The sequence below is a fragment of the Oncorhynchus mykiss genome, chromosome 11 (assembly GCF_057628025.1).
Source record: "Oncorhynchus mykiss isolate SJ-2025 chromosome 11, ASM5762802v1, whole genome shotgun sequence".
Lineage (NCBI taxonomy): Eukaryota > Metazoa > Chordata > Actinopteri > Salmoniformes > Salmonidae > Oncorhynchus > Oncorhynchus mykiss.
In genome coordinates this window covers 52,876,747-52,993,101 of record NC_143032.1, presented here as the reverse complement: position 1 = coordinate 52,993,101, position 116,355 = coordinate 52,876,747, and the positions used below count along the sequence as shown (strand labels likewise).

The 116,355-nt window shown below is 43.4% G+C and overlaps 1 protein-coding gene and 1 long non-coding RNA gene across 5 annotated transcripts; one reads left to right on the top strand and one right to left on the bottom strand.

Moving 5' to 3' along the window:
* Window positions 1-29,476: 29,476 nt before the first annotated feature.
* On the top strand, window positions 29,477-105,827 carry LOC110535871 (nuclear receptor subfamily 6 group A member 1-A). 2 transcript variants are annotated; one of them, XM_036935695.2, is made up of 10 exons: window positions 29,477-29,626; window positions 67,374-67,397; window positions 97,327-97,557; window positions 98,224-98,279; window positions 100,459-100,628; window positions 101,162-101,395; window positions 101,637-101,891; window positions 103,157-103,278; window positions 105,057-105,209; window positions 105,344-105,827. In XM_036935695.2, exons 1-10 carry the CDS (start codon window positions 29,587-29,589, stop codon window positions 105,481-105,483), a joined length of 1,425 nt encoding a protein of 474 aa, XP_036791590.1. In that variant the 5' UTR covers window positions 29,477-29,586; the 3' UTR covers window positions 105,484-105,827. The 2 variants fall into 2 exon arrangements, with proteins under 2 accessions (XP_036791590.1, XP_036791591.1); XM_036935696.2 differs by lacking the exons at window positions 29,477-29,626; window positions 67,374-67,397 and adding an exon at window positions 83,439-83,859.
* LOC110535872 (uncharacterized) lies at window positions 37,276-51,902 on the bottom strand. 3 transcript variants are annotated; one of them, XR_016484548.1, is made up of 4 exons: window positions 51,409-51,524; window positions 49,037-49,099; window positions 42,437-42,521; window positions 37,276-37,501 (listed from the first exon to the last, which is right to left on the bottom strand). It is a non-coding gene; the product is annotated as an uncharacterized LOC110535872 (long non-coding RNA). The 3 variants fall into 3 exon arrangements; XR_002475333.3 differs by lacking the exon at window positions 49,037-49,099 and having other exon boundaries at window positions 51,409-51,902; XR_005034671.2 differs by lacking the exon at window positions 49,037-49,099 and having other exon boundaries at window positions 42,442-42,521; window positions 51,409-51,900.
* Window positions 105,828-116,355: the final 10,528 nt, after the last annotated feature.

Below are 116,355 nucleotides of genomic sequence, written 5' to 3'. Positions count from 1 at the left end.
ATTTTAAAACAGTTACAGAATTGAATGGCTGTGATAGGAAATAACTGAGGATGGATCAACAACACTGTAGTTACTCCACAATACTAATCTAAATTACAGAGTGAAAAGAAGAAAGCCTGTACAGAATACAAATATTCCAAAACATGCATCCTGTTTGAAACAAGGCACTAAAGTAATACTGCAAAAAATGTGACAAAGAAATTAACTTTTTCTCCTGAATACAAAACATTATGTTTGGGGCAAATCCAACACATCACTGAGTAGCAATCTTCATATTTTCAAGCATGGTAATGGCTGCATCATGTTATGGTTATGCTTGTCATCAACAAGGACTAGGGAGTTTATTGGGGGGATAACAATAAATGGAATAGAGCTATGCACAGGCAAAATCCTAGAGAAAATCTGGTTCAGTCTGCATTTCAACAGACACTGGAAGACAAATTCACCTTTCAGCAGGACAATAACCTAAAACACTATATACACTGGATTTGCTTACCAAGACGACATTGAATGGGGCCTAGTAACAGTTTTGACATAAATTGGCTTGAAAATCTATGGCAAAACTTGAAAATGTCTGTCAAGCAATGATCAACAACCAACTTCACAGAGCTTGAATAATTTTGTAAAAGAATGACTGGCAAATATTGTACAATCCAGGTGTGCAAAGCTCTTAGAGACTTACCCAAAAAGACTCACAGCTGTAATTGCTGCCAAAGCTGTTTCTAACATGTATTGATTCAGGGGGTTGAATACTTAACTACTCAAGATATAAGCCCTATTATATCTTGTTCTGAAAGAGCTGCAAAATCTGGACCCCTACAAATCAGCCGGGCTAGACAATCTGGACCCTCTCTTTCTAAAATGATCTGCAGAAATTGTTGCAACCCCTATTACTAGCCTGTTCAACCTCTCTTTCGTATCGTCTGAGATTCCCAAAGATTGGAAAGCTGACGCGGTCATCCCGCTCTTCAAAGGGGGTAACACTCTAGACCCAAACTGCTACAGACCTACAGTGCCTTGCGAAAGTATTCGGCCCCCTTGAACTTTGCGACCTTTTGCCTAATTTCAGGCTTCAAACATAAAGATATAAAACTGTATTTTTTTTGTGAAGAATCAACAACAAGTGGGACACAATCATGAAGTGGAACGACATTTGTTGGATATTTCAAACTTTTTTAACAAATCAAAAACTGAAAAATTGGGCGTGCAAAATTATTCAGCCCCTTTACTTTCAGTGCAGCAAACTCTCTCCAGAAGTTCAGTGAGGATCTCTGAATGATCCAATGTTGACCTAAATGACTAATGATGATAAATACAATCCACCTGTGTGTAATCAAGTCTCCGTATAAATGCACCTGCACTGTGATAGTCTCAGAGGTCTGTTAAAAGCGCAGAGAGCATCATGAAGAACAAGGAACACACCAGGCAGGTCCGAGATACTGTTGTGAAGAAGTTTAAAGCCGGATTTGGATACAAAAAGATTTCCCAAGCTTTAAACATCCCAAGGAGCACTGTGCAAGCGATAATATTGAAATGGAAGGAGTATCAGACCACTGTAAATCTACCAAGACCTGGCCGTCCCTCTAAACTTTCAGCTCATACAAGGAGAAGACTGATCAGAGATGCAGCCAAGAGGCCCATGATCACTCTGGATGAACTGCAGAGATCTACAGCTGAGGTGGGAGACTCTGTCCATAGGACAACAATCAGTCGTATATTGCACAAATCTGGCCTTTATGGAAGAGTAGCAAGAAGAAAGCCATTTCTTAAAGATATCCGTAAAAAGTGTAGTTTAAAGTTTGCCACAAGCCACCTGGGAGACACACCAAACATGTGGAAGAAGGTGCTCTGGTCAGATGAAACCAAAATTGAACTTTTTGGCAACAATGCAAAACGTTATGTTTGGCGTAAAAGCAACACAGCTCATCACCCTGAACATACCATCCCCACTGTCAAACATGGTGGTGGCAGCATCATGGTTTGGGCCTGCTTTTCTTCAGCAGGGACATGGAAGATGGTTAAAATTGATGGGAAGATGGATGGAGCCAAATACAGGACCATTCTGGAAGAAAACCTGATGGAGTCTGCAAAAGACCTGAGACTGGGACGGAGATTTGTCTTCCAACAAGACAATGATCCAAAACATAAAGCAAAATCTACAATGGAATGGTTCAAAAATAAACATATCCAGGTGTTAGAATGGCCAAGTCAAAGTCCAGACCTGAATCCAATCGAGAATCTGTGGAAAGAACTGAAAACTGCTGTTCACAGATGCTCTCCATCCAACCTCACTGAGCTCGAGCTGTTTTGCAAGAAGGAATGGGAAAAAATTTCAGTCTCTCGATGTGCAAAACTGATTGAGACATACCCCAAGCGACTTACAGCTGTAATCGCAGCAAAAGTTGGCGCTACAAAGTATTAACTTAAGGGGGCTGAATAATTTTGCACGCCCAATTTTTCAGTTTTTGATTTGTTAAAAAAGTTTGAAATATCCAATAAATGTCGTTCCACTTCATGATTGTGTCCCACTTGTTGTTGATTCTTCACAAAAAAATACAGTTTTATATCTTTATGTTTGAAGCCTGAAATGTGGCAAAAGGTCGCAAAGTTCAAGGGGGCCGAAAACTTTCGCAAGGCACTGTATATCTATCCTACCCTGTCTTTCTAAGGTCTTCGAAAGCCAAGTTAACAAACAGATTACTGACCATTTAGAATCCCACCATACCTTCTCCGCTATGCAATCTGGTTTCAGAGCTGGTCATGGGTGCACCTCAGCCACGCTCATGGTTCTAAACGTCATCATAACCGCCATCGATAAGAGACGTTAATGTGCAGCCGTATTCATCGACCTGGCCAAGGCTTTCGACTCTGTCAATCACAACATTCTTATTGGCAGACTCGACAGCCTTGGTTTCTCAAATGATTGCCTCGCCTGGTTTACAAACTACTTCTCTGATAGAGTTCAGTGTGTCAAATCGGAGGGCCTGTTGTCTGGACCCCTGACAGTCTCTATCGGTGTGCCACAGGGTTCAATTCTCGGGCCGACTCTCTTTTCTGTATACATCAATGACGTTGCTCTTGCTGCTGGTGATTCTCTGATCCACCTCTACGCAGACGACACCATTCTGTATACTTCTGGCCCCTCCTTGGACACTGTGTTAACTAATCTCCAGACGAGCTTCAATGCCATACAACTCTCCTTCCGTGGCCTCCAACTGCTCTTAAATGCAAGTAAAACTAAATGCATGCTTTTCAATCGATCGCTGCCCGCACCTGCTCGCCCGTCCAGCATCACTACTCTGGACGGCTCTGACTTAGAATACGTGGACAACTACAAATACCTGGGTGTCTGGTTAGACTGTAAACTCTCATTCCAGACTCACATTAAGCATCTCCAATCCAAAATTAAATCTAGAATCGGCTTCCTATATCGCAACAAAGCATCCTTCACTCATGCTGCCAAACATACCCTCGTAAAACTAACCATCCTACCGATCTTCGACTTCGGTGATGTCATCTATAAAATAGCCTCCAGCACTCTACTCAACAAACTGGATGCAGCGTAGCACAGTGCCATCCGTTTTGTCACCAAAGCCCCATACATACATTGCGACCTGTACATTCTCGTTGGTTGGCCCTCGCTTCATACTCGTCGCCAAACCCACTGGCTACAGGTTATCTACAAGTCTCTGCTAGGTAAAGCCCCGCCTTATCTCAGCTCACTGGTCACCATAGCAGCACCCACTCGTAGCACACGCTCCAGCAGGTATATCTCACTGGTCACCCCCAAAGCCAATTCCTCCTTTGGTCGTCTTTCCTTCCAGTTCTCTGCTGCCCATGACTGGAACGAATTGCAAAAATCTCTGAAGCTGGAGACTCACATCTCCCTCACTAGCTTTAAGCACCAGCTGTCAGAGCAGTTTACAGATCACTGCACCTGTACATAGCCTATCTGTAAACAGCCCATCTACCTACCTCATCCCCATACTGGTATTTATTTTGCTCCTTTGCACCCCAGTATCTCTACCTGCACATTCATCTTCTGCCGATCTACCATTCCAGTGTTTAATTGCTATATTGTAATTACTTTGCCACCATGGCCTATTTATTTCCTTAACATACAGTGCCTTGCGAAAGTATTCGGCCCCCTTGAACTTTGCGAACTTTTGCCACATTTCAGGCTTCAAATATAAAGATATAAAACTGTATTTTTTTGTGAAGAATCAACAACAAGTGGGACACAATCATGAAGTGGGACGACATTTATTGGATATTTCAAACTTTTTTAACAAATCAAAAACTGAAAAATTGGGCGTGCAAAATTATTCAGCCCCTTTACTTTCAGTGCAGCAAACTCTCTCCAGAAGTTCAGTGAGGATCTCTGAATGATCCAATGTTGACCTAAATGACTAATGATGATAAATACAATCCACCTGTGTGTAATCAAGTCTCCGTATAAATGCACCTGCACTGTGATAGTCTCAGAGGTCCGTTAAAAGCGCAGAGAGCATCATGAAGAACAAGGAACACACCAGGCAGGTCCGAGATACTGTTGTGAAGAAGTTTAAAGCCGGATTTGGATACAAAAAGATTTCCCAAGCTTTAAACATCCCAAGGAGCACTGTGCAAGCGATAATATTGAAATGGAAGGAGTATCAGACCACTGCAAATCTACCAAGACCTGGCCGTCCCTCTAAACTTTCAGCTCATACAAGGAGAAGACTGATCAGAGATGCAGCCAAGAGGCCCATGATCACTCTGGATGAACTGCAGAGATCTACAGCTGAGGTGGGAGACTCTGTCCATAGGACAACAATCAGTCGTATATTGCACAAATCTGGCCTTTATGGAAGAGTGGCACGAAGAAAGCCATTTCTTAAAGATATCCATAAAAAGTGTTGTTTAAAGTTTGCCACAAGCCACCTGGGAGACACACCAAACATGTGGAAGAAGGTGCTCTGGTCAGATGAAACCAAAATTGAACTTTTTGGCAACAATGCAAAACGTTATGTTTGGCGTAAAAGCAACACAGCTCATCACCCTGAACATACCATCCCCACTGTCAAACATGGTGGTGGCAGCATCATGGTTTGGGCCTGCTTTTCTTCAGCAGGGACAGGAAAGATGGTTAAAATTGATGGGAAGATGGATAGTGCCAAATACAGGACCATTCTGGAAGAGTCTGCAAAACACCTGAGACTGGGACAGAGATTTGTCTTCCAACAAGACAATGATCCAAAACATAAAGCAAAATCTACAATGGAATGGTTCAAAAATAAACATATCCAGGTGTTAGAATGGCCAAGTCAAAGTCCAGACCTGAATCCAATCGAGAATCTGTGGAAAGAACTGAAAACTGCTGTTCACAAATGCTCTCCATCCAACCTCACTGAGCTCGAGCTGTTTTGCAAGGAGGAATGGGAAAAAATGTCAGTCTCTCGATGTGCAAAACTGATAGAGACATACCCCAAGCGACTTACAGCTGTAATCGCAGCAAAAGGTGGCGCTACAAGTATTAACTTAAGGGGGCTGAATAATTTTGCACGCCCAATTTTTCAGTTTTTGATTTGTTAAAAAAGTTTGAAATATCCAATAAATGTCGTTGCTACGCTTTATCTTGGCCAGGTCGCAGTTGCAAATGAGAACTTGTTCTCAACTAGCCTACCTGGTTAAATAAAGGTGAAATAAAATAAAATAAATACAAATTAGTGTTTTATTTTTGGTAAATGTGTGAACAATGTCAGCATTTTTGATCCATTTTGAAATTAGAGAGGATTTGGGGTAAATCTTTGTTGACAGAAATGAATTAAATCCATTTTTTATCCAACTTTGTAAACGCAACAAAATGTGGAAAAAGTCGAGGAGGTTGAATACTTTCCAAAGGCACTGACTGTATACAGTAGACAGTTTTAAGGTTCCGTTAGTAAGGATTTGAGTTAGATGACAATGCACAAACCACTCATTCTACGAAGCTTAATTAACAATGGTTCGTTTTGGCCAAATAATCTAAATAGATATCAGAAATATAATGGTGATAGACAAGTGACAACAACATTTTGCATACTTTCCCCCAGAATCACCTTTCAATGGTCAATCACGTTGGATTATTATGGCCATTATTTTTCACAGTCCTTGAATACCATTTTAGATTATCCAAGTCAACTTTGTATAACACTTAATAACAATACTTTACCGTTCTAAACTGTTGCAGAAATCTGACGGCCAACTAATTGCCAACTCAGCGGAATGATGCAACTATGTAGGTAGCCGCACCACCCCCAACTACAAACACCGTGGCCAAACCCTACATAACCCAGAATTCCTGCTACAGCGCGTGCGTCATTGCGTAATGTTCAGGGTGCAGGTTTGTGTAGGTATGGGGGTGTGGAAGAACTGTTATTCTTACTGACACTCGAAACCATGGGGCTACGGTCCGTCCAGTGAGACAGGAGCGCATCAACGCAACGAAGACAGCTAATTGCATTATCGAATTTAAAATAGTGGTAATAGGCGCCCTGTTGATAGAAAGGCGCGCATGCAGCTTTTATGAAGGAGGATGGAGATAGAGAAGAGGACGAATGGGTTCGATTACCCAGAGAGAAACAATGCGAAGTCCGTTAACGGTACGTGTTCGCATCCTTGCTCCAATTCCATTAGGAATGTATAGTGGATGTTAACACCAGGCTGCTTGCTTTCTATAGGCTACATTTGATCAAGTTTTTTATCAGGTTTTGTGCATGCGAATCTATACATGTGGAAAAAACATTTACAGTCATTGGGGAAAACACACAGGCATATACATATATCAATGTCCTTACATTCATGATACATTATTATACAATTACTGTAGCATAGTTAATCATCCTGTTTTCTAGCCTACATCATATTCTGCTTATTCTATGTGGGGTGTTATAAGGTGGAAAAATATAGTATCCTTCTCACGAGCTGTTAATTGCCTTTCAAAATGTGTCTTACCTATGGGACTTATCTGACCCAGTGTGCTCCCTGCGATCTATATGATAGGCCTACTTTTGTTAGTCAGTCTTGATTCTTGCATATTTCACACTGTGATGGGTTTGTGGGTCGTTTGTTGAGAATAGAGGTAGGAATGTTTTTATTTGGACGTGGGCAGTCAGCGGTCTTTTGAAGATCGTAAAAGGTGAACTTTTGAACTTGGAGAACGCCCTGAAGCTATTAGGTTCAGTCACAAAATCCTGTGTTGGCTATTACCACCACAAAACATGGAAATGGCTGATGACCAAGACAAGGCAGCGAGAGAAAGAGAGAGAAAACATTGCGTTTTAATAATTCAATTAATCCAATTGGAATGACAAATTGGGAACATTGGCTTAGATCTGTAAATTGACCAATTCTCAGTAGAGAGATAAACATATTTGACATCGTTTTAAATCGAATAAATCAACACAGTTAGAGGCTATTAAAGAGTAGCTATACGCCTATATTGTTTGATCATTTTTGGTGAGATGATGCCATCCATAATTGCACTATGTGTGATCTCCTGTCATAGCTATTTATTGAGGACCCAATTCACTATTCCTTATAAGGCTATACATCACATATTCGGTTATATTTCGTTTTTAAAATGATTTCTCTCATGCACGAAGGCAGGTTGACAAATATCGACACGTTGTTTCAAGGGAGGGACATTAGTGTCTCATCCAGGCGCCAGTGCCTCGTGCCCCAGTGTGGGTGTGAAGATTTATTGTCATTTCGAGGATTAAAATTCCTTAGGCCTTGACGAGGAATAGTAATCGAAAATGACTGATCGAATTTAAAGTATATATCACATTATGCTAGTGGACCATAAATTAATTGATTAATCTTATCTTGGCAAGAATAAGGCCGAAATGCACTAATTCATGGTTTAGTATCAATAATGTTAAACCGTGTAGCCCACTGTAGGCTATTTAAGATTTAATCTGTGGCATTTATATAGCCTAAGGTTTTGATTCCTTTCATGTATGACAATTCGTTTTTGTGTGTGCAAACATTATTTCAATGACAAATGTGGAGATTCACCAAATTGACTAAAATACGGGATTAATAGCTCATTTTGGGCGGGTTCGATGGAACTGAATGATTTACATTCGTGTACAAATGTTACATTTAAGGTATTTACCTTTACTGTAGTTACATTTATAATACGTTATTAGAAATTGTGCTTATACACTGATCATAAACGTTATCACATAGTTTAAAATAAAATAAAGTAGCTAATTTAAATTAAATTAAGAAAATACAAGTATGGCGTGTTGTTCATGTTTATTTGATTTGGCCTAAACCTCTTAATAAATACACAAGTAAATATGAGTATTTTTTACAGATTCTTTACAAATGATTTCCATATCGTTTGCCAATGGTTAATTAACTTGTTCATTATGCAAATGTAAAACATACTTTTAAATAAGTATATCCTGAAAAAAGGGAAACATAAAAAGGTATCTAAAAAGTAATTAGTGGGCCTAACATATTTACCTAAAAATAATAGTTTGGTCCCCCCTTAAATAGTTCTATTCTTCAAGTTTCTGATTTCTTCATCAGAGAATTTGAAAAGACCCTAAAAGAACCTGACATGTTCAGTTCTATTACTGTAAAGAAATGCATGTGTCTAGAGTAAGTATGTTATATTCCAAATAAATGTTCTTCTCAAATGAAAATAGAGAAAATGAAATACTTTTAAAAGACTATTCATTTGCATAAATTTAACATTACCATAATTACCATAAAATACTCCAATTGTATTTTATTTTCAATATTATTATGAAGACCTCATTGTGGAATTCCTTCTCAGTTGGTTTATTGACAATTTCACAATGAAACAATATTACAATTTAGTATAGCACTATATCAGGCCATTACTGTGCTGGCTATGCCAAACCTTTTTAAAAAACAGTATAGTCCTCTGGCGAAGAGCCCTGTTGCACTACACCCTATACTACAGTATCACCAGTCACCACTGACAGAATGTGAAAATATTCTAAACACATACTCATTTACTGCTTATCTAATAGCTTGGCTTATCTCTAAATTCATTCCAAGAGAAACTCAATTCCCATTGATCTGAGTGTCAGGACCTCTACATTTTCCTCTAATCAATGGAACAGGTCTGTTTTAATGTAATTGTCTTCACATTAAGTTAAATAGGAAAATAAGTTTGTGTGAATCTGTTGTGGTTTAGCCTCAGGGTGGTAAGAGGGCCTGGCAGATCTCTGCAGACACAGTGAAAGAGAGTGCTTTGTCAGTCCTCCACTCTGGTAGGGGCTGGGGGAGGTGGGCAAGGGACCATGGGGCTTTCCTTTCCCTGGGGGGACAAACTGTGTTGTGGGTGGAGAAGGAGGAAGGGCAGGATACGACCCCTGTGGTGCTGCTGAATGATGATTGAAGATTACAGTAGGGGAGGTGGGGTAGAAGAGACGGGGGGGGGGGGGGGGGGGGGGGACACAGCAGGCAGATGTGATCCATCATGTCCTTTTTACCAGATAGATTCTTAACCCGACTCCCGGCCATATCTTAGCTCCATCTCTTACCTCCCAATCTGCATCAACCCCGCTATCAGCAGACACAAGACACTGTCCCTCCCTCTACCCTTTAGTTCATTTTATTTAAACAAATGTTGTTGAGAGTCAATACTATGAAGGAAAGACTAGTGGTGACAAATGACTGATTACGTAATTAACCTGATTAAAACTACTTAGAGTTGGCCTTTACAGAGATCAGGAAAATATATTTTTAGGGCAGAATCATAGTAGAGGAATGACAGAGTGTCATTTTGTTGGGTATAATGGAACAAAACAGGAGGATAGAAGTCATTAGAGAAACAGGTCTTTATGGAAATAATGTGCAGGCATAGTGAGAGGTATTTGCTCTGAGAGAGATCAGCAGGGTTGGGTAGGTTACTTTCTAAATGTAATCCTTTACGGTTACTAGTTACCTGTCCACAATTTTAATCAGTAATGGTGCTTTTGGATTACCCAAACTCAGTAACTTAATCTAATTACAATACTTTCAGTTGCTTTTAGATTACTTTCACTGCAGGTTAGCGTTTTTCGTCATGAATCTTGTTTTGGAGTTAGCTCTCCAGAGTGGTCACTAGCTGGCACAGCCACAAAGTCATAAAATCTGATGTTAAACCCTATCCTTAACCACACTGCTAATCCTAATGCCTAACCCTAACATTCAATTAAACAAGTGCTATTTGCATGTGAAAAATGAATGCCATATGCCGCATTTGCAATAGGCCTATTGTTAAACAAAAATTGGTGACACTTTGATATCTCAATAAATTGTAGCTGTTTAAGTCTATCAAATGTGTACAAGTTTGAGCATGTGTCTGTTAGGAGATTGAGCAATAAAAGCCCCACTGGTGGTCTTCTTAAATGAAACTTGTTTTTGAGAGTACAATAGGTCTACACCGGGGGAGTTTTTATTCCATAGGCTGGGATTCATGCTATGCAGCTGTTGCAAGAGCGCATTTTTCATTGGCTGTTCACTGGGTCATATTCATTATGCCGATTCTGTTGAAAAACGTTTCTTAAACGGAAGCAAACGGGAGGGACCTAAATTAATGTGTCCAGTAGAAGCTCTTGTTTTGCTCTGTTTGCTTCCTTTTGGTTAAACAGTAAACAGTTTCGATAATGAATACACCACTGGTCGCAAAAACAATGACTGATAGGCAGCTTCAACTTCTTCAATTCAACTATTATTGGGTTAAAATACACATATAGGCCTACATTTGCCATCCACAACAACTATGATCCGTAACTCGCAAATAGCAAAATGATAGATCAGTGCGATTTACATCAATGCGCCACTGAGCTTAGATATCAATAATAAGTGATAGGCTATCTGTATTGACCGTAGGCTACACCACTGCTGTCGTCCTAACCTCCAAGTGTTTATTCAAGTTGGATAATCTTTGTATGCCAACAACAGTCACATCGTTGGAAGACAGATTGGACGGTAGCCTATACAAAAGCCTATTCCGGCTCTTTTCATGCCATCCATCAAACACATTTGGTGTGTCATCATAGTGGTCTCTAAGTTGCGGTCAGACTTGCTCAGGCAGAATCAAACTTACATTTTCACCTTTTTTCAATGCTGATTTGAATGTCATTGAGAAAACAGAAATGTGTCAAACAAATGTTTGTATCTGTAATCTGAATACAATATTTTTGCTGGTAACATAACAGATTACAGTTACCGTTTTTGTGTAATCTTTACATGTAGGCTAATCTGTTACTCCCCAACCCTGAAGATCAGCCACTTCTATTGCTTTGTTATACTGTTAACGGAGATTTATCTGATATGTATATATTTTTTTTAATTCAAAGACACAATGCAGATCTATTATGGATTTGTGTATAAATGTGTGAGCAAATTATTTACCTTCTGAAATGATCAAACAGGACCAACATAAAAATGTTCAGCAAATCTATTAGATTTGACAGATTTCTACAAATAAATAGAAATGTATATGTCATTTTGGTATTACAGAATACTGATCATGATACGAGCATCAAGCTCTGTTCCTCGTTGTCTTGATAGAGAATGCCATGGCAAAATTCACCAAACAATGACAGTGACTAAATGATGACCATTGCCCAAACATGTACTGCCTCAGCAGAGCTGTTAGTAAGGACACAATGTATTGCTGCTCCTGGGTGCTCCTCCTGTCCCGGTGCACTGACAGTAAGTGCCGTTACCAGGCAACACATTATTTCGGTCATCCCTGTAATGATACAGAGAGCAGAGGATAATTAGATCGACGACTGGTGACCCAGCAACCAGCAGGCCTCAGGAATCAACACTTCACACTGTAGAGTCAACTCAGAACGTACACGACTCACACATAACAATACCGAAATCACCAGACGCATCATAGTATTTAAAACATTCTCCTTTTTCTTTAGTATGAAGATGTAAATCGCAGGACATAATCAAGTCCTTTTGCGTGATTTGTGTCTGTCTTGCAGTCAACACACTGGAAAGCCAATGCATTTGCACCTATGGGCTGAGACTTATGGAGATGTGGCTCTTGAGGCAATAATGGCCAAGTCTCTGTCGACCCCCAAACAACCCAGGAAAGTATTTACAACCTCCACTTGATCCATGAGCTAGAGGAGAGCCACTGAGCCGGCCTCGAGGAATAACAAGGCTAGTTACTGACAGGCAGGCAGAGATGTTTTGTTCCTTTATCCAGCTAGCAGCCCAACAGAACACAGAGTGGAACCCTTAAGGTATGGACAAGGAATTAACAGCTGGTATTGAGATGCAGGGGGGCTGGCGTGGCGAGTCATAAAGTTTTTTGGGGGAGGAGGCAGTACAGTAAGGGCATCAAGGCAGTTGGTACAGTGACATCGCAGATGCGTGAGTCTAGGGCCAGGCTTTTGTCAGGGCTCTGTGATATTCAACACGTTGGCCAGCCAGGAGCCGTAAACGTCTACAATTTGAGTTTGAATTTGGGTGGAGGATGAGTTTACAGGGAGCTGTAAAACACTGAACTTGGTATGTAGAGTAGGGATGCCTTTCCTGTGGATCTCACAAATCAGAGCCAGGGTATTGCTACAGGAGACAGTTGTTACGGGCTATAAAAGAGCGGCTTCCCCTGACTCTGACACATTTATTCAAATTAGCCCCTCAAACTTAGTGCAATCAACACTAGAGTAGTGACGGATGTAGTGTACCTGTGTTTGATATACATCTCTGTCGATAAAGATATGGCAGGTCTCTCACTCATTCATTCTTTTGGAAAGGAAACAGATTTCATTAATGCGACGTTCATTTGTTACCTGAGCCATCTGCACTGATTTAAGGCAGCACAGTGAATTACTGACCCTGACATTTCACAGTCAACAGCAAAGACACACAGTCACATTCCCAATGACTGTTTTAGCAGGAATCTGCTAACAATCTGGGCTTTCTAAACTTTCATCCTCATCACTTCACAATCCTCACAAACTCTTTGTTTGTACATGATTGGCCAGTGGACATTCTCCAACTCTCTTTGAAAACTTGGAGGACTCAGAGAGGCTCAAAACAAAACTCAAGAAGATAACATGTTCCTTATAGTGTCACATGAATGGTGCCATAACTTTTCTCTTATTTATTGGCACTCATTTAATAAGATAATTATTATCATATGCCCTTGAGCCATATGTGTGTGTGTGTGTGTGTGTGTGTGTGTGTGTGTGTGTGTGTGTGTGTGTGTGTGTGTGTGTGTGTGTGTGTGTGTGTGTGTGTATATACTACGCTATCCAGCCCAGTGCGTGGTAATAAAACTCTGACCCCTGTTATGATGAAAGGGAAGTTGATCCTTTGAGCGTGTCGGTCGACCAGCTGTGAATGACCCCCGCCCAGCCCCTCTGTGGCTCTGACCAGGGCTTGACCTGAGAGCTGAGCTGAGGGGGCTGGTGGGATTAGTGCCGATAAAGACATACAGTCAGCATCTTTAACCAAATCACCTACTCTAACAAATTACACCAACATGGCTAGAGGACAGAAAAAAGCATATAGAAATGAGCGAAAGTGACATTTACATTTTTTCACCCCACTTATATACTGCAGGTCTTAGAATCTCAGATCTACTGAAGACTGCATTTAAGGTTAATAGGTTGTGTTACTCATACTTTAGGATACATTTTAGACTGAGTGCGGGACATAGGCCACGTTTACACAGGCAGCCCAATTCAAATATATTTTTTCAGTAATTGGTCTTTTGATCGATCAGATCAGCTCTGAAAAAGATCTAATGTGGTTGGTCAAAAGGCAAATTAGTGGAAAAAAGATCAGAGACCCTGTTAGAGGGAGTGAGCCGCCCATCCGAGATTAGGGAAGTATGCATTGTTAGGCTGGAGGGAGCAGAGGGGAGGACAGAGTAGACATTGTGCTGCGTGGTATTACATACTGGGGTCAGAGGTCAGGTGTAGAGGCCAGAGGGATGACCACAGCACAGCCTGTGGATCTAATACTGGAGTTCCTCCGCAATCTGTCACATTTCATATCCATGATGGTGTGATGAATAGTGCTGGGCACGGTTTCCCGATAGCGATGGAATGTATCTTTTAACAATGTATCTTTCCTACAATGGCCAAAAATGTTCACTGATTGAGACAGATTAAAGAAGGTATTTTAAGCCTTGAGAGAATTGAGACATGGATTGTGTAGGTGTGCCATTCAGAGTGTGAATGGGGAAGGCAAAATATTTAAGTGCCCCTGATAAAATGGCGCTGGAGAAGAAGGCAGACGTTTTAAGTGTTTTGTGTGTTTATTTGCATTGTTTGTAACTTATTTTTTAAACTTAATTTGTACATAATGTTGCCGCTACCATCTCTTATGACCGAAAATAACTTCTAGACATCAGGACTGCGATTACTCACCACGGACTGGCAGAATCCTTTTTTTCCTTTAACGAGTCTGACGAGCCCGACACAAACAATATACTGCTTTCTCTGGAAAAAGTCCAGATCCCTGTGATTTGCATGAAGAGGAGGTGGAGTAAAAGAGGCCGGGAGGGTAGGCGATCGAATTAACCCCCACTTTCCTCCATTCTGCTAGCAAACGTGCAATTTTTGGAGAATAAAATAGATGACCTACACAGAAGATTAAACCACCAACGGGACATTCAAAACTGTAACATCTTATGCTTCACGGAGTCGTGGCTGAACGACGACACTATAAACATACAGCTGGCTGGTTATATGCTGCACTGGCAGGATAGAACAGCGGCGTCTGGTAGGACAAGGGGCGGTGACTATGTATTTTTGTAAACAACAGCTGGTGCACGATATCTTGCTCGCCTGAGGTAGAGTATCTCATGATAAGCTGTAGACCTCACTATTTACCTTTTCATAGCTGTTTACATACCACCACAGTCAGAGGCTGGCACTAAGACAGCATTGAATGAGCTGTATTCCGCAATAAGCAAACAAGAAAACGCTCACCCAGAGGCGACGCGCCTAGTAGCCCGGGGACTTTAATGCAGGGAAACTTAAATCCATTTTATCACATTTCTATCAGCATGTTAAATTTCCAACCAGAGGAGAAAACTGGACCACCTCTGCTCCACACACAGAGACGCATAATAAGCTATCCCTCGCCCTCCATTTGGCAAATCTGACCATAATTCTATCCTCCTGATTCCTGCTTACAAGCCAAAATTAAACCAGGAAGCACCAGTGACTAGATCAATAAAAAAGTGGTCAGATGAAGCAGATGCTAAGCTACTGTTTTGCTAGTACAGACTGGAATATATTCTGGGATTCCTCCGATGGCATTGATGAATACAGTCATTGGCTTCATCAATAAGTGCATCGATGACGTTGTCTCCACAGTGACCGTACGTACATACCCCAACCAGAAGCCATGGATTACAGGCAATATCCTCACAGAGCTAAAGGCTAGAGCTGACACTTTCAAGGTGAGGGACTCTAACCAGGAAGCTTATAAGAAATCCCTCTATACCCTGCGACAAACCATCAAACAGGCGAAGCGTCAATACAGGACTAAAATCAAATCGCACTACATCAGCTCTGACGCTCATCGGATGTGGCAGGGCTTGCAAACCATTACAGACTACAAAGGGAAGCACAGCCGAGAGCTGCCCAGTGACACGATCCTACCAGACGAGCTAAACTACTTCTATGCTCGCTTCAAGGCAAGCAACACTGAAACATGCATGAGAGCATTAGCTGTTCCGGAAGACTGTGTGATCACGCTCTCCGCAGCCGATGTGAGTAAGACCTTTAAACAGGTCAACATTTACAAAGCCTCAGGGCCTGACAGATTACCAGGACATGTACTGCGAGCATGCGCTGACCAACTGGCAAGTGTCTTCACTGTCATTTTCAACCTCTCCCTGTCCGAGTCTGTAATACCAACATGTTTTAAGCAGACCACCATTGTGCCTGTGCCCAAGAACACTAAGGTAACCTGCCTAAATGACTACCGACCTGTAGCACTCACGTCTGTAGCCATGAAGTTCTTTGAAAGACTGGTCATGGCTCACATCAACACCATTATCCCAGAAACCCTAGACCCACCCCAATTTGCATACCACCCCAACAGATCCACAGATGATGCCATCTCTATTGCACTCCACACTGCCCTTTCCCACCTGGACAAAAGGAACACCTATGTGAGAATGCTATTAATTGACCACAGCTCAGCATTCAACATCATAGTGCCCTCAAAGCTCATCAATAAGCTAAGGACCCTGGGACTAAACACCTCCGTCTGCAACTGGATCCTGGACTTCCTGACGGGCCACCCCAGGTGGTAAGGGTAGGTAACAACACATCCACCACACTGATCCTCAACACAGGGGCCCCTCAGGGTCCTCTCCTGTACTCCCTGTTCACTCATGACTGCATGGCCAGACACGACTCCAACACCATCATAAAGTTTGCAGATGACACAACAGTGGTAGGCCTGATCACGGACGATGATGAGACAGCCTATAGGGAGGAGGTCAGAGACCTGGCCGTGTGGTGCCAGGACAACAACCTCTCCTTCAATGTGATCAAGACAAAGGAGATGATTGTGGAAAAAGAGAACCGAGCACGCCCCCATTCTCATCGACGGGGCTGCAGTGGAGCAGGTTGAGTGCTTCAATTGCCTTGGTGTTCACATCACCAACAAACTAACATGGTCCAAGCACACCAAGACAGTCGTGAAGAGGGCACGACAAAACCTATTCCCCCTCAGGAGACTGAAAAGAACACTAAGGCTGGTCATGGCTCACATCAACACCATTATCCCAGAAACCCTAGACCAACTCCAATTTGCATACCGTCCCAACAGATCCACAGATGATGCAATCTCTATTGCGATCTCTGCTGGGTTTTAAACGCTCAACGGTTTCCCGCGTGTATCAAAAATGGTCCACCACAGAAAGGACATCCAGCCAACTTGACTGTAGGAAGCATTGGAGTCGACATGGGCCAGCATCCCTGTGGAACGCTTTCGCCACCTTGTAGTCCGTGCCCTGACAAATTGAGGATGATCTGAGGGCAAAAGGGGGTGGAAATCAATATTAGGAAGGTATTCCTAATGTTTTGTACACTCAGTGTAATTATTTCACAATACTGATGATGGTTCAGCTCCTTGAGAGATATTACTTCCTGGCACAGCATTGCGCGCATGTTAGGCTACACATCATTAAATATATTGAGACAAATATATTAGCCTACAAGTAGAAAAATATAACTAAATTGATTGAACATGAAATGTATTTCAATATGATTGAAATAGTCATATAGTCTACTGTTTATATTTGAATGCCGTCATCTCAGTTTTAATGTGAAGCATCTTTTTATACATCACTTGTTTGTATCAATTTGCAAAGACATTGGCAACTTTGCATTTGTAGTCACTTTGTTCTGAGGTTATCAGCGGTCACATAGAGATTTGGGGCGGCAGGGTAGCCTAGTGGTTAGAGCGTTGCAAGTTAAAGGTTGCAAGTTCAAATCCCTGAGCTGACAAGGTCTGTCGTTCTGCCCCTGAACAAGGCAGTTAACTCACTGTTCCTAGGCTGTCATTGAAAACAAGAATTTATTCTTAACTGACTTGCCTAGTCAAATAAAGGTAAAAGAAATGTAAAAAATGTGATTCTATGTTTAGCGGAGATCTTCTGTGTATAGAATCCAACGATTTGGTCTGAGGCAGGCGTTAACTTATGAGGGTTTTCAGGTGCAAGGTTAATAATGATGGTTTTGGAAAACATCTCAGAGATTTAACGAAGCTCCTACAAAGGTTCTTACGATAAACTTAGTCTTAAGATGCATTTGGTAAAAACCGGGCCCTGCATGATTAACCAAAAATGGGGTTATTTTTTGTTTTTTTAAACAGCTAATTGACCTGAATCGGTTACATTTTTGAATTCCATTTAGTTTGTGCACATTTCTCTACAAGACACTGCAGCAGGTAGCCTAGTGGTTAGAGCGTTGGATCAAATCCCCGAGCTGACAAGGTCAAAATCTTGTTGTTCTGCCCCTGAACAAGGCAGTTAACCCACTGTTCTCCGGTATGCTGTCATTGTAAATAAGATTTTGTTCTTAACTGGCTTGCCTAGTTAAATAAAGGTTAAATAATTACTTTTTATCAGATCAAGCCTGAACTGTGTGATGGAGTAGGGAGTCACAGTTTCCAACAGGCCAATATTCTACATAGTTTTGCACAGAAAACATGGTAATTAACTACAATGACCATAGTCCATTGCCCTCCTACTTGTCCGGTCTGTGTATCTCGTTTACACCTGCTACGCTAGGTTAGTCTGGGGCAGACATGGAGAGGGAGACAGAACAATGTGCGGTCGAGAGGGATAGAGGGCAGTTGCTTCGCAAGGTATCTCTACCTGAAAATACATTATATAAGTGATTGATAGTTGGTATTCGGCAGTCATGAAAGTATGACTTATTTACTTTGAAGAACTACTAAAATAGTGATTTTGTCAGACAGCATAGGCAGCAGCTCTATAGAAATGAGACGATGACTTGGAATGAAATAATAAAGTCATCAAATAAAACAAATATAATATACACAGTGGGAGTTTTAGCATGTAAATCTTGGTGGGGCAAACTCCCCCCAAATGTTTTGGGATGCATGCCAGCAAAGCCACTACACAACACAACACTAAACAATACATGAATTGCACTAAAAAGGTCATAAACGGTGCACACAAACGGTTAGGGCCTACATAAAGCGGTCCCACCAGCAGAGTCCCAACAGCAGTCCCAACACCTTACCACTGCTACACCTCAGCGGAGCCTTGTCTGGCAGCGAAACAGTTAATTCAGCCTCATTTACTGGCTTTTATTAAAAAAAACATAGCTGATATGGCTGACTTGCTTAATCAAATATGGTTTCTACTGACAATTGAGATGTTCAAACTATGGCAGAAGGGGACGACGAGAGGATAAGTACAGTGCCTTGCGAAAGTATTCGGCCCCCTTGAACTTTGCGACCTTTTGCCACATTTCAGGCTTCAAACATAAAGATATAAAACTGTATTTTTTGTGAAGAATCAACAACAAGTGGGACACAATCATGAAGTGGAACGACATTTATTGGATATTTCAAACTTTTTTAACAAATCAAAAACTGAAAAATTGGGCGTGCAAAATTATTCAGCCCCCTTAAGTTAATACTTTGTAGCGCCACCTTTTGCTGCGATTACAGCTGTAAGTTGCTTGGGGTATGTCTCTATCAGTTTTGCACATCGAGAGACTGACATTTTTCACATTCCTCCTTGCAAAACAGCTCGAGCTCAGTGAGGTTGGATGGAGAGCATTTGTGAACAGCAGTTTTCAGTTCTTTCCACAGATTCTCGATTGGATTCAGGTCTGGACTTTGACTTGGCCATTCTAACACCTGGATATGTGTAACGGTTTTCTTCGTGAGAAGGAGAGTCGGACCAAAATGCAGCGTGTCGATTGCGATTCATGTTTAATGAAAAAAAACACACTAAACACAAACACTACAAAAACAATAAACGTAACGAAAACCTAAAACAGCCTATCTGGTGAAAAACACATAGACAGGAACAATCACCCACAAACACACAGTGAACCCCAGGCTACCTAAATATGGTTCCCAATCAGAGACAATGACGAACACCTGCCTCTGATTGAGAACCATATCAGGCCGAACATAGAACTAGACAAACTAGACATGTAACATAGAATGCCCACTCAGATCACACCCTGACCAATCAAAACATAGAAAATACAAAGTAAACTATGGTCAGGGCGTGACAGTACCCCCCCCCCAAGGTGCGGACTCCGGCCGCAAAACCTGAACCTATAGGGGAGGGTCTGGGTGGGCATCTGTCCGCGGTGGCGGCTCTGGCGCTGGACGTGGACCCCACTCCATGACAGTTTTAATCCCCCTCCTAAACGTCCCTAAATAGGTTACCCACCACAATGATAACATGGGACAGAGGGACAGCTCGGGACAGAGGTAACTCGGGACAGATGGGTAGCTCAGCCCTGAGAGGAAGCTCAGCACTGAGAAGAAGCTCAGCACTGAGAAGAAGCTCAGGCAGGTGGTTAGATCCGGCAGATCCTGGCTGGCTGGCGGTTCTGGAAGATCCTGGCTGACTGGCGGATCTGGGAGAATCTGGACGACTGGCAGATCTGGGAGAATCTGGACGACTGGCAGATCTGGGAGAATCTGGACGACTGGCAGATCTGGGAGAATCTGGACGACTGGCAGATCTGGGAGAATCTGGACGACTGGCAGATCTGAGAGAGTCTGGACGACTGGCAGATCTGGAAGAGTCTGGTCGACTGGCAGATCTGGAAGAGTCTGGTCGACTGGCAGATCTGGAAGAGTCTGGTCGACTGGCAGATCTGGAAGAGTCTGGTCGACTGGCAGATCTGGAAGAGTCTGGTCGACTGGCAGATCTGGAAGAGTCTGGTCGACTGGCAGATCTGGAAGAGTCTGGTCGACTGGCAGATCTGGAAGAGTCTGGTCGACTGGCAGATCTGGAAGAGTCTGGTCGACTGGCAGATCTGGAAGAGTCTGGTCGACTGGCAGATCTGGAAGAGTCTGGTCGACTGGCAGATCTGGAAGAGTCTGGACGACGGGCAGATCTGGAAGAGTCTGGTCGACTGGCAGATCTGGAAGAGTCTGGACGACTGGCAGATCTGGAAGAGTCTGGACGACTGGCAGATCTGGAAGAGACTGGTCGACACAGACTGGCTGCTCTGGCTGCTCCATGCTGACTGACAGCTCTGGCTGCTCCATGCTGGCAGACTGCTCTGGCTGCTCCATGATGACTGGTAGCTCTGGCTGCTCCATGCTGACTGGCTGCTCCATGCTGACTGGCAGCTCTGGCTGCTCCATGCTGACTGGCTGCTCTGGCTGCTCCATGCTGACTGGCTGCTCCATGCTGACTGGCTGCTCCATGCTGACTGGCGGCCCTGGCTGCTCCATGCTGACTGGCGGCCCTGGCTGCTCCATGCTGACTGGCGGCCCTGGCTGCTCCATGCTAACTGGCAGCTTTGGCGGCTCCTTGCAGACTGGCAGCTCTGGCGGCTCCTTGCAGACTGGCAGCTCTGGCGGCATCCTGCAGACTGGCAGCTCTGGCGGCTCCTTGCAGACTGGCAGCTCCATGCAGACTGGCAGCTCTATGCAGACTGGCAGCTCCTTGCAGACTGGCAGCTCCTTGCTAACTGGCAGCTCTAAGCTAACTGGCAGCTCTATGCTAACTGGCAGCTCTATGCTAACTGGCAGCTCTATGCTAACTGGCAGCTCTATGCTAACTGGCAGTTCTGAACAGGCGGGAGACTCCGGCAGCGCTGTAGAGAAGGCAGGCTCTAACAGCGCTAAACAGGCAGGAGACTCCGACAGCGCTGAAGAGAAGGGAGGCTCTGGCAGCGCTGGACAGGCGAGGCGCACTGTAGGCCTGATGCGTGGTGCTGGCACTGGTGGTACTGGGCCGAGGACACGCACAGGAAGCCTGGTGCGGGGAGCTGCTACCGGAGGGCTGGGGTGTGGAGGTGGTACTGGAAAAACCGGACCGTGCAGGCGCACTGGAGCTCTTGAGCACCGAGCCTGCCCAACCTTACCTGGTTGAATGCTCACAGTCGCCCTGCCAGTGCGGCGAGGTGGAATAGCCCGCACTGGACTATGCAGGCGAACCGGAGAAACCGAGCGCAAGGCTGGTGCCATGTAAACCGGCCCAAGGAGACGCACTGGGGACCAGCTGCGTAGAGCCGGCTTCATGGCATTAGGCTCGATGCTCAATCTAGCCCGGCAGACACGCGGAGCTGGAATATACCGCACCGGGCTATGCACCCGCACTGGAGACACCGTGCGCACCACTGCATAACACGGTGCCTGTCCGGTCTCTCTAGCCCCCCGGTAAGCACAGGGAGTCTGCCCAGGTCTCCTACCTGGCGTAGCCATACTCCCTGTTAGCCCCCCCCCAAGAAATTTTTGGGGTTGCCTCTCAGGCTTCCATCCGCGTCGCCGTGCTGCCTTCTCATACCAGCGCCTCTCTGCTTTCACCGCCTCCATTCTACGGTAACCTTCCTCGCACTGCTCCAGCGAATCCCAGGCGGGCTCCGGCACTCTCCCTGGGTCGGCCGCCCACCTGTCGATCTCCTCCCAAGTAGTATACTCCATACTGTACTCCTCCTTGGGCTGTTCCAGTTGTTTCTTCTCCCGCGGCACCTTAGTGCGGCTACACTCCCCTGGTTTAGCCCAGGGTCCTCTCCCGTCGAGGATTTCCTCCCATGTCCAGAAATCCTTATTGCGCTTCTCCTCGCGCTGCTCCTGCCTGTTGACACGCTGCTTGGTCCTTTTGTGGTGGGTGATTCTGTAACGGTTTTCTTCGTGAGAAGGAGAGTCGGACCAAAATGCAGCGTGTCGATTGCGATTCATGTTTAATGAAAAAAAACACACTAAACACAAACACTACAAAAACAATAAACGTAACGAAAACCTAAAACAGCCTATCTGGTGAAAAACACATAGACAGGAACAATCACCCACAAACACACAGTGAACCCCAGGCTACCTAAATATGGTTCCCAATCAGAGACAATGACGAACACCTGCCTCTGATTGAGAACCATATCAGGCCGAACATAGAACTAGACAAACTAGACATGTAACATAGAATGCCCACTCAGATCACACCCTGACCAATCAAAACATAGAAAATACAAAGTAAACTATGGTCAGGGCGTGACAATATGTTTATTTTTGAACCATTCCATTGTAGATTTTGCTTTATGTTTTGGATCATTGTCTTGTTGGAAGACAAATCTCCGTCCCAGTCTCAGGTCTTTTGCAGACTCCATCCGGTTTTCTTCCAGAATGGTCCTGTATTTGGCTCCATCCATCTTCCAATCAATTTTAACCATATTCCCTGTCCCTGCTGAAGAAAAGCAGGCCCAAACCATGATGCTGCCACCACCATGTTTGACAGTGGGGATGGTGTGTTCAGCTGTGTTGCTTTTACGCCAAACATAACGTTTTGCATTGTTGCCAAAAAGTTAAATTTTGGTTTCATCTGACCAGAGCACCTTCTTCCACATGTTTGGTGTCTCCCAGGTGGCTTGTGGCAAACTTTAAACGACACTTTTATGGATATCTTTAAGAAATGGCTTTCTTCTTGCCACTCTTCCATAAAGGCCAGATTTGTGCAATATACGACTGATTGTTGTAATATGGACAGAGTCTCCCACCTCAGCTGTAGATCTCTGCAGTTCATCCAGAGTGATCATGGGCCTCTTGGCTGCATCTCTGATCAGTCTTCTCCTTGTATGAGCTGAGAGTTTAGAGGGACGGCCAGGTCTTGGTAGATTTGCAGTGGTCTGATACTCCTTCCATTTCAATATTATCGCTTGCACAGTGCTCCTTGGGATGTTTAAAGCTTGGGAAATATTTTTGTATCCAAATCCGGCTTTAAACTTCTTCACAACAGTATCTCGGACCTGCCTGGTGAGTTCCTTGTTCTTCATGATGCTCTCTGCGCTTTTAACGGACCTCTGAGACTATCACAGTGCAGGTGCATTTATACGGAGACTTGATTACACACAGGTGGATTGTATTTATCATCATTAGTCATTTAGGTCAACATTGGATCATTCAGAGATCCTCACTGAACTTCTGGAGAGAGTTTGCTGCACTGAAAGTAAAGGGGCTGAATAATTTTGCACGCCCAATTTTTCAGTTTTTGATTTGTTAAAAAAGTTTGAAATATCCAATAAATGTCGTTCCACTTCATGATTGTGTCCCACTTGTTGTTGATTCTTCACAAAAAAATACAGTTTTATATCTTTATGTTTGAAGCCTGAAATGTGGCAAAAGGTCGCAAAGTTCAAGGGGGCCGAATACTTTCGCAAGGCACTGTAGCAATCCATAATTTAAATTAAGACATTACTGAGCGAGCTAGGATGTACATAGTCAATATAACTATTTGTTCAACATTTTTGATATGTACCTCGACAGAATTCAGAACATGGGCCGTTCTTACAGTGTTCTCCCTGTACACCAAGTCAGAACCATAGGATAAATAAAGGGGGCATATAAGCAGAAAATGAAAGCTACATGTGCACAATATGATAAATTATGAGGGAAAAATAAACCAAATTCAGTGCATATGATTAGTTATAAGTCAGGGAAGTAATTTGGGGACCTGTTGGGTAGCACTCCTCTTAGATTTTGGGAGCACTATAGTCACGTAACAGCCCCAGTCAGGTAACATTGACCCTATTGGTAACAATGACCCACGTCAGCCAAATTACCCTCTGTGACCCACCCCAACTTAGGAAGCATTGACCCTCTTAACTTAATGTCAGGTAATACAAAGAGAGCCCACTAATATCAGGTGACAGTGTATCACACCCCCCTATACATCTACCCCATCTGCTTCTTCAAGGCTTTCTAGAGCATGGAGCTGAGGGCAAACTGAAACCTTCCTTAAAGACGTGCTTCACTGTCTCTCGGAACAGGATGACTTGAACACTACCCACAGGCTATTGGTCTGTGACACCACACTGGCTTTTCATAGCAGGTGATTCATTTGCTCCTGTAATGTAGTGGAAACAATTGTATATCCGTGGCTGGTTTCTCCCAGGAATCTCCTGTCCCCGTGGGCCGATATATCACTGATGTCACTCACCATTCCGCTATGGAGAATAAATATTTCCCTGTGTACAGTAAATGTCTTGAGTTCCTAGTAAATTACATTTACTGTACATGGGGAAATATTTACGCTGTCTCCACGCTGTCCCCATAGGATAATTATTCTTGGTTCCAGCTAGAAATCTTTTTGGTTCAAAGTAGAACCCTTTTGGGTTCCATGTAGAACCCTCAGCTTTGCACCCGCACTCGCTCCCATTCCTCATGGACATGACCACTAAGTGGACATGACAGACAGAGTGGGCGGATTCCATTATGCCGCGGGAACCGTTCTACAGAGTGCCTTTCTCTATTTGAACAGTATTTTGCGTTGCGCGGTCATGTCGTCAACAACGCAGCATGGTGCATGGTCCAGAAACATACAACTTGTTTTCATTGGGAAGGCAGATAAGGCATTTTTATCAGAAGCAGAATCCTGCTCATTACTCCACGTGCTTAATTACATCACTTTTATTATGAGCCCATTTCCCCGTGGGGTTTGAACAGGCACCTTCCCAGCAGGCAACACGTTCCAAAGGGAATGAAATCAACTTTCACCCGGTGCAAAAACACACCTACCTGGGCGCCTGGGCCAGATTAATCGAAGCCCCTCAGTGGCATGGAGCTCAGAGACACACAAACAAAGGAAACATTACTATCAACAGCACCTCTTTCTCATAAGTGTAGCAAGTTTTCATGTGCACCTCAACATCGCATCCACTTGGAGGATTGCAAACAGGTAAATTACTACATTTAATGATGTTGAAATGCACAAATAACTTGACCAAATATTTCCTTGGTACATGCTAGCCTTGTGCACAGTAAAAAAAAGGCCCTGCTCATGATACTGGGAAAACAGGATAAGAAGAACAATATAAACATTTTGAAGAAATTAATTACTAAATATATGGGGAAAACATGAAGACTCAAAACAATTTGTAATGGGAATTAAATAAGGCTTTCTTGAGTCAACTTGGTCAAATATATGACTACCTCCCTCCCCTTTCTACTGACATGATCAGTCAATCACTCACTCGTTCACTTCATCCTTACCTCCTTTCCTCTCTCTTTGCATCCTCCCCTCTCTCCCCCAGTCCTTCCCTCTCTCTATCCCTCCCTCCCTCTGTGCCAGGCCTCCCAGTGTGACATGTGATAGATGTGATAGTGTGTGTGGGTGAGATAAGGCCAGGGCCAGGCTGACAGGTAGGTAGGGGCCACTCTACTCAGATGACAGGGTGGCGTGCCTCTTCACTGGCCAAGCAGAACACTGGCCATCTGGGGCAGACGATCTGGGACAGTGATGGACTGACTGATCTAGGGGCTAGGTGGATGTTAATGGGGAGAGGCAGTGTGCTGAAATGGAAAGGGGATGGACTGACATGGGGGCCATACTAATGGGAGGGGACTTACTATTACACTCTGTTGCATGTACATTACCATCTATAACCTATGCACCACCATTATCTCACACATACTCTCACCATATGGATCCTGTTGAAAAGGAATGCTGCCATTGCAAGGCATGTGGAAATGATTGTATTTCTTTGTCATACAGTAACATATTTGGAGCCATGGAGGTCTCTCAAATGAGTTTCAGATTTGATTTACAGTAGTTTTGAAGCTCACTGGTTGTGCTTCTCTTAATCCTTGTTCGGAATACCTGTGTAGGTGAAGATCCTAAATGTTTATATGACATACTCCCAACTGTCCTTTCTTTTAACGTTTTAGTATGGTGCCAAGAGGTTGTTCAATAGGTTATACTGTATTTACATTAGTGGGGGCTGTGGGGGGAGAGCTGAAGCAGTGGGTTAGCTGGTGTTCCCCAGCCTGTAGCATGGCTAATGTGATTAGCTTTAGCATTGGCCCTACTGGAGTCATGTCACGGAGCTGGTTACCAGAGCTGAGCAGCTAATTAGCATGTGTACTGGTGGTAGTAAACCTGCCCTGGAGGGATCCTAGAATCCCCAAACTCACAGGAATACTAGAGCTAGAGGTGAAAGAGTTGTGGAAGAAGTAGTTCTCCCTCTCTCTATCGGAGGACATGTTTATTATTATTTAGAAATGACAACAGTAGGAATCGTAAATTGACTGGTTGGTTACGGCAATATGCACAGGTACACCATCTCGCCACTGTGTTTATTTTTTGTAGTTAGAGCTGAGGCCCTAAGTATAGATTTCTCTATGAAAAACCTTTACAGTATTTTGATTACTGGTGTGAGTTCTGTCAAGCATGCCTGACCTTCTTATCCCCGTGGAGGGAAGAGAAAGGACAAGAGCCAGTATGCTATTTTGATTGCGTGCTGATTGTGTTCTGGAGGTTGCAGAGGTTTTAGAGGTGAAAGGTTAAAGATGCGGCCCTTCTTTGTTAACACACAATAGGCTGCAGTGGAGGAGGCTCTGGCACAGTGAGCTGACAGGACAGGCAGCTGAGATTAAGTTGAGACGTGAATAGGTAGGTCTTACTGAAATATACTGTCAGGGTGGCACCTAAGTCCTCAGGGAAACTTAGTCTTAAAACTAAGAACATTTGTCCCTTTGAGGTGCAGGGATGTTTTCTTGTCTTCGGGGGGGGGGGGGGGGGGGGGACAAGTACTCAGAGCCACTACTGATCCTACATATCACAGTTTAATATTCTGCTTTTACAGCTATCAATGAATACTTCAGTGTATATAGTCAATCGGGTGTCAGGACGATTAGAAAAGAAGGGGCCACACACCAGAGTGCTTTAGAATTTTTCATTCATGTTTTAGCCAATCTTCTTATTTTGTAAGGGTGTTAATTGTTGGCAATATGGAGTTGAGTGAATGCTTGTTTGTGCTAATTATTGGTTACACTGCATGTGCTTGGGAGCAGGCTGTAATTCATGGCTGTGTGTGTGTGTGTGTGAGAGAGAGAGAGAGAGAGAGAGAGAGAGAGAGAGAAAGAGAGAGAGAGAGAGAGAGAGAGAGAGAGAGAGAGAGTAATGGTGTGTGTGTGTCTGAGTTGGGCATATGTGACTGTGCCTGTGAGTCTGATATGGGCATGTGTGTGTGCGTGTTGGTGCATTGTGTTTGCTTGAGGAACACCATATGCCAGTGTTCAGTGGAGGGTGCAGGGGGCGTCTGGCGTGTGTCGGGTCAAGGGTCAGCTGTTGATAGCAGGGCGGTTTGCTGACATGGCGGGGTGGGGGGTGGCCTATAATGGAGGGATATACCGCCAGGGAACTTTACACACACTACTGTTTTGCGTTTGAATGATTGCTTGTCATTGAGTGTGTAAGTGAGAAGTGGACTGGCGTCTAGACCGAGTGCACAGCACAGATGGTATGGCACCGATGGACCAATCACAGAGAGGGTCTCACTTCATAGTCAACATGATGAATTCGTGTCTACAGCAAAAGCTACTGTAAGGGATCTCTGATTGTCCTTCTGTCTTCACATTTCTCCTTTGTTTTTCAGGCTTCTACGGTGACCATCCCTTGGAAGCTGAACCAAATAATGGGATAGGTAAGTTGACTTGTTATGTATTTATACTTCATGATAGGACAAATACATAATGACAAAGTAAGTCATTCATGTGATTTCCTGTTGGCAAATCGCCGATTGATGTTCTTCCGTTCATTTTCAGTTGAAGATTTTCGTTTGGAGTATTGTGACCAATTTGATCCAGATAGATCATGTCTAATTGTGACTGGGGATATTTCTTCCACACATAATTTAATGTTGGACCTGATACATTCAACCAACAGCAATACAGTGTGAATGGCAATATATGTCACAGCTACTGTATGCTTTGTGGATGGCAGTGAAAATTGGCTAAATAACCCCCTCTAGTGGCGAGATAGAATAGTACATGTACAGGTCCTAGGTGTAGTAGGGAGATAGATGCCCAGATAGGATACTATCACTCCCCCAGATGTTATCTGAATAAACATTCATTACTGACAATATTGTGTTAAATGTAACCCATAGTTTAGGATATGTGGATTTCAAAAACAAAAACAACACTCTAGTAAGCCTATAAAACGGAGTTGATTGGGAGCAATGCTATTCTGCTGCCTCACATCACTACATCCTTTGACATCATTGATTTTGGCTCCTTTAATAAATAATGAGGCTGTTTGCTGACTGTATACAACACTCTGTCAATACACAGTGCCCTCGTAAAAACATGCTGAAAAATTAGAGCCACTTTGTGCTTCATATGGCCTGTTTATTTTTTTTTTACTAGTGTAGACAGTTTTCCGGCAACCCAGCTCCCCCTGAAATGTAAAATGTCGGCCCAATTAGAGCCACTTTGTGCTTCATATGGCCTGTTTTTTTTATTTTTATTACTAGTGTAGACAGTTTTGCCGGCAACCCAGCTCCCCCTGAAATGTAAAATATCGGCCCATGCTCGGCTCTTCATCCTTCCAATTTCAGGGGAAAATAATTGATACAGTTTTTGCTGTTCCTCTTGCCTTTCCGATTACTGGATCTGCATAATAACCGTGTCTTCAATGTAGCATGTGACTCCTTCCATCTCCACCAGGGGGACATGTTCATCTGAAAATAGAGTAGGAACCGGCCTACAACATGATGCGCGAGTTGCCTCATAATCCCCTCGGGCGGGTTGAGGATCATGAGAATAAATAGAAAACAATACCCTAAAAAATCTATAAATATATAATTCTTGTGCAATTCATATCTATATGCTACATTGAGGTTTTTATTTTATTATTTTAGGCTATCTGGCATTAGTGGGTAAGCTTTAGGGCAGGGTTTAACCATTTAATTGTTGGACATAAAACACTAAAAATTTCAGCAAATCAGCTGTTCCCACCTATTCAGGCACATAATAGTGAGACACGTGATCGTATACAAATGTAAGCAAGGTTTGAAATTATTATGCTTTAGTCAAATACTATATCTGTTTGGGCTTATTGCAGTCAATTTAGTCTACACATGATTTATAGTTATGTTCTGGCAACCCGAACATCCGCTCAAGAAAAAAACAGGTATGCGACTGAATCTATTTCATGTTCCCTGCTTTACTGCACGTACGCAACTTGTTTTGCCGTTTCCAAAAACATTTGAACATCGATCCATGGAGGCAAAAAAATAACAATGCCGGAGTTTAATTCGATAAGAGAAATGCGGCAAAATGGAGAGTTGAAAATACAGAGAAGTTAGGGCAGAAAAGTAATTTTGGTGAAGTGGTAAAATAGGATGTGTGGTGGTTGTGAGGCGCAATGCAAATGTGAAAGTCACAAGATGGGGACTTTCAATAGAGCTCGTTAGCTTGTAGTCCTAAAACCCAGAAATGAGTTACCTCTGGTTCGTTCAGCTATTCCTATGGGGAAAGAATAGGGTTTTAGTAGAAAAAACAAACATCTCCTAACCCTGTGTTTACCACAGACCTTCTTTAGATGATCTCATAAAACAAAACACACCTCCTAAACATGTTCACCACAGACCTTATTAGGATGATAACACAACTACATGAATATTCCCATAGGATTTGTCCAACAAACCATGGCAGAGTTAGTGCCTACAAAAAAAAAAAAAAACGGCATTAATATTGCTCTCTATAGACCTAAAATATGTCAAGGGAACTGTAGCCTACTGTTCATCTGGGATAAATGTAAACTGAAATCTGGACACTGACTCTAGGTTTCACATAGCCTTCATATTTACTCCTGCAGAAGTAAGCATTTCTAGCATTAAAATGATACATCAAATGTAGGCAACAGTTTTACTCTGGAACAGATATATGGAGAAGTATGATTTATTTTCAGCATCTTGAGGGAATGCGAATGCACAGGTAGATACCATCTGTAGAGGTGCTATGTCAGCATCATATTTGATAGTATTTCAACCACGTGAAATATGCATCCAAGCCGAACATGTTAGGTTGTTTTCAAAGCTTTTTATGTCCTTACAACCGGTCAAACTGACGTCATTGCACAGTAAATCTTTCCGGTTATCTGTTGGTTATTGCAGTTTCTCCCCCTCCCTAAACGTCTTTGCTCCGTGACAGAAGCAGTGATGACTTAACCGATGACAACTACAGTGAGCTCCAAACAGTGACACATTTTTTGGTTTGTTTTGTCTCTGTACTCCAGCACTTTGGATTTTAAATGATTCAATGACTATGAGGTTAAAGTGCAGACTATCCGCTTTAATCTGAGGGTATTTTCATCCAAACCATGTGGGCGGTTTAGAAAATACAGCACTTTTTGTACATAGTGTAACCCCATTTTAGTAGTATTTGGACAAATTCACTTATGTGTATTAACGTAGTCAAAAGTGTTGTATTGGGTCCCATATGCCTAGCACACAACGACTACATCAAGCTTGTGACTCTCTTTGTTGTGGTTGTGTTTCATATTGTTTTGTGCCCAACAGAAATGATTGGTAAACAATGTATTGTGTCACTTTAGAGTCACTTTCACTGTAAATAAGAATATAATGTTTCTACATTTAATGTGGATGCTACCATGATTGTTGATAATCCTGAAAGAATCATTAATAATTATGAGTGAGAAAGTTACAGACGCACGAACATCACACCCCCTAAATCAGGCAACAACAAAAAATCCTGCACCCCCTATCCAAAAATCTTTCTGCCATCTCTGACTGTAGACTACAGCGTATGATCTAGGTGCGGGCCTCAGATTTTTGTTACTTTATCACACATAATTGGGCGGTTGTGGATGGGTGTTAGCAATTGCGGGCGGGTGCGGGTGAACAAACAGCTGCCCTATGCACCACTAGTCGCAGCCTCGGTTTCACAGATACTGCAAGATAATGGAGTGGAATGGAATATTTGCACATAAGTCCCAAAATATGTAAATTGAACAAATACATGGTAATGAGTTTTCTCTCTATGAACAATCCCCTCAGTTTTGTAAAGGATCTAGTCAGGCAGTTCTTCGTCACCCTATGACCGTGTCTGTGTTCTATGGGCTGCTGTGGGACCATGTGGTTGCCGCCCCTCTTTCTCCTCTCACCGTGGGGCAACAGGCTGGTGGAAGGGCAGTGCAGGGGTGGGGGTTTTGTCCAATGTTAAGGTCCAGGTTCAGGCGAAGTTCATTTGAGATGCTCCCTTCTCTTCGCCCTGGCTGCGGAGCCAGGTGGCAGAGGTCAGAGGTTAGACTCAGTTCAGAAACTCCTGACCCCACCGTGACTCCATGCTGGCCTGATTGTGTGCAGCTCTACACTGGACTTTCTTAGCAGCCTCTGTGTCCTGGCCCCTATAAACCTGTGGGAGTCAGTAATAAGTGGAAGGAAGCTTGGGGGAACTATTAAACCAGTGCACAGAAAAAGACTGGCATTGTTGCCCCCCTAAGGGAGGAGGCATGGATTTATGAGGCAAAGCCTGATTGGGTTGTAAACTTGAGGAGGCGGGATCAGAGAGTACTCATGGACAACACTAGTCTCCCTCAGCCTATTCACATCTCAGGATGCCTCAGTGCATGGAGTGGGCAGGGGTGATGTGGGGGTCAAGAGGCTGTAGAGTGTGGAGTGTGGAGGGGGGCTGAGGCAAGGCTCCATGAGCTTGTAAACGCTGTGACAGGGGTGGGAATCCAGAGACCCTCATTCAGGGACCAAAACACAGTTCAGAGGGCAAATAGCTGAGTTAGCAACAGCTGTTTTCACCACTACACAGTAGATGAAGTCCTAATCTTGCCACCACTCAAACTCTCCTAAAACAGCAGAGAAGGGGAATGTAAAATTGAGGAATTTAGCAGCTGTGATCTCTCTCGTTCCTTGTAAATGCTTTCCCCGTCATCTCTGTGAACCTGTAAAAGGCAGATCAATATTTACTAATGTTAAGCTGGTTTATTTTAATATGGATGTGCTTTCTTGTAGATAATTGCTTTATATGTGGAATTTAATAGTCATATTGTCTTAACTTGTTAGAGATGAGAAAGTATGGTTAATGACGTTTATTGAAAATGTGGAAAAGTGGTCGTCCCTCCCCGATGGGAAAGTGTTTACAACCATGAGCTCGTCTATGGGTGGGTGTCTCGTGTGTCACTCACAGCAGCAGGGATGGCTCCACCCCCTGGTCACCTCTAGTCTGACCTGCCTCTGTCCCAGGCTCCAACCCCCCACACCCTCACCATACCTACTCTGTCCAAGGGACACAGTTGACCAATCACTGCTGATTCTGCCATTTCGGAGGTTATCAGTCGCTTGGAGTGGCTCCCTTTGTCCTATTGTCAGTCATTAGCAGCTGTCCATTCACTACAGTGGAATTGGGCCCGGGAGGACTTTCATTGTTCATCTTTGCCCTGAGAGGGTGCCAGTGGCTTGTCGGTTTTTCGCATTGATCATTACATTATCTCTCATTGTAGCTACTTCAATACCACTTAGATGACTGAACATATTTAATTTGGCCAAATCAATGATTAGGATGAAATGCAATGTATTTTTCATTGGTAACAGCAAAAAGATACAGTTCCTAGTGAACGTTTACACATTCCCTTGCACAGTTGTCACATTTTGCTGCCTTCAAATGTAATCTGAAAAGGGATTCAATTCTACCAACTCTGCACACCTCTTAGGGTGACATACACTGAGTGAACAAAACATTAGGAACACCTTCTTCATTTCGAGTTGCACCCCCTTTTGCCCTCATAACAGCCTCAATTCATCGGGGCAGAGACTACAAGGGGTCGAAAGCGCTCCACAGGGATGCTGGCCCATGTTGACTCCAATGCTTCCCACAGTTGTGTCAAGCTGGCTGGATGTCCTTTCTGTGGTGGACCATTCTTGATACACACAGGAAACTGTTGAGTGTGAAAAACCCAGCAGTGTTGCAGTTCTTGACACACTCAAATCGGTGTGCTGGTATTTAATATTTTGTCTTGGAGTCCAAAGTGGCGCCAGCGGTCCAAACCACTGCATCACAGTGCTAGAGGCATCACTACAGCTCCAGGTTCGATCTGGGTGACCCACGAGGCGGCGCACAATTGGCCTATCGTTGTCCGGTTTAGGGAAGGATTTGGCCGGCTGGGATGTCCTTGTCCCATCTCGCTCTAGTGACTCCTTGTGGTCGGCCGAGCACATGCACACTGACTTCAGGTCACCAGCTGTACGGTGTTCCCTCCGACACATTGGTGCGGCTGGCTTCATCGGTGCGGCTGGGTTAATCGAGCAGTGTGTCGAGAAGCAGTGCGGCTTGGTGGGGTCGTGTTTCGGAGGATGCATGGCTCTCGGTATTTGTCTCTCCCGAGTCCCTACGGGAGTTGCAGCAATGGGACAAGACTGTAACTACCAATTGGATACCACAAAATTGGGAGAAAAAAGGGGTAAATAAAAAACTATATTGTATATATTTTGTACTTGCCCATTCACCCTCCATGTCTCAATTGTCTCAAGGCTTCAAAATCCTTCTTTAACCTGTCTCCTCCGCTTCATCTACACTGATTGGAGTGGATGTAACAGGTGACATCAATAAGGGATCATAGCTTTCACCTGGATTCACCTGGTCCGTCTATGTCAATGAAAGACATAATGTTTTGAACACTCAGTGTATAGCCATTGTTTTTGTCAAAAATTGCCCAAGCTCAGTAAATTTGGTTGGAAATCATTGATGGAGAGCAATATTCAAACCAGATTTAAGGCAGAGACTGGACCACTCGGGGAACACTCAACACCTATTGGAAAGCCATTCTGGTGTGGCTTTGGCATTAAAATGTATGTAATTGTCCCACTGAAAAATAAAACTATCCCACGGTATCTATTCAGAAGACTTGAGGCAGGGTTTCCTCTAAATTTTACCCTGGGCTTTTCTCCTTTCATATTTCTTTTGATCCTGACAATCTCCACAGTCCCTGACGGTGACAAGCATACACATAACATGATGCTGCCACCATCTGCTTGAAAATCAGAGACAAGATGTTAATATTACTGTCCATCAATGATCCCCAACCAAATTTACTGAGCTTGAGCAATTTTGACAAAAACAATGGCTATGTGTTGCCCTAAGAGTTGTGCAGAGTTGGTAGAATCTTATTCAAAACTATTTACAAGATGAATTCGTTGCCAAAGGTGCTTCCACCAAGCATTCACTCTGTGAAGACATACCTAACCAAGAGATCTTCATGTTTTATTTGTTCCTACTTTAGATATTTTCTATACTTTTTCTTTCACTTTAAACATGTGGAGCAGGTTGTGTAGATCTGTAGGGGGAAAAAATCTCATTTAATCCGCTTTTAGATTTTATTTTAAGGCAGCAAAACGTGACAACTGTGCAAGGGTGGTGTAGACTTTCACTAGGCACTGTATGTAGGATCAGTAGTGCCTCTGTATTACTTGTCCTCCCTGAAGACAAGAAGACATTATGAAAGATCCCTGAACCTCAAAAGGGACAGATGTTCTTAGTTTTTAAGTCTGCAAGACAGCGTCCCTGAGGATTTAGGTATCACCCTGACAGTGTATTTCAGTAAGACCTACCTATTCATGTCTCAACTTAATCTCAGCTGCCGGTCCCGTCAGCTCACTGTACCATCTCAACGGTTTCCACAGATACTTGTGTTTGTATGGTGATGTCAGCACCCGGTACACGCGTGAACACACGCGTGACTAGTTGGATTATGAGTGAGCGGTGTCGGCGTGTGGGATGTTGTGTTACAGCTTAGACCTGAGTGGTTCTTCTACTCTCAGAGCAGGGGGCTCTGAGACAATGCTGACCTCAGGATCTGCGACTGGCGTTTTGTGTCCATTTCATTGTTGTTTTGTTGCTTCGTTGGCTTTTGTCACTCATCAACCCCTCAATGGTCAAACGGGACATCACGGCTCAGGAACAGCTAGAAGATGCACTACTAATTTACAGCCTCAATTCAAACAACACATTATTTCATGACATAATACTACTATGTGTGATTCATTATTTCCGTTCTATTTCTAGGTGGGCATAGAAAAAACATTATTTTGTTATCCACCTTCTTGATTTATAGTGCATTGGGTTGAATGCATTACACGGCCTGTCCACCCTTGGTAATGTGCAGTTGTAGCCACAAGGGGGTAGTAGTCACACAGTATTGTTTTCACAGGATCTACTTTATGACTTCCAGTTGTAGGTTGGACTCAGTGAACTCAAAACTCATATGGAAATACTTGGCCTCGTCCCAATATATGCTTTTCCATTGTCCTCACATAACTGGGCGAAAAGTTTGACGCACTTTTCGAAAAGTCATTTAAGAACAGACGTTTTTTCATTCCCATACGTCTACGTCATATCAGAATGCCGGCCTTTACTGTTGTTTCAGATTCATTCCTTTATTCATTTGAATTACATCCCTGCGTGAAATGGAGTTGATTATACAGTGAGGAAGGACAGATGCTTGAGCAGTGCATTTTCAGATTTGACATCTGTGTGTGCTGAAAAGAGACTGAAAGAGTAAGTGAAAGTATAAAATGTACCTCTGGGAATTTGACTTTCTTTACTTTTGTCTTGTTTCGTTGTTGTTGCATTTGATTGTCAATGGTCTGTTTTTCCTCTGACACAGAGATCACATGTTATCTTTAAAACGTATTCATTTTCTATTAAAGTTGTCTACAAGGGCATCGTAATTGAAATAATGTTTATTTGTCAATGCTTGTGTTAGCCATTTTACATTTGAGTCATTTAGCAGATACTCTTATCCAGAGCGATTTACAGTAGCAATTAGGGTTAAGTGCCTTAGGGCACATCGGCAGATTTTTCACATAGTTGGCTCAGGAATTCAAACCAGCAACCTTTCGGTTACTGGCCCAATGCTCTTAACCGCTAGGCTATTCAGCAGTCTTGGTGTATTTGTGAAGTGTCCAAGTGCTGTCCCATCTCTACATTTTCACCTTTAATCATTTATGATCGTCCCAGATTTGATTCATTCCCCATTTTGCTTGATGCAACTTGCCTTGGCGTAAAACTCGGGTTCAAGCCTTCAGAGTGTTTCAAGGTCACCCAGAAGTGGGCCAAGCTGTTCCCGGTGTCAGTCCTTATAACTTCACCGTGTGTGATGACAAAGCCGAGCTCCAGCGGAATAAACATGCAGGTCTTTGTGTGGGTGACTAATGTATGTCACAAGCAGCCCCTTCTGAGTAGAGAGTCTCTTTGCAGTACACCAGCCTCCAAGGACTTACAGTCTCAGAGAAATCTGGGAATGATGTTGTTACAGACTGCTGTAATTGTTGTGTGTGAAATGTGTATCATGTTTTAAAACAGTGAGAGGCATTTTAGTTTCAATAAATCATTTTCTATACCGTTAGTAGGGTATATGACAGGCCATGATTCTAAATAAGAATTTGTTCTTAATTGACCTGCCTGTTAAAATAAAGTTACATGACAAAATTTTTAAAATGAAGGTGGACAGAGTGACAGAATCTACTGTAGTTGCGATACTGGTGTGCTGTGTGTTTTTAAGAAGCTAGTTCAGAGACAGGGGAAACCCAGGCCCGTTTTCGTTGTTCCCTCAGACTCTTTCCCACTGTAAAAAAAAAAAAGATAAAACATGCATTGGGTCTGGACTGGCTGAAAAACGTCAATGTGTTGGAGATTTCCCAGCATGTTAACATAACCTTACAGGGCCATTACTGACAGATTATTTCCATATGTCTGTATCTCCTCCAATTACAGAAAAGGCCAAATGAACTTTCCAAAAATCAAGCATGCTGATTGTTTCACTTTTTATTTAAGGTCAATTTGAACCGAAACTGAAAAATGTGTGAAAATGTGTTGTTCCACCCCTGTGATTGTTCTTGCCACATCTGCTGAGTTGAAACTCTATTTCAGGCTCTTTTGTTTTGGCATAAAGAAAGCGTGAACACTCCCAGCTGTTTGGTGAGTGCTTCAGCCGGCCTTCCAATACTGGAGCTCTCTTCTTGACCACAGGTCTCCTCTGAAAAAAGGAGATTCTTTATTTCTAAGCAACTAAATAAAGGGTACATAAAAAAAGGAAGTGAAAGGACAACTAAACAGTTAATCCTGTGACACAGGGTGTCGCTGTCCTCAGCTTCCCGTAACCGAAGGGGAAATCATTCTGAAATAAAAGTACTGTGAAAACGTGCACTGATCTTATGATGAGAAGATTATGAGTCACTTCGCCAAAACACATGATCTACCATAACAACCCAGGGAAATGGAATTACATTGCCTTGCAAAAGTATTCAGACCCCTTGGATTTCTTCACATTTTATTGTGTTAGAAAGTGGGATTAAAATGGATTTAATTGTAATTTTTTTTGTCAACGATCTACACAAAATATTTTTTTTTACGTCAAAGTGAAAGATATTTAAAAAAATCATAACTAAAATAGAGTCGATGAATAAGTATTCAGCCCCTAAATTAGTTGAGGTGTAAAATGTGGCTTAACACATCACATAAGTTACATTGACTCAGTATGTGTGGAAAAAAATAGTGGTTGACATACCCGTCCTCTGTCCCCCATACATACAACATAAACTCAGCAAAAAAAGAAACGTCCTCTCACTGTCAACTGAGTTTATTTTCAGCAAAATTGTGTTTTGATTGAAATTGAACATGACAAGATTCAACAACTGAGACATAAACTGAACAAGTTCCACAGACATGTGAGTAACAGAAATTGAAAAATGTGTCCCTGAACAAAGGGGGGGATCAAAATCAAAAATAACAGTCAGTATCTGGCAGAGGTCGACCGATTTTAATCGGAATGGCCAATTAATTAGGGCCGATTTCAAGTTTTCATAACAATCGGTAATCTGCATTTTTGGACACCGATCATGGCCGATTACATTGCACTCCACGAGGAGACTGCGTGGCAAGCTGACTACCTGTTATGTGAGTGCAGCAAGGAGCCAAGGTAAGGTGCTAGCTAGCATTAAACGTATCTTATAAAAAACAATCAATCTTAACATAATCACTAGTTAACTACACATGGTTGATGATATTACTAGTTTATCTAGCTTGTCCTGCTTTGCATATAATCGATGCGGTGCCCATTAATTTGTCATTGAATCATAACCTACTTCGCCAAACGGGTGATTTAACAAGCGCATTCGCGAAAAAAGCGCTGTCATTGCACCAATGTGTACCTAACCATAAACATCAACGCCTTTCTTAAAATCAATACACAAGTATATATATTTTTAAACCTGCATATTTAGTTAATATTGCCTGCTAACATGAATTTATTTTAACTAGGGAAATTGTGTCACTTCTCTTGCGTTCATTGCACGCAGAGTCAGGGTATATGCAACAGTTTGGGCCGCCTGGCTCGTTGCGAACTAATATGCCAGAATTTTACATAATTATGACATAACATTGAAGGGTGTGCAATGTAACAGGAATATTTAGACTTGTGGATGCCACCTGTTAGATAAAATACGGAACGGTTCCGTATTTCACTGAAAGAATAAACATTTTGTTTTCGGAATGATAGTTTCCGGATTTGACCATATTAATGACCTAAGGCTCGTATTTCTGTGTGTTATTATAATTAAGTCTGTGATTTGATAGAGCAGTCTGACTGAGCGGTGGTTGGCAGCAGCAGGCTCGTAAGCATTCATTCAAACAGCACACACTATTTAAACCAAATTGAACATGTTTCATTATTTATTTGAGACTAAATTGATTTTATTGATGTATTATATTAAGTAAAAATAAAAGTGTTCATTGTTCATTCAGTATTGTTGTAATTGTCATTATTACAAATATATATATGAAAATCGGATGATTTAATCGGTATCGATTGGGTATATTGGGTCCTCCAATAATCGGTATCGGTATCAGTGTTGAAAAATCATAATCAGTCGACCTCTAGTATCTGGTGTGGCCACCAGCTGCATTAAGTACTGCAGTGCATCTCCTCCTCATGGACTGCACCAGATTTGCTCGTTCTTGCTGTGAGTGTTACCCCACTCTTCCACCAAGGCACCTGTAGTTCCCAGACATTTCTGGGGGGAATGGCCCTAGCCCTCACCCTCTGTCCAACAGGTCCCAGACGTGCTCAATGGGATTGAGATCCGGGCTCTTCGCTGGCCATAGCAGAACACTGACATTCCTGTCTTGCAGGAAATCACGCACAGAATGAGCAGTATGGCTGGTGGCGTTGGCATGCTGGAGGGTCATGTCAGGATGAGCCTGCAGGAAGGGTACCACATGAGGGAGGAGGATGTCTTCCCTGTAACGCACAGCGTTGAGATTGCCTGCAATGACAACAAGCTCAGTCCGATGATGCTGTGACACACTGCCCCAGACCATAACGACCCTCCACCTCCAAATCGATCCCGTTCCTAAGTACAGGCCTCGGTGTAACGCTCAGTCCTTCGACGATAAACGCGAATCCAACCATCACCCCTGATGAGACAAAACCGCAACTCGTCAGTGAAGAGCACATTTTGCCAGTCCTGTCTGGTCAAGCGACGGTGGGTTTGTGCCCGTTGTTGCCGGTGATGTCTGGTGAGGACCTACCTTAAAACAGGCCTACAAGCCCTCAGTCCAGCCTCTCTCAGCCTATTGAGGACAGTCTGAGCACTGATGGAGGGATTGTGCGTTCCTGGTGTAACTTGGGCAGTTGTTGTTGCCATCCTGTACCTGTCCTGCAAGTGTGATGTTTGGATGTACCGATCCTGTGCAGGTGTTGTTACACATGGTTTGCCACTGCGAGAACGATCAGCTGTCTGTCCTGTCTACCTGTAGCGCTGTCTTAGGTGTCTCACAGTACGGACATTGCAATTTATTGCCCTGGCCACATCTGCAGTCCTCATGCCTCCTTGCAGCATGCCTAAGGCACATTCACGCAGATGAGCAGGGACCCTGGGCTTCTTTTTTTTTGTGTTTTTCAAAGTCAGTAGAAAGGCCTCTTTAGTGTCCTAAGTTTTCATAACTGTGACCTTAATTGCCTACTGTCTGTAAGCTGTTCGTGTCTTAATGACTGTTCCACAGGTGCATGTTCATTAATTGTTTATGGTTCATTGAACAAGCATGGGAAGCAGTGTTTAAACCCTTTACAATGAAGATCCTGTGAAGTTTTTTTTTATTTATACAAATTATCTTTGAAAGACAGGGTCCTGAAAAAGGGATGTTTCTTTTTTTGCTGAGTTTATGTAAGGTCCCTCAGTCAAGTATCACAGATTCAACTACAAAGTCCAGGGAGCTTTTCGAAAGCCTCATAAAGGGCAGTGATTGGTAGATGGGTAACAATAACAAATCAGACATTGACTATCTCTTTAAGCATGGTCAATTTAATAATTAGGCTGTTTTTGATGTATTAAACCACCCAAACACATTAAAGATACAGTCGTCCTTCTGAACTGAGCTGCAGGGAAGGAATTGAACCGCTCATGGATGTTGCCATTGGGAATTTTAAAACAGCTACAGAGTTCAATGGCTTTGATCGGAGAAAACTGAGGATGGATCAACAACGTTGTAGTGACTCCACAATAATGACTGAAATGACAGAGTGAAAAGATGAATACAAGTATACAGAAGAAAGATGTTCCGTCCTGCATGCAACAAGGCACTAAAGTAATACTGCAACGAAATATACTTTTTGGCCTAATTGAAAAGCCTTATGTTTGGGGCAAATCCAACACAACACATCACAGAGTAACTTCCTCCTTATTTTCAAGCATGGTGGTGGCTGCATCATGTTATGAGTATGCTTGACATCGGCAAAGTTGATTTTTCAGGATTAAAATAATTGGGATGGAGCTAAGCACAGGCAAAATCCTAGAGGAAAACCTGCTTTCCACCAGACTTAGAGATGAATTCACCTTTCAGCAGGACAATAACCTGCAACACAAGGCCAAATCTACACTGGAGTTGCTTACTAAGAATACAGTGAATGTTCCTGAGTGGCCAAGTTACAGTTTTGATTTGACTTAAATCTATGGCAAGACATTAAAATGTATTATTCTTAAAACATTTTTTTGAATTTTTATTTCACTTTGACATTACACAGTAGTTTGTGTAAATTGTTGACAAAAAATTACAATTAAATCAATTTGAATTCCACTTTGTAATATATATATATATTTTTAAGAAATCCAAGGGGTCTGAATACTTTTGCAAGGCACTGTACATGGTAAGTACAATTACATAGTGTTGAATCTTTGCAATGTTGTTTTTACTCCTGGATAGTACAGTAGAGTCTACAGTAGAACATAGAACATTAGTGCTGGCTGTATGTTATCTGTTCTCCTATCCCATCACTCGGGGTGTTTGTACCGCAGTCTGCATTCATTGATCAGTGAGTTGTTCTCATGTAAACCCACCGACAGCAATGAATGTTTATTGCAGCATTAGGAGGTGGACCTCTTAACTAAGTCCAGTATGGGAAGTAACAGAAGATGATGTAAAACCAGGATATTTATAGGAAGTGTCTGTCTTCATCCCTCTCTTCTTGCCGAGTGTCTCTTTAAAGGTGGCCCTCAGGGTACATTTAACGGTCGATGGTTTTGGACAGATGCTCAAACTCACCGACAGCGTTGAATGTTTACTGAGGGCACCAGGAGAAATGTCTTGTCCTTTAGTTGCCACACTCACGTCCCTAGATCAGCAACCACTCGCATTTGTTCAGCAACCACTACACCACATAATTTAGGCTGCTGTTTTCAGGCCAGCACTCATTTCTCTTGGCCAGCATGTTCAATGTGGACGCCCAGTTTGTTACCACCCATGTTGTTGTTGAGTTGCTAATAGATTTTGATGAGGTGCCAGCAGGGGAGGAGAGGAGAGTCATGATGTTGGCTTTCCCGAAATAGTGATTCCTGCAGCTGTGGTGAAAACCATAGTCATCTTCCTCTTCTGCTGCTGCTGCGATGAAACTTGTGACTGCTAACAAGACTCTTACCTTACCTAGCCCAGAGCAGCGCCTCTTTCTCCCCCAGCATATTCCATCTCCTCCTCACACACGCTACACATCCCAGTCCCCTGTGCTGTGGGGAGAACAGACGAAGAAAAAGGAAAGAGCCTGAATATAAAATCGAATACGGCACGTCAATCAATCCTCCAAAAATGTCTTGGAGAAATGGAAGCATGTTGTGATGGTTAGCTAAGCGCGTGTTGTAGAGATCCCCCCCCTACAGCATAAACCATTGCACTGTAGCATTGTTAGTAGTTTGACGGCTGTTCCCTTTACCCTGCTCTGAACCCCAGCTCTGTACTGCACGGGGAACACAGCATCTTCCTGTTTCAGCCTCTTTGAGGTTGGAAACTCATGCGGTCATGTTTTATTCATGCCATTTCCCATTCCTCCTCTTAACTGTGTAACATGCAGCAGGGATTTGAGACACTTCTCTTGCTTTTGTTCTTTTTTTGTAATCTTTGGCACACAAATCTGGCATTTAGGATGGGTGGGAAAAGCCTGGTTCAAATATTATGGAATATAATGCAACTAATTAGTTTTGTTGAGGGTTTTAGAATGTGTCTCGTATAGAGCACTGGATTACAGGCTTCCTGTCTCTGTTAGTTCCATCAAACATGAAATAATGCTATAATTGATTGGTTCTCCAGACCTCAGTTTCCTGCGTTAGCTTTGTCTCTACACCTTAAGGCTGCTTTACGAGACCCATGAAATAATAGACTGTTCGGGTCCTTTTGCATTCTGACACAGTTCACTGAGGCATCACTATGCCTTTACTGCAGTGTTCTGTTGTCATGTTTCTCACATTCAGTCTAATTTCATATATTCCATGAGCGTTAATATCTGTAGCAAGTTAGCTGATTTACAGAGGACTTAACAAAAAATGGTTGGAAAAGCATTCTTCTCTTATGTCTGTCCTCAGTGTTCCCCCAGTTTCAAGGTAAGCAGTGATTGTGTTTCAGCCTGGTCAGAGATTCCTAAAATGAATTTCTCATTGGGTTGGCTGTGGTCCCTACCTTCCTTGGCACTTGTACAATTTAGCTGTCTGCCCCAAGACACACAAGGGCTTTTCATTCTGGAATATCTCTTTCCTTTTCCCCTCTATTCATTTGACTGAACTTTTATCCTGTTTGCATGCAGAACACATTGGCAGGCTGACTCAAATCCACACATGCTGTACTTCCTTATGAAATAGTTCTGTCTCAGACCGCCCAGGCTGATATCACTGAAACAATCTGTCATTTTCCCTCGACTTTGCATTAGGGAGCAAGCTGTGAAATTTGAACTGAGAGTTTGGGACTGTTTGTGAGTGTTTGATTGAGTTACCGATAGTGAACCAGTCTGTAGTGTCTGTAGTGAGAGAGCGAGGTAGGGCCACAGAGTGAACTGGATTTACTTTACCACTGTCACTGAACCCACTTGAACCCTGCGGCATCAGCACATTCCAGAGGTCAGAAATGAGAAAGCACACAGTGTACTCTCTGACTGGCTGACGTCATTGTGCTCAAGTCCATCAACAGGATCCAGGATTGTAACGTTACCTATCTGACACTAAGAAACCAGGTCAGACTTATGAACATTTGATCTAATACAATGTACAATAGACATGAGGGGACTGCATTTAAACGTGTATATATTTCAATATTCCGAGGACATTTTCTTCTGACTGTGGGAATGTGTTGAAGACATTCTGTCACCTACTGTACGCACTCTTAACCTGACACATTCCGGTTCTAAAAATACTCCACCGAGTTTCTTCAGGCATGAGACATGCCCTGACATATACATCACACTACGTGTCTGACTGTCCGTCAGCATTACACAACGACCTGGGACACTGTCATTTAATCTCATAGCTTCTTAACCTTTTACTGCAGTGGGCCACACAGAGTGTTTCTTGGTGGTCTTGAACAAGTCTACTTTGAAACAGAAGTATACACTTCACACGTTTATGGGCTTAAAAGAAAAGACGATACAACTCCCGTACCATGTCAGATATAGAGTTGAAATGAATTCCATTTTGAGTTTGCATCCCAATATTACACTTTTTTTACCCCCTTTTCTCCCCAATTTCGTGGTATCCAATTGTTAGTAATTACTATCTTGTCTCATCGCTACAACTCCCGTACGGGCTCGGGAGAGACGAAGGTCGAAAGCCATGCGTCCTCCGAAACACAACCCAACCAAGCCGCACTGCTTCTTAACACAGCGCGCATCCAACCCGGAAGCCAGCCGCACCAATGTGTCGGAGGAAACGCCGTGCACCTGGCAACCTGGTTAGCGTGCACTGCGCCCGGCACGCCACAGGAGTCGCTGGTGCGCGATGAAACAAGGATATCCCTACCGGCCAAACCCTCCCTAACCTGGATGACGCTAGGCCAATTGTGTGTCCTGGGAGGCCCCGAATATTACACTTTATATGAATCACAGAAGACTGAAATATAGAAAAACTGACATAGAAACACCAGATTTGTCAGTATTTTATTTATTTATTTTTATTAATTATGAAATTCTGAAAAATATTAATAGCATTCTACCCATGAGGCCACTAGGATCAATTGACTGCAGGAAACTGCTACAGACACATTTAATCACTTCACAGAGTGGTCTGAATTTTGATAGAAAACGCAATCAAACCCAACAAATATGCCTTAATTGCCATGTCAGTCAGAACATGTCCGAACAAGTAAGATCTGACAAATTTTTAACTGGCAGAATTGCAAATCTCTTCTAAATTAACTCATTTTGTATTAGATTTAGTGTTGCAGCGGGGTAGTATCATATGAAGTGTCACGTTATAGTGGAATAGTAGTTGATGTCTCCTACAGTTTCGTCTAGCTGCTATGGTATGCATAGTTGTAGCAGCAGGGTGTAGTATTATGTGATATGGTATGATATTCAGAGGCTCAGGTGGAATATAGGACCACCCCTGGGTTCCCCAGCGCTGAGGGACTACTACTCTGAGATCTCTCCCAGGCAGAGCGCCAAGCCTCAGTCCGCCACGCCAAGCCTCCAGAACTCTCCACGTGCCACCTCTGACTCTGCCAAGGCTCCGGGTGTTTAATTTCCAACTCTCAGCCCGCCAGCTAGAGCCATTTTTTCTCTTTAATGCCAAAAGGCACTGAGTTAACCTTCAATGCTCACAGGCAGCGCATTCTAACCCTCCATGCGGTCACAGTTAACCTCTTCCTTCACATAAAGGGAAGAGGCTAACTGTGTAAGAAGACAAATAACTATTACAGAGGGAGTGTTGTAGTGCTATAGAATGGTACTAAACACTACATCACTCCCCTCGGTCCTTAGTCTGGGCTGTTTGTTATACGGTTCAATATCTATCTCCTCACACATCCACTGCATCTGGTAATCGTTCTCCCTTGTCACACACTCAGACTGCAATCCTCGTTTGTGTAAAACCAGTTGTAAAATGTGTTGGGATCGGACAACATCTCTCTCTCTCTCTCTCTCTACTGATGAAGTGAGATCACTCCCTCGGTCTGCCATCTCATGTCATCTGTTCACTTTTGACCCCACAGTGGATAGGTCCTGTCACCTCAGCCTGGTTCTGCTAGAGCGATCCTGAGAAGAATATGACGTCATCGTCGCTCAGATCTGAAGCAGCACTGGCTCGGTTTAATCAAGCTGATGAATATGTTATAAGCTCTTTCATGAGAAGTTTTGAAGATTGCTAACAGAAAAAGGGATGGAGCCCTTTGTGGGTGTCTACTGGATTTAGCCGTGACATTTCTCTGGTGTCTGCTGTCACGTCTGTCTCATTGGTTAGGTGCACTGGCGCCATAAACACGGGCTTTGTCACAGACCAAAATCCACAAATGTGGTCCTATTATGCATTTTTATCAGAGCTATAGTACGGCCGTAGAGTCCAGTTGAAGATGCTTTAGTTATGTGGTTAAAGAACGCATAACCAACATATTCTTCTTAACATACATTTTTTTCCCCCCTCAAGGTTGACCGCAACAAAAAGTTACACAACATTTGTTTATGGCACATAATCCCTGCTTTAATCTGTTGTGTAGACGCAGTGCAGTCATGGCATCATCTCCAAGCCCAGAGGGTTAGCGTTTCTCCTCTGACGACTGTTTGCACTCACTGCACTCTGGATCACAATAAATAAGGCATGCAGCTGCCCGCCATCTCTCCTTCCCCTCCCTCTATACTCTCCTCCTCCCTCCTCTTCTCCCGCCTGCCTCTCAACCCCCCCCCCCCCCCCCCTGCTGGGGGCGCGAAGGAGGGATGTCTCACACGGTGAGATTTAAAATAGCACGGAGGGGCAGGGAGGAGAGGCACCGCACGACGAAGCAGTGCTGATTTCATATTTCGGTTATCACTAGGAGCCAGTGGACTGAGCCAGCATGGGAATGACCTGAATATAGATGGAACTTTCATTTGTCCTGGAGCTGTGCTGCCTTATGGCAGGTATTGACACGCCAAGTCAACCTTTGTTCTCGGTAGAATTCCACATAAGGCACGAGCAGGATGGCCGTGGATGTTGCCAGGAACCCTTTTGTCTTCTCTGCATGTCAGTAGTTCATGTGTGGGCCGTGGCATCTTATCTTCTGATCTTCCTCTAGAAGACAGACACCTAAGTAAAACTCAGACGACAAACCCGTGCCCATCCATCAGTGTATGGGACCACTCAGAGAGCTGAGCATCTCTATTCCTCAGGAGTCTGCCTCTGCGTCACAGCGTGAGCCTCGGGCCCTGCAGCACACTGATGACAGTGAGGCCCCCGCCTCCACACAAAGTACACTCTGTCCTGACTACTTAGCCTTTCCCATTCTATGTATGCATAGCAGAGCTTGGGCATGGTCAGGTATTGGCATACCATTTGGCAAGTGTCACTCATAATATTGCTGATTTGATTTCACTAAAGTAGCACATTACAACTCTACAATGTCCTGTGCTGTTAATAAACCTCCATGCTTTCCTATTGGCTCAAAGTACATGTAGCTTTCTGCTGTGGTGTACCAGTCAGTGGAGCAGAGTTGAAAGCATTGATCCAGAGAGTTAGTTAGTTGTATAGAGTCTTAACCCCCCTTCCAGGCAGTTCCTTCCTCTAGCTGCATGAAGAAATCTCAGCTGAATTCATGTCTCCTTTCAGATTTCTAAGAGGCGTTAAACCTTTCTGGATTAAAGTAGGTAAGCTGACAGGCAGAAGATTGTATTAGCTGGTGTGTTGGCACAGCTTTGAATTTTATTTCCTTCTCGCTGACCTGGTAGACAGCATTGTTGTGTTTTTCCATTTTAAATTACAGCAAAAACATCCGTAATGTTTCTTTCTCTTCCCATGTTTTCTATCGTTCTCTCCCTTTCTCACTCTACTGTTCTCTCTCTCTCTCTCTCTCTCTCTCTCTCTCTCTCTCTCTCTCTCTCTCTCTCTCTCTCTCTCTCCATCTCCCTCAAAGCACTGACAGCATACTTCTGTGAACACATAATTTATCATCTGCTAAGCCATGCTGATTATAGAGCTTTCCCCACAGCCCTTATCTGTTGCTGAGCCTGCTTTTCACTCCACAGCTGCCAATTATATCCCGGCCCGGCCGGCTGGCCTGCAAACAGACCTGGTCTGTCAGCCAGCTGCAAACTGATGGAGGGCTTGGAAATACATGTTATAGGCTTACCCGTACACAGGGAATAGAACAGTTATGGTTTGATATCGGGACTTGACCTCAGTGAGTGTTGCATTAGGGTGATAGTTGAATAGCATTACCTTAAACCAGGCGATGGATGCCAGGATGATGGTGGTGATGTGACAGTGCTCGGTTATTAGGAGAAGAGCCTGTGGGGAGGGTATGTATTGCATGCAGATAGCGGCTCCCCGGCCTCTCAGCTGATGTAATGTGACGTTTGATTGTCAGTGTAATGGGAAGAGACGTGCACATCAGAGCAATGTGGGTCAGAGAGGCAGATGACCAGCCTGCAGCCTGTATCTGCTGCCGCTGCCTAATCTGCTCTAACACAGCCAGAAGGGACTCCTAATCGACCCTGATATTCACTGAGCCCACATTACGCTCTCTGCTCTCTGGTTCAGCATAGCTGTGGAGGGGGATGGAGCCTCAGTTTGTGACGGACAGCGTTTCCATTATACAAAGATGTATGTTTCCTGATTTATGTTTTCTGATGATATAAGATGTTTCGCTGAGAAATATTCAGTGGAACAACAAAATTATTCAGCTTCAAAGGAAATAATCAAGACCTGATCCATCCCTTGTTTAACGGCCCACGAACCATTAAAACATACTGAAACCGTGTAGGAATGGACTAGGAAGTTGAGAATCCTCTCCTTTCCTTCTGTGATCTCCGATCGAGTACAGAGCGATGACAAGAGACCGTTCAGGAAACTAGAATCTCTATTTATATGTTACGCTTAACAAGGCAAGTTCACTTTAAGCATGCCAAATTCATGCCAGATTTCACACTTGAGATGTATCTCATCTGGGCTCCTTTTTATTTGATGTAAGAACCACACTGATCGGATCCTTCTCCACGGTCTTACAGGTTTTAAAATATTTGTGAAGAATTCGGAAATGTATATTTGAGAATTCTGTGGTGTTGCAGTAAGATATCTACCGTATGCAGTGTGCTGATGGAGAGTGCTGGATTCCAACATGGTCATCAGGGACAGAGATTGTACTAGCGAGAGAGAGAAAGGGACGTTTTGCAAAGGTTTGTAGTGCACATCTGTGGGGTCTTAACAGCCCCGTCATAGCCAGACAGAGGTGACAATGAGGCCTTGAAGTCTGGTGACATTTTATGCTCAGACTGCTTTTTTACAGCTATGGAAAGGCTCTGGAGAATCTGCCACTGCTTCATCAAAGCCAGCAATTTCCTGTCCATTTCAACCCCCATCCCACTACCCTGATTCCACGTCTGCTAATCCCACCCCCGCAAACCCCCTTGCCCCCCCTTGCCACCCTGCCGGCGCCCCTGCTGGCGCCCCGCCTGCCCGTTCCACTCCACTCTGTGCTATGCTGCCCTGGGCTGGGCTAGGCTAGGCTAGGCTATGTGGCTATGCGCTTTGTGTCAGTAGGCTTGCGGCTGAGCATTAACAAAATCCTCATTGTCTAGCGCGGGAGTGGTAACTCGCTGTCTGGTTTTCTATTCAAATCCAGGTAAAGGGGCCTGAGAGATCCAGCCTCATAGCAAAGTCCAGTCCCAGCGCAGGGCAGGCTACAGGGCCGGAGGACAGGTTGCACAAGCTCTCAAACCCTGCACCCGAACACACTCCTATCTCAGCCTCAAAGATCAACAAGTGATAGCGAGTGATTCACAAATGCTTTGACCCTAAAAATCTGTTTCGGACTAAAGCGAATACTTTCAATTCATCAATAGTCTTTCATTGATTCCTCTAATTGTTGACTGAGATTGAATGTAACTTCTTGCTGCCAGACTTCCATCGTGGCAACGCAGATGTCTATCAGAGTAACAAGACTCTACATGTAAAGGCATCTCAAAGAACTACTTGTACTGGGGCTATATCCTGGGGATGTGGTACACATATGCACACCAAATACTTTTTCTCTGTTGATTCTCCCCAGAGCCATAGCTGTTTTTAACGATGCCTATGGAAGACTGTCTGTCTATAGTCCACAGCTGTGCAGTGATAACGTTTGTTTTTAAAGCTGCTTTTCTAGTGTCATCAATGACGTGTCCGTATATTATTGTAGTTTCAAAAAAATACTTGTTGTGGTATTTTCACGTTTTTGTCATAATCCGTCTTTAATGTCTGTCCTCCTCTCTGTCACTGTGTCGGTTTGTTCATGGGATTTGGGCAATGTTTTTGGTGTTACTAGTCCCTCTCTCAGACAGCTTTTGTAGTGGATTAAGGGCTTTGGACAAAGCAGACACGACAAACAAGATAGCTGGGGACAGGCTGTATTTCCTGTCACTCAATACATTCCAACTCCTCCGACCCCCCCCCCCCCCCCCACACACACACACACACACACAACATGCTGGAAAAAAACACCAGCCGTTCTTATAATTACACTCCTCTCTCTCTCTTCCTCTTTCACTGCTGTTTATAAACCTTCTTGGACATCCTACGTTGCATTTTTTACTTCTCAGCCTCCGAGCACGTTACTACTTCCCAGCAGCTATGTTTTTTCTGTGTACAACTAGAGTCAAAGAAAGGGGAGGGGGAAGAGAGAGACTCTTTGAAAAGCTAGTCAAAAGTGAAGCATGGTCACCTCTAACCCGGGCCAGGCATCCCCTCCTCCAGCACCCTGAGCAGCAGCTGGCTGCCTATCTCTCACTGCTCTAATGGCTGACACGGCGGTCTGGATGGGGCTGAACGCTTTTGTCCACAGTTCCTTTCAGTCAAACAACTACTACTGCTACTGGGCGCACCCAACATTCCCAGGGACCAGCGTTATGAAACACACGCAGACATACAGGGAAACGCACAGGGATGCATTCATTCACACACACGCACACGAGCACATACGTACACACACACACACACACACACACAGACATACTTTGTCTACCGCACACAATCTCTCTCGAACTCGCTCTTTCACACAGACCCTCTGTTTAAAGCACACATGCTCTCTTTAAGACAAACTGTACCTCGCACGCATACTCTCCAATGCGTACACACACGTTATAATAACCACATACAAGCATGCCCTTTTAAAGACAATCCAATACTTACACAATCCTCTTCTTTATAGACAGTCATATTATCAATAGGTAAGTGGAAATCATAATTGCAGTTCTAGTACACTCAACTAAGCCATCAGTGAGCACATACAATAAGGCACTCATTCAGAAATAATGCATAGAAGAAAAGCTTAGAAGATTGTGCTAATAAGGCGTATAATGGGGAGAATGTGTTCTATTCAGAGCCACTCAGACATCATGCAGAGGGGAGCGACTGGCACAGTGTGGCCAGAGGTGAATTGTTACAAAATACAGATTGTAAATGAATAGATACTCACTGAAATAATAGCGGATAGTTATTGTTGAAGTTCTCTGCTTGTCTCGTCGATGTTATTGCAGAACGTGGAAAAGTGTATAGGTGGGAGAAAAGGGAAGGAAAAAACCCTCCGTAGCCGGTCGAACAGCCAACTTCCCTCAAGTGCACACGTTGAAAAGTTAGTGTGGAACTGAGGGGAATGGGTTCTTCTCCCTCCCTCCCTCCCTCTCTCCCTGCCTCTGTCCCACACACACACACAAACACACATACTCAAACACATTCACACACGCTGTCCGATCTTCTGATGTCCTGCCCGATCTGTCTGTCTCTCTCCCTCTTTCTCTTTCTCTCTCTTTCACACACACTCTAACTCTCTGTTTTTCCTCCCTGTGTCTCACCCCACTCTCTCTCACTCTGTTCCCCCCCCCCCTCCACACACACACACACACACACACACAGACGCATACAAACATGCACATACACACAGAGGAGCTTGGCTACGCAAGTTATTAAACTGCTCCACATTTAATTGCATGAACTATATATGAACCAGTTGATGGACAGGAGCACATTTAGTCATGTGTTAAAGAGGAAGAGCAGTTATTGGCTGAGACTTTGAGAGCCAGGGGCTAGGGCTCAGTGATTGGGCAGTGTTCAGACCATTGAAAGTAGAGCCCTCTCTATTGAATGGCTACTGGTGTGGGTGGGGCCTGTGTTTGGGTGACAGACTGGCTCTGAAAAATGATCCTGAGAGTTCAGCTACTCTGCCAACCAGAGCAGCCTATGCAGAGAGTGGGGTGATGTTTAGTATTTGTGAAAGGAAGGAATCTGCTCACCAGTAGTTTTATCATCGAAATATAGTCAGTATTTTTTTTAATGACACACTTTGGAGTATACAATGAAGAATATAATCTAAAATGTCTTACCCAACTATTTTGAATAAAAACATGTGTAAAATATATTTAGCATCATTGGACGGTACATACAAGAACAATTCTGATCTCATAATAGTTTGAAACGGATTAATTTGAGTCTCCTCGGCTTTTGTCTTGTCTCGCTTGCCAAGGATGGCGATTTCTCTCTTCGCCACCCAGCAGAGGCCGGCTAAACCCCTAGTGTCCCACAGAGCCTTACATCTACATGTCTCCCTGAGATGCACTGGCTGGATACAGCCCCACACTCCTCCCTTTGTGTGTCTTTCCCCCTCTCTCCCTCTCCCCTCATCTCTACCCAGTGATGACGACAGGCCGGGCCCGGCAGTGCTGCCAAGCGCTTTCATTCACACCTGATTAGATCACAGTGACCTCGATAACATCACTCTGCTCCACGCCCTGCGCCACACTGGGACACAAGCCTTTTGTTTGGGATGAGAAAATACTGTGTCTGCACAAATTGACGCTAAATTAGATGGAGGGGATATTAATGTAGAAATGTCTCAAGATGTGAGAGGGGAGAATGTGCACGTTACAGAATAGGTGGATATAATATTAATTATAATATTACTGTAATTGTACAATATTTCTTGTCATTTCAAGTGGAATGTGTACATGTAGGTATGTTATAAAGGACCGAGGTGGAAATATTGATTCATGGAGCCGGTGACGGCTGAAAATGACTGTCTTTCAATGTTTTTACATTTAGTCAGAGTAGAGGAGAGTTTGGGAGCCATGGCTGTGTGTTCGCGCGTGTGTGTGTAGGTGTGTGTTTAGGACACAGGACTGACATCAGTGCCATCTGAGACAACCCTACATCCCGATGACGATGAAAGCTATTTCAGCACAGTGGTTTTATGAGCATGATTGCATCATTCTATTTTCAGTAACCTACATTAACATATTGGGCGATTCCAAGGTGGCATGGCCCCGCAAATATTTTTGGTATCACAGATTATTCTGCCAATTTTCACATAGAAACCTCATTTGGAGGAAGGATATTACATACATACATTTGTATCACAAGTTGTTTTTGAGAAAATCATGATTAAAGTGGCCATTTTAGGGCCTTTTTAGACTTACTGTATACATGCCTCGTGGTACATGGTACAGACAACATTGTGGTGTCATAATACTCTTTATAGTGTGTTCTAAAATATGGATTATGTCTATATTCTGATTTTTTTTTTCAATTATTCAACATTAGAGTGCCCATTTTGATTTTGATTATTGTTTGGACATATTGTTTGAAACAATATACTCTTCAAACACATCACATTTCCAGAGTGGGCTCTCTGCTATTTTTAAAGAAGTTATCCATTTTATACATAGAAATGTACATTATTGTTACGCTCGTCGTCGGATGATAAATGACCGGACCAAGGTGCAGCGTGGTAGGCGTACATTCTCTCTTCATTTGAAAACGTAACACTTGGAAAAAACAAATAAACACAAACCAAATGTAAAGCTAGTCATGCATAAAGCAACAAACAAAGACAAGATCCCACAAAACCCAAAAGGAAACTGACAACTCATATCTGATTCCCAATCAGAGGCAACGATAGACAGCTGCCTCCGATTGGGAATCAAACACACCAACATAGAAACAGAAAACCTAGAATGCCCACCCTAATACAACCTGACCTAACCAAAAATGGAGAAATAAAAAGACTAAGGTCAGGGCGTGACAGTACCCCCCCCCCAAAGGTGCGGACTCCGGCCGCAGAACCTGACTCTATAGGGGAGGTTCCGGGTGGGCATCTATCCTCGGTGGCGGCTCCGGTTCGGAACGTAGCTCCCGCTCCGCACACTGATTCCTCCACCTCTGTGGAACCGGACCGTGGATCGTCGCCGGAGACTCCGGACCGTGAATCGTTGCCGTAGGAACCGACCGTTGCTGGAGGCTCTGGACTGCCGACCGTTGCTGGAGGCTCTGGACTGCCGACCGTTGCTGGAGGCTCTGGACTGCCGACCGTTGCTGGAGGCTCTGGACTGCCGACCGTTGCTGGAGGCTCTGGACTGCCGACCGTTGCTGGAGGCTCTGGACTGCCGACCGTTGCTGGAGGCTCTGGACTGCCGACCGTTGCTGGAGGCTCTGGACTGCCGACCGTTGCTGGAGGCTCTGGACTGCCGACCGTTGCTGGAGGCTCTGGACTGCCGACCGTTGCTGGAGGCTCTGGACTGCCGACCGTTGCTGGAGGCTCTGGACTGCCGACCGTTGCTGGAGGCTCTGGACTGCCGACCGTTGCTGGAGGCTCTGGACTGCCGACCGTTGCTGGAGGCTCCTGAGTGGGGACCGTCGCTGGAGGCTCCTGAGTGGGGACCGTCGCTGGAGGCTCCTGAGTGGGGACCGTCGCTGGAGGCTCCGGGCCGTGGATCATCACTACAGGCTCCGGGCCGTGGATCATCACTACAGGCTCCGGGCCGTGGATCTTCACTACAGGCTCCGGGCCGTGGATCTTCACTACAGGCTCCGGGCCGTGGATCTTCACTACAGGCTCCGGGCCGTGGATCATCACTACAGGCTCCGGGCCGTGGATCTTCACTACAGGCTCCGGGCCGTGGATCATCACTGGAGGCTTCATACGTGGAGCCAGAACAGGTCTCACCGGAGTGAGGAGACGTACTGGAAGCCTGGTACATGGAGCTACCACAACACGTCCTGGCTGGATACCCACTTTAGCTCGGTGAGTGTGGAGAGCTGGCACAGGACGCACTGGGCTAAGAAGGCGCACTGGAGGCATAATGCGTAGAGCCAGCGCGGGATATACTGGGCCGTGGAGGCGCACTGGAGACCAGGAGCGCTGAGCCGGCACAATCCGTCCTGGCTGAATGCCCACTCTAGCACGGCAAATGCGGGGAGCTTGCACAGAGCGCACCAGGCTGTGGATGCGCACTGAAGGCACGGTGCGCAGAACCAGAAAACGTGGCACTTGAACCGTGACCAACTCCTCATTGTATTTCCGCCTGTTTCCACGGCAGGCTCTCATGCCCTTCCTTTACCTCCTCCAATGTCCATGATGTCCTCCACTCCGGGGCACGCTGCTTGGTCCGTGGGTGGTGGGATCTTCTGATACGCTCGTCGGAGGAGGATAAATGACCGGACCAAGGTGCAGCGTGGTAGGCTTGCTAAAGTCAGGGCGTGACAATTCTAGGTCATTAACCAATCACAGCCCTCCTGTAGGATTGCACATTCAGCAAATCACCAGCAAAGGGACTTCCCTTTGAATCCATTTTCACATTCACTGTGTGGCGGTGCTCGTGTGGTTTCCAGGTGTTTTATTCCATTCCATTTGCTCCGTTCCAGCCATTATTATGAGCCGTCCTCCCCTCAGCAGCCTCCACTGGTGTCATGTACGGTTCACGGACCATTGGGTCTTACAGGAGGCTCGTATATGTCTAAAAAGTACCTAAAATGGACACTTTCAACATGATTTTCCCACTAATGGTTTGTGTTACAAACGTAAAAAGCATATCAAACATCCTTCCTTCCAGTGAAGTTGCTTTGTGACGATTTGCCAGAACATTCGGAGATACCAAAAATATTTTTGGCCCATGCTGGTATGGAATCGGACGATATTTTCATCTACATGGATATAACTGCATCTCTGTTTGCTATCCATGCTATTTATCAATGTTTCTCTTATATCTTCCTCTGATGAGCTAGTGTGATTTCCACATGTTCAGAGAACCTCTGGTACAGAGCTGAGGCATGGGGGCCGATGGGGAGGGGAGGGGGAGCACGTCATGCAGCTGTGCCTCTGATGACAGGCCTGTCCTCGACCTGCCCTCCATCAGACTAAACACAGACCTGGACAGGCTCTCTGTGCTGCCTGGCCCTAGCTGTTTACTGCCACACGCCATCCTACAGCTCACACGGAACCTACGGTATAGTACAAAAACACGCTATCGTGAGCACGCGCACACACACGCTCGCACTCACACTCGCGCACACACACAAACACACACATAGGGACAATACCAGTATCACTAATTTTTTAAAATCCATTTAAAAAATGTAAACACAAATCAGACCAGGCTGACTATTAGGTTAAAAACCTGCTGTATGTAAAATATTGTGTGCTTTGGGTTCGAGCCCAGGCTCCTTTGCAGCCGTCTGCGACCGGAGGCCCATGGGGCGGCGCACAATTGGTCCAGAGTCGTCCGGGTTAGGGTTTGGGTTTGGGGGGTTTGGCCGGCAGGGATATCCTTGTCTCATCACGCACTAGCGACTACTGTGGCGGGCCGGGCACAGTGCACACTGACCAGGTCGCCAGGTGTACGGTGTTTCCTTCGACACATTGGTGCTCCTGGCTTCTGGGTTGGATGTGTGTTGTGTCAAGAAGCAGTGCGGCTTGGTTGGGTTGTGTTTCGGAGGACGCGTGGCTCTCGACCTTCACCTCTCCGAGTCCGTGCGGGAGTTGCAGCGATGAGACAAGACTGTAATTGGATACCACGAAATTGGGGAGATAAAAGGGGGTTAAAAATATATATATTGTGTGCTTTAGCTTGGAAAATAAATACATGTAACTCTGGAAGACGACATGATGATGTTTGCTTCCGACATTAGGGCTGTTTTCCTAAAGAAGTTTCCTTGCCACGATACTAACGAGTATCGCAACACTGGTAGTAGTCACTTTAATAACTCTACCTACATGTACATACATGTACTACCTCAATTACCTGGACTAACCGGTGACCCCACACATTGACTCTGTACAGGTACCCTCTGTATATAGTCTCGCTATTGTTATTTTACTGCTGCTCTTTAATTACTTGTTCCTTTTATTTCTTATTTGTATTTTTAAACTGCATTGTTGGTTAGGGGCTTGTAAGCAAGCATTTCACTGTTGTATTCGGCGCATGTGACTAATAACATTTGATTTGATTTAATTTAGTATCGTCCCGGCCCTATACACAGACACACACACAAACACTTCCAATGAACACACACACACAAACACACAGTCTCATGTTTTATGGGGATGCTCTGTTCATCATGTCTTCTTTGATACATCAAAGCATTTTTTTTGTGGGTGTGGATGTGGGGATATGGGTTAGAGAGTGCTGCTGGATCACACATTGCCCATGTTGCATCACACTGAGTTGTGTGTTTCAGGGAAAGGTGCAGTGCCTCCTGTTGAGGTTCAAATAGTGGACGTGTCCTCTGTGTATTCATTGGCCATCTGAATGGATGGTCCCAGCAGGGTTTTGTGACCGCAGCAGATCTGAGAGAGTCATGCCTGCCCTTTCTGGGCCACGGGGAAACTAGGTCACTGGGCTGTCAGTTGTGGTAGTGCATGCATGTGCGCGCGCGTGTGTGTGTTTAATGTTGTAAAATAGGGCTTTTACATAAGAGTGGGATGTGTTCAACAGATATGCAGTACCACTGTTGCAGAGATTCTCTCACACTGCAGTACAACGAGATAGACAGAGACTTGGTTGAGATCCCTAACAACGTCAGAAAGGCAGGCTCTTATTATCATAGTCAGTGTGCAGCGTGTAGAGAGAGTGGAGGAGATTAGATGCTTCTGGCCTTTTGAAGTACATTTCCCAGTCATTGTGTGATGGCAAACTCCATCATGTATTTGAGGCAGCACTGATAAGGGGCATCTGTTATAATTGCAGTGGCATTAAAAACCCTCGTGAGAAATAATATAAAACTATCTCCTCTCCTTGTTTAAATGAAAACGTTTCCCTCATTTCCAGTAAGTGTCATTACTGTGTGTTATTGTAAATCCAAAGAGGCCGGCATAACAATGAGCACATAGTTATAGGAATGCATTTCCAAATACCCTATATATACAAAAGTATGTGGACACCCCTTCAAATGAGTGGATTTGGCTATTTCAGCCACACCCGTTGCTGACAGGTGTGTAAAATTGAACACACAGCCATGCAATCTTCATAGACAAACATTGGCAGTAGAATGCTCTTACTGAAGAGCTCAGTGACTTTCAATGTGGCGCCATCATAGGATGCCACCTTTCCAACAAATTTCTGCCCTGCTAGAACTACCCCGGTCAACTGTGCTGTTATTGTGAAGTGGAACGTCTAGGAACAACTATGGCCCGGCCGCAAAGTGGTAGGCCCCACAAGCTCATAGAACGGGACCACCGAGTGATGAAGCGTGTAGCGTGTAAAAATCGTCTTTCCTCGGTTGCAACACTCACTACTGAGTTCCAAACTGCCTCTGGAAACAACTTCAGCACAGGAACCGTTCATCGGAGCTTCATGAAATGGGTTTGGAGCGTTCTCTGGGGTGAAGAATCACGCCTCACCATCTGGCAGTCAGATGAACAAATCTGGGCTTGGCGGTTGCCAGGAGAACACTACCTGCCCCAATGCATAGTGCCAACTGTAGAGTTTGGTGGAGGAGGAACAATGGTCAGGTGCTGTTTTTCATGGTTTAAGCTAGGCCCCTTAGTTCCAGTGAAGGAAATCGTAACACTACAGCATACAATGACATTCTAGACAATTCTGTGCTTCCAACTTTGTTGCAACAGTTTGGGAAAGGCCCTTGCAGAACAGTTTCTTTTTTTTTTTAGATCGGTGTGGAAGAACTTGACTGGCCTGCACAGAACCATGACCTCATCCCTATCGAACACCTTTAGGATGAATTGGAACACCGACTTCGTGCCAGGCCTAATCACCCAACATCAGTGCCCGACCTCACTAATGTTCCTGTGGTTGAATGGAAGCAAGTCCCCACAGCAATGTTCCAACATCTAGTGGAAAGCCTTTTCAGAAGAGTGGAGGCTGTTATAGCAGCAAAGGGGGAACCAACTCCATATTAATGCCCATGATTTTGGAATGAGATGTTCGACGAGGAAGTGTGTACATTTGGTCATGTAGTGTATAACATGTAAAAGTCACAGTCCATAATCTGTCCGTTTTCATAGATCCCTTTTACACTTCAGCAACTATTTCACCAGAGTGGTAAAATAATTGTTGGTGTTTTGAGGGTTTGATGGGATAGTTTTTAATCTAACCCCTTGTTTTGCCTCATTTCTCACTTGTTTGGTAACTATCTTTGAGTCAATTTAGTAATAGTCACTAGCCCTCTCTTGGAATGGGAGTTGAAGGAGAAGACTTGTCTCGGAGGACGTTGATATTAGTGCAGTGATCGACCTTCACAGTGTTAAAAGCGGAGCAGGGCTCAAATTGCAGGGCTGGATGTCGAGGTGGTGCAACCATTTGATCTCCTGTGTTGGTGTGTGCTGCTCGGCTCTTTGAACTTCACTTTGGACTGTTGGCTTCTTATGATTGGCTGGGGTTGGGTGTCAGGATAGGGCTTCTCTATGAGTCCTGGCCTGGTGTGTTCACTCACAGTGGGGTGAACGGGGGCACAGGGAGAGGACCTCCCCCCACCCTCCAGGACCCAACGAGTGAGGTCAGGGTAACTGAACGTCCCCAGGGGCCCGAGGGGAGCACCATGACAGGATGTCCCTGAAGAGCTGTGGTGACAGGCATTTAGCCCTCAGATCCTGTTGCAGGGTGTTGTTGATATGCAACAGAGCAGCGCCAGACCAACCACTGCAGACCTCGGAGGTGTCTGAACATGCCCGGCCTGCCCTAGGACATGTACTCACTCCCCACTCATCCAACCCCTACCATACCTGCCTTACTCTGGCCCCATACCTGCCTTACTCTGGCCCCACACCTGACTTACCCTCGCCCCACACCTGACTTACTCTGGCCCTACACCTGACTTACTCTGGCCCCACACCTGACTTACTCTGGCCCCACACCTGACTTACTCTGGACCCACGCCTGACTTACTCTGGCCCTATTCCTGACTTACTCTGGCCCCACACCTGACTTACTCTTGCCCCACACCCGACTTACTCTGGCCCCACACCCGACTTACTCTGGCCCCACACCCGACTTACTCTGGCCCCACACCCGACTTACTCTGGCCCCACACCAGACTTACTCTGGCACCACACCCGACTTACTCTGGCCCTATACCTGCCTTATTCTGAGCCCATACCTGATCCACAGCATACACACTTAACATCCCTTCTCCAAATGAATATATATACAGTGGGGCAAAAAAGTATTTAGTCAGCCACCAATTGTGCAAGTTCTCCCACTTAAAAAGATGAGAGGCCTGTAATTTTCATCATAGGTACACTTCAACTATGACAGACAAAATGAGAAAAAAAATCCAGAAAATCACATTGTAGGATTTTTTATGAATTTATTTGCAAATTATGGTGGAAATAAGTATTTGGTCAATAACAAAAGTTTATCTCAATACTTTGTTATATACCCTTTGTTGGCAATGACAGAGGTCAAACGTTTTCTGTAAGTCTTCACAAGGTTTTCACACACTGTTGCTGGTATTTTGACCCATTCCTCCATGCAGATCTCCTCTAGAGCATTGATGTTTTGGGGCTGTTGCTGGGCAACACGGACTTACAACTCCCTCCAAAGATTTTCTATGGGGTTGAGATCTAGAGACTGGCTAGGCCACTCCAGGACCTTGAAATGCTTCTTACGAAGCCACTCCTTCGTTGCCCGGGCGGTGTGTTTGGGATCGTTGTCATGCTGGAAGACCCAACCATGTTTCATCTTCAATGCCCTTGCTGATGGAAGGAGGTTTTTGCTCAAAATCTCAAGATACATGGCCCTATTCATTCTTTCCTTTACACGGATCAGTCGTCCTGGTCCCTTTGCAGAAAAACAGCCCCAAAGCATGATGTTTCCACCCCCATGCTTCACAGAAGGTATGGTGTTCTTTGGATGCAACTCAGCATTCTTTGTCCTCCAAACACGACCAAAAAGGTCTATTTTGGTGTCATATGGTCAGATGAAATTCTCCCAATCTTCTTCTGGATCATCCAAATGCTCTCTAGCAAACTTCAGACGGGCCTGGACATGTACTGGCTTAAGCAGGGAGACACGTCTGGCACTGCAGGATTTGAGTCCCTGGCGGCGTAGTCTGTTACTGATGGTAGGCTTTGTTACTTTGGTCGCAGCTCTCTGCAGGTCATTCACTAGGTCCCCCCGTGTGGTTCTGGGATTTTTGCTCACCGTTCTTGTGATCATTTTGACCCCACGGGGTGAGATCTTGCGTGGAGCCCCAGATCGAGGGAGATTATCAGTGGTCTTGTATGTCTTCCATTTCCTAATAATTGCTCCCACAGTTGATTTCTTCAAACCAAGCTGCTTACCTATTGCAGATTCAGTCTTCCCAGCCTGGTGCAGGTCTACAATTTTGTTTCTGGTGTCCTTTGACAGCTCTTTGGTCTTGGCCATAATGGAGTTCGGAGTGTGACTGTTTGAGGTTGTGGACAGGTGTCTTTTATACTGATAACAAGTTCAAACATGTGCCATTAATACAGGTAACTAGTGGAGGACAGAGGAGCCTCTTAAAGAAGAAGTTACAGGTCTCTGAGAGCCAGAAATCTTGCTTGTTTGTAGGTGACCAAATAATTATTTTCCACCATAATTTGCAAATAAATTCATTAAAAATCTTACAATGTGATTTTCTGGATTTTCTTCTCTCATTTTGTCTGTCATAGTTGAAGTGTACCTATGATGAAAATTACAGGCCTCTCTCATCTTTTTAAGTGGGAGAACTTGCACAATTGGTGGCTGACTAAATACTTTTTTGCCCCACTGTATATCTAACAAAGCTGAAAAGAACCAAACCAATATTTTTTACCTCTTCAGCAGCACACATTTAGTCACTGCATGGTTTACATCAGAATGGGAGGAGATATTCTGTCTGGGCTTGCTTCATGTGGTTGAGTCTTCCACTGTGCACATTTAGAGGCCCAAGAAAGGGAAGCCAACCCAACCAATGAAATACACATTCCCTTCACTTTTATGTTTGTAATGAGACGGTTGGTCATTGTGTGAAGTCTTTGTTGGTTCCTGGGGTTATTGTACTGCATTGTGTTACAGAGATCCTCCCCTCATGTAGCCTGTGAATTATTGAGATGGTTTGGGGAAGCCGGGTGGCTCAACATGAAGAGTATATTTTTAGCCTCTAGTCACTAACTGGAGGTCTGAGAAAGAGGTCTTTAGGGGGGACACTCCCTTTTCTCTCTGTTCTCTCTTCCATACTCACCCCCACTCTTTTATTTTCTTCCAACCCTCCCATTCTTTTCCTAGCCCTACTCTCAACTCCTCTGGCTTTCTTTCTTTCTCCCTCTTCTCTTTTCCACATCTTTTTACAACTGTTATTTGTTTCACATGAAATGAAATAAGTAGTGTTCTGATATCAGAAATAGAAATACATCTTGTGATGAATTAGTATACTTCATGGTTCAAGGTTTATATGAAATGTTTCAACACATGGCACGAGGGTGCAGTGAGATGGGTTGGACGATACTTATCTCGTCAATCATCTTGGGAAAAAAACGTATACTTAAAAACCGAAAATGAACCAGTCCCCCGTCGTTAACACAATAGAAAGGTCAAGTGAACCAGTCCCCCGTCGTTAACACAATAGGTCAAATGAACCAGTCCCCCGTCGTTAACACAATAGAAAGGTCAAATGAACCAGTCCCCCGTCGTTAACACAATAGAAAGGTCAAATGAACCAGTCCCCCGTCGTTAACACAATAGAAAGGTCAAATGAACCAGTCCCCCGTCGTTAACACAATAGAAAGGTCAAATGAACCAGTCCCCCGTCGTTAACACAATAGAAAGGTCAAATGAACCAGTCCCCCGTCGTTACCACAATATAAAGGTCAAATGCTTCATTATCTAAATGTTGAAAGTGCGTCGGCTACGGAGAGAAACAAGATGGTGCAGTTTGAGGCAGAGAGCGATGCGGGTGTTAGAGATGGGGGTATGAGCAGGTCCACCTGGGCAGGGGGGATGTTGTGGATGTGTGTGTGCGTCTGTATGTTGTCGTTTGTATAATAATCGTACAAAAAAAACGAATATTTAAAATTTGAGAACCTTGAATCGTCATGGTCGCCTCTCTACTCATGGATACAGAATGTTAGCATCATGAGGAGTCTGCCTATTCTGCCTGTGCCTCTTTGTATGGAAGAGGAGCTGTTGCACTTGCAATGCAAATGTTCACAAGAGGCCATTGGAAAAATTAATTGATGCTTTGATATGCGATAATGGAAGTAGTTAGGAATAATTTATATGACAAATATTTTTTGTGTGTCTTCACCATCCACATAGTCCCACTTCTCTCTCTCTCTCTCTCTCTCTCTCTCTCTCTCTCTCTCTCTCTCTCAGAGAGAGAGAGAGAGAGAGAGAGAGAGAGAGAGAGAGAGAGAGAGAGAGAGAGAGAGAGAGAGAGAGAGAGAGAGAGAGAGAGAGAGAGAGAGAGAGAGAGAGAGAGAGAGAGAGAGAGAGAGAGAGAGAGAGAGAGAGAGAGAGAGAGAGAGAGAGAGAGAGAGAGAGAGAGAGAGAGAGAGAGAGAGAGAGAGAGAGAGAGAGAGAGAGAGAGAGAGAGAGAGAGAGAGAGAGAGAGAGAGAGAGAGAGAGAGAGAGAGAGAGAGAGAGAGAGAGAGAGAGAGAGAGAGAAAACAGGGCCCATTTATAATACAGCTCCTTCCATAATTCATCCATTCCACTCGATACTCCCCCAATACCTTATTTTCCACTTTGATGCAAATTTGTATAAATTCTGTGTCCCACTGACAAAAACAGAATAAACCAAACAAGCACAAAAAAGAGGAGAGAGGAAGTCAGTGCAGTCAGCATTCATTTCCATAGCCCTGTCTCTGTGATTTGATGCTCTGTGACATATTGAGTCTAATTTGTAGCCTAAAGAACTAAACAGCTATGGCCTATTTTGTTGTTCTGTGTTCGGGTGGGTGATGTCACCATTCCTGCCTTTTTAAGGCTGACCTGTCTTCAGTGGTTAGTGTGAGGATGTCAGTACTATTTCTCTGGACCACTAATAGAGGGTTAAGGGGCAGCAAGCCTTAGTAAGGTGGTCAAGCAGAGATCATAGGCTCAGTCATTATAACAGTCATTATAACAGTCTACTATCTCTGCTCAGCATTCCTGCAACATTATTTTGTGGAAATATAATTTGATGTCTGAGAAATTAAGTTTATTGATTGGACACAAATTTGCCCTTATAATTTATAGGATTCATATAATATTCAATAAATAAAAATGTCAAAAGTCACCCACAGATTCCCCACTCCCCACGCCAATTTCAACCCGACAACCAATATACAGTATACGTTCTCTATGTCTGACAAGTAATATGGCGCTGCAGCTTGGAGTATTGTTTCTACATACTATGTAATGTATTCCCAGGGAATTTGGTGATGGTTAATTTCACCAATTCAAATAAATTAGTCAATTAAGTTGTTAGGTTTATGTGTCACGGCTGTTGAAGGAAGAGGACCAAGGTGCAGCGTGGTGAGTGTACATGGTATTTTTATTAGACAAGACGCCGAACAAAACAATAAACACTACAAAACAAACCGTGAAGCTAAAGGCTATGTGCCGTAAACAAAGTCAACTTCCCACAAAGACAGGTGGGAAAAGGGCTACCTAAGTATGGTTCTCAATCAGAGACAACGATAGACAGTTGTCCCTGATTGAGAACCCTACCCAGCCAACACATAGAAATACAAATAATAGAACATAGAATACCCACCCCAAATCACACCCTGACCAAACCAAATAGAGACATAAAAAGGATCTCTAAGGTCAGGCTGTGACATTATGTACCATTATACATCCTGCTATTACCAGGTTCTGACCACTAGATGGTCCTGTTACTGTTACTAGGTGACATTTTTCACCCCTCAATATTAAATGGATAGTTCACCCAAATTACACAATTATATATTGGTTTCCTTACCCTGGAAGCAGTCAATGGACAGCAATCCATGCTTTGGTTTTGTTTACCTTGCCACGGTTTATTTTTTATTACGATTTATTTTTGAATAAAAAGTATAACATACGGAAGCATACAAACGTCCACAACATCACCCCTTCTCACACCCCAATCTCCAGCGCCCGCTACACTCTCCACCACGTGGCCTCAAACCGCACCATTTTGTTTCTCTCCACCTTGCCACTGTTTCAAATGCTGACTTTTTAGCATTTATAGTACAAATCAAATGCAAGTCAATGGTAACAATTTAATCATGTTCAGTGCATTCAGAAAGTATTCAGACCCCTTCACTTTTTCCAAGAAATGTACAGCCGTATTCTAAAATTGATTAAATTAATTGTGTTCCTCATCAATCTACACACAATACCCCATAATGACAAAACAACTGAAAAATCACATTTACATTAGTATTCAGACCCTTTACTCAGTAGTTTGTTGAAGCACCTTTGGCAGCCATCACATCTTCAAGTCTTCTTGGGAATGACAATATGAGCTTGGCACACTTGCATTTAGGGAGTTTGTCCCATTCTTTCTGCAGATCCTCTCAATCTCTGTCAGGTTGGATGGGGAGCTTTGCTGCACAGCTATTTTCAGGTCTCTCCAGAGATGTTAGATCGGGTTCCAGTCTTGGCTCTGGCTGGGCCTCTCAAGGACATTCAAAGACCACTCCAAAGCCACTCCTGCATTGTCTTGGCTATGTGCTTAGGGTTGTTGTCCTGTTGGAAGGGGACTTTTCACCCCAGTTTGAGGTCTTGAGTGCTCTGTAACAGGATTTCATTAAGGATCTCTCTGTACTTTGCTCCGTTCATCTTTCTCTCGATCCTGAGTAGTCTCCCAGTCCCTGCTCTGAAAAACATCCCCACAGCATGATAATACCACCACCATGCTTCACAGTCGGAATGGTGCCAGGTTTCCTCCAGACTCATGGTCTGAGAGTCTTAAGGTGCCTTTTGGCAAACTTCAAGTGGGCTGTCATGTGCCTTTTACTGAGGAGTGACTTCCGTCTGGCCACTCTACCATAAAGGCCTGATTGGTTGAGTGCTGCAGAGATGGTTGTACTTTTGGAAGATTCTCCCATCTCCACAGAGAAACTCTGGAGCTCTGTCAGAGTGACCATCGGGTTCTTGGTCATCTCCCTGACCAAGGCCCTTCTCCCCCGATTGCTCAGTTTGGCCGGGTGGCCAACTCTAGGAAGAGTCTTGGTGGTTCCAAACTTCTTCCATTGAAGAATGATTGAGGTCACTGTGTTCTTAGGGACCTTCAAAGCTGCATACAATTTTTGGTACCCTTCCCCAGATCTGGGCCTCGACACAATTCTGTCTCGGAGTTCTACAGACGATTCCTTCGACCTCATGGCTTGGTTTTTGCTCTGACATGCATTGTCAACTGTGGGACCTTATATAGACAGGGAAAAGGTCAGTTGGGGAAAGGGAAAGGGCCTAGTCAGTTGTACAACGGAATGCATTCAACTGAAATGTGTCTTCCTACAGGTGTGTGCCTTTCCAAATCCTGTCCAATCAATTGAATTTACCACAGGTGGACCCCAATCAAGTTGTAGAAACATCTCAAGGATGATCAATGGAAATAGGATGCACCTGAGTCTCATAGCAAAGGGTCTGAATACTTATGTAAATAAGGTATTTTTTATTTTCATTTTGAATACATTTGCGAAAATGTCTAAAAACATTTTTGCTTTGTCATTATGGGTTATTGTGTGTATAAAAACAAACAAAAGCATGGCCTGTATCCTTTGTCATAGTAAATTACTCTATACACCGTCTTTCCTGTGTTATATATCCCTCTGATCCCCTGTAGTCTGTGTTCACGTGATCTAAGTTTTCGATACGTCTCCATTGGAACGTGTAAGAGCAAGAACACATATTACTAATTTGTGCTTTTGAGTTTCCTGAATGTTCCAAGACATAGCATACCTGCATACCTGTGCTCTCAGACTGTACAGGCCCAGCCTGTCTGCCCAAGAGGCCGGGTGGTACGCTGTGAGTGACAGCTAGACACAACATGGTCCATCAGCTGGGATTGGGGGCCAGAAGATGCTTGACTGAATATGAATGAAAATTAATATGGGTCTTGGCAAGAAAGACTGTAGATTTTTGTGAAGCTATGAAAAAGGCAGAGTGATTCTTTCTATTTGAGTTGAATGGTGTTGATACTAATTACTGTGTGTTAATGTGTTCTGTTTCTCTGTTTGCTTTACAGATGGAATGAATGACAGCAATCTTGGTAAGTGGCACAAACACTTTGTTTATAATTGAATCTATTTTCACAAGGAATCTTCCTGAACCTCCATTCTAACCATGTTCAGTCACTGAACACAGTGGAAGTAAATGATAATGATAATATCTGCATTAGCAAATGCCAGGATTCATGTCCTGCAACTCTTCAGATAAAGCTCCCATCTGGTAAAGTAAACCCCAGCATAGTTTCTCTCTCAGTGAGTCAGAGCAAACAGCAGGTCAGGTCAGCTCAGGACAGGTCAGCTCAGGACAGGTGTTGCTCTCTCTCAGGTCATTGTGTAACTCAGTCAGTCAGTTCACTTCAGGTTTTTAGATTTTTTTATGTGCCTGTAAAGTTGAGTCTGTCTGATTATCACAGTAATACAGACTTGGGGATAGCCTACCAACCAGGCATGGAGGTTTTTTTACATTCCTCCCTTCCACATGCTGCACACAGGAATGTGACTGGGTCTGGGACGTCCAGTCAGGGGTGTGTCACCACCAAGGAGAGGGGTGGGGGTTTGGGAGGGGACTGAAAACAGTTGGACCATCCTGGCTTGGATGAAGCCTGTGCCCATGCCCACCTGATTAGAGGTATTTTCCAGCCAGCCAGGGTGTAATGACAGAATTGTGTTATTGTCCCTTCCTGCAGCCCCGGCTGGACTAATAGTCATGTTAGCCTGGGGCAGTGTGTCATTAGCTCCCCACCCATATCCCAAATAAGAGGCAGGAGCTCTGTCATTTCACAGCTAAATCACAGGGCTCTCTGGAGATCACAGCAACTCTAAAGCCCTTGTGCAGGCGCCTACCCCTCACTCAATATGTAGGGCTTATACATACTGTATCAACACAGAGACATGACTGTGACATTGATGAAACAGAGGCGAACAGACCTCAATGAGGCAAAACTGTGATATTTGCCGATATAGGCCTACTGTGGTCATTTCATCTAACTGCTATTGGGAAAAATATATTGCTAATAATATTCTAATAATTCTAAGATGATTCATGGTTATCATCACATAGATGATTAACAGGCTAGCGTAGCGTAGCATCCATCAGAGCTCCCACTAATCTGCTGTGATTAGCCTAAGCCCTCTACGCCAGGCTCGGGAAGGAAGGACTGAGTGATGAGAAACTTTTCTCTGCTCAGAGTTTTGCTTATTTGTCTGGAATTGCTTGTCAAACTGGTAATTACACTGCCATTGGTTTGGATCCTCCCTATGGTGCAAAACTGTCCTCACAAGAGCCGCAGACATGCAGGGTTATTTTAATGTCGTGCACAGGCTATGTCATAGAAAAAGCTGTATGGTCTCCTGGTATTGGCACAGTAAAAACTAATATGCAGTTTACAAAAAAAAAAAAAATGTTTTAACAAACATTTTACTCCATATTGATCCACTTTTATATAATTTTATGTGTTCACTCTGTAGGCTTCATAGGACGATGTAAATAGATGGCTCGTTCGTTCTTCCAATATTTGCTTGACTTTATTACTTTAGTTAAAGGGCCATGCTACGGTTGGTGACACCGTCTAATAATAATCCAGGCTCAATTATACAATATACATGACATTCTTTTAGGTCAAGAACATGACCTCCTCCGTTAGGATTCGTGTCTGCTTCACTTTGCCCTTTAGTAGGCTGTGTTGTGTAAGGGCCACAACATGAATAATGTTGGTATTTGCGAGGCAGGCTGTGCTGAGTGGAGAGCTAACTGGAGCAGGAGAATGGCGCTGTTCGGCGAGGTTCACGGCTGTTATTCCTACAGGCGATGAGCGTGAAAGGAACTAATGCCATCTGACAGTTCTGGAGCGGAAAAGGAGGAGAGAGAGAGGGGAGGGGGGGTATGAGAAGAGGTAGATGGGGGGATGATGGAGAGGGGGAGGGAAGAGAATACATGGGGGGGGGGGGGTTGTTGGATGAGGCAGACAGGGAAAGAGGGGATGAGCTAGATATGGGGAAAGCAAGGATGAGCAAGATGGGGGAAGAGAGGGAATGAGCTAGAGAGGAGGGATGGAGCAGCAATGAACTAGATAGTGTAGGGACCTCCACTGTTCACCACCACAAATAATGTAATATGGGCTCTATAGATGTTATCAAGACACATGAAAAGTAGACAGGAAGACGACGGTTTGAAATGCCCGAGGCAAACTCTGACATTTTATCGCAGTCAGGCAAATCCAGTGTGGGTAGTATGTGTGATTTAGCTGGGGACAGATTGGCTACTAGCCTGTCATTCTGAAATTGAGCCTCTAACAGGATTCTTATGATAAGTCCTCAGGGGGGGTTCAGTCTAGAATATTTCTAACAGAGGTGAACCCGGTCATTTCATAGGATGCTGGGATAACTCTTAGGGCTGGAAGATGGAGAGAAAATGGACAGGAACATGAGGGATAGATCGACTGAGAAAAGAGGGTCAAGGCGGCTCGCTAATGAGGATTATAGAGATAGAGAAAAGGGACATGGCAAGTGAGGGAGGGAGAGACAGAGAAAGGGGAAATGGTGGAAGGTGAGAGAAGGATAGACAGCGAGAGGAGAGGAGAGGAGAGGAGAGGGACAGGGACAGGGACGCGCGGGAGGATCACACTGTAATTTGGCAGGCTCCAGGCCCACTCAGTCTACAGCCGGCTCCTTTTGAAGGAGGAGTAGCAGACAGGGATCTGCACCCTGCTGTCTGTGAAACCTGTCATTATCATGTTGGCTGAGAGAAGAAAAAAAATGGCTTGATGTCTCATCCTTAAAAACACACAAACCCCTCTGCTCCTAAATACCGGACAGCCCAGACGCTTGATGTCAAGACTACCTCTGTGTTTTAGTAGCTTTACTTATAAAACACAGTGTTTTAGGCCTAACCCTATTAACCCTCTGTGTTTTAGTAGCTTTACTTATAAAACACAGTGTTTTAGGCCTAACCCTATTAACCCTCTGTGTTTTAGTAGCTTTACTTATAAAACACAGTGTTTTAGGCCTAACCCTATTGAATGTGGTGTAGGTTAGGGGCAATACTAGTCCACTCTGGTTTAAAATGTAGAAATGGAGCCATCAGATGATTTGTTTGTCTATCACATGGGGTGGCAGGGTAGCCTAGTGGTTAGAGTGTTGGACTAGTAACCAGAAGGTTCAAACCCCTGAGCTGACAAGGTAGAACGGCAGAACGACTGTTCCTAGGCCATCATTGAAAATAATAATTTGTTCTTAACTAACTTGCCTAGTTAAATAAAGATTAATAAAAACATTTGTTATACATCATAGCTGAGGACAATGGCTTTCACCTAGTTTTACCAAAGATATTTTGTTTCAAAACCACACATTTAGTGTGGTGTTATTACTAGTCTTATAGTAGTAAATCTTTAGGTTAGGGATACGACTATAGTGATTCCCTAAAATAGAGACAGCAATGCTCGTCTCTGAAATAAGCAGGGTGTGTTGTTTGATCCCAGGCTTATGGTAAAAGCCAGACTAAAACCCTCAAACACTGCGTCTGTGAGCTGGCCTCATACCCGTTCATCATCTGTCTATCTAGCACGGTATACCTGTCTGTTGTAGGTGACCATAGGTGGAAGAGATTGTATATTGGTGGTGCCTATGCGTGTCTCTGTTTGTAAAATAGCTAATTGATTCACGTTGGCGTTAGCTATCTCTTGGTCCCCTGGGCGAGTGGTCTTGAGAGGGTTTACTATTATCTGTTGTCTCCCTCTGCTGGTGAATCCTCTGAAGTCTGGTCATGTTGAGGCTGTAGACCCCAAACCGGGTTCTCTGCAGCACTAAACGGCCCTCCCCTCTCCTCCTCTGCTTACGGAATATAACATCATGTTTTATCTGTAGACTGGGTTAAGGGTTACCACCTAAATACTGTCAAAAATAGCTTTTGTTTCCCACATTGTAGAAAGCTAGCTAGTGGTATGGATATTTGAAAAATATAGTTGTTCTTTTTGGGGTTATTTAATAGGCACTCTCAGTAACCAGTGATGTTTTTACACATCTATCCCCACATAGCTATAGGCATATGGATTTTCGTCTTTGAGAAACAGATTGCTAATTGTTGACGTACTGTGCGTTTTAGTTACCGTGACAGGATATGAATGTCTCTAACTCAGTACTGTTCAGTATTGCAGTGTACCCAAAGCCAGGGTGTTACCACTTTACTTGCGTTAGCTAGAATTACACTGATAAATAATGTGCGAGTTTCACCACCCTGGACTGACTGCCAGCTGGAGACTATGGAATGTGTGTGTGTGTGTGTCTGTGTGTGTCTCTCTCTCTACAAGACAAGCCTTCTACTGTATGTTCTATGAGGGCCCAGCTGGCTAGGAAGTTAGGGGTAGTGTATCTTCATCCAGTACTTGTGTGACACCAAATGGTTGTGTCCTGTGACTTTACAGGTAGAAACAGAGAAAGAGTTACAGTATGTTGGCAGTGGTGTATGAATTCACAAAGTCCTGTTTTGTCAAATGCCCTGTGTTCTGTCATTGGTTTGATATTTTTACTTGGGATGAAAAACAGAATATATTGGAGATATTAGCATAAGTCTTGTCAAATGGATCACAAATGGATTCTAAAGATTCTCTGTTTTTACTGTTCAGTCACGTTGACACTGGCCAGTTCAGTTTTAGTGTCTTCATGTAAGATACTGTAAATCTTCATGTAAGACACTGTACATCTTCATGTAAGATACTGTAAATCTTCATGTAAGACACTGTAAATCTTCATGTAAGACACTGTAAATCTTCATGTAAGACACTGTAAATCTTCATGTAAGACACTGTAAATCTTCATGTAAGACACTGTAAATCGTCATGTAAGACACTGTACATCTTCATGTAAGACTGCAAAAGTTCAGTGACTTTTTCCACATTTCGTTGTGTTACAGCCTGAATTTCAAATGGATTAAATTGAGATTTTGTGTCACTGGCCTACACACAATACCCCATAATGTCAGTGGAATTATGTTTTTAGACATTTTAACAAATGAATAACGCTGAAATGTATTGCGTCAATAAATATTCAACCCCTTTTTTTTATTGCAAGCCTAAATAGGTTCAGGAGTAAAATGTACGTAATAAGTTGCATGGACTCAATAGTTAGTGTTTGACATGATTTTTTAATGACTACTTAATCTCTGTACCCCACATATACAAGTATCTGTAAGATCTGTAAGGTCTGAATTTCAAGCACAGATTCAACCACAAAGACTGGGGAGGTTTTCCAATGCCTCGTAAAGAAGGGCACCTATTGGTAGATGGGTCAAAAAATAGAAGCAGACATTGAATATCCCTTTGAGCATGATGAAGTTATTAATTACAAAGATACAGGCGTCCTTAAAACCTCTTGAAGCTAGGGGGCACTAAGTCGCCAGCAATTTTAATTCTGTGTCGTTAACACACCTGATGCCCAACTTCCATCAACATGTCTCCTTCACCACTAGGGGCGATAGAGTCCTAGACCATTGTTACTCTACCCCACAAGCAAGCATACAAGGCCCTCCCTCGTCCGCCTTTCGGAAAATGAGATCATGACTCCGTACTCCTGCTTCCTGTTTACAAGCAGAAGCTCAAACAAGAAGTACCCGTGACTCTCTGTGTTGAGAAATGGTCATCAGAATCAGAGATCATGCTACAGGACTGCTTTGCAAGCACTGATTGGAATATGTTCCGAGACTCCGCCGATAACATCGACTAGTTAACCACCTCCGTCACTGGCTTCATAAGGAAATTCATCGCCGACATTGTTCCCACAGTGAAGGTTTGCTGCTTTCCCAATCAAAAGCCCTGGATTAACAGAGGTTGGCGCTAAACTTAAGCACTGGGCTACCGCACTCCGGGCTATCGCAGACAACCCTGAGGCTACGGCTGAGGACAGGAACAAGTACAAGAAGTCCCACTACGACCTCTGCGGAGTCATCTAATTAGAAAAAAGACAATATAGGAATACATTGAAATCATATTACACAGGCTCCAAAACGTGGCAGGGCAGTTCATTACGGATTACAAAGGAAGACCCAGACATGATCTGCCCAATGCTGCCTCTCTACCAGACCAACTTAACGTATTATATGCACGCTTCGACAATAACAACACCATACCGTGCGTGAGGGCCCTCACCGAACCAAAGGACTGGATGATCTCGCTCTCTGAGGCCAACGTGTGTAAGGTCTTTAATCAGGTCAACACTCGCAAGGCCGTGAGGCCGGACGGAATTACAGGGCGTGTTTTCAGAGTACGCGCAGATCACCTGGCAGTCAGCTGGCAGTCATTTTCAACCTCTCCTTGTCCCAGTCTGTAATCCCCACATGTCTTAAGGTGACCACCATCATTCCTGTTCCCAAGAACTCTAAGGCTTCATGCCACAATGACTACCGCCCTGGAGCACTCGCATCTGTAATCATGAAGTGCTTTGAGAGGCTGGTTATGGCACACATTAACTCCATCATCCCAGACACCCTAGACCCACTCCAATTTGCATTCCGCCCCACAGATCCATAGAAAAAACGCAATCTCAATTCCACTCCACACTGCCCTCCGACCTGTATAAGAGGAATACCTATATGAAAATGTTGTTCATTGACTATAGCTCAGGGTTCACCGCCATAGTGCCCTCCGAGCTCATCACTAAGCACAGGACCCTGGGACTGAACACCTCCTTCTGCAACTGTATCCTGGACTTCCTGACGAGCCGACCCCAGGTAGTGAGGGTAGGCAACATCCCCTCCCCCACACTGACCCTCCACACGGGGGCCCCACAGGGGTGTGTGTTTAGTCCCCTCCTGTACTCCCTGTTCACCCACGGCTGTGGGCAATTCACGAATCTAACACAATCATCAAGTTTGCTGACGAAACGACAGTAGTAGGCCTGATCACCTGCGATGATGAGACAGGTCAGTGACCTGGCAGTGTAGTGGCGGGACAACAACCTCTCCCTTAACATCAGTAAGACCAACGATCTGATTGTGGACTATATGAAATTGGGGGGCGAGCACAACCCCTTCCACATCGACGGGGCTGCAGTGGAGTGGGTCGAGAGCTTCAAGTTCCTCATTGTCCACATCACTTAAAATGGTCCTCACACACACAGTCGTGTAGAAGTCAGGAGGTTGAAAAAGTTTGGCATGGGCCATCAAATCCTTAAAAAGTTCTACAGCTGCACCATTGAGAGCTTCTTGACTGGCTGCATCACTGCTTGGTATGGCAACAGCACCGCCCTCGATTACATGGTGCTACAGAGGGTGGTGCAGACAGCCCAGTACATCACTGGGGAAGAGCTACCTGCCATCCAGGACCTTTATATCAGGCGGTGTGATAGGAATTCCCTGAAAATCATTAAAGACTCTATCCACCCAAGCCATAGACTGTTCTCTCTGCTTCCGCACGGCAAGAGCTACCGGTGCATTAGTTCTGACACCAACAGGCTCCTGACCAGTTTCTATGCTAAGACTGCTAAATGCACAATTCCAAGCGGCTGGAGTGGTATGAAGCTCGCCACCGTTGGACTCTGGAGCAGTGGAAATGCATTCTCTGGAGTGATGCTTCACGCTTCACCATCTGGCAGTCCAACAGACTAATATTTGTTTGGCAGATGCCAGGAGAATGCTACCTGCCCCAATGCATAGTGCCAACTGTAAAGTTTGGTGAAGGAGGAATAATGGTCTGGGTCTGTTTTTCACCGTTCAGGCTAGGCCCCTTAATTCCAGTGAAGAGAAATCTGAATGCTACAGCATACAATGATATTCTAGGCAATTCTTTGCTTCCAACTTTGTGGCAATAGTTTGGGGAAGGCCCTTTCCTGTTTCCCCCGTGCACAAAGCAAGGTCCGTACAGAAATGTTTTTTTGAGATCGGTGTGGAAGAACTTGACTGGCCTGCACAGAGCCCTGACTTCAACCTCCATCGAACACCTTTGGGATGAATTGGATCGCCGACTTCGTGCCAGGCCTAATCATGCACATTGTGAATAAGGTATTGGAACTGACTCTGTATATCGCTTTTTACTTTCTCCTGTTCTTCTTATTTCTTATTTTTATTTATCGTGTTTTTGTTCTACCTCATGTAATTTTTTTGTACTACAAAAAGGCATTTCACTGTACTTGTGCACGTGACAATTAAACTGGAAACTAATCTTTGGGGGTGGACGTGACCCCGGAGCCTGTTGGAGAGTGAGGACAGCCCTCATTAAGGCAAGCTCACTTCACACCCCTATCCTTCACCATCTATCTTACTGACTCACAATTTATATCACCATTATCCTGTATGCCATTGCTTAGAGAAGGAACATATTTGTTGTGTGTTTTAAAAGAGAGAGATTAACTGTAGATGTGTTTGCGGTGTAGAGTGGGTTATGTCTCATTGGTTGTGTCAACTTGCTCTATTAAAATGGGCTGTGGCTTTTTGTGATACAGAATCTATAGTCTTCTCCATATGAATGTGGTTTGAATATTGTGAATATTTTACATTGGGTGTTTGTGGTTTATGTGTAGATGTATGGGTTATTGAGAAAGAAAAGGGGGTATGTCTATTCCTGTTATACAGGATAGTCATTGCCTCCCAACTCAAAAGGAATTTGCCAGTATGCTTGGCCAAACAGGAAAGGGAGGGGGAGGGGAGGGAGGAGCAACAAACTAAATACTACCCTTTGTTACTCTGTTTAGGGAAATGCAAAAAAAACGAACAATAAGCTCTTTCCAATTGACATTTGATTCAATTAACATTTCAGAAACAGCTTTACATGATCACTATTGTTGTGTCCTGGCCTTTGTCTAGTGGGATCACCCCTAATGAATACACTTCTCATATATGTCTTGTGGTTATTTCTATTCATCTTCTTAGATCAAGTTGTGAACATTCCCTCAAACATTTTAATAGTTTTTAAGAAATAAGTTTAAAAAAATGACACAAGTAGTCAACTGGGAATCAACTGATGTTATGTGACAGAAAGCGCTGATGTCCCCCAGCCAGTGTTCTCTCTCTGTGTGCTCAGCCTGTTGTGCAAGAGCAGACAGTGGGCCACATATATAACCTCCCTCATTGTTTAACCAGATAAAGCAGGGCTGTTTGGGATTTAGATTAGCAGCGATACAGGGAACAGAAGCCATAAACCAGGCCTGGGACATCCATGAGACATGTGGAGATAGCCTCTACCTGACCTGACCTGTTGAAGAACAGTCATAATGCCTCTCCACATCGTCCTAATAACTAGCCAAGTAAATTGCAGGCAACATTATCCCCGCCGTCTCCTGTGACTTCAAAGTTAAAGGCAAAATAGCTGATTATGCTGTTCATCTTCGCCGTGTGCAGGGGGGGGGGGGTGAAGGTACTAAGGTCAAGGGTGACATATGGCCAGTTCCCATGGCAGAGCTCCCCACTCATCATCATCAGGCTTGGTTTCCTACTAGCATTGACAAACTGAGGTTATGCCCTTCAAAACATGTAAACAGAGGACATTTCCTTCAGAAGTACAGATTTGCCAAAAACATACAGTATGGCATCTGCCTGTGCCAAGTATATCCTATTAAAGTGTAGAATGGTGCATTGACGGCATGACTAACAATCTCCGTATTTCTAGCATATGAAATCAAAGTGCAATAACACAAACAACCAACATTTGACCTAATAGCAGTTGTGAGTAGTGCATATAAACAGATTTAATATATAGTAAAGTCCCTGTGGAGTAACCTTGACATAGTGACATATGGCGTGAGACTCTTTAGGGTATTACTGTAAAGTAATCTTGGAGACGGCGAGACTTGTCTATTACACTACTAGAGCAGGTCTGTCGATGGATCAGCAATCTGCTATATTACCAATGGTGTAAAGTGCTTAAGTAAGAATACATTAAAGTACTACTTAAGTCATTTTTTGGGGTATCTGTACTTTGCTATTTATATTTTTGACAACTTTTACTTCACTACGTTCCTAAAGAGAATATTGTACTTTTTACCCCATACATTTTCAAATGTTACATTTTGAGTGCTTAGCAGGACAGGACAATAGTCCAATTCAGACTTATCAAGATTATTCGTGGTCATCCCTACTGCCTCTGGCTTGCGAACTCACTAAGCACAAATGCATCTTTTGTAAATAATCTCTGAGTGTTTGAGTGTTCCCCTGGCTATCAGTAAATTTTAAAAACAAGAAAATGGTGCTGTCTGCTTTGCTTAATATAAGGAATTTTAAGTGATTTTTACTTTTGATACTTGAGTATATTTTAGCAATTACATTTACTTTTGATACTTAAGTATATTTAAAACCAAATACTTTTAGACTTTTACTCAAGTAGTATTTTACTAGCTGACTTTCACTTTTACTTGAGTAACTTTCCACTAAGGTATCTATTGTATACTTTTTCCACCACTGTATATTATTACTACGACTGATTTCAAGTTTGAAGTTTTAATGTCACATGCACAGGTACAGTGAAATGCCTTGCAAGCTCTAAACCCAACAATGCAGTAATCAATAACAATGTAATATAAAACTTATAAGGTAGAACTAAAACACACAAGAAATAAAAATAAGAAATAGGAAGAACACGAGAAAGTAAGTAAGCATACAGGGTCAGTCTGTTCCAGTACCATATTTACAATGTGCAGGGATCCTGGAGTGGTGGAGATGGATATGGTGACTGGGAATCGAGATATATGATGAACCGAGTAGCAGCAGCGTATATGATGATTGTATGTGAGTGGTTGTGCTTGTGTGTAGAGTCAGTGTCAATGTATGTGCATATTATGTGTGTGTGTGTGCGTGAGCAAGTGATGAACTGAGTGTTTGTGTGCGTGAGTGAGTGTGCATAAAGATAAAATAAAATACAAGGGTCAACTCAGATAGTCCGTGTAGCCATTTTGCTAGCTATTTAGCAGACTTCTGGCTTTGGGGATAGAAGCTGTTCAGGAGCCTGTTGGTGACAGAATTGATGCACCGGTGCCGACTGCTTTGCTTGATGTAAGGAATTGTATACAGGTGGGTGAAGGCAGTGTGGAGTGCAATGGAAATTGTGTCGTCTATGGATCTGTTGGGGCGGTATGCAAATTGGAGTGGGTCTAGGGGGGCTGGGATGATGGAGTTGATGTGTGCCACAACCAGCCTCTCAAAGCACTTAATAATTACGGCTTAATAATTACGGATGTGAGTGCTAGAGGGTGGTAGATGGTGGTGATCTTAAAAGATGTGGGGATTACAGACTGGGTCAAGGAGAGGTTGAAAGTTACAGTGAATATGCCTGCCAGCTGTTCTGCGCATGCTCTGAGAACGAGCCCTGGAAGACCGTCGGGCTTTGCGGCTGTTGACCTGATTAAAGACCTTACTCATGTCGGCCTCACAGGGCGGGATCACCCAGTCTTCTGGGTCGGTGGCGGCCCTCACACCCAGCACAGTGTTGTTATTGTCGAAGCGTGCATAAATGCATTGATTTCGTCTGGTAGAGAGGTATCATTGGGCAGATCACGGCTGGGTCTTCCTTTGTAATCTGTAATAGACGGTAGCCCCTGCCACATGTGTTGGAGCCTGTGTAATATGATTCCACCTTATTCCTATATTGTCCTTTTGCTCGTTTGATGACTCTGCGGAGGTCATAGTGGGACGTCTTGTGCTTGTTCCTGTCCTCAGCCGTAGCCTCAGGGTGGTCTGCGATAGCCCTGAGTCCCGTAGCCCTGTGCTTTAGTTTAGCGCCAACCTCAGTGTTAATCCAGGGCTTTTGATTGGGGAAGCAGTGGCCCTTCACTGTGGAGACAACGCCAATACATTTCTTAATGCCAGCTTGTTATTTTTCTTGTCCTGGGGTGGAATGTATAGAACAGTCACGATAACAGCTGAAAACTCCCTTGGTAGGTTAGAAGGGTTGGCATTTGACCATCAGGTATTCCAAAACGGGTGAACAATGACACTTCCACCGCGCTCGAGTCAGCACAGCAGTTGTTGTTGATGAAAAGGCAAACTCCTCCCCCTCTCGATTTCCCTGACTCCACTGTCCTGTCCACATGGTGAATGAAGACTTCGAGTTTGATAGCCATGTGTATCTTGTCCAAGAGTCATGTTTCAGAAAAGCAGAGAATATGGCAGTTTCTAGAGTCCCATTGGTAGCAAATCCACGACCAGAGGTTATCCATCTTATTATCAAGTGACTGTATGTTGGCCAGTAGAATGGAGGGAAGAGGTGGCCGGTTTTGCCTGAAAGACATTAATGGGGGTGTTCACAAATGCTTCCAACTTAAAGTCAATGGCTTTTTAAAATGTTATTAGCCTGTGTGTTTATGCAGTTTTCAAAATTATTCCACCAATCTTATAACCCCTTTGGGTGGATGTCAGTGAAAGAAACTCTACCACAAAAGTGTATTTTGAACACTCAAATATCTGGGCCCTAAAAAACACCCACCATGAACGCCCACTAAATTTGCCAAATAAGAGGCAAACAAAATAAAATCAACACCAAATTTAAAGACAGGCAACAAACTAAAAAGTGGAGCAAAATTAAAACTAGGAAGATCAGATAAATGATTGTTTTTTTACAAATCAAAATAGAAAACGCCAACTAAAGGTGTTTAACCCTCCAAATAGCTCAAGCCAACTGGAGCACTGGGCCAGCCGCTCTTAAATAGGTGAAACACCTTCTGACTAATGAGATGACAAGCCAGCTCAGGTGTAACACATACTGACTAACGAGTTGACAGCAATCGTTGCACCCAGCGTGCTAACGTCCAACCTCAAAATATAATTGGAAAAACCAAAGCCTGTAACAGCTCTCTCTCTCTCTTTCGCTCTCTCTGTGTGTGTCTCTCTGTCTCTTAATTAAATTCAAAGAGGCTTTATTGTAATGGAAAATGTGTTTACATTTTCAAAGCAAGTGAAATAAACAATCAAATTTAACAACAACAAAAAACAATTAGAGTAAAAATATTTCAAAAATATAAAAACATTTCTAGTGTTATATTATCAGCGATGTACAGTGTTTAAGAAATATGCAAATAATTGTAGTACGAATAGTGGGGGAAGATAAATAAACATAAGTATTGGTGGTATTTACAATGTTGTTTGTGCTCAACTGGTTGCTCTTTTCTCATGGGAATGGGCCACAAATCTTGCTGCTGTGATTGCACATTGTGGTATTTCGCCTAATAGATATGGGAGTTTATCAATGTTGGATTCGTTTTCAAATTGTTTGTGGGTCTGTTTGATCTGTGGGAAATGTGGTCTCTAATGTAGTCATACCTTTGGCAGGAGGTTAGGAAGTGCAGCTCAGTTTCCACCTCATTTTGTAAACAGTGAGCACAACAATAAGTTGGGTGAATTTTGGCCCATTCCTCCTGACAGAGCTGGTATAACTGAGTCAGGTTTGTAGGCCTCTTTGCTCACACCCGCTTTTTCAGTTCTGCCCACATAATTTTCTATAGGATTGAGGTCAGGGCTTTGTGATGGCCACTCCAATAGCTTGATTTTGTTGCCCTTAACCTCTAGTGACACCCCATCCCGTGAACGGGACCGTTGTCATCATCAGACACTAATTAGCATAACGCAACGGACATAAATATTCCTATTCATGAAAATCCCAAGTGAAATATATTGAGACACAGCTTAGCCTTTTGTTAATCACCCTGTCATCTCAGATTTACAGCCAAAGCTAGACAAGCATTTGTGTAAGTTTATCGATAGCCTAGCATAGCATTTTGTCCAGCTAGCAGCAGTAACTTGGTCACGGAAATCAGAAAAGCAATCAAATTAAATTGTTTACCTTTGATGAGCTTCGGATGTTTTCACTCACGAGACTCCCAGTTAGATAGCAAATGTTCCTTTTTTCCAAAAATATTATTTTTGTAGGCGAAATAGCTCCGTTTGTTCTTCACATTTGGCTGAGAAATCGCCCGGAAATTGCAGTCACGAAAACGGCGAAAAATATTCAAAATTAGCTCCATAATATCTACAGAAACATGGCAAACGTTGTTTATACTCAATCCGGGACAATTTGTTTTTCAGTAGGACCGATTGGAGTAATGGCTACCTCAGTATTTTACGCGAGAGTCACCCTGGGAGCCATCAGGTGACCACTTGTGCAATGTAGCCGCCTACGGGTATTCTTCAACATAAATGCGTAAAACTACGTCACAATGCTGTAGACATCTTCGGGAATACGGAGAAAGAGTAATCTGGTTGATAGCCCATTCACTGCTCAATAGGGATGCATTGGAACACAGCGCTTACAAAACATCAGGCACTTCCGGATTGGATTTTTCTCAGGCTTTCGCCTGCAACATCAGTTCTATTATACTCACAGACAATATTTTTACAGTTTTGGAAACTTTAGAGTGTTTTCTATCCTAAGCTGTCAATTATATGCATATTCTAGCATCTTGTCCTGACAAAATATCCCGTTTTACTACGGGAATGTTTTTTCTCCAAAAATGAAAATACTGCCCCCTAGTCACAAATTAAGCCATTTTGCCAAAACTTTGGAAGTTTGTCCTCCAACACCACTTTCCATCAATTTATATAGCAGACCCTCATGCCAAATTGAGTCAAAAGCTTTTTTGAAATCAACAAAGCATGACTTTGTTTTTGTTTTGGCTGGTTTGTTTGTCAATAAGGGTGTGCAGGGGGTATACCTGAACTGAGGATAATGTTGAAGAGTTTAAGAATAGCCTATTTGAATTTGTGGTCTGTATCATTTTGTTTAGTATACCGTCAACACCGCAGGCCTTTTGGGGTTGGAAGGTTTGTATTTTGTCCTGTAGCTCATCCAATGTAATTTGAGAATCCAATGGATTCTGGTCGTCTTTAATAACTGACTCTCTAAGTTTTGTAAATTATCATGTATATGTTTTTATTCTTGGTTCTTTGTTATATGGCCGAAAAAGGTTTGAGAAGTGGTTTATCCATACATCTCCATTTTGGATAGGTAGCTCTTCATGTTGTTGTTTGTTTAGTGTTTTCCAGTTTTCCCAGTGATTTGATTCTATGGATTCTTCAATCACATTGAGCACTTTTCTGTCATGCTATTACTTAGTTTTTTCTTAGTGTATTCTTGTACTGTTTTAGAGTTTCCACAATATTTTCTGTGTCTCTGTGTTTTTGGTTGGATATGTTTCTCAATTTATTTGTAAGGTTTTTGCATTCTTCCTCAAAGCATTTCTCATTGTTGTTAGTTTTCTTTTAGGTTTTCTACTTGAATTTTAATGTGATATGTTAGCTGATAGGTCAGTTATACTGTTCATGCTTCCTACTGCAAAGTTTACACCTTCACTATTGCAGCGCTCTCTCTTGGTCTCTCCCTCTCCTCCGTGGCATTTGAATGTGAAAAGCCTCTTATGTGTGACTTACTTAGGTAGGTTATTAGCATTGGCATGGGGGGTGGGCTGTGTGACTGTGGGGCTGTGGGAGAGTGAACAAGTGGCTGCAGCATTAGCAGGGTGGAGCCCAGGAGGGTGGGCTGAGACCTCACTGGACAGGACAAGGGTGATCCTAGGAGAAGAGGGTAATGGGTATAGAATCATTAGGGTAGCAGGGTACAGGGTAGCAGGATAGCAGTAGAGTACGTGGTCCACTGGTTCAGAACTGGACCATTCATAACATGGCTACTTAGAGAGGACACTGGAGGGAATGAAGGAGGAAACCCCAGTGGATTTGTAAGGCATGACCAAATAATTCACAAAACTAGTTCTAGGAGTACACTATACCGAGCAATTCATTGGGGAACTGTATGAGTGGCTGACTGTTGTGATGTAGCTCTGTGGGCTCATTTTCTGGGGTATATTTGTGACAGGAAATGTTGGATCATTATTGTGGACGGAAACATATGCCTGCAGGAACAGATAAATATCATGCATATCTTATCTTGTACTTTTTAAGCCATTTCTAGAGGCTTTGTTTTATTTCTTCCTTTGCACTGTTCCTGGTTTGATACCTAGCACTGACACATTGGTTAACTCTATTTGTTTCCAATTGACAAAATGACTCAATTAGTTAATGTCCGTGTATGTTGTCAGCTTGAACCTGTTTATGCTTGAACCTGTTTATGCTTGAACCTGTTTATGCTTGAACCTGTTTATGCTTGAACCTGTTTATGCTTGAACGTGCACTTTGGTCCTCTGTGAAAAGTGCCAGAGGCAGAGGGAGGGGAGGCTAATTTGGCCAGGGAAAGCACTGTTCATCAACAGAGAAAATAGTACTATCAGTTCCACTCAGATAACCCCTAGTCGTCATTGGACCTCAAGCCAAGCCGTGACCCCATGGCTTGAACTCTGTGGTCATGTGACCAGGCAGTAAAGTGGCCAGTGGTGCTGGCTTAGAAGACTATGCTCAGAGAGAGGGCAGGCTGTGGAGGGAGGAGGTTGTATGTCAGAGCGAGAGAGAGCAAGAGGGTGAACAAGAGAGAGCGAGAAGAGTCATGAGGCCAAGGCTCCCATGCCCTGTGGCTTTTTTTTAGCGGAATCTGTGCTTGAATGGCGTCCTGGCAAACTGGGAGAAGCATGAAATGGATACATGGGAAGGTAAGGGAGGATGCGAGAGTGAAAGGGGTTGGGTCTGTTGCCTTTATGGCTCATACTCTATGCACCCCTAAATATGCATGTATAAATAAGAGAACAGGCTAGCATTTGGTCGGTGTGAATCATTTTGGTTTCCTTTTTTTTTTGCCATCATCAGATTCGCTAGCATTCTGGCTAAGCACTTTGTTTTCATTCCATATGTTTAACAATAGATGAGGATCATTCTGGAGTTGAACAAATAATAAATCAATGAATTATGTTGTTGTTCCACTGAGGATTTTAAACAACATGATATTGAGAAAAATAGAATGAACATAATGTTTTTTTTGTTAAATGAAATTTAGACAATGGTTTTGTCAAATTATTTTCTTTGTTTCCTATTTTCTTCTTGGAAAAAAGGACTGGTTACAAACCCATTATGTAATTCAATTTTGACCAGTTTGTTACTTTTGTTGCAGCTATACTTGCCAAGGTAAACATGTGATATATTTGTTATTTCAAATATGTTTTTGTATTTTGTTGCATAATCAATGAATTTCTATGAATTAGTGAATACAATATTGTTCAAAGTCTTTTCAGAGTATTTCAATATATTTCATTATGTGTGTTAATTTGGGTGTAGTAGAGTATTTGTGTGTATTGGTATGTATATAGTTGATTGTGTTGTTGTGTCCTGCTGAGTGAAGTTACATATGTATTGATCTGTGGTATGTGTCTGTGGCCCATCTGGAAAAGGTTTTTGTCCCCAGTCAGCATTGTTTATGTGATAGAGGAGAGGTTAGGATTGCTTCACTGGGCAGTTTTAACCCCCAGGGTTAGCCCAGCTGTGGCTACCTTCCCAAACCTAACGCAGTTTCACTTTATTTCACTTCATGTCAGGGTATATATAATAAGTAGCTAATGTACTGCCTCTCACTGACTGTTGGAGTTTTTACAATATTTTATGTTGATACAAATACCTTTAGTGTAAGTTAATGGAAATTGCTCATTTACAGCCCAAACCAATCCACTCAGTCAGTCCTACTAACTATCATGTCCTTAGACTTTGCAGATGACTCAGACCTCTGCAATGTTCTCATGTCTCTTTCCCAGGTTAGTTACAAATCAATGTAGTGTTTGTTGGGACACAGTGAGGAGTTTTGTTGGTATGGAAGATCTTTTCAATGTGGAATCAGTCATATTATTTCATACATGAGTAGTATATGACTTGTAACTCAGTGTTACCACAGTTTCCACCAGGAATTGGTCTAGAGACACCATGTTGAATGGACAACCAGATCAAGAGCTCTTTGCTGGGCATTACTTGTTTGATAATGGTTCTACATTTTAGCAGACACTCTCATCCAGAGCAATTTACAGTAGTGAGCACATACATTTTCATACTTTCTTTCTGTACTGGTCCCCCGTGGGAGTTGAACCCACAACCCTGGCGTTGCAAGCGCCATGCTCGACCAACTGAGCCACATGGGTATGTGATAGTTATTGTAATCATTAATCTAGTGGTTTAACTATCAGCAAGCTTCATCTGAACTGTTCCCTTTACGAATTCTCTGGGAACATTTCTCTCATGTTTCCTATTGTTTCTTAAAGATGCACTATGCAGAAATCGCTCAGCCATTTCCTGGTTGCAACAATTTGAATAGTTCCCCTAATTTCATTTCATGTGACCAAACAAGCAAGTATAGTGTAGAGAATAATTGTACCTTCTAAACCGCTGTGAAGTATATTTTCCAAACATTTTGTATTTGAAGCTAGTGCACCAAACCGAAATTAGAAGACACAAGAACTAAATTTAAGAACGGGAAGCATAGAAAGAGCACACATAGAACAGATCTACCGCTCCTTAGACTTGCTTTCATTGAGAATGACAGGCTAATAACTCATATTTCCATGTGAATTTGGTCGGATTGCCCAAAAAGTTACATATTGCAGCTTAAAGAGTTGTATTTTCTGGGAAGGGAGGGGTTACTGTATCTGCTCCCTCCCCCATGCTAATCCTATCCAGTCAGCGTTAGAGGTTGTGTTTCTTCTGCAGCTGAAGGAGGGTTAAATCCAATCAGTCTTTTATAATGCTAAGTAGCCCGCTGATGCCTTTCCTGTCTCTCAACACACCACGTCACTCTGGACTTGCCAGGAAGTCCTTTTTCTTACAAATTCTGGTTGGGGGGAGTGTGTGTGTGGGGATGAGGGGGTAGGGGGATAGAGGCTGTGTGTGTGAAGATCAATAAGAGTGGGGGAGGTCAGGAATCGTGGCTTCTGTAATGCAGGCTAAATATAGCTAATGCCAAAGCCTCTTATTATGGCCGTCTAGGGCCTTTTCGATCATTCCATTCAAACCTTTATGTGAGTTCTGATCCAGACAAACCAAACCATCAAGTCCACCATATCGCAGACTTTTGTCTCCAAGGGAAGTGTTATTTAAACTACCAGTACCCATCCCCCGATGCATACGCACTTTAAATCTAACACAAACACCATCTGATACCCGTTATGAACAAAGGACCTAGTTTGACCTGATAACTTTATTGATTTTTGAAATCTTACTACAACCCCCTTACACACACACACACACACACACACACACACACACACAGACACACACACACAGACACACAAACACACACACACACACACACACACACAGAGATAATATAAAGTGCTTGATTGCATTATACGGTGTATTTCCCAATACAGGAAGAGTCTGGTCATAGGAAAGATGGGTGGGAGTTAGCCTGCTGAACCTGTTAGCCTGCTTATTCTGCCTCTAGGAAGCCTCACGTCATACTGAGGAGTTTTGGGGGAAACAGACTTTTATTAAAGAGGGAGTTTATATGGCCCAGTGTTACAAGCGCCTGTGTTGTTAAATACCACCATGTGGTTCATATTGGGTTGTGCTGACTGTTTAGGCTCCACATTAACAAGCACACTGTCAAACTGCTGCACTGGAGCTCTGCAAGCATACTCACGTTTGACAACAAAGAAATAGTATTTAAATATGCAAAATGTCCTACTTTTGTCACCGGTTGGTTGAAACATTGCATTTGGACTTTTATTGAACACTATAGTAATTATATAATCGCTCCGACATAGTGTGCTCCATTCTGTGAAGAGAATCAATTAGATATGTGTCAATGGTCATGTTGAATTTAAAGATTGTGATGAGTGGCCTTTTCTTGATGTATTTTAGGGAACGATTTGTAACTGTTGCCACTGCTGAGAACCCATGAATATTGATTACATTCCAATAATGAGATCAAAGACCTTCAAATGTACCTTTAGGAAATCAATGGCCCTCTCAAAAGTGTTTATGTTAGGGCAGAATGTAGAAGTTGACAGGAGAAAACATAGTGAGCTCTCTCTTCTATCTGTTGTCTCAAGACTTGTTGCTGTTTAGGACAAAAGAGAATTCAAGACAACATTACCCTTCATTCTGTTACTGATTCATTTGTGAACTTAATAAATGTTTTGGAATGAGCTGGATTATGGAAATCAGAAACAACATTTACTTTAATGGAATCTCTGAAATATCTAACAAACTAGTGACTAATACAGTATTAATTAGCATATAATTAACATGGTATCTGGCTGGAGTCTAATTACCCAAATGCTAATGATCCAGGCTATAATCCCTGGTAAGATCTCAGCCCTCCGCCCTGAGACAGTACTGTGTGAGAGGGGTACATTTTATCCAGTATGCGATGTCAACAGGCCAACATTGACATGACAATGAGCCAAATCTACAACAGCATAGAAGTAAAAAATATTAACATAACACTATGGAGACAGAGAGAGACCAAACAGCATGGTGGCTGACTGTTGGAAAGGTGTATCTCTGGCCCATATTGGTTCTATCTTCCTACTATCTCACCACCGGCGGAGAAGAGGTATTCGGAGTGGGCTTCTAGTCCGACTCAGGAGGCGTGCACACCATCCACGCGCTTCCTAGTATATTACTCGCTAATGTAGACAAACTCATGGCGAGGATCTCCTTCCAGAGAGACATCAGGGACTGTTTCACAGAATCATGGCTCTCTCGGGATATACTGTTACCGTCCATACAGCCAGCTGGGTTCTCAGTTCATTGAGCAGACAGGGATAAAGAGTTCTTTGGGAAGAAGAAAAGCGGTGGTGTATGTTTCATAATTAACTACTCATGGTGTGATTGTGATAACATACAGAAACTCAAGTCATTTTGTTCACCCGACCTAGAATACCTCACAATCAAATACAGACCATACTACCTCCCAAGAGAATTCTCTTCGATTATAGTCACAGCCGTGTATATTCCCCCTCAAGCCGATACCACGACGGCCCTCAAGGAACTACACTGGACTTTATGCAAACTGGAACCCACATATCCTGAGGCCACATTTATTGTAGCTGGGGATTTTAACAAAGCAAATTTGAGGAAAATGCTACAAAAGTTCTATCAACACATTGACTGTAGTACTCACTTAGGAAAAACACTAGACCACTAGTGAGATGCCTACAAGGCCCTTCCCTGCCCTCCCTTCGGGAAATCAGATCACGACTCCCATTTTGCTCATCCCTTCCTATTGGCTAGTCTGACAAATCGGAATCCATGCTCCAAGATTGTTTTGATCACGCGGACTGGGATATGTTCCGGGTAGCCTCTGAGAATAACTTTGACATAAACACAGACCCGGTGACTGAGTTAATCAGGAAGTGTATAGGGGATGCTGTTCCCACGGTGACTATTAAAACCTACCCAAACCAGAAACCGTGGATAGCATTCGTGCAAAACTGAAAGCGCAAACCACCGCATTTAACCATGGCAAGGTGACTGGGAATATGGTTGAATACAAACAGTGTAGTTATTCCCTCCGTAAGGCAATCAAATAGGCAAAACGTCAATACAGAGACAAAGTGGAGGCGCAATTCAACGGCTCAGACACGAGACATATGTGGCAAGGTCTACAGACAATCAGGAGGGTAACACAGTGCCACTGATGCGGCCCGCTCCCAAGGACTGTGAGCTCTCGTTCTCCGTGGCCCGACGTGAGTAAGACATTTAAGCATGTTAGCCCTCACAATGCTGACGGCCCAGACAGCATCCCTATCCGCGTCCTCAGAGCATGCACAGACCAGCTGGCTGGAGTGTTTAAGGACATATTCAATCTCTCCCTATCCCAGTCTGCTGTCCCCACTTGCTTCAAGATGTCCACCATTGTTCCTGTACCCAATAAAGCAAAGGTAACTGAACTAAATAACAATTTCTATGAAATGCTTTGAGTGGCTAGTTAAGGATGATATCACCTCTACCTTACCTGACACCCTAGACCCACTGCACACTTCCCTATCCCATCTGGGCAAGACATCAGAATGCTGTTCATTGACTATAGCTCAGCCTCCAACACCATAGTACCTTTCAAGCTCATTATTAAGCTCGGGGCTCTGCGTCTGAACCCCGCCCTGTGAAACTGGGTCCTGGACTTCCTGACCGTTCGCCCCCAGGTGGTGAAGGTAGGAAACAACACCTCGACTTCGCTGATCCTCAACACAGGGGCCCTACAAGGGTGTGTGTTCAGCCCCCTCCTGTACTCCCTGTTCACCCATGACTGCGTGGCCATGCATGTCTCCAACTCAATCATCAAGTTTGCAGACAGCACAACAGTAGTAGGCCTGATTACCAACAATGACAAGACAGCCTACAGTGAGGAGGTGAGGGCCCTGGCGGAGTGGTGCTATGAAAGTAAACCCTCCCTCAACGTCAACAAAACGAAGGAGCTGATCATGGACTTCAGGAAACAGAAGAGGGAGCACACCCCTATCCACATCAATGGGACCGCAAGTTCCCTGGTGTACACATCTCGGACAATCTGCAATGGTCCACCCACACAGACAGTGTGGTGAAGAACTCGCAACAGGGCCTCTTCAACCTCAGGAGGCTGAAGAAATTTGGCTTGGCCCCTAAGACCTTCACAAACTTTTACAGATGCGCAATTGAGAGCATCCTGTCGGGCTGTACCACCCGCAACCGCAGGGCTCTCCAGAGGGTGGTGTGCTGCCCAACGCATCACCGGGGGCACACTGCCTGCCCTTCAGGGCACCTACAGCACCCGGTGTAACAGGAAGGCCAAAAAGATCAAGGACATCAACAGCCTGAGCCACGGCCTGATCACTGTGTTCTTTCCTACTGTATTTTAGTCAATGCCACTCCGACATTGCTCGTCCTAATATTTATACAGTTCTTAATTCCATTATTTTACTTTTAGATTTGTGTATTGTTGTGCATTTTTAGATACCACTGAACTGTTGGAACTAAGAACACAAGCATTTTGCTACATCTGCAATAACATCTGCTAAATATGTGTATGTGTTTGATTTGATTTGAGACAGATAGAAAGAGCGGTCGAGAGAGTCATCATGTACTGTACTTAATTAGGAGAAAGTATGCACCCTTTCCTCCCATAAAGGATTGAGTATGGATAGAGAGAGATGTAAAGAAGGGAGGGAGGGAGGGAGGGAGGAATGAAATTAATAGTGGAAAAGTACAGCAGATCCCTTCAACCCCCGCTGCCTTTCAGCTGGGGATGATTGTGATGGAAACACAAGACAAAACCGCTGAGTGAAATACCCTTCAGCAGGCCTTGTGGTGAGGTGGAAGAGGGAGGAACCGAGGGAGAGGAGGCAGTCACAGGACCCAGACTATAGAGAGAGAGAGGGTAGAGTTCAAGATGAAGCAAAGGCTTGACTTTACAACTCTCCCACATGTCCCGTCACTTTGGATTTATCACCCCCATCACATGATCCACGAGAAGCTGGGGGAGGGGAGTAGACCAGAACCAGGACAGAACCAGTTTGATGGACTGGACCACTGACTGCCATACAGGGAGGGGTTGGTGAGGTGGAGTCAGAGTTTGATGTGACACATTGGGATCAAGTGTTGGTGATTATATGGTGGCCATGCACTTGAAAGAGAGGGTGACAGATTTGGCAAATAAGCCTCTGCTGGTGTGAATGAAGGAAACTAACGATCATTGTGTTTTTCTCATTGAAGGAAGTCAGGCATTTCACATGGGATGCTCAATTAAATATATGGTTTTGATGCCTTCTTTGAATTACCACATGTGCTGAAATAAAACAGACAAATGGCTCAAGGCGTCAGCGTTCTTCAGTTCGGCTGTCGGCTAGCCAAAGTCGGGTAGTCGAACCGAACGAGTGGGCTCGCATGCTTCCGAAAAAGACGTTCACTTCAAAAATGAAGAAAGGGGGGGGCAAGCAGCAATATTACCCCGGGACAGTAGAGGGCAATGAGCTGGTAATAGCCATCTACGCCAAACAAGGAAGTGATGACACATCCGAGAATAAAATGGTGTACAGAGAGACAGTTGATTGGATGTGTGATTTGCCAGGGATCTACTAGATCTGATCTACCTAGCAACTCATAATAGAGATCCGGAGACAGAGAAGATGTCCGCTAAAAGTTCACAATGGTTGATATAGGGGCATACGGCCGAGAGAGCTATGGTGGAGTGTTTCAAGAGAGTTATTTTGGGTCCAAACTGCTGAAGAAGACCTTTTACCACCGCCAGCTGTCCTGTCAGGTACCACAACATCAAGTCCTCATGTCTTCCTGGGAGATGCAGCTTTCCCCCTACATGAGAACCTCATGCGCCCTTATTCGGGTATGAAATAATTCAACTTTTTCTGTTTCTAATTCCCCTTGTTGCTGTATATATGTATGCATCTCTATATGAGAAGTGCAATTTTATCAAAGCTTTTGGAACACGGTTCCTGGAAAATGGTATGGTGTTTTTGTTGACCAAATGTATATATCTGACATTCTCTTGTTACCTCTTATTCACAGGTGTCCGTCTCAATAAACCTGGCTGTACCTGGAACTACCACCACTCGTCGGAGAGTCAGAGAATGCTGAGAACACAGAGTTTCGAGCTGAATTGCATCACCCCTACAGTTGACCAATCATGGACGAAGGGGCGTAGACTTCGCCTTCAGAACTTCGGCTGGCCCTTGAGAATGTATTTTGTGTGCGCGAACAGTCGACAAAACCCTAACCAAACTCCAAAACGAACAAAAACATCCCAAAATGTTGTCATAATATATGTACGAACGGTACCGAACCATTTGCGGCCACCTTTATTGAGGAGGAGAGGATCCATAGTGTAAAGCAGGGCTCTCCCATCCTGTTCCTGGACTGCTTTTAATTATATATTTTTTTATTGAACCTTTATTTTTTTTAGACAAGTCAGTTAAGATCAAATTCTTATTTACACTGACGGCCTACACCGGCCAAATCCACACGACGCTGGGCCAATTGTGCACCGCCCTATGGGACTCCCAATCACGTCCAGTTGTGATACAGCCTGGAATAGAACCAGGGTGTTTGTAGTGATGCCTCAAGCACTGAGATGCAGTGCCTTAGACCACTGCACCACTATTAATTAGCTGGTTAATCAGGTCAGTTAAAACGGGGGTTGAATTGAAACCCTACAGGAGGGTAGTTCTCCAGGCTTGGAAAGCCGTGGTGTTAACCTATGTGACCTCTCACAGCTTGTGTTTGAAGTAAAATATCAAAACAGAGCAGGGTTTTGGGCGGTCTATAACATATGCAAGACAATGCAGAAGGTGGAGCACCTTTTTAGGTGGCCATTTTGAGAACGAGGAGAGCTCTGAGTTCAAATGAAGGGGGAAAGTATGTGGGTCCTGTCCTCTTTTCTGGCAGACTTAGTAGAGGTGTTATTCTATTACACACAGAACAGGGGCTTTAATGACCGAAAGGCTTTTGATTTAGACCTTAAGGTGAATCTTCACTGATACCTCCGCCCTTCCTTCAGCGTCAAGCTTTGTCCTCATTGTGCTCCGAGAGCCCACTTTTTAATCGGACTCAAGTCACTTTATACAGAACCACTATAATAGAGTACTACAGGACATCAAGTTCTTACGTGCTGCGGTATGTAGTAGTGGGTAAAAGCATACTGATGACACTTCTATATTTGTTACTGCACTCTGGAGTTGCTTCTGGCAGGACGTTTCTCCATTACGTTGTTAACTGTATGGCAGTGCGAAAGACCCTCGTGACATGAGTGTTCCTTATGGAAGAACAAAAAATCGGTGTTGGGGTCAAAACATAATCTATTACAAACCTCAACAAGTTTGTTTTGAGTAAGAGCTCCTCATTGTTCTCAGGCTGGTGGGATGTTCACGTTAATGACCAAGGATTACATTTGAATCCGTTGGCGGGGCCCGAGTGAGCCTTTTGTGTGTGTACAGTATGACGACCCCAGAAGAGCGTCCCGAGGAGACAGAACTTAAGCCTCATAGGTAATCCCATTGGGCTTTAGAGCTCTTCCATTCCCCATTCAGTAGATCTGGGAGAGGCTTTATGCTCCTTAACATTTCTCCTGCTCTGGCTAATTGCCTCTAGTAAGAGGAACCATACCCTGGGCTCTGAAAGCCCACTCTGCTCCTTCTAGTAACAGGAACCTTACCCTGGGCTTTGAAAGCACACTGCTGCTTCTAGTATACTTAGAGCAGGGATGGACATATAGGACCTCTGTCATCTCTTTGACAGGATGATGTCTGATTCGGTTGCAGCTCTATTTAAGTTCTAAAGAAGATGAGGTTACCACTCAGTAGTAGTAGTTTAGTGTTTTATCAGTCCACAAGTGTGTCCTTGTGGATAGTACCTGAGGTCTAAAAGTTGTTATCTGCCATTTTATTAGCTTTTGGCCAATCTTATATGTTCACGATAATCAGTACTTGGTTTGGACTGAAATAGGTTCCGGGACTCATTTTGGGGGCCTGTACTGTTTATATTTAGGTGCAGGAGCTCCACAAGCTAAATACATTTGAACAGGAGCTCAAGCAGTAGCCCAAGTCGAGCACTGATGACAGTGAATGTGTAAGGTAAAGGAAGCCTTTGCACAGTATGGGTTGGCATGGGTTTGATGACCTTGTTGCTTTAGATCACTGCACCCATGTCTCCCTCTTATATCTGATGGGTTAGTCCATGCCTGGATGAGGGGAAAGTTCATGGCTATGTGAACTACTGGTTGACCAAAGGCCGTCAGTAAGAGACTTACCTCAGAGCAGCTAGGGTTAATTTTTGGGTTCAGGAGAAGGTAGCATTAACCATGACCACTATAGCTGAGTTCTCACCAGTCTCCTTCAGGACTGGGTTATGGGACCAACAACCCAGTCGTCATTATTTACTATTGGTAGAATCAAGTGAAAGCAGTTCAGTCTGCTCTCAGTTTGCTCACTAACTATGGGAGCGCATCACAGGAGGCTGTTGAGGGGGAGGACGGCTCATAATAATGGCTGGAAGGTAGTGAATGGAATGGAATGGCATCTCACACCCAGAAACCATGTGTTTGATGTGTTCGATAACATTCCATTTGTTCCACTCCAGCCATTACTATGAGCCCATCCTCCCCAATTAAGGTGCCACCGGCCACCTGTGGAGAGCACAAACCGCACCGGATCTCCATCTAACGTTCATCTGACATTCGCACCGCCGTTCGGTGGGGTGTGTTTTCGGGACCACCTGCCGCCAGTGACTGCCGACATTTTGGGAGTTCTGTTTGAAGCACACTCCCTACTTTAATGTTTGCATATTTTGCATTGCTCATTTTATATGTATATACTGTATATACTGTATTCTATTGTGTTTTAGTTTATGCCGCTCCGACATTGCTGTCAGGTATTTATATATTCTTAATTCTATTCCTTTACTTTAGATTTGTGTTTATTGTTTTTGAAATTGTTAGATATACATTGTTAAATATTACTGCGCTGTTGGAGCTATAAACACAAGCATTTCACTACACCCGCAATAACATCTGCTAAACATGTGTATGTGACCAATAATCGCAGTGCAAGAGGCGTCATTACAGTCCCTGGTTCGAAACCAAGCTGTATCACATCCAGACGTGATTGGGAGTCCCATAGGGCGGCGCACAATTGGCCCAGCGTCGTCCGGGTTTGGCCGGGGTTGGCCGTCATTGTAAAGAAGAATTTGTTCTTAACTGACTGATATATAATCATTTTTTAAAACGTTTGTATTATACTTAGTAATGGATGATGATGATAAAGCGGGGACAACAAACCCCATGTAATTGCTGATTGACCAACAGAAACTGGGATGGGATGCCTTGTCAACTGATATCATAATTTTGAAAGCTAAGCCAGTAAGGTTGGGGTTGTTCTGCGTTATCTCTTCTTCCGACAGCCGTTGCTTCACTGGGCTATTCACTGTAACCATGGCGTCAACCCATCTGTTCAGAGCTTTTATGAGGGGGGATTGGGGTTGAGGGGTGTGTGTGTGTGTGTGTGTGTGTGTGTGTGTGTGTTTGTGTGTTGGTGGACGGGGGTTGATCGATAGGGTAGCACTAACACGGTGGACAGCAGAGAGTAGGGAAATAGGTTTTTCTGTCTAATTCATTCTCTGTCTGCATAGTGTTTTATTATCTCACCTAGAGGTAGATGGGGATTATGCCAGCTAAGATTTTAAACAGCTTTTTTTGAAGTTTGGTGTCCTCAAAGTGTGCTGGTCTGCAGATTGTGTCGTTTCTGTGGGGATTAGTAAAGTAACTAAGAATGTCAGGAGTTCACAGAGGATTGTAAAGTCTTCCATTTAAATCCTTAGTTGCTTCGTCTCTTTTTGGATTTATAAGTGGATGACCCACTGATTCTTGAAGAATGTTAACTATAAATGCCGTAATCAAATCAAACTTTATTTGTCACATGCGCCAAATACAACAGGTATTTCACCTTACCGTGAAAGGCTTACTTACACGCCCTTAACCAACAGTGCAGTTCAAGAAGAGTTAAACAAATATGTAATATATTTTTAAAATAATTTAAGATAGTAACACCTTCTGCACTTCGTTCAAGTGTCGTTCCCCATCAGAACCCAAAAATATAAGATTGGAGTAAAACAATGTTTGTAATCAACATGCATCTAAACTGTATAGCCTCAAAACATGGTTAAAACGATACATTTGGGATCATGTATGGTCAGTCCTTGCATCCGTAGCTCTAGTAGTTACATTTCTCCAGCCCAATCCCTTAGCTTTTTTAGTAAAATAGGAGACAACACATTATTGTTTCCGTTGAGGATTCTAGCTTTAAGTACATCTCTCTATGATTCCAGACTCCAACACGCACACCCAATGGAACGTGTGCACACACAGACACATGAAAGCAAGAAATGTCACTCTATAGAGATGAATGTAAAGCCAAAAGCTATTTAGCATCAGCGATATTGTCATTTGGGGATAAGGGCTAACTGTAGTAAGCTAGGTGTTTTGAGCTTTATTCTGTTTTCACATCTGGGTCTCTCGTGGCCACCACATGTTGTTAATCTGCTGGCTAACCTTAAACTCAGAGCACTGTGTAATTTAACCAACTATTTTTGAATGTGCTTCATTTGGAACATCCTGTTCCACTACTTCCTCAACGGCAGCCCTTCCCTCGCCTTTACCCAAGGCCCCCAAATATCCCCCAACATGTGTTCCAAGTTACTGCCCTCACTTTTGCTCTGAACAACATTTTACATTTTGAAACTCTCAGAGGGAAAAGCTGCACCATATATACCCTTTGAGGAAACAAGGTTTAGGATAAAATGTAAAGGCTCTGGTCTGCACTGTGTTTGCCTTCTAAAGAAGATAGCTGTGATATGAACCTACCAGTTGGACACTGGGGGCTGCTGAGGGAAGATGTCTCATAATAAGGGCCTGATTTGGGTGGATGGAATGGTGTCAAGCATATGGAAACCATGTGTTTGATGTGTTGGATAACATTCCATTTGTTCCACTCCAGCCATTACTATGAGCCCATCCTCCCCAATTAAGGTGTCACTGCACGCCTATGGAGTTAGAGAATCGTTAACTGTTAGTTGGTATATTTTAACAAATATAAATTCCCTTGTCACACCAGCGTGTTATGCTCACAGTGAGAGATTTAGATCTTATGCGGGCTTGTGTTTCAATGTACTCTATCTATCTATGAAAAGGGGAGTGAATCTAGTCAGGTTTCACCGAGTGGTGTCAGACTATAGTCACACTGAAGTTGAAATGACGCTGCCACTGTGTCTAAGGGAAAGGAGAGCCTGTAAACAAATCACCAGGCAGCCCAGCGTGTGTCGTTTAGCCTGGCCCTTTCTCTGCTCAGACCTACTGAATAAAACATTCAAGATGTCTGCCCATTCTTCCTCCTAACATCCAACTGGTTACACTGGTTGGCTACACTAAGTTCCACGACGATGGTTAGAGCTGTAGGGTACATATGCTTGGTGAGGACTTATGGCGACGGGTTTCTTTTCAGATCTGAGAGCAATTTTGATCATGCTGCATTTTCTCCGTAGATATTTGTCTTTATTATGTCCAATTTGTCATTGATGTTACTTGAATGTTGTGATATGTGGCAGGCGTCTGTCGGTTTTCTGTCTCCTGTTCTAACAAGTCATTCTGTCTCTTCTGTCAGATGTTGCAGCTGACCCACGTGTTTGCCTCATCTGTGGAGACCGCGCCACAGGCCTGCACTATGGCATCATCTCCTGCGAGGGCTGCAAGGGCTTCTTCAAGCGCAGCATCTGCAACAAGCGCGTGTACCGCTGCAGCCGCGACAAGAACTGTGAGATGTCGCGCAAGCAGCGCAACCGCTGCCAATACTGCCGCCTGCTCAAGTGTCTACAGATGGGAATGAACCGCAAAGGTAAGAGGAGACCAAAGAGGCAAGAGTGACGAGCAGACAAGAGCCACGTATGCAGAGGCCTAGAATTCTGAGCTGAATGTACTGTACTAGAACCATAGTGGATTGTTCTAGAACCACAGATTTCACTGGATAAGCTCCATGGGGGGTTTCCACTAGATAGCACAGCCACAAAGTCAAATTGGCTATATATCGTAAAAAAATCTGGAAAACCAAAACAATGTCATTTAAGGTTAGGCATAAGATTATCTGTGTGGTTAGGGTTAATGCTAAGGTTTAACATGTGATTATAAGAAGATAAATGGTATAAATTGTTAGGGGGGGGGGGGGGGTGACTTTGTGGCAGTGTTAACTAGTGATGACCCCACCCTCTTGTCAGCTCGCAGCTAGGCCCAGCTCTGTTGTTATGCAGCTAGTGCTCTCTGCTGGATTGACTGTGTAGATGAAGTTTCACATTTTGCTGTACTCTTTCCTGATGATCTGCTGTGGCACAATCATAGCAGCCACCAGGTGGAGCCATAGTACCAATGTTGCTATCACTACTCCTCTAGGAATTGTTCTGTACTTTAGTGTTTTTTATGTCTTGAAAGCCAAACATAGTATTTTTTTTAAACCATACAGTTTGTTTCTCTTATTGTGGTGCTTATGGCTGTTCTGTGTGTTTTCCAGCAATCAGGGAAGATGGCATGCCAGGAGGGAGAAACAAAAGCATTGGGCCTGTACAGGTAAATATTCACTGTGCACTCTACCACAGCTAATTACAGCTAGTTTCCCACAGTGGCTTTGATATTGCAGAACTGTTCTGAATTGTTTTTTTATTTATTTAAATTGCTTACTAAGAATTGTTATGTAAAATACTGGTAATTTCTAACCCATTGCCCTGAACTGTGATTATTATAAATGAAATTGAACCCATTGACAGTGATTTCATGCTCACATTCATTTATAATTTCATTAGCTGGCTTTAAACAAGGTAATTGGGCAAATCAGCATCCCTAATTGCTTGCAGCACCAGTCATTATTTACAGTGTTCAAGTCAATCTATGTCATTAACTCCTCCCGAGTTGAAGTGATGAGAGAAGATCGAAAATTAGGGGGTAAAAAAAACACACACAAAAAAACAATAAACAAATCTGTCATTAACAATAGAAGGATTAGCCATGCTTTTCAAATATCATTTTGGCATAGCTAAGATGTGGGTCATTCCATGTCATTTCAGCAAGCCATGACACGCACCCTCTCAGATTGTTCTGAAATCGTGTCTGTAGTTAGAAACAGATAAGATAAGCCTTCCGGAAGCATTATTTTGTTGAAATACAATTTGATCTCTTAGAAATTAAGCTAATTAATTGCACACAAATTGGATATATATTTTAATAATTATTGTACCTAACATCCGATTTGGACCAAACTTTTTGGTAACCATGAGTAAGACATGAGGAATCCAAAAGAAGCAGTCAAAAGCCACCCACAGACCCCCCTCCCCCACACCCCACATCAATCCCACTCCAAAAATAAGTATATAGTATCGGTTCCCTATGTTTGAGAAATATTATGGAGCTGAGGTTCTGAGTATTGTTTCTTCATCCTATGTAATGTATTCTCAATGAATTTGGCAAAATAAAAAAATGTTCTCCTGTTCAGAGAAATTAGTCATTGAAGTTATTGGGTTTGTGTCCCATCCTACTGTACATCCCAATTAACAAGTTCTGACCACTAGATTGTGCTGTTCCTGCTAATAGGTGATATTTAAAAAAATAATATTCCCCCCAGCCACCATTTATTAAAGTGATAGTTCACCTAAATTACAAATTAAATATTGCTTCTTACCTTGTAAGCAGGATGGGACATAAACCCTTCAAAGAATTACACATTTTTCTGAACAGGGGAACGAAAACATCAACAAATTCACTGAGAATACATTACATAGGATGAAGAAACAATACTCCAAGCCACGGCTCCATACTACTTGTCAAACATAGGGAACTGATGCTATATACTCATTGTTGGGGTGGGTTTGGTGTGGGGTATGGGGGGCTTTTGACAATTTCTTTGGATTACTCATGTCTAACTCATTGTTAGAAAAAAGTTTGGCCCAAATCAGATGTTAGGTACTATAGTTATTAAATATATGAATCCTATATATTAAAATTGCCAATTTGGGTGCAATCAATAAGCTTAATATTTTAGAGATCAAGTTATATGTCAACATTATAATGTTGCAGGAATACTTATCTGTTTCTATCAACAAAAACTATTTCAGAACAATTTGAGATGGTGGGTGTTGAAATCCTCTTTCTTGTGTTTTTTTGAAGTGGAACGACCCCTGTATGTGTGGGTGCGTGCGCATGTGCATGGTGTGGCCTTGTGCCTCTGTGGAACAAGTTGTCCTAGGATAATTATACCCTGGATAACAGTGCTATGTTAATCCATTCAGATGCTTGAAAACAATGCTGTAGTATTAACAGCTAAAGACTTGAAGTACCCAGGGGAGTGAATTATAATAGTTAATGGGCTTGCCAATGCCATGACTCTTTACATATTCTCTCTCTCTCTCTCTATTCTCTTTCTGCTCTCTCTCTCTCTCTCTTCTCTTTCTGCTCTCTCTTTCTTCTCTCTCTCTTCTCTTTCTGCTCTCTCTATCTCTTCTCTTTCTGCTCTCTCTCTCTCTCTTCTCTTTCTGCTCTCTCTCTCTCCTCTTTCTGCTCTCTCTTTCTTCTCTCTCTCTTGCTCTTTCTGCTCTCTCTCTCTCTCTTCTCTTTCTGCTCTCTCTTTCTTCTTTCTATCTATCCTCTCTCTCTCTTCTCTTTCTGCTCTCTCTCTCTCTCTCTCTCTCTCTCTCTCTCTCTCTCTCTCTCTCTCTCTGTCTCTGTCTCTGTCTCTCTCTCTCTCTCTGTGTTACAGATCACAGATGAGGAGATTGAGCGGATCATGTCAGGACAGGAGTTTAAGGAGGAAGCCAGTCTCCCGGAGCACACCTGGAGCAACAATGGTGACAGTAGTGACCACAGTTCCCCTAGCAACGGCGCCTCCGAAGGCAACCAGCCATCACCCGCATCCACTCTGTCATCCAAGTGAGTTAGCAACTCCTCTACATTAGGGAGCATCGTAGCCATTGTCAGCAGTTTGTCCATTTACGAAATAATGAACTGCCTCTGACATCTCATTGCCAAGTTAGTAAGGTGTTTGCCACTAGAAGAATGCCTGAATGCAATCTATTCAGAGTTAGCAGTGATATCTGTAGAATGAATTCGTACCAGTGTCTGCTGTTCTGGCTATGGAGACATGCATAGTGTCTATCAACAAGCATCAAGGCCAAATATAGTCTATGTAGTGTGGTGGTATCTATTTGAATCTCTCTCTGTGTCAACATCCACATATCTATATCAGCCATGTACTCTGATTATGTTAGAAATGCACAGAAATAGTTATTTATCAAATCTCAACAACATGAGCACACTTAACAATTTCTGGCATTTAGTGTAAGTACAGCATGTAGTTGAACGACTATTGTGAGTAAATTATCTCGCGGCAGTGACAGTTCTACTGTGTTTTCCATAATGTCTGAGGTGTGAGTGTGTTTGATCATTGTGTTTTCTCTGTCCAGTCGCTCTGTAGAGATGAATGGCGGCTACACGGCGGCTCTCAGGGACCAGTACATGAACACCCCCATGAACACCCCCTACCAGCTTCTACCTCACCTCTTCAGCTACCATGCCCAGTCAGGCCTGCTGGCCCCACAGCCCCGCAGCCTCTACCCCCAGTCACACCCCCTGGTGCTGCAGCTAGTGGCTGCAGAGGACCTGGCCCCACTGACCACCCCCATGCTGATAGAGGATGGGTGAGTATGCCTGCTTAACCGGAAATATCTGCTGAGCACTCAAACCGTGGCATGTTTTTTTTGACACAACAATTCCAGCAGACATCTATCTGGAAATGTGTTTTACAATATGAATTGTTCAGCCATGTGACCAGGTCAGCTACAACTCCTGGCCCAATACAATAACATGAACACTTTGCTGTTATGAAGCCTGTTGATATTCACATCCGCGTCTCTCTGTCTCCCCTGTTATGTGTGTCAGGTACAAGGTGACTCAGGTGGAGTTGTTTGCGCTGCTGTGTCGTCTGGCCGACGAGCTGCTGTTTCGTCAGATCTCGTGGATCAAGAAACTGCCGTTCTTCTGCGAGCTGTCCATCGAGGACTACACCTGTCTGCTCAGCTCCACCTGGCAGGAGCTCATCCTGCTCTCCTGCCTCACCATCTACAGTGCGCAGATCTTTGGAGACCTGGCCGACGTCACCGCCAAGTACACGCCCTCTGAGGACGAGATGCAGGGGTGAGTATTGCCCGACAGTGGGATCACTGTCAGGTTTAAACAATGATACTAGGTTGTGTTCATAGGTTTATTTTGGAATCATTGTATGGAAAGAGACCATTTAGCTGGGACACCCTCCTCTTCTGCCGAGTGGCGCAGCGGTCTAAGGCACTGCATTTCATTGCTTGAGGCGTCACTACAGACACCCTGGTTCGATTCCAGGTTGTATCACAACCGGCCATGATTGGGATTCCCATAGGGTGGCGCACAATTGGCACCGGGTCCTCCGGGTTTGGCCGGTATAGGCCGTCATTTAAATTTTTTTAATAAAATTCTCCTTTTGTGTTGGCATTCAGGCATCAGATGTTAGAAGGCAATAGTGTTTGCGTTCCTGGACTAATGTTATTGTAGTATTTTTGGGAGGTGTGGTGGCTGAATACGGCTCTTAAGAGAAGGGATGATGTCAACATTTGAGTTGTGTTTCCTTCTGCAACAACAGTCTCCTACAGAGACCACCGTTCCACTCTGTGAGTTCACCATCTCTAAAGGCTGTGATATTTCGACCATTACATCGGGGTATATTGGTTTTGGAAGTGTGCCAGTGAACTGTCCTGTGAGGTGGATGACTCCTCAGGACTGTGGCTAGCACTGTCTGGGCCATTATGAAATACAGGTCTGTCCCTCTGTCCCAGATTGGCCATAATACTGTGGGGGCTTTTGGCTGTGTGTAAATCAGACCAGAATTATCAGCCCTTTTGGCACACTTCTTCCTCATTTTCTATTGGATTTACGGCTGGGTTGTGTTGCAAAGGCCCATTTGCCTGCAGTTTGCACATTCAAGGAGAAGGTGTTTGATTTACTAAGCCAGTGCTAAGCGGTGTGTAGGCACATGTACTAAAGTGATCAAGATTTAAGGGGAGCTGCAGAGACGGTTATAGAGATTGATGAGTACAGTTGTTCAGTTTGCCGTGTTTAAGTACATGCTCCTTCCTTAAAGCTAAAGGAAATGTTTAGTCAGCGAGATGAATGTCCTTAATCACTTGTAGTGGATCAGCCCCCCCCCCCACCCCCACCCCTACTGCTCATCCTCTTATTACGGTCATGATTGAATCAACTATCATAAATCTACTCTCCCATAACTTTGTTATTTCTTTGTGATTTTCCACTTCTGTAGCTGTGTGTACAAGAGCTGGTAGTCTTGTTGATTTTGTGGGTTGTTTGCGAGTGAGCGGGCGTGCGTATCACATTTCACAATCTCACCATGTTTTTGTATGCTTCCTCTCCAGGTTCAGTGAGAATGGCATGGAGGTGATGGAGAGGCTGATCTATCTGTTCCGCAAGTTCCACCAGTTGAAGGTCAGCAACGAGGAGTACGCCTGCATGAAAGCCATCAACTTCTTGAACCAAGGTAACGCATGCACACACACACACACACACACACACAGTCAGACACAGCACTGATCCTTCAGGGATTTTCTGAACTGCTCTGCTGCTCAGATGCTTTATTGAATAAAAAGAATGCAAACGTCACACATGTACAGTGCCTTGCGAAAGTATTCGGCCCCCTTGAACTTTGCGACCTTTTGCCACATTTCAGGCTTCAAACATAAAGATATAAAACTGTATTTTTTTTGTGAAGAATCAACAACAAGTGGGACACAATCATGAAGTGGAACGACATTTATTGGATATTTCAAACTTTTTTAACAAATCAAAAACTGAAAAATTGGGCGTGCAAAATTATTCAGCCCCTTTACTTTCAGTGCAGCAAACTCTCTCCAGAAGTTCAGTGAGGATCTCTGAATGATCCAATGTTGACCTAAATGACTAATGATGATAAATACAATCCACCTGTGTGTAATCAAGTCTCCGTATAAATGCACCTGCACTGTGATAGTCTCAGAGGTCCGTTAAAAGCGCAGAGAGCATCATGAAGAACAAGGAACACACCAGGCAGGTCCGAGATACTGTTGTGAAGAAGTTTAAAGCCGGATTTGGATACAAAAAGATTTCCCAAGCTTTAAACATCCCAAGGAGCACTGTGCAAGCGATAATATTGAAATGGAAGGAGTATCAGACCACTGCAAATCTACCAAGACCTGGCCGTCCCTCTAAACTCTCAGCTCATACAAGGAGAAGACTGATCAGAGATGCAGCCAAGAGGCCCATGATCACTCTGGATGAACTGCAGAGATCTACAGCTGAGGTGGGAGACTCTGTCCATAGGACAACAACCAGTCGTATATTGCACAAATCTGGCCTTTATGGAAGAGTGGCAAGAAGAAAGCCATTTCTTAAAGATATCCATAAAAAGTTTGCCACAAGCCACCTGGGAGACACACCAAACATGTGGAAGAAGGTGCTCTGGTCAAATGAAACCAAAATTGAACTTTTTGGCAACAATGCAAAACGTTATGTTTGGCGTAAAAGCAACACAGCTGAACACACCATCCCCACTGTCAAACATGGTGGTGGCAGCATCATGGTTTGGGCCTGCTTTTCTTCAGCAGGGACAGGGAAGATGGTTAAAATGGATGGGAAGATGGATGGAGCCAAATACAGGACCATTCTGGAAGAAAACCTGATGGAGTCTGCAAAAGACCTGAGACTGGGACGGAGATTTGTCTTCCAACAAGACAATGATCCAAAACATAAAGCAAAATCTACAATGGAATGGTTCAAAAATAAACATATCCAGGTGTTAGAATGGCCAAGTCAAAGTCCAGACCTGAATCCAATCGAGAATCTGTGGAAAGAACTGAAAACTGCTGTTCACAAATGCTCTCCATCCAACCTCACTGAGCTCGAGCTGTTTTGCAAGGAGGAATGGGAAAAAATTTCAGTCTCTCGATGTGCAAAACTGATAGAGACATACCCCAAGCGACTTACAGCTGTAATCGCAGCAAAAGGTGGCGCTACAAAGTATTAACTTAAGGGGGCTGAATAATTTTGCACGCCCAATTTTTCAGTTTTTGATTTGTTAAAAAAGTTTGAAGTTCCACTTCATGATTGTGTCCCACTTGTTGTTGATTCTTCACAAAAAAATACAGTTTTATATCTTTATGTTTGAAGCCTGAAATGTGGCAAAAGGTCGCAAAGTTCAAGGGGGCCGAATACTTTCGCAAGGCACTGTACATGAACAGTAGCTAAGGGCCTCTCCTCAATGTGTCCCTGTCTGTCATGCAGATATCCGTGGTCTGACTAACGTCTCCCAGTTGGAGCAGCTAAACAAGCGCTACTGGTACGTGTGTCAGGACTACACTGAGTACAAGTACCCTCACCAGCCCAAACGCTTCCCCGAGATCATGATGTGTCTGCCAGAGATCCGTTTCATGGCAGGTAAGTTGGGGCATCTATCAGGGATCGGCATGGCGGGCGGTGTATTACGAAATGCTAATATAAAGGTCCATAACAAGGTAGGCGATAGGATAATTGCTCTGTACTCACACCCTGTGAAACATGTTTCTTTCCAGGCAAGCTGGTGAATGTTCCCCTGGAACAGCTCCCCCTTTTGTTCAAAGCAGTCTTGCACTCCTGCAAATCCAGCCTAATCAGCTACAGGACAGGAAGTTCCCCCTGTCTGACTTCTACGGGTACCTCCCCTGGGAACTGAGGCCTGCCCTGCTGGCTCTAGGACCGCCCCTTTACTCAGAGCTGGCCTAGGGGGCAGGGCAAGGGACTGGTCCTCCTTCCTGTGAATGTGACAAGCAGCTAGTTTTATAAAGCTTTTTTTTTCTCTATATATTTATTACATGACAGAGCTGAATGTATGCTGATTTATGCTGTGCACATGCTTCTGTACAAACTAAATGCACAGTGACGCATTGGTCTTTGGAGTTTACAAGTGTGTATCCGATTGCTCAATGTGTCGGTGTTGCCATTGTTAGAACTTGATTTTAAACATTTATTTTATTCGGAGGGGGCCGGATATAAATGAGTTGACAAGTGTTTTGAGACTACCTCAGGAAGATGTTTCTATTTTCAGGTACCTTTTTCTCGCCGTTTTGAAATGAAGAGTTGCCCAGTCTAAATCCAATCCCTGTAAATGCTTTAAACTCCTGAATCATAGATTGATAAGTAGGCATTTACCACGAAATTGACCAAAGGCATTGCTGTACGTTGAACCAAAGATTTTTTTAAAAGCGTTCACCCCTGCAATCAACAAATGAATGTTCACTACAGGTGTATTGTCCCCCTTCTTGTCGTATTTTTCTATACTGTGTTACACACACTATCTCTTACAGAACCCACAGACAGACTTCCTGTAAGGGATGGGCTGGTCTGTTTTGAACATTCCTAGACTTTCGGTGAGGTGACACTTAGCTGGATTGTGGGATCTTCGTAGAAAACGAGCATACGGGTATTTTCTACAATCATAGACTGCGGAACAAATTAAATTGCAGGGGTAGGGGACGTTTGCTGTTAGCTGTATTGATTTTTGTTGTTGTTGACCAAAGTGTTATGCAAAGCTTTTTCAAGCAGAACCCATAGATGGGCGATGAGCCGATAGCTCAATGTAATGATTTCTTATCAATGAAGGACCCGACTAAGAAATTAATCAATGTGCGTCGGAGCTGGAGGAGAGACCTTCTGCTGACAGACAGACACACAGTGCAGCTGGTTCCCATCCTAACCCCTAACGATGAGACACCACAGACAAAGGCCTGTCTTCCCTCCTAGTCCCTGTAGCACCCATCTGTTGCTCCAGACATACAACTTTTAGCCCTCCACTGGTACTCCCTTGCCCAATCCTTAGCCTCTGCACATGCTCATTGGGTTGGTGGTCCGGTCCGCACAGTTAGGCTAGAAGGAAATGCTGGCCTGCTCATTTTTACTACTACATCTTTAGACAGTGTTGGGTTCGGAATGCTCAGGTGACTACTTTTTTGGCTGTAAAAGCGGAGAGACGGAGGAGACATTAGGGAAGGACTAGAGGTTACTTCCGGCTTGCACATCATCTAAGACAGATATGCACATTGTTTAAAAAAAAAAGAAAGAAGAAACATAAAGAGAAATAGGTTCTTTATTTTTTAAGTATGAGATGATAATTTTTCCCACTTGAAGAGTCTTTTTTGATCATTCAAGTTTTAGCTGTTTCCTAGTAACCGTTGTTTGAACATTTGGGGCAATGCAGTCCTTAAAATGACTCTCTTTTATGCGTGCTGTGGTGAGGCAGGACACATTCTTTGACCATGAACTTGGCAAAGTCCCCACCCTGCATGCTCCTCTCTCTCAGGTCCTTGTGGACCTGTATTTAAACAGGGTAAAGTGAGTGTTGTGTATTGCATTCAGGAGTTATTCAGTGATCACAATGCTGATGTACTTGTAGGATTCGTAGTCGTAGGATTCAGGACATTGTAGGTCCTTCTTAGAAGTTGTTTTCTTTTTCAAATAGTTTCCTGTTTTTATGAAAGTGAATGTGTTGGTTTTAAAGGGCATGTTTTGGAACAGATTGTTTTTGACCAGATTTTAAACAACTGGTGAACCGGTGCTCCCAGTTCAGTGTTGAGATGATTTGGCTGAAGGTGGCCTGAGACAGGGCCGAAATGCCAGAGATGTCCCCTTTCCAAACTGAGCATGCTTAAAATAACCTCAACTATCAGGTAGGCTTACTCTCTCCCTTCATCACTACTGTAAGTCCAGCCTCGTTTGTCTTGCTCAGCCTTAACACTACTACCTACCTGCCTTAAAGGAGTACTCCACCCCCCCAAAAAAAATCAATGTTTTGTTATTTGTTTCATTTGTCCATTGTTGACATAGTGCCAAAAATGTTTTGCTGGTCAGCAATCAATTTTCAAGATATGATATTAAAATACAGAAATCCTCCCCATGTGATGCATCTCTGGGTGGAATGTTCCTTTAACACTGTACTATCTTATGCCCTGAACCACCCTTTGAATACTTTCACCAATGGTGTGTTCTTTGTTTCAGTAGTTTTCAAGTAGCCACCTTTCCATCTTTTGTTTTTTATACATTTTCAATGTTATTGTTAAAACTAGAATCCTTAATTAGAACAATAACCCCGCCTTAGTTTTGGTAAAAAGCCTGAGGGATGGGCCTGGAGAAATGTAACCACTCTCAAATTCATAGACAGAGCTATGGATGCAAGGACTGACCATCCATGACATGAATTCTAGTTTTAACCATGTTTTGAGGCTATACAGCGTTTGTTTACATTGACATTACAGTTCTTTCTGATGGATGTTGGATGTGATTCTATCAACTCTCTGCTGTAATTTAAGTTCCAAAAGAATATAGTGTTTATGGTATTGATATTACAATTCTAAATTGTTTATGGATTGGTCACTCTTTACTATTACCAAAGACATGTTACAGAGTTGATGAGTAAAATGACATCTGCAGACAGGGAATTAACTCGGCAGGAGACAGGCACCTGTGAAACTGGTAAATATTATGCGTCCTTCACATGCAAAGCCTTCACTGTATTCCCCAGTGTCATTTGGGCCTGAGGTGTGGAGTTTTCAACTCCGATATTAGAACAGAGTCACACACCGTGGCTTCCTACTTTTCTTTCAGTTGACCATCTGTGAACAAAGCAGAGGACATTGAGGTGTGCCAGAAGTCACGGTGGAGAGTAGCCAGCCACTGGTCTGGGGGGCTCAGTGCATATGGCACTCCTAAACTCAGGGATCAGACATTTTTAGGGTACTTGTGTTTGAGATCCTAGCCCAGTGCTGCTGCTGCCATACAGTGTCACTCTGGCCACCATACATGAATATAGGGACTCTAAGTGGCAGGTTCTTCGTTGCAGTCTCTTTTAAAATCAAACGTCACATTGCTACCTTGCTGCCAACACCTCTCATGTTTTGAAACACATGTAATACAAACTCATTACCATTCTTACTATTTTCTGGAATGTGTTTTTACAGATAATGGATATGTAATTTGCAATTTCTATACTGAAACTACCTCTTTTTGTGTGTCATCACGTTGCTTACTCTCACACAGGTAATGTTTTTTTTTTTTAAATCATATTTATTGGTTTCATTGCACCAATGTTCTGTTATTTTGTGTCTCTTATTTCATCCAGTTACCTCACTGTTACCTATTTTGCATGTAAACGTTTCCACATGTGTTTTTCCGTGGTACCTCAGGACAAACTGCAGCCTCGCCCTTGGTGGATGGGAGTCAGTTTACACCACCGTGCCAGTTTACATTTACAACCTTTTTTTCTGCGATCGATCATGCAGTTTACAACGTGATCAATGAAAACGGATCAGACTTGATGACCTATCTACCACGTCATGACCGTACACTACCAATCATTAACACCCCTGATTACCATACCACAAATCATTTCGGTGGGAATCTCGGCATACTGTATGTAATCACATGCCAAAAGGCGGTTACCATTTGTTCACTTTTCTGCGGTCGTTTTATCAATACTTCCCATTTTACTGGTGAATCAGTGTTTCTTTGTACAGTTCATATCGCAACACATAACCCAGTATGGTATTCCAATCAATGTGTGTTCCTTCACTATATTTATATAGTTTTCAAGATGGGGTGTACCAAACAATGTAAAGGCAAAGTGTAAAGACTTTAATAGGGTTAAATGATCAGTATCATGTTTGATATTTAGAATGCTGCTTGTGAGTGATTATTCATTAGAATGTAACTTTGGCCCTTTTGCCATTTCCTGTTAACATGTTTTCCTTCACTCATCTCAACAATGAATGGTTTTCTGTTATAACAGTGTCATTACAAGCTTATTCAGTGTTATTACAATTCATTCGTTGAAGCTCCTTATTAAGGAGCCCACAATGGGGCAACTAGAGCAGATAAAATCATAACATATCTCAGGGAACAACGTCTTAAAGTATTCCCATTGAATCTGCACCACTGGATACGCAGATGAAATGCATTACATTTTTATCTGCCATGTTTGTTTTTTTCTCCTTAAAGGGATACTTTAAGGGATCCCCAGAGTCAGATGAACTCATGGATACCATTTTTATGTCTCGGCATCCAGTACGAGGGAAGTTAGAGGTAGTTTTGCGAGCCAATGCTAACTACCGTTAGCTCAATGAATGGAACTCCATGGCAACATCTAGCATGCTAGCTGTTACCATAGATTTCCAGTCATTGCGCCGATTCAGAGGGGTTGGGTTAAATGCGGAAGACACATTTCAGGTGAAGGCATTCAGTTGTACAACTGACTAATGCTAGTTAGAAGTTGCGCTGACGCTAGTTAGCAACTTCCTTCAAACTGCACACAGAGATATAAAATGGTATCCACGAGTTCATCTGACTCTGGGGAAGTAGATTAAGGGTTTCATTGCCAAAATCCTGAAGTATCCCTTTAAATCATTTTGAAAAACCTCTCTCATCTGCTTTTCTTACTTGAACTACCTGTGACAAATGTGATCCATATGTGTTAAACGCATGTTTAGAATATGTTAGGACTTGAAACCAAATAAATGTGAACGTTATGCAACTGTGCAATTGTTGTCGTGTCTATTATTATTTAACAGGTAGTGACCGGTGTGAAGAGGCTCTACGCTTCCCTTTTGTTTGATGCTTATTTGCTGTACAAAAAAGAACCGTTGCGATCTGATCATTCCATCGGATAGTATTACCGTTTTTCTCAATCGCTAACACACAATTTCTGAAACCTTGCTCCATTTCCTGAAAACATTAAACACAAAACCTCATCTTCAAGCACTATTTACATAACCTCTGACTCCTCTTGCAAAATGAAACATTCGCCTCAAAACAGTTTTACCTGTGTTCAAAATCACACTGCTATCATAAACAAAGTGATCAAAATGATATACACTCTCAAGCAGTCAGTAAACAATACACCGAAAAACAGAAAACACATTGTTCAAAACATACAATTCTCAGGGAGAAGTACATTTTTTATCTAAAACAAAGAATTCGATTTTTCCGTCATTGTCTTTTGATGAACGAAAACATGTTCTATCATAGTAGCTCAAAATGTATCAGAAATTACTAATTATTACTACTGCTTTGCTCTTTGCAATTTAGTTTTTTGTTCATTTTTGTTCTGTTTGCTCTCTGAACTGGCTTATATTGGTTGTGTCACATCATTTGAAACTGGTTAATTCAATTTTGAGTGGTTGTGTTCAATCAATGACATATGTTCTCTATTTGTATTTGATTGTTGCCACTTGTGTTTACCAGTATGGATGACAAGTGCATTAGAGTGCAGAATGTGTTTTGAGAATGAGAATGTGTTTAGAGTTTTGCTGAAAAGTCTAAGTGAGATCTGCAAATTGTGTTTTACCATGTGAAATGGTTTAAGGTATTGACAACAGACTGCATAATTAGCTAAATGAGTCCAGGCAACTGAGAACTTTGTTCAGCCAATGGGTTTTAGTGTTTTAGCAATTGAGAAAAACTGTAAGCTTACCAAGACATGTACATCTAGGGTTTAAGGGACATACTCTTTCTCTGTCATTTGAAGCCCGTCAGCAGATTTTGGATGGGCCTAATCTGTGTGTCCATGACCCATCCAGCCTAATTTGTTTTGCAGACTGAGAAAGCCTATCATTCACACACACACACAAAAACAAACCGTTCCTGCATTCGAGGGAGAAAGATCTGTATCTAGACAACATGAATTATGATCATCTACATTTAGGGTGTAACTAAAACGCAGGACCAGGGACAGGACCACAGTACACTGCACCTTTTGGTAGAACCTGAATGCTAAATCTGAATGGAACTGCAATGCATATGGAAATGTAAAGCAATGAATCTCAATGTCGTCCTTAATATAGTCAAAGAAGAGGAGGAGATCGAGGCCAAACACACGATCGACAGTAACATTGTCCTGTTTAGGTTATCTGGAGACTGATCAGTGGAGCTGCTGCTTGCATCATGTCTGTGATCCGGCCCAGGAGTGGTCCATTGGCAGAGGGGGGCCTACTTATCTGCTCAAGGCTGAGCGAGGCGAGGGGATTTTGACAGGCTGTACTAACAGCAGCCCCTCTTCTCTCCCCTGACAGGATCCCCTCCTTCACTGACTGACCTCCACTCTCAGGCCCACTCAAGGCTGGAGGTGTGGAGTCCCTTTCAATGGAGATGTATCATGCAGGGATAACAAAGGGTATGAAGGGGAAAATGTATCCTGTGCATGGATTGTGTTGAATATGATGGTGTATACCTGACATAATAGCAAAACCTATCAATACCACTATTTACTATCTACCACTCACAATAGAGAAATGGGCCATACCATGACAAATGCAGTATACACAATTCAATGCGTTATGATAACACTATAAAAGTCACAAAATCAATAACATTGTCAAGACCAACATTTTCAGAACCAAACATGGTTATAGTATGTGTTGTGCAACATTTTCAAAGCTCCCTGTCAGGACAGGGTTGAGAGATCTTAATTGCAGGCCCCTGCAGCGTTAGGTTTTAGTTGGCCCACCATAGCGGGAGCTGCCCTTTAGAAATGCCACCCTCTGAGCCAGGTTCTCTTATCAGAACTAAAAGTCCAATATCCTATCTCTTTGATAAGAGCCAGAGGTTCGATAAGAGAGTTGGAGCTGAGATATAAGAGCACAGTACCACAGACTTAGGGGAGGATTGCTGCTTTGATTAAGATGTAAAGACAATCTAGAGGAAATGACATCTTTACTTGTCTTGCCAAGGGGTTTTGTCATAACAAGCCTTTGGGATTCACGCACGCATTCCTCCAACTGCACTATCGTTTGTTCATTTTGTTCGCTCAATGCCTTGACGATGTATGCTGTAATGTGACTTGGTAGCAGTGGTGGTGTCGGTGTTTAATTGAACTAGCCCCGTGACACCTGCCTGTGCTTTAGGTTGAGCCCATTTACGTTACTCTTGGAGACATGTCAAGGCTAGGCCTGACCCCCCTCACCAAAATGAGAGAGATACAAGTGAAGAGAGAGAGAGGGGGATGGAGAAAGTGAACGTGTGTCAGTTGGCGGAGGGTGAGGAATGGTGGGACTGTTATCGTAAGGCAGCGGGGCTGGAGTGCGCCAGGGTCAAGGGGAACAACATGATAGGGCTCCCCCAAGGAGAGTGGGGAGATGTGGAGAGGGGGGAGACGAGAGAGAGAGGGGGAGATGACCACACCTGGAGAACCCACGCTTCAGGAGCGTGGCAGAAAGGACACAGGCCAATAAATCCGAGAGGACACTGATAGGCCTGAACTGTCAAGGCTGAAAGACCATTGAATCTCCATAATGATCTTCTGGTTGTTAAAGGAGAAATCTGCAGTTTAAACAATAACACAGTTGGGCCTGGTGTGTATTTACCCCTCTGTTCCCCCTCATGTCCTTGTCGGTGATTGTTTGTTGTAAGAGCTCGTGCACGTCTGTCCTGGTGTGTATTTACCCCTCTGTTCCCCCTCATGTCCTTGTCGGTGATTGTTTGTTGTAAGAGCTCGTGCACGTCTGTCCTGGTGTGTATTTACCCCTCTGTTCCCCCTCATGTCCTTGTCGGTGATTGTTTGTTGTAAGAGCTCGTGCACGTCTGTCCTGGTGTGTATTTACCCCTCTGTTCCCCCTCATGTCCTTGTCGGTGATTGTTTGTTGTAAGAGCTCGTGCACGTCTGTCCTGGTGTGTATTTACCCCTCTGTTCCCCCTCATGTCCTTGTCGGTGATTGTTTGTTGTAAGAGCTCGTGCACGTCTGTCCTGGTGTGTATTTACCCCTCTGTTCCCCCTCATGTCCTTGTCGGTGATTGTTTGTTGTAAGAGCTCGTGCACGTCTGTCCTGGTGTGCGGCAGGTTAAGTACCCATTATTTTATTGCTCTGTTTTCCGGTGGGGTTTTTGTTATTAAACTGTGCCGTTTGGAAACGCCGTTTTTGCTCCCCTGCGTCTGACTTCTCTGCCACCAGTACACACCCCTTACAAACAGGAACAAATGACATGTCTGTTGAGTTTATGTGGAAATAACGATCGAAAACGTATTAAAATAATTTGTTTATATTGTTTAAGATATGTTTGGCCTTATAAATATACATATATTTTAAACATATATATTTTGTTCTTGCCTCCTCAAATTATCTGTCTGGTGTCAGAGATTTATGATGGACAAAAAGCTATAAATGCTACAATCTTACCTAATGAACAGCTACCAGGCTGTTGTAACCTTGAATGGACTTCTGGCAGACGCCAACATTTGAACATCTGGTTGTCCAGTTAATCACTTCAATCTGATTCCCTTCACTAGAGCATGCTCATAAATGGAAACAACATTTTAATAAATGCTCATATCAAACATTGAGCGATATAACCCTGATTCTCAGGGCCAGGAAATGAAATTGAGGGAAAACAAATGAGATTTTGTTTAAAGTTTTGTTTTTGCGTCTATAACACTTTGGAGGCAAAAGAGATTGAGGACTTTTAGATCTGTCTCCAAATTTTGAGAGGAGAGTTTTGGTCAAGGACAGCCCCAGGAGGTTTGCCAGGCGGTAACAGTAATATCTGTACTGTACATGTTAAAGTGGCTGTACTGTCCAGAGAGTCCATATTCACAGATCCACCTCAAACGTGTATTATAGTACACTACTCTGTACGAGACAACTGGGTTGCGCCTCTCTTTCTCATTACTGAATGTTTTGCCAAACAAACATTTATAAATGTGGTTTCTGAAGATTCCTGACACGTTAAAATGTGGAGGACAGAGAATTTTTGGACTGAAGTGAAAGCGGAATAATATTCTGAAGAGAGATGTGCCACAACAATGGACTGTATAGGCCCTTTTGATGCATACCAAGTTGATACTGCATGAAATTACTTTGACTGCTATAATGGATTATCAAACCAAAATATAGTGAGTGATATGTTTAAGTGTGTGCAAGGTTTCATTTGAGGATGACCTTGTGAGGGCATGTTTCTATTGTTGTTGAACACAAAGCTGACTTCTCAAAAAAGCACTAACGGAAAGGGCTGTTAAATTTCAGTAATAAGTCAAGGCCACGGAATGGTGTTAATGTATTGAGGTGCTCCATCTATGCTGTAGGCCTTGGCTTGCATCTCCCAGCATCAATAAGGCTAAGCACAAATACTGAAAGGGCTGCATTGTTTTATTGGTTTCTCACAATTATTATTCAATACCGTCTCCTACTAGCTTATTATTACTACTTACTTACTTACTTACTACTTACTTACTTACTAATTACTTACTTACTTACTAATTACTTACTTACTTACTAATTACTTACTTACTTACTCAGTGGTGTAAAGTACTTAAGTAAAAAATACTTTAAAGTACTACATAAGGAGCTTTTGGGGGTATCTGTACTTTACTATTTCTATGTTTGACAACTTTTACTTTTGCTTCACAACATTCCTAATGAATACATTAATAATAATGTACGTTTTACTCCATACATTTTCCCTGACACCCAAAAGTTCTTGTTACATTTTGAAATGCTTAGCAGGACAGAAAATGGTCCAATTCACACACTGATCAAGAGATCATCCCTGGTCGTCCCTACTGACTCTTATCTGGCGGACTCACTAAGCACAGATGTTTTGTTTGTTAATTATGTCTGAGTGTTGGAGTGTGCCCCTGGCTATCTGTGAATTTCAAAAATCAAGACAATTGTGCAGTCTGGTTTGCTTAATATAAGTCATTTGAAATGATTTATACTTAAGTATACATACTTTTTGACTTTTACTCAAGTAAAAACATTTCTGGGTGACTATTAAAGTATCTTTACTTTAATAGTTTAAACTCAAGTATGACATTTGGATACTTTTTCAACCACTGTACTTACTAATACTACTTACTTAGTACTTACTTCCTATAACAATTAATAGATAATACAATCCCCAATGCTCACAGTAGGCCTGCTGTGCATGCTTCAACCACTACTGAAAGAGTGTTTGCTTTTGTCGTCCTTGGTAGTTTATATGCATTACGACGGTAGTCCATATACATAGAGTAGACCACCAGAGGGCATAACTCCAAAATAGTCATAACAGATACACATGTTCATCTTGTCCGTCATATTTCATCAAACCCCATGGTCTATTGTAAATGTGACTAATATGGATATATGAAACTCTTTGAGGGGAAAAAAGATTTGAGTTCCAAAGTAATTCTAGCTCTAAGTTAAGAGTTTGTGGTTTTAATCTTTGACACTGGCGGAAACCCCTTGCACGTTTGCTTTCTTAAGATGCTATTGTAGTTTGACCATCTTTGCTCCTCCTCCAAGTGTTTTGTTTGGTTTAGTTTGTGCAGTACCCTTACCCAAAGGACAAACGGAAGACACTGACATGTGTATTGAGCCAGGGGTTATCGTTATTGTTCATGCTTGCTTTGTGATTTGCTATTGACAAGTAGAAATGTAGTCTCTCCATATGCGTATACTTTTCTTCGAAAGCAGTCTCCACTTTCTTCTGAGAAAGCAGTGTCCTTACACTTTCTTCTGTATCGTGCAGATAGCTCCTCTTTGAGGCACGACTGACCCAATCAATAAACGGTTGTTACACCTGGGTGAGA

Excerpts from the sequence above, each read along its gene's own strand:
- LOC110535871 (XM_036935695.2), top strand. The coding sequence starts at position 29,587 with ATGTTCTGGCAACCCGAACATCCGCTCAAGAAAAAAACAG. Across the intron at positions 67,398-97,326 it reads AATGAATGACAGCAATCTTG|ATGTTGCAGCTGACCCACGT; the intron begins GTAAGTGGCACA and ends CTCTTCTGTCAG. Across the intron at positions 97,558-98,223 it reads GATGGGAATGAACCGCAAAG|CAATCAGGGAAGATGGCATG; the intron begins GTAAGAGGAGAC and ends TGTGTTTTCCAG.